The sequence below is a fragment of the Lynx canadensis genome, chromosome E1 (genome assembly GCF_007474595.2).
Source record: "Lynx canadensis isolate LIC74 chromosome E1, mLynCan4.pri.v2, whole genome shotgun sequence".
NCBI lineage: Eukaryota > Metazoa > Chordata > Mammalia > Carnivora > Felidae > Lynx > Lynx canadensis.
The window spans coordinates 41068646-41199235 of record NC_044316.2 but is presented as its reverse complement, the minus strand read 5'-3'; the positions used below and the strand labels follow the sequence as shown (position 1 = coordinate 41199235).

Sequence of the window (130590 nt, the reverse complement as noted above, 5' to 3'; positions counted from 1 at the left end):
TCAGTCTCGAGTCAGTCTGGGCCCAACGTGGGCATTGACCAGAAATGACATCATCAGGAGCTGGCAGAGGAAAGCAGACCAAAATCAAGATGCCAAAGAAAAGGTTCAGGCTCAAAGACAAGCAAAACAGACATCCTCGGGCACTCCAGCGCCTCCCCTCTGCCCCAACTCTACTCCAGGGGCTTCAGAGGATATCAGCCTGTCCTGTTTTTCCTGGTCTCTCCAGAATGTGCCTTCTCTGTCTCCCATGCAGACCCCTTTCTCAGTTCTTTTGCCCCCACTGCTGGTTCCCGAGCTTTGCTCCTTCTGCCCACTGCCTTCCTCACTCTTCACGCTCTGCCCAGATGGTCCCATCGGCCTACATTTTTTTTTTACCAAGGTAAAATATGGGCAACATAAAATTTTAACCACTTTTAAGCATACGGTTGTGTGTCATTAAGTACCGTCCCGTTGTACAATCGTTGTCACTATCCCTCTCCAGAACTTTTTCATCTGCCCAAACTGAAACTCTGTGCCCACTAGAAAAGAGCTCCCCTTCCCTCCTCCTTTCCATCCACCTACATTTATACAGCGTTTACTCTGTGCTCTGTTGGGCACTGTTCTAAGTGCTTTATGTAACAATCCTAAGAGATGGTACCAGTGCTCCTGTTTTACTGATGAGGTAACGAAAGCAGGGAGAAATTGAGTAAACCGCCAAGGTTTTATAGCTGTTGGTGGTTGCGGGAGAGCGTATGATGGGCCCAATTATTTTCTCCCTTCTCCACTAGGGGAACGTGGCTCTCTGATCATGGCCACATGCTGCACCTCCCATGGGAAGAGTGTATTTCCCCACTTCATTGACCTCAGGCTTTCCGTGTGGCTGACTTTGGCCAATAGAATGTGAGCAGAGGGGCCGGGTGCCCGGGCTAAGCAGAAGTTTTAGAGTCGCTGTGCGTCTCTGCCATTGCTTTTTTCCCTCCGCACAAGGCTGGGTTGAGGGTTCCACCATGAGCCTGGGTTCCGGAATGAGAAAGATGTGGAACAAAGCCAAAGTCGACCCACAACTTTCATATGCGTCAGCGAGGATTGACAAGTTTATTGTAAGCCATTAAGACGTGGGGATCATTTGTCACTGCTGCACCACCTTGTGAAAACTGACCACCAGTGATGAAGCTGGGATCTGAATCCAGGCATTCTGGCACCGGGCCAACACGCCTCTACTGGGATCTGGGAGCTTACGTTTTCATATTCTACTCCCTATTGCTTATACCACCTGGGTGACTACAGGTTTCTCCAACTCAAAATATTTAAGGGAAAATCTCCATTTCCCTGATTTCTGTACTCAGTATTCTGTATTCTAAATCCTCTATTTTAGTTAGTGACACCACAACCTACCCATTCACTCATGCTAGAGACCTGGGACACCTTGTTAATACCGCCTTGCTTTGAGGAGCCCGTCAATTACCAGTTCTTGCTCATTTCACTTCCTGTGTAGGTAGGTACTCCTCATTCCCACGGTACCTTCTTCCCACCACCCCTGCCTTTGTCCAGGCTGTCAACAATGCGAATGAAAGCCTCCAGGAGCTCTCCCTCCTTCTGATCTGAGACTCCTCAAAGTCCATCCCCTAAAACAATCACACACACGCACACACACACACACACACACACAATCTAACTTTGTCACCCGGATTTTAAACCCACCAATGACACACCATCACCTACAAAATAAAGTTCAAAACCCTTCACAGGCCTCCAAGGTTCCCATGCTCTGGCCCCTGCCTCCCTTTACCACCTCATCCTACCACCCCTGCCACAACACCAAACCTCTCACCCTTCTGTATGCACACACTAGCTCTGCGTGTGATTTCCCTCCTACCTTCCTTTGCCCATTCCCTTCCCAAGGACTTAGGCATCCAGGAGCCCTTAAAGAGGCAATTGGAAAGGAACACAGAGCAAGTGTTAATGTGGAAACATGGCCCAACTAATTTTCAACGTCAGGCAGCAACATTAACCAATTTCTAAAATCAGTAGGAAAAAAGGTCTCTTTCAATGCGAGAATTTAAATTTCCGCCATCAACGCGGTTAAGAAGGCTGTTGAGGAGAGTCTTACGGAGGAATTAAAGGTGGATGCACACATCAATCAAGGGTTTGCTGATTTCTTTGGAACGCTCCCTGCTCTCCTCCCACGGTTCAGCATTGGCATTTGAATGACCAGCGAACAGTAGCTGGGACCGGCTGCTCCTCGAGTGAGTAAAAATCCTCTGCTTTGTCTTGGGTGCAAAGCTGTGCAAGAGAAGCAAGGCCACCCACCGGCGACTCCCTGATGTGAACCAGTGACTGTGACAGAGACGGCGGCTTGGTAGGAATCCTAACGGCCAAGAATTCCCATACAGTAACTTTTCAGTAATGGGTTTCTTCAACCTTGAGCGAGCATCGAGGACGGATGAGCTGGTGTGTGGCCGCCCTTCAGAGAGAGGCAGAGAGAAAGCGGGAAGGGGAGCAGGTAGGGGATCCATTTCCAAGTGAAAGGAGCCTCGGCTGGGCTCAGGGCCTCAGATATCTGCCCTGGGATGGACGCATGCATGGCTCTTCCGTTCAACAAAAAGAATGCGGGTCAGGCAGGGATCCACTCTTTCCTGTCTGTACCCCTAAAGCACTATACTTCCAGCAACCAGACGAGCTCACAGCGGGTGGCTTCCTTTCCTTCCATTGAGTGGACATATTTTCCATCGAAAGCTGTATATTCTCAGCCAGGCAGTGGCACCTGGGCCAGCTAATCCCTTACAATTACCAACGCAGCAATTGCCAACTGTGACCTCTCTTGGCCACCGCAGCAAGGGGCTGTCACTACGTTCCTTCTCTCACTGCGTGTACCCTCCCATTCCCTTTGCTGTAAACCCTGAATAGACCCCTTCAAAGATACCTTGACACCCCTCTCCATACCCTCTCCACACCTTTCTCTACTGTCACATCATCCCTGGTCACCACCACCCTTTTATCTCTGTCTTCCCACCTGTGTTTGTTCTTTTATGGCTATTGCCATGATTTAGAATTCTTGTGTTTGGTGTTTGCTTATTCATTTGTAGTCTGGTTTCCAAGCCGGAGGGAGGAAAAGGGGGTGTGTTTCTCTTCTAGCTGCTAGCATGATGCCCAGCACATAATAAATGCTCAATAGATAGTTATTGCACGGATGGACAGGTGAGTGCATGGATGGGTGAGTGGATGGATGGATGGATGGATGGACAGAGGGGTGGATGGATGGATGGATGGGTGGATGGATAGATGAGGAATTGTTAAATTAGTGGTGTCACCTGGCTCCTTAGCTCACAAGTGCCCATTGCTGTCCACACAGCCCACGTAGAGGAAGCTGTGGCCCAGAAGTGGGTTAGACTGGCTGGATGGATGCAATCCAGGCTTTCTGAGACCACCAAGTCCAGCACGTCATGCCAAAAGAGGGACACTGGACACCCACCCTGCTTCTGTGGCCCCACGGAACTATCTCTGATTCTAGCCAGAGGGCCAAGATTCTCTGTCACTCACTCCCCCACTCCTAGCCCTGAGCCCTGTCTGAAGTCTAAATGAACTTCTCCTCTTTAACCTGCAATTGGCATCCCGGCCTGGCCTCTGACAACAGCAAGTTCAGAGCCATGCCCGATAAGAGCCCGGTGAGCAGTTCACGCTCATTTCTGAGGGTGATGCCTAATAGCTTGAAGGTGACATCAGGGTCGGGACTAATATCCGATTGAACAGAAAGAGACATGACCTAACTCGTCTCTCACCGTGGGCCTGGCTGCAAGAGCTTCTCTTTCTTTATTAATTTCCTAACCGGAGCTGCTGGCTCAGGACTCCAGCCTGTCCCCAGAGCTGGGGCCCATGACTGGGCTTAACTCCAGTGTTATTGGGAAGGGAGCAGGCTCAGCTGGGTCTGAGAGCCCCCATGAAGAGCCGTGCTCATCTTGGCTAGAGCCCTCTGGTCGGATTTCTCTACCATCCAGCAGATTTACCACGCTTTGAGAAAAGCCACTAGGGCAAATTCAAAGTCTATAAAGAATCCCTCATGGCCTAGAAGAAAACGTGCTGCGGCCTTCCATCAGGCCGCAGGCTTTCCCCAGTGCCTATAAAGGATGGTTTTATTTGTGTTTTGAAAAGTGATTTAAAGCCAGTTTTCCAGGAACACAAATCCTGTCTCAAGCACCCGCGCACCTGGCTAGAGAGCAGCAGGCCTGCGTCTGAGCTGGCCGCCGGCCCGGTGGGACCACGTTCTCTTCACGTTGTTTTCCTTTAATAGTCTCTGCATTGCTGGAGGAGGAGTCCCTCCCTCCTTATCACCTTCCCTCCTCCCCCTCCCCCTCCCCCTCCCCCCAAACCCCCCTCCACCCCACCCCACGGGCCTCTGAGACTGACAGACTGCAGTTCCCACACAGGCTCTGCTGTGTGGCTTTCATCAAGTCACTTAACTTCTCTGAGCCTAGTTTTCTCATCCTAGTGGCCTGCAGAAGTTGTGGGGCCGGAAAACACTTGCTGAAAAATGCTTCTATAAAACAGAGATCGTATTTTACTCACAGGTTGGTGGGGGGATTAGCTTCATTCATCCATTGCACGGAAACGTTTCTTGCGTGTTCCGTCCTGGGCGTGGTGGGTGGAGACGAGCAGCCTGTCCCCAGGACAATGGTGTCAGGACCACAGCGTGTTTAGCACAGGGCCTGGTTCAGAGTGGGCCCTCAGTAAAGTTCTCTCTCTCTCTCTCTCTCTTTCTCTCTCCTCCTCTCTCTCACACACACACACCACATTCTAGACAGAGTTTTCTTCTCCTTCTACAGGGAAGCTGCAACCTAGCGACAACGAAAGTACCAAGTAGGGAGGAGGAGGCCTGCTCTCTTACTTGTTTGCTGTGTGGCTTCAAGCAAGCCATTCACCCTCTCTGGGCCAATTTCCTGACTCATAAAAAAAACCAGAGCATTCTAATGCCTTGCTCTGCCTTGAGCACAAAAGATGTCCCGACACTTTGGCCTAGCACCACGCTGTCCAGATCAGAAGCACTGCTGATCGGGAAAAGCGATGGAGGTCAAGGGCTTGGAAGATACTGGGTCCATGTTTGCGTCTGATGTGCTGGCCCAGAGCAAAGCCCTGTCCACTTTCACACTGGGATCACAAACAGCACCCCCGAGTGCCCCCTATAATAGCGATTCAGCTATTAAAGCCTCCCCTCGGCCAACATACACATTCTCCCCACAAGAGGCCCTGCTCAGAACTTGACCCGCTGGTCTGGCATGTGGAGAAGAGCAGCCTCTCCGGAGGTGTCCCCAGGAGGGAATCAGAAAGCGTACACCCAGAGCACCGTTCGGTGGCATTCTGGGAAGTCCTGCAGTGTCTCTCGACCCCATAGACCCCTCTTGCCAGCCACTCTCCCCTCATTCTGTCTTGCCTCAGGACTTGCACGGCCCCCCAGGACCCCGGTTCCCTTCCCTGAACGTGCAACCTGCGAAAGAGCTCGAGCAGGAAAAAGACCAAGCCCAGCTGCCTGGGAGTCCCCCAGGACGGCAGTCCCCCCCAGGAAGGGCAGACCGAGGGCTAAAGGCTGCATTTCTTCTGGGCCAAGGTAGGGAGGCCTGGTCGCCTTAAAATGCTTTTTCATCCTCAGCCACTACCCCTGAAACGTTTTCCCTCACCCACCTCTTCCCCGAAAGATCGGAGGAGAAGCTATTCCAGAGCCTAGGGGGGTTGGGGGGGGGCGTGGAGGACTGCTGGGAGGCTGGGGGACCCCTCAGCCCGGACCAGGCTCTTTCTGCTCAAGAATTTGTGGCCCTTCTGGGGGATGTGGCGCCTTCATCCCCCAAATCCCCTCCGTGCATCCCTGGACAGATCTCTGTGGAGCAGATGCCAAGGGCAGGAAAGAGGACACAATGCCCCTCTTTGTTGGGGGGATCTGGGCCGGCAGTCAGGGGAGGAAATTAGACAGCGGCCTCTGACAGCAAGCTCTGTCTGGGGTGTCTGTGAAATATGGGCCAGAGGGGCTCCTTCCCAAGACCCGCTCATGGCTGCCGACCATCCCCGCCCCCACTTTGGGCAGAGAGGACACTGCCTGCTTGGAGAGAAACGATATATGACCCCCAGCTTCCTCCCCTCCTCCCCTGAGGGGCTTAAGGGAGCTCTGAGGGCTCAAGGGAGCTCACAGTTGCTCCTGGGAGGTGTGGATGGACACGTGTGTGTGTACGCACGTGTGCGTGTGTGTTTGCACGTGCACGCGTGTGCCTGGGTGCGTGAGCGGGTGCGTCGTGTGCATATTTTCTCTGGGCGTGAGTGTGCGCCCGTAGGTTCACTCCGTGGCCGGAAGGAAGAGTTCAAGATGCTGCCCTCCCCCCAAAAAACAACTGAAACCAAACGCTGGCCAAGATGGCTCCCTCTTTCAGCATGGCCGCCTTCGCCCACACCAGCACGAGGGCTGTTAGGACGTAGGCCCTAAACAGAATTATTTAGAGTCGTGCTGTGAGGAGAAGGAAGGCAGCTCCCTGAGCCCAGGCCCGCTGACTGCATCCGCCTCGAGGCCGTCTCACAGGTAGGAACCGTTTTCAAGCCCAGCACAGCTCCTGCCTCACAGAGGCTCTGGGGAGCCTCTTAATCCAGCCACAGCCTCCAGAGCCTCCAGTGGCCCCTGAGCCATTTGTCTTCGAGGGAGGAAATGGCAGGATGTTCCCACCCACCCGCCTCCTTTGTGGCGGGCCAGGCTTCCACATCTGGGCCGCAGCTGGCTGCTGAGCTGCCCTTTCAGGCCTGCTCTCTCCAAATGACAAGAAGACAGAAGGCTGTCAGCAAAAAAGAGCCCCAATTCCTCAGCCCACTGGGAAGCATAAAAGATGGGCCTCGGTTTCCTTGACTGCAAACTAAGGCCAAGAGCAAGGGCAGCCCTGCCTTCCGAAAGGTCCGTCAGGAGAATTAAAGAATACAGAATATGGAAATTATTCAGTAAAGTTTAAAGGGCCGCCCAAAGGTTGATGACTCATATACAAATGTCTGCTGGGCCTGTGCTACCGGTGACCCTTGGGATAGGCACTGTGACGGAAGTAGAAAAAAGAGCATTTCGGGGGCACCTGGGCGGCTCAGTTGATTAAGCGTCTGACCTTGGCACAGGTCGTGATCTCACGCTTCGAATTCTTGGGAGTCTCTCTCCCTCCCTCTCTGCCCCTCCCCCACTGACACACTCATGTGCTCTCTCTCTCTCTCTCTCTCCAAATAAATAAATAAAAATTTTTTAAAAAGGCGTTTTTTAGGTCAGAGCCAATGAAGTCTCTTCATGGCTGCTGCCTGTTGAGGCGGGTGGAAGGTTAAGTTCATTATGCAGAGCAGGAAACCAAGTTCTAAGAGTTGGAGGGTCTTACCCAAGATCGCACACCTACCCTGTGTTGGGAGTGATGGCACTTTGCGTCATGCCGTTTGGGCTGCTGTGTGGGACTCATTACGGAGCCATCTCTAGCAAACCAGTTTGGTCAGTGGAGCTGGGCATGGCCTGAGATGGAAAATGGAATTGGTGTGAGGTCACGTGCAGTGGCCCCTTGGGCTCAAGTTAGTGATTTTCATGTCCCGACCAGTTTCAAAGATTTATTACTTCTGTTCCCTATTACTTCTTCCCCTGTCTGTGAGGAGGTAGGTCTTTGAAGCAACATCCCATGCTTTGCCTGCTGTACCATTCTGTCTCCCCTGTCCTCAAGGAGCCTGGAGCCTCACCCAGGGAGGAATCTCACCCAGGAAGAATCCAGATGGCTAAGTGACACATGAGAGGTGTTACAGGATGCAGTTAAAAGAATCTGGCCTTTAGAATCAAACTGATCTGGTCTGAATCCTGGCTCACCTCTTCCTAGCATGGGAGCTTGGCCAAGCCATGGTTTCTGAGCCTCGGTTTCCCCATGCGAAACGAGACTCATCCGTGGCTCTGAGCCACCGTGAAGGTGAAATGAGCTAACGTGTATGAAAGAGCCCAGCCCAGAGCCTGGGCGCAGTCAGTGCTGAGGGAGAGTGGATTGCCTTTCTCCTCTTTCCCCAGAGAAGCAACTTATGCGATACAAGGCTGGTGAGTCCAGGGAAGGAGGCGGGTGAGACCCCATCAGCTCAGCAACGAAGGAGAAAAAGAGCGAAGCTTCAGGGAGACAGGTCTAGAAAAGATGGCAGAAAAGACTTCCCACTCACGCACTGTGGGTCACTGGCAGAAGTAGAGAATACATGTTTCCTCCCTATTGAAGGAATGTTATGAACAAATACCACCACGTGGCAGAGATGACAGGATCTTGGAGACCATCTCGTCTAGCTCCTTTGACCCACGAGGAAACTGAGGCCCACCGAGAAGGGGCTCATTCAGCACTTATGACAAGTTCGTGACTCCCTCCAGGACTCAGTTCACCTCCCAGGATGCCAGGGTGGGGCCTGGGAGGTAACTTACTCCCATCAGTTGGGGGTCAGGAGAGGGCCAAGAGGGAGAGCCGGACCAGAGACAGCAGCCAAAGCCTGGGCTCCCCACTCCTGTCCAGGGCCTGATGTGCTCTCGACAGGTCAGATCTGCCAACAGAAGCCAGCTGGCCAGCCCTAGAAGTCCCTATCTGTCTAGACTGCTTGTCGGCCCATCCCACCAAGAAACTCGACTCAAGGGGGCCCGGACGGGCAAGATGGCCTTGGAGGTCCCCGACAGCTCCGGAAGTCTGCACACAGAGTCTCTGGAAGACTGAGAGGTGTTGTCTCTGCAGAAAAGCCGTCGGACATTTCCATGTGACGGTGACACAAACCATTCCTTCCTCCATAATCACCCTCCCTGCAGTGCTGGCCCAGGGCAGACAGCCTGCTGTGCATGGGCTTTATTTTCAAATCCCTCTTGCTTTTTTTTTTATATCCCTGTGAATGCCTGAACGCCCAGGCAGAGGAAAGCACTCAAATCTGTCCTTGAGTGTGCTGGTGGTGATGTGATGGCTCAGACAGGACCCTCCGAGCTCTGCAGCAGGAACAAACTCCCTGCTGATGTCATTTAAAAGAATAACCTCCCAATTTTCTCATCTCCCTTTGCTGGATACACCTTATCAAATGACAAAAGAAGCCAATGTTTGGTTAAATGGTTCAGAGGTTAATACTCAACAGATGGGAGATTTTTTTTTCCTTCCTGCCCCCCACCCCCCCACCCCCCAGCCCTTTCCAGGAGATCTTGTCTGCTGCCCTTGCTGGATATATGAGGCTGGGAGACCCATGGGCATTCTTCCCATCAGGCCCTTCGAGGGAGCCCATGTCCACTCCAGCCGCCACTGGCCCTCACGGTGTCTCAGGCTGTGTCCACAGCCTCCACAAGATCTCAGCCAGGCAGAACTGTCTACACTGCAAGGTATCAAGGTGGGGCGCACACAGGGCAGGAAACAAACCCATTCCCCCCACCCCCAACCGTGGAACGCTGTTCTCCTGGTTTAAAAAATATTTTGTCCAGGGGCGCCTGGGTGTCTCAGTTGGTTGAGCGTCCAACTCTTGATTGTGGCTCAGGTCATGATCTCACAGATTCGTGAGATCGAGCCCCATGTCAGGCTCTGTGCTGACAGCCTTGGAGCCTGCTTCGGATTCTCTCTTTCCCTCTCTCTGCCCACCCCACCCCCCAAATAAATAAACAAACTTAAAAATATAGAGGGGGTGTCCAGGGTGGGTAGAAGCAGGGACGGAGAACACTTACCTTCTGCACCTGGTTCTGCCACAGGTCTGCTGGGGGACTGGTGGCAACCCTCGGGCCCTCTCTGGACCCCAGCATTCCTTCTACAGAATGGGAAGAAAAGCCCCTTTTTCTTCCCAGCTTCACTGAAATGGTAGGAAGATGAAAGGAGCCCCTGTTTGGGGCCACATTCTTCTAGAAGCAGACCCTGGAACAAGGCTTTGAGGGCAAATGGTTTATTTGGGAGGTGAGGCCAGGAAATGCCAGCAAGGAAGTGAGGACTGGGGCAGGGAAGGGAAAGAGGTCAATGAAGGGTGTGTCGTGGCAGGTGGCCTGCTCTGGGCAATCAGGGGACAGGGAACTGGGAGATGTGTATGGACCGCGGTGTGCCGGGCAGTCCCGTTGGCCACTTGGTGAAAACTGGGCACTTGAGCTGTGGCTAGGTCTGCATCAAGATGCACTGGGTGAGGGGCACCTGGGTGGTCACTTGGTTAAGTGTCCGACTCCTTATTTCGGCTCAGGTCATGATCTCGCGGTTCGTGGGTTCGAAGCCCGCGTCAGCTCTGTGCTGACAGCTCGGAGCCTGGAGCCTGCTTCGGATTCTGGGTCTCCCTCTCTCGCTCTGACCCTCCCCTGCTCATGCTCTGTCTCTCTCTCAAAAATAAATAAACATGAAAAAAGAAATTTTCTTAAAGATGTGTGAAATACACACCAATTCAAAGACTGAGTATGAAAATAATTGCCTAACATCTCACTAATAACCTGTGTTATTGTTTACACATTGAAATGATAATATTTTAGATATATTGGGTTCAATAAAATATACTATTAAAGTTAATTTCATGAGTTTAGTTTTTCCTTTTTTTTTTAATGTTTTTATTTATTCTTTTTTTTAAAAATTTTTTTTCAACGTTTTTTTATTTATTTTTGGGACAGAGAGAGACAGAGCATGAACGGGGGAGGGGCAGAGAGAGAGGGAGACACAGAATCGGAAACAGGCTCCAGGCTCCGAGCCATCAGCCCAGAGCCTGACGCGGGGCTCGAACTCACAGACCGCGAGATCGTGACCTGGCTGAAGTCAGACGCTTAAACGACTGCGCCACCCAGGCGCCCCTGTTTTTATTTATTCTTGAGGGACAGAGAGACAGAACGCGAGCAGGGGAGGGGCAGAGAGAGAGGGAGACACAGAATCAGAAGCAGGCTCCAGGCTCTGAGCCGTCAGCACACAGCCCGATACAGGGCTGGAACCCACGAACCGCGAGATCATGACTCGAGCCAAAGTCAGATGCCCAACTGACTGAGCCACCCAGGTGCCCCTTCCTTTTTTTTTAAGTAGACTTCATGCCCAGCGTGGACCCCAACATGGAGCTTGAGCTCAAGACCCTGAGATAAAGACCCAAGCTGAGATCAGGAGTTGGATGCTTAACTGGCTGAGCCACCCAGGGGCCCCTAGGTTTGCCTTTTTTAAATGTGACAACTAAACAATTTAGAATTACATGTGGCTCTACTTCTGCTGGTCAGAGCTAGTGTAGACCACCCTCAGAGGCATCCCCCGTGAACCCCGCTTCAGAGCTGTGTCTAAAAATAGTAATAAACCTGGGGCGCCTGGGTGGCTTGGGCAGTTAAATGTCTGACTTCGGCTCAGGTCATGATCTCACGGTTCGTGGGTTTGAGGCTCACATTGGACTCCCGAGCTGACCGTGTGGAGCCTGCTTGGGATTCTCTCTCTCTGCCCCTCCCCCACTCACCTTTCTTTCTCTCTCTCTCTCTCTCAAAATAAATAAATAAAATTTTTAAAGTAAAAAATAAAAATAGTAATAAAGCTAATAGGAAGAATGTTAAAACACACAACGTGGTAACTGTGGTTAACACTGCTGTATGGTATATTTGAAAGTTGCTCAGTCGGTTGAGCGTCCCACTTCGGCTCGGGTCACGATCTCGTGGTCCGTGAGTTCAAGCCCCGCGTCGGGCTCTGGGCCGACGGCTCAGAGCCTGGAGCCTGCTTCCGATTCTGTGTCTCCCTCTCTCTCTGCCCCTCCCCCGTTCATGCTCTGTCTCTCTCTGTCTCAAAAATAAATAAAACGTTAAAAAAATTTTTTTAAAAAAAGAAAGTTGCTGAGAGCAGATCCTAAAAGTTCTCATCACAAGGAAAACCATATTTTTTCTTTTTTCTTTTTTATCGATATGAGATGATGGCCATTAACTAAACTTCTCATGGTGATCGTCTCACAGTTTATGTTAAGTCAAGTCATTATGCTGTATACCTTCAACTGACGCAGTGCTGGTGTCCATTATATCTCAATAAAACTGAAAGAAAAAAAAGAATGTCACCATTCAAATGCTTCCTCTGGGCCAGGTCATTTCATGGAATCCTCACAAGAGCACCACAAAAGAGACGTACCTATTGTACCCATTTTGCAGATCAGTGCACCAAGGCACAGCGTGACCAGGCGTGGGAACGCAGCCCATGGGGCAGAGCTGGCATCAAAGCCAGGTCTGTTAGGCTGCGGCTTGGGACTAGGCCACCCCGCCACACAGTGACCCTCGCCCTAGAATGACTGGGCCCTAGAAGCTCTTCCCCTTCGTGAGACAAAGTGCCGGGGTACGTTTAAGAGCCCAGGATTTTGAAAGCACCCCACTCGTGCTCTATCACCCCACTGATTTTCCGGGGCAGGACCCAAAGATGTGGGGTCTGAAAGAAAGGAGGCCGCTGTTAATAGAAAGCAGTCTGGAGGCACAAAAATGCTCAGACAAATGCCAAGTCCTTCCCTCTACTCGCCTTCTCTTAGCCGAGGCTGGTGGGTGGTTTCTTAGGGTAGATGTGTGGTCATCAGTGGACAGTTCCATTGCCATTTGGGGGCTAGTCTTCACTGCCACCATATTCCAGGAATAGAGTCAGAGCCCAGTGGAACCGTGAAGGGTTGCCAATTGGTCTCCAACCTGGGAGTCACGAGATCTTCTTTAAAGTTGACTAGCCAACTTGAGCTCTGTCATCTTGGACCCAGTAACTTCACCTTTCTGGTTCTCTCTTCTCTATAAAACCAGGTCCCCTCCCTCTAGCTCCGTGAGTCTGTAAGGATGATCCACACACAGTCCTTACTCATTGCCCTTCCCCTCATCCACTTCCTCCTCTTCCTCCTTTAAAAAAAAAAAAAAATGTTTATTTCTTTTTGAGAGAGAGAGAGGGGCAGAGGGAAGGAGACAGAATCCCAAGCAGGCTCCGGGCTACCAGCACAGCGCCCGACGCGGGGCTCAAACTCACAAACCACGAGATCATGACCTGAGCCGAAATCAAGAGTCGGACACCTAACTGACCGAGCCACCCAGGCGCCCCCTTTCCTCTTCCTCTTGGGAAGAGGACTGCAATCCAGGATTGCAAAGTCAAGTGAGGGGTCTGTCCCCAAGCCCCTCACCCCCACCTCCACATTCCCCACAGTGCACCCTCGTGGCCCATCCACAAATTCGGGGTGTTGGAGGCAAAAGCCCTTAGACATCACCTCTGAGAAATGGAGGCCCAAATATGACCAGGGCCACATGCAGCACAGTGGCCAGGCAGAGACCAACCCACCCTTCGCTCCCTGGCTCTCAATTCGGCTGTTGTAACCTCCCTGTTGAACATCAGCTGACCAGTAACCACCAGCTTGCCTGAAGACCACAAGCCATCAAGATACCCCCTACCCTGCCGCCCCCCAGTTCCTTTCGGACCAAATCAATACACTTCTATAAAACACCTGCTATGAGCCAGACTTTAGCCTCTGAAGCTGAACATTCCCAACTACTGAGGAAGGAGACATGGGACAGATAGCTATAACACAAGGGACGGCAGGTGCAGGAGAACAGCTGTGGTTTTAGAGTCCAAACACCTGGCTTCCAGTCCCAGTTCCGCCATCTTTCTTTGCAGGAGGGCATAACTCTCAGACCACAAACTTCAGATGGAGAAGGGAAGCTTGACTATCTGCAACTCAACTCATCCTGTTCTGACCTCATCCTGAGAACTTTAACCTCAGTGTTTCTGTTTTCTTCCCCCATGTGCCCAGGGTTGTGCCACAGAGCCAGCTTCTTACCCAGAGGAAAGGGCGGCATGCATGCGGACTTCAAGTGCTCCGTCCTCCCAGGTGGCTTCTGGCATGCCCGTTCTCTAGTCCCTGCTGGGCCCATGGCAGGTTGGGGCCCTGGAATCGCTCATCTGTGCGTCCATGGGTTTGCTGGTCTACCTACAACAGCCAGCCTTCGGCCTGCGGGCTCAGTCTCTTGCACCTGCCACACTATCAAGAAGTTGATTAAAAAGCAAACAGGTATCGGAGGGGCGCCTGGGTGGCTCAGTCAGTTGGGTATCCAATTCTCGATCTCAGCTCAGGTCTCGATCTCACGGTCATGAATTCAAGCCCCACACTGGGCGTGAAGCCTCTTTAAAAACAAAAAACCAAAAACAAAACCAGGTATTGGAGGGGTACCTAGGTGGCTCGTTCTGTAAAACACGTGATCCTTGATCTCAGGGTGGTGAGTTCAAGCTACCTGATGGGTGTAGGGATTACTTAAAAATGAATTCTTTAGGGCGCCTGGATGGCTCAGTCGTTAAGCATCTGACTTCGGCTCAGGTCATGATCTCACAGTTCATGAGTTCGAGTCCTACATCAGGTGAGCTCGAGCCCTGCTTCAGGGGAAAAAAAAACAAACAAACAACCCACGAGCTCTACCGGGTAAGCTCCACTTCTCTCTCTCTCTCTCTCTGCCCCTTGTGGGATTTTCTTTCTCTCTTTCTGCCCCTCGCTCACTTACGCTCTCTCTCTCTCTCTTAAAAAATAAAATAATAAATAAAAATTATAAAAAATAAAATCTTTAGGGGCACCTGGGTGTCTCAGTCAGTTAAGCATCCAACTCTTGGTTTCAGCTCAGGTCATGACCTCATGGTTCATGGCTTCAAGCCCCATATCAGGCTCTGTCCTGACAGTGCAGATGCTGCTTGTAATTCTCTCTCTCTCTCTCTCTCTCTCTCTCAAAATAAATAAGAAACGTAAAAAAATTTTAATGATAAAATAAAATAAAGATAAGATAAAAAGATAAAAATAAAATAAAATACATAAAAAACAGGTATTAGCAACACTTGTTTATACTAGCCTTGTGATTTGGGGGGTGAAATTCTTATTTTTGGAAATGTACGCTCGAGCATTTTGGACTGAATTGTCATGGTGTTTGTAATCCTTTGAAACGTCTGGAATGGCTTGACAGTTTCCTATAAAGTTAAACATACCCTTACCATATGATCTGGCGATCGCACTCTGGTTTCTACCCTAGAGAAATGAAATCTGTGTTCACGCGACAAGCTTTCGCAATGTTTATGGCAGCTCTACTCACGATTACCAAAAACTGGAAACAACTCAAATATCCTTCGGGAGGTGAATGGATAAGCAAACTGTGGTACGACCCTACAGTGGAATACTATTCAGCCATAAAAAAAGAAAAAGCTACTGATAGACTCCACCACTTGGATAAACTCAAGGTATTGTACTCAGTGAAAGGAGCCAATTTCAAAAGATTATATACTATACCGTTCCGTTTTTATGACATTCTCAAAAAGAAACTGTGGAATTGGACACCAGATCCGTGGTTGCTAGATAGAGTGTCCATATTGGGGCGACACCAGGAGGTTTGGAGGGGTGATAGAATTGCTGTGTCTCCGGGTTGTGTTGTGGTTACACAAATCAATACACGTGTCAAAATTCATCGAGCTAGAGCTGTACATCAAAAGAACCAACCTCATTGTGTTATTTTATGTCAATCTTTTTTTTTTTTTTTTTAAGTAAGCTCTCTGCCCAGTGTAGGGCTTGAACTCACCACCCCTAGATCAAGAGTCACATGCTCCACTGACTGAGCTAGCCAGGTGCCCCCACTAACTTTAATGCATTTAAAAATCTCTCTAAGGGTGCCTGGGTGACTCAGTCAATTAAGCGCCTGACTCCTGATTTCGGTTCAGGCCATGATCTCATAGCTTGTGAGTTCGAGCCCCACATCGTGCTGAGCTTGCTTGGGATTCTGTCTCCCCCTCTCTCTCTGCCCCTCCCCTTCTCACTCTCTATCTCTCTCTCAAAAATAAATAAAAATAGGGGCGCCTGGGTGGCTCGGTCGGTTCAACATCTGACTTCGGCTCAGGTCATGATCTCACGGCTCGTGACTTCGAGCCCCATGTCGTGCTCTGTGCTGACAGCTCAGAGCCTGGAGCCTGCTTCGGATTCTGTGTCTCCCTCTCTCTCTGCCCCTCCCCCGCTCATGCTCAGTCTCTCTCTCTCTCTCAAAAATTAACATAAATAAACAAACACTTTAAAGTAAAATAAAAATAAAAATCTAACAAATCTGTCCAGAGAGAAGAGAGAAAATGAGGTGGATGTGGCAAAATGTGGACTGTTGTTGGGTCCAAGTGGTGAGATACGTATTGTACTAGTCTTTCTGGTTTTCTGTACTTTTGACGTTTTTCATAATACAGAGGAAGAAGAGAATTCCCCCTGAAGGGGCTGGCTGGTAAAAGCGCTAGTTCCCCCGCCCCCGGGAGCCCAGGGGAGGCAGCCATCTTGCCAGAGGCCTGAGCAGGTATGACCTCTCGCCCTCACATCCGGGGCCCTCAAGAACTGACAGAGGTCTTTCCAGGCCATCCCCCAAAAGCTCAGCATTTGGTCAGAATCTTCTTCCATGGCTTATGCCCGCCTGGTGTAGGAGACACTGTCCGTATCTGGTCCCTCACATCTTCCATGCTCGTTCTGGAGAACAGATGGATCCCTTCAGGACCGCTGCTTGGCGGGGGGAGGAGGGACTCCTCCCCCCACTCAGTAGCCCCCCTCCGGACTCCTACTCCACTGCACCGTCACCATGGCGTTTCTCACACCTCAAGGTCACTGCTTCTGGAACAGGAAGAAAACATCTTTGTTTTCCTGAGAGGGGCTGTCGTCTGACTGTCTGAGCCCGCTGGCAGGGGACAGGACTTTCCAGTATCTCTGGGGTCCACCTGCCTCAGAACCGTCAGGTGCTGATTGAAAGGCAGCTTCCTGGTCCCCACCCTGGAACTGTCTAAACCAGACCCTCCGGGAATGAGGCCCAGGAGTCAGCATTGGAACCAAGCTCCCCACAGGAAGGCTAAGAGCCCCTGGCCCAGGAGGGCAGTTCAATTCCTCTACAGTGAGAAATGCTCTTCTAATGGGCCCATTAGGCTGGGAAAGGAAAGCTTCCCCCTCCCACGTCCCTAACCGCCACCCAGGGCACAAGTCCGGATTAGAGATCAGACAACTTCTGCAAAGGGCCAGAGAGTCAATACTTCTGGCTCACAGACCACAGAGTCTCGGGAGCAATCATTCAACAACATATAAGTGAATAGGTGTGGCTGTGTGCCAATGAAACTTTATTTATGGACATTGAAATATGAATTTCATATAATTTTCCCACGTCACAAAATGTCCTCCTTCCTCCTTTTTTCTCATGTTTATTTTACTTTTGAGAGAGAGAGTGCAACCAGGAGAGGGGCAGAGAGAGAGAGAGAGAGAGAGAGACAGAGGATCCGAAGCAGGCTCTCTGCTGTCAGCACAGAGCCCAGACCCACGAACCATGAGATTGTGCCCTGAGCCAGAGTCGGTTCATGAACTGAGTTACCCAGGCACCCCACAAAATATTCTTCTTCTTTGGATTTTTTTTAAATACTTAAAAATGTAAAAAAAACATTCTTAATAGAGACAGAAAGTAGGTTAGTACTGGCTTAAGACGGGGGAGTAGGGGGGAGTAGGGAGGTGTCTGCTAAAGGGTACAGGTTTCTCTTTGGAGCGATGAAAATATTCTTTTTTTTTTTTTAATTTTTTTTTCAACATTTATTTATTTTTGGGACAGAGAGAGACAGAGCATGAACGGGGGAGGGGCAGAGAGAGAGGGAGACACAGAATCGGAAACAGGCTCCAGGCTCCGAGCCATCAGCCCAGAGCCTGACGTGGGGCTCGAACTCACGACCGCGATATCGTGACCTGGCTGAAGTCGGACGCTTAACCGACTGCGCCACCCAGGCGCCCTGATGAAAATATTCTAAAATTGAGTGCGGTGATGGCGGCACATATCTGCGCATATCCCAACTACTGAAGTGTGCCCTTGAAGTCGTTAATTATACGGTACATGGATAGTATCTCAATAAAGCTGTTTTAAAATATCTATACGCTTAGCTCACAGACTGTGCACTAACACACAGCAAACATAGCTTGCTGACCCCTGGCCTAGATAGGAAACATTTGGCGGAACAAGATTTAAATGCTCTGCGTAATAAAGAAATACTGTGGGATGGGGGAAGGGTAGATGGAGAAAAGATGGGAAGAAAGGCCAGAAGAAGACTACTTGGGCTAGAGGGCTTGAAAGCTGAAAGCTGGGAGGCAGGGAATGGCTGATGAGTGTCGAGGCCAGAGCTCGCCACCTACGGGCCACAGCCAAACCCACCTACTACCTGTTTTTGGAAGGCCTGTGAGCTAAAAATCGTTTTTACAAATGATCCTTTGCAATCAATCTGATGATAGGGAACACTGACTTTGACCACTGATCGAGCCAAATGTGTTACCACCACCACCACCACCACCCCCCAAATAATTCCATTCTTCTCATTAGTAGACCTGTATTACAAAGAAATTTACTCAATTATTATTGTGCTTTGCAATTCATTAATAAACATTTGTGTCACAGGGCGCCCAGGTGGCCCAGTCGGTTAAGCGTCCAACTTTGGCTTAGGTCATGATCTCACGATTTGTGAGTTTGAGCCCTGCATCAGGCTCTCTGCTGTCAGCACAGAGCCCGCTTTGGATCCTCTGTCCCCCTCTCTCTCTGCCCCTACCCCATGCGCACACACACACACACACACACACACGAGCACACACACACACTCTTTCTCTGTGAATAATAGATAAACATTAAAAAATACACAAAAGGGGCACCTAGGTGGCTCAGTCGGTTAAGCAAGCGACTCTTGGTGATGATCTCATGATTCATGAGTTCAAGCCCCAAGTTAGGCTCTGTGCTGACCGCGCAGAGCCTGCTTGAGATTCTCTCTCTCTTCCTTTCTCTCTGACCCTCCCTTGAGTGCTCTCTCTCTCTCTCTCTCTCAAAAATAAATGAATAGGGGTGCCTGGGTGGCTCAGTTGGTTAAGCTTGTGACTTTAGCTCAGGTCATGATCTCACAGTTCGTGGGTTCGAGCCCTGCATCAGGCTCTGTGCTGACAGCTTGGAGCCTGGAGCCTGCTTTGGATTCTGTCTCCCTCTCTCTCTGCCCCTCCCCCACTCTGGCTCTGTCTCTCAAAAATAAATAAATGTTAAAAAAAATGCGGAAATTTGTTTTCTCTATTATTATATAAGTATGCATATAATGTGCTTGATTTTGCCTCTTGGTCCACAAAAGCCTAACATGTTTACTATTTGGCCCTTTGCAGAAAAAGTGTGTTGACCCCTGGTCTAGCAATGGACGGTTTTCAACTTCAAGTGCCTTCCTGTCTGGAAACCCCTTATTAGCTCAAACCCAGAGTGAAAGTCTGTAAAGACGCACCAGCTCTGTTAGTGGAGCTCACGACGACCAGCAGCAGAGTGGAGAAAGCCCCAGACAGAACTGGGCAGGTTCAGGGAGGGAGAACCAGGCAGAGCTGGGAGGGAAGGCACATGGAGGGCTACATGACCCAGGAGCCCACGGGGACAGCACGCTTGCCCTGAATATTCTAGAAGAAGGTGGTTCTACGGGGAGGAAGGGAAAAGGCTGTATCCCTCTGTTACCTGAATGGGGCCATGTGGGAGCAGACAGTGAATTACTTCCCCACCAGGAGGTCAGCCCCCCCCCCCCGAGGGCGGGAACAATATCTTATTTATCTTTGTTTCCACAGCGTGGCATTTAATAACATTGATAAATGAATGAATGAACAAATGAACGAATGAATTAGTGGACTTAGTCGACCTGAGTGAAGAGGTTACTCAAATGGTGACTCAGACTAACCTCTGATATATGTTCCTGCCCACCCTCCCAGCCACAGGCAAGTTTTAACAGCATTGCCCAAGCTGTGCCCTTCAAGACATTAAAAGGTGGGGGGAAAAAAGTGTTTCAAGGTGTTCATATGGTGTTTATATTTTAAATATAAAAATGTTTATAACACATTGCCTTGTCCCTTTCTGGACAGTCTCGATATACACTGCACATCAACTTATTAAAGGCCCTGAGAAGCCCTGTACCACTAGCTCTTCAACGGGAGGCAGGGATCTAACACTGTTTTTCAGATTGCCAACCAGCCTGCCTTTGTCAAACACTCACTCATATTCCCAGAGGTTCCAGGGGTCTCCAGTGTCACCCTTCCTGAAATCTGGGCCGTAAAAATCAGATAGGTTTTCAGCTTTTGCCGCAGCCGACACGAGACTGAGCTTTCTTCTGTTGTGTGTTATTTCTTCTCCGGGTCTCTTTGTTCTTGTGGGTGTATGCCTTTAAAAATAAAAAGAAAATGTTGTTTTAGTGTGATTTTGGTTAGGGAGGGAGCAAAAGTGATGTGTGGGCATCCATCTGCCCTCTTTCAAAGGGAGAAAAAAAAAAAAGAAGGGCTCTGCAGGGGGTCCCGTCAGGCAGCAGGAGGGACTGGGTGACAGTAAATGAGAGGCCGAGGGTTAGGGAGTGGATGGCTTGCCTGGCACGATGGTGGGGCATCGGGTGCTGCTGGGGCCTGGGAAAGCCCAAGTGTAGAACCGTGGAGAAGATCCTCCCCTCCAGGTGCTTAGTGGGTGAGAGAAAAGTGCATGATTTAAAAAAAAATTTTTTTTTGTTAATATTTGTTTATTTTTTGAGAGACAGAGTGTGAGCGGGGGAGGGGCCGAGAGAGAGGGAGACACAGAATCCGAAGCAGGCTCCAGGCTCTGAGCCGTCAGCCCAGAGCCCGACGCGGGGCTCGAACTCATGAACCGCGCGAGAGACCGACTGAGCCACCCAGGCGCCCCGAAAGTGCATGATTTTTTAAAAAGTGGTAAGGGTACGTGGAGATAAGCACAGGGCTATAGGAACCCCTGTGAGTGTGCCAGTACAGCCAGCACGTGTGTGTGTGTGTGTGTGTGTGTGTGTAGACATCCCGCGGGAGAAAAAGCAGCAGGAGCCACATTTCAGAGGCAAAGGACGGCAAGCATCATGAGGGGTGCAGGCTTACTGAATAGCGCAGTGCCAAGAGGACCGTCGGACAACTGGGTTGGAGAGGACGGGAGGAGAGGACAGGAGGACCTGGAGGGCCCCGCGGCAGCTTGGGTTTTACCCCATGGCTGATGCGGAGCTGCTGAGCGGCGACCTGGTGGCTCCCTTGGGCAGCCGGGTGGAGGATGGGCCCAAGGCAGCCGGCACCGGAGTCTGGGAGACCACTTAGGCAGTTGTTGCAAAATCCGGTGAGAAATGATGACGCTTGCACTCAGGCAGTGAGTATTCGTGATGGATCATTGGGGACAGAGTCAAGGAGGTGAAATCAGTGGCATGTGGGGGGGGGGGGGGGGGGGGGGGGGAGGGGAGGGCGGCCTCATGGATGTCTCCCAGGTTTCCAGCTCCGGTGGGCTGTTGGGGGAGGGGTAGATTATCCCCTCCTGCTCCCCTCCCTCCCGCCCCAAACTCCCCCACCTCTCCCTCCCTGGCAAGTCGGGAGGCAAGACCAGACGACACCCCAGACCATGAAAAGAGTGTTGGCTACCCTCCCTGCCCCACCTTCCCTGCTCCAACTGTTTGCCGGGAGTCCCCTGGGAAGAGAGAGAAGGAGATGAAATCATGGAACAAAGAAGATTAGAGCCGCATTTCTTCCCTTCTCTACAATGGAAAACTCTAAGATGGGAGAGGGGAACCTGGGGCGGCGGGGAGCTTGATGAGGTTATGGTTTTGAAACAGGAGCTGTCAGGAACTGCCGATCTGAAGGGTGACGAGGTTCTCGTTTTTTCTTTCTTCTGAGTGGGCTCTCTTTCTTGGTTGACCTCAGTTTAGAGCCTCCTCTGCCGGGGTGAGTCTGTCCCATTATGTGGCCAGCCTGCATGTGCCCCCTTCCGCCTGGCTAACCACTGGGCCTGGGCACCCGCAGAGGAGCAAGGCACCCCCTCCTAAAGGAGAAAGGCCCCCCCCCCCCCGCCCCACGCAGGAAGGGGCTCCAGGGAGTAGGAAGAGCCAGACGCGGAGTTGGAGGGCTCTCCTGCCACTTCCCAGCTTTGCAGACTCGCTCAAGTGTCCTAAACCTCCGACCTCAGTCTTCACTTGGAAGTGAAGATGATTTAACCCAGCTCATGGGTTTGCTGGGCGACGAAACAAGGCAGGAGGGGGCGGGAGAGGCGCTTTGGAAACCAGAGCTCCCCCGCAATGCAGCCACCACCCCCCCCCCCCCCCCCCCCCCCCCCCCCCCCCGCAAAGAGGCAGGCAGGGCCTGGGGCGAGAGCATAGATGGAGGCCCACCTGGGCGTGTCTAAATCCTACAGAGCCAAACACCAACAGGCTCTTGAATGAAATATGTCGTGTCCTCCGACTTTGATAAATAGTCTGCCATGAGAACCTGGAAGGCCAGGTCTGAATTTGGAGCTCCTGGACTCCTTGGAGTTCAATATGAAACCCCACGGCATGGGGAAGCCGGCCTCTGGCCCCCTGGCCCACCGCCCGGTCCCCCCTTCTCTTCCCACGGCCAGTTCCAGCTTGCATAGCAAGGGCTCCATGCAGACCCACGAGGATAGCCCAGGCCTAAGGTCTAACCTGTGCACCCCACCCTCCCCCCAACACACACACAGGCTGCAAATAGCTGTGGACCTAGAGGTACACGCACTAGGAAAATATCTGGGGACGGTGGGTTCGGGGAAGAAGCTTGTGCAGATCCTGGAAGAGGGCTCCCCAGTCCCAGGGACACCCAGCTCAGTGGAGGAGGAGGCCGTTGGCTCTAGGTGGGCACATTCCCTCGGCCCCGCACACTGCTCACCCCGTGGTCAGGGGCGTGGGTGAGGAACCAGCACTCAGGTCGGGGCCCCTTTTGCCTGATCAAGGTGGTAGGTACTGCTCTGAAGTGACAGCAAGTAGGAGGGATTTTTATTCTCTCCCCAAGGTTTTGGTATTTCTTTCCTCACTTGCTCTCTCGGATTCTCCACCCCTCTCTTTTCTATTTTCCTTGGGACAAATCTGGGGATAATTTACGCACCAGCCAGTCAGAGAAGTGGGAGATCCGATGCCCTTAGGGACACAAGAACTGGGATGCCAGGAACTCTTGGGTGAGGTCCAAGGCCTCTTCAGGTTTCGAAGCCTGCAAGTATCTCCCTTCCTACATCGCTGAGAGGCCGAGAGGCTTCTAATTTATTGTCTGAAAACAGAGGATCCTTAGAGCCTTAGATAAGAGCATGGCCGAAACCTGGGCAGGGGGAGGGGGTATGCTCCAAGCACTCAGCAAGCAGTGAAGGATGTAGGGCTGGACAAGGACACTTGGAGACGTGGTGACACCCACCTAGAGGGGAGATCCACGCCCCAGGTGGGGCTCAAAGCCTTCCTGTCCCATGTCCCCACATCAGGTGAGACGGCACACCCAAGCCCTGGTGAGTCTGATGCAGAGGGGAAGAGGCCACGGGGGGCAATGCAGAGAGATCTGGAATCTGGACCAAGAATCAAGAACCACAAGCCTGGGCCTGGCTGAGGGGTGGTGAGCATCCTGGGCAAGAAGAACATGGGCTCTGAGACCCCAGACCTGCAACCAGCTCTTACTAATCCCAGCTACCAGCTGTTTGAGCTCAGGCAAAGTCCTATCCCTCTCTGAGCCTCAATTTTCTCATCTGTAAAATGGGGGTAATGATGCTTTCCTCACAGAGTGATGGTGAGGATTTGAATAGATAAAGCACAAGATACGCTTAGCGCTGTGCCTGGAATGGAGAAAAGGATCAATAAATGTTAACTACGTGATTGTTACAATGATCGAGATGCCTGGGAAATGTCCGTCAAATGGTGGTCGAACTTGTATGACCTTCAGGGGGTCATGTCCCCTCTATGGGCCTTGATTTCCTCACCTGAATTTCTTTTATTCTCTGGAAACATTTCACCATCGATGCCCAGAGTTCCCCTGACACAAGTCATAGCTAACCCTTGCAAAGGACCTGCTGGGGACCCGGCGCTATCCAAAACAATTCACACACATGATGTCATTTCATCCTTCCCTTTGGGGGCCTTTGAGGAGCCTTCTATTAGTCCCCATTTGGCAGATGAGGAATTCGGGACATAGGAGGGTTAGGAATTTGCCCCATGTCACCCAGTAAGACACAGGCAGCCTGGCTGTCCTTCACTGATACCTGATCTACTGTCCTTCCCTGTCCAAATGTGGGCCGTGCCCCTGCCAGAGCCACCCGGCAGTGCCTTCTGACCGAACCTTCTGGTCAATCCAGCCAGCTCATTGGTTTGGCCACTATTCCCCCCACCAAATTAGTAATGGAGCCAAATTAGTCATTTTGGCCCCTGAGTCAATGATCCTGCTTCAACGTGTTTAGAATTTCTGACAGCGACACATCCCTCTACATCTGGGTTTGAAAGAATCAGTGGTAGGAAATACTGATTTTGTTTTGTTTTTTTATTTTTTAAGTAGGCTCCACGCCCAGCATGGAGCCCGACATGGGGCTTAAACTCACGACCCTGAGCTTAAAACCTGAGCTGAGATCGAGAATGGATGCTCAACTGACTGAGCCACCCAGGCGTCCAGGAAATCCTGATTTTGGATTACAATGGGAAAATGGCCACTCCTCTGATCATTTACCTCTTAACCAAGGACACTGAGCCACCTTGTCCCGTGAGGGGACACCATCGTAAGGTGAGATACACTGGTCTGGGACTGTGGTTCCATTTCACAGCTGAGGAAACGCAGCTGGGGGCAGAGGGGTACAGTCAGTTGCCTGGAATCTCACAGCCTGCTGGCGGTGGGGACAGAGGTGACGCTCGAACCTGCTGATCTTCTGATGCACCTGCGTATATCCAGCTGGCGGGACCATCCCTCTGGTAACGCGCTCTGAGGGGGTCGGAGCCCCCGGCCACTTGGGGCATCACGGCGAAGGGTAGGAATGGCTGGGGACCATTTGGCTGGGCCCGACCCATTTGCTCTGCCTTTTGGCATTGGTGCACAAGGCTACATTAAGCATTCTTTTCCGAGTTGTTTGTGGGCAGACGAAGCCTGGAAAATGCAAGACACGGAGGCACCTGGCTCCCGGGGGACGATTTCAGAGTCCGTCTTCTCACCTTGTTTATTTGTAAAATGGGAACACAGACACAACTGGTGTATGTTTTACATTAAACCAAATAGGAGCTGGTGGCATTTCTGTCTGCACTTGAGACATGTTTATACTGCCGGGTCCATTATGAATCTGTTTAATATCCTCCAAATTCTGCGAGTCCTTCCATCCCTGCAGCCAGGAAGTGGATAATGTGCACACAGGGAAAAAATTTCCAGGCGCTCAGACCTTTAGGTAAATGAGGATTCTTTTTTTTTCTTTTTTTTTCTTTTAAGAGGAAAAAAGCCTGTTGCAGAAAAATTAAATTCTTCCTGTTCAAAATGGTTTTTCCAATGATCCTTTCCTTGTAGGAAATGTCTTAGGTCCTAGAGAGATGCCGAGGAAACCACCAACTATTGGAGCCTGAGGCCCACACTGATGACGGTCGTGTCCCTTTACCCCGGAGAGCCTGGCATGGGGTCAGAGAAGTGAGTGACCCTCTAGGGCTGAGGAAGGCCTCGGGGATGTGTCACCAGGAGCTCAGGTCACCTGAGGGCTGCTTTGCTTTGCTGGGGGCTCCTGGGAAGCCAGCATCAGGCTAACCCTGCAGGCTTCCCACAGGACTACTGGCAGGAGCAGCTCCGAGCTTGCTGGCAGAACAGAGAAGGATTATTTTTGGGAGAAAAATGAGATTCCTGTTACTGCTTTATTCCTCCTGCAGAAATGTTGGTGTGTCCCAGCCAGGGCGAAGAGGAGAGGCGGGTCAGTGCCAACAGAGAAGTGAGCTCATCGCATGTGGGGATGGGAGGAGTTTCCAGCAGGGCAAGGGTGGAAAAAGGGCTCCATGCTTTGAATCCTAAGTCTCTCATCAAAGCAGAACCCTTTGACCTTCCCGCCGCCTCCCTCCTCCATCCGTCTCGCTCCTCCAGTATGTGGGCCCTGCTCCCATTCGATCCCTCTATCTTTTCGCATCTCTGGCCAAACACTCCCGCTCAACACGCCTGAGTGTCTGGGCACATTCTTGTTTGGAGGTTGCACAAAAGGAAGAGGCCAGGCTTTCGCCTCTGAGAGACCGCAGTTCAAATCCCAGCCCCACCAGTTACTGGCTGTGTGGCGTTGGCTAAGGGCCTTCGCCTCTCTGGGCCTCTGCTGTCTCCATACTATCTTGCAGCTAGATGAGAAAGCAAATGGGGGGTGCCTCAGTCGGCGAAGTGTCCGACTTCGCCTCAGGTCGTGATCTCACGGTTCGTGAGTTTGAGCCCCGCATCGGGCTCTCTGCTGTCAGCACAGAGCCTGCTTCAAATCCTCTGTCTATCCCTCCTCTATCTCTGCCCCTCCCCTTCGCATGCCTGTGTGTGCGCGCCCGTGCACGCGCGTGAATTCTCTCTCTCTCTTTCTCTCAAAGATAAATGAAATAAATAAATAAATAAATAAATAAACATTTGGGAAAATACCTAGGACACAGTAGGTGCTCATTCAGTACTTCCTCCCTCCCTTCCCTCTTGCACCCACCTTGCGACCTTTGGGCAGGAGAACGGGCAGAACAGTTTTCTCCACCCCAGTAACGTTGGGCTTGGACACGTGACCGGTAGGGGCCAACGGAATATGAGCAGAAGTGACAACGTGCCAGTTCCAAGGCACAGCCTAAAGGGGCACGATATGTTTCTGCCCCTGCTGTTCGCCTCGAGAAGAGCATGTCCCAAATAGCAGGTTGCCCAAGAAAAGGGAGAAACACGTGGAACATACCTGAACCTCCGCCTGGAGCCAAATACAGGTGAGACCCAGCAGAGCCAGCCACATGTGAGCCGAGAAATACATGAACGCTGGTTGTTTCGAGATGGCTTACTACGGGGCATTATCGCAGCAAAACTGACCAGCACAGAGGCTGTGATCGCCTCTAATCCCTGAGCTTGTCCCCATCCTGCCTCTTACCCACACTTCCTCAGTTCATCAACTCATTTAATGAACAGTCGTATACAAGCCACCTGTCATGTGCCAGGCATCGGTCCAAGTGCCGGGGCGACAGAAACCCTGAGACACTTCCAGTCTAAGGAGAGGATCAGATATATAAATAAATGATGACACTATAACATAGTATGATACTGTGATTTATGACAAGAAATATATATTTGGTCTTTGTCCCCTTCCGGGCACAGAGCTCCTAAAACCTTCAGCGACAAGTCTTTTGTTATGTTAATGAGGTAGCTGGGAGGGGTGGGGGGGGAGCATCTGGGTCTCCTCAGGATGGGGGCGCTGCTCACCAGAGGAACCAATCACGTGATTGGAGGGCTGAAACTTTCAGTCCTACCTCTTCTGACCTCTAGGGAGGAGAGAGGGGCTGGAGATTGAGTTTAGTCATCAAAAGTCAATGATTTAATCAATCGTGCCCAGGTAAATGAAGCCTCCATTAGAAAAACCAAGAGGGTGGGGTTTGGAGAGCTTCTGGGTAGGTACACGTGAAGATTTGGGGACAGTAGCTCTCTCGGAGGGCACGGCAGCTCCCCAGTCCTGCCCCCATTCTGTGCCCTGTGCACCCCTCCCATCTGGCTGTTCCTAGGTTATATATCCTTTTGAATACACGGTCGTCTAGTAAGTAAAACGTTTCCCTGAGTTCTGTGAGCCGCTCTAGCAGACGAACTGAACCCAAGGAGGGGCTCATGGGAACTTCTGATCTATAGCGGTAAGTCAGAAGCACAGGTGACAATCTAGACTTGCATCTCGGGTCTAAAGCGGGGGTGAGCAGTCTTGTGAGCCTGAGACTTTAACCTTTGGGATCTGATGCTATCTCCAGAGAGACAGTGTCAGAACTGAGGTAAATCTGTGGGACACCTGGGCAGTGACGGTGGAGAACTGAGTTGTTTAGGGGTGTGGAAATCTAGGGGCACCCGGGTGGCTCAGTCGGTTAAGCGTCCGACTTCGGCTCAGGTCACGATCTCGCGGTTTGTGAGTTCGAGCCCCCCGTCGGGCTCTGTGCTGACAGCTCGGAACCTGGAGCCTGCTTCGGATTCTGTGTCTCCCTCTCTCTCTCTTTGCTCCTCCCCTGTTCACACTCTGTCTCTCTGTCTCAAAAATAAATAAACTTAAAAAAAAAAAAAAAAAAAACCCTGCCCTGCAAAAAGAGGCGTGGAAATCTACTATAAGGGTATAAACACTGTAGTCAGGTCTATGCAAGCTGCTGGGTGAGGGGGAGTTCAGCACAGGGTTACACAGACCACGAGAACCAGATTAGCTCTGCTTTGCTTTCTTTTCTTTCAGCCTCTACCCACAGCCCTCCTAGCCACCCAGAAACCTGAAGCCTGGCTCAGAGTGCGTGCTAGGTTCCAGAAAGTGTTACAGAAACAGCTGTGACTCCCAGGTACTCTTCCTTCATTGGGCACTGACTAGGTGCTTCTGTGCCAGAAAGGATGACACATGCCCTCCCGTCAAGTTGAGCTGAGTCTGCTGGGGATGACACTCAGCAGACAAGTGGGGAGAATAATCAGACACAACCTAAAAGGCTATCTGTGGCCCTGGGCACACAGCTCACCCACTCTGAGCCCGTTTCATTATCTTCAAAATAACACCCATCGTGGAGCACTTGGGTGGCTCAGTGGGTTAAGTATCCGACGCTTGGTTTCGACTCAGGTCATGATCTCACAGTTCGTGGGTTCGGGCCCCGCATCAGGCTCTGGGGTTGACAGCTCAGAGCCTGGAGCGAGCTTTGGATTCTGTGCCTCCCTCTCTCTCTGCCCCTCCCCCGCTCACACTCCGTCTCTCTCAAAAATAAGTAAACGCTTCATAATAAATAAACGTCTTGCTCTGCCTCTCGCTCGTTGTACAAAGCTGGGCCAAGTGCCTACCTAGCACGCGATGCACCTGCGAGGGGCGGGTGGAGTTACGTGACAAGCAGGGCAAAATGCTACTTATGCTCATCACCAGACGTTTAGGGTGTGGCTCATGAGTGTCACTACCGTATCAGTGGACCCCTTCTTGCCTGTGTCTTTCGAATTATTTCCTTGGGATCAATTCCAAATCCTTTCTCCAACCCTTTCTGCACTTGTCAGATCCCAGGAAAGCAGGTAGCAGTAAATCCAGTAACAGCTAAGGCCCGGGACCACACCATGGTGGCACCCTTGCTAGGAACTGCCTGTGGCTGGTGACCCACAGCTGCTCATTCTGGCTGATGCCCGGGTGCCAGAGATTACGTCATCGGGAAGGACAGGGTCTCAACAGTGGGGGTGGGAGGAGAGGGAGGAGCAGGACGTCTTTAGTCTCTTGGGACGGCTACCTCATCCCGAGCGGGAGGAAAACTGGTACACGTGCAGAAGGCAGGCTTGCCCAGTAGTCCTTTGAGAACAGCCCAGAAAATCCTCATGGGAGTGTAGGTATCACATCTCAGAGTGGAGTTAGAGGCAGCCAAGGGTTAGGGTTGGGGCCCCAGCCTTGGAATCTGCTTCGTGAGAAAAAGCACGCGAATGAGCATGAAGACAGAAAGCAAAGGCCAGAAAGGGGCAGGGTCCAAGATGGCGGCTCTCCACTGGACGGGCTTCAGGATTGACCCAGAGGGAGAAATCAGCCTCCCTCCATGACTTCAACACACATACAGAATCATTCATTAATCATTCATTAAATCATTCATTTACCCAGCATGTTATACATGTTTGAAGGTTCAAAGACCAGCAAGGCAGATTAGACATTTGTTTTGTTTCGATGCTGCTGTATTTGTGTGTGTGTGTGTGTGTGTGTGTGTGTGTGTGCATTGCGAGTTTGTTTTTTTATCTGCTCAGTGTCCTTTTTGCCACCCAGTAAAAACAGAGAACTGCTGGGGTACCTGGCTGGCTCAGTTGGTGGAGAATTCAACTCTTGATCTTGGGGTTGTGAGTTCGAGCCCCACACTGGATACAGAGATTACTTAAAAAATGAATTTTTAAAAATTTGTATTTATTTATTTTGAAAGAGAGTGTGCATTCATGAGTGAGGGAGGGGCAGGGAAAGAGAGGGAGAGCGAGAGAATCGGAAGCAGACTTCACACTGTCAGTGCACAGAACCCTACATGGGACTCAGACTCACGAACCATGAGATCATCACCTGGGCTGAAACCAAGAGTCAGACGCTTAACTGACTAAGCCACCCAGACGCCCCTGAAAATAATGAAATCTTAAAAATACAAACAAAAACAACAGACTACTTTCCCCCAATTCCATGTTTCTGGAAATGTTGCCATATACGGTATCCCAGTCCCTCAGCTGGGGGTAAGCACCTGACCCAGGCCCTGCCCAAACCAACTAAGGTACCCCATCCCCAGATACCCCAGATGGTGTGGGGTAGGCCTGGAGATATTGGGGCCCTCTTCCCAACTGCATGGAAGACACCTCTCTACAGGAAAGTGAATGAACCCAACACCAAGAGAAGCCAAGCCAAGAGGGACAGGGAGATGAAGAGAGATGTGTCCTAGATCCTCTTGACCCCGTGTGACAGCAGCCATCACGTTAATGGTGCTCCCTTGATTGACTGTTACAGTTCAGTGGGATCATGGCTCCCCTGCCAACTTCCCAGTGAAGTGAGCCAATATATTTCATTTTCCCTGGGTTTTTTTTTTTTTCACCTTAAGAAATATGAGTTGACGTTCCATCACTTGCTACCGAAAGACCAAGTACAGAAAGGGTTTCCATCTACCCGTCTTTGCTGGTCCTCAAACCTTTAGCCAAATCCACAACACATTTTTTGGTATTGAAGTCATGGGGCTGATTTCCACATCTAGGCCAACCAGAGCAGAAAGAGGGAAGTACCTGCCGGATGGTGAACCATTTTCGCATGCAGAGCAAGTTAGTTTTCCCTTTGTTCTGCTCCCACCTTTCATACCCTGACCTGGGGCCCTCAGCCCTGGCAAGTGATTTTCTCAGATGGGGACATTTTCTTTCCCCAAAGGAATCTGGAGGCGAAAATAGTTATATTTTCATAGCACGTATGTATTTTTTTTCTGTGTGTGTTTTTCTGGAGAGAGCATTGGTAGTTTTCATCCAATTCTCAAAGAGTTCCAAGACTCAGAAAACAAGATAGGAAAAAAGAAGGTGACAGGAGTGGGGAGGTGGAGAGGCCCTTGGGCACGGGAGCAGGGGGAGGAACAGCCAGATGAAAGCTGGGGTCAGACACTAATGGGCACATCACACGCCGTTCCAACCAGAAGTGTCCTGAGAGGTATTCAAACACTTTCAGGCTCAGCACCCTTTGTTCAAATGAAATCTTAACAAGAAAACCCAGTCTGTGAAACAGACAAATGGAGGCAGATAAGGCTTCGAGGGAAACCCTCGAAGACCCCAGAGAGGTTTTGGGAAATCCTTAAGACTCCCAATGCACACTTCGGAAAAATCCCTGATCTAGCCTAATCGACACGTGTTACAGATGGGGAAACTGAGACCCATGCCGGGAAGTGAGATGCTCAAGTTGCCCCTCGAGTTGTGATATCACTGGGACTAGAACGTATGACTTCCAGGTTCCAGTGGCCAGGTCTGTGCTCTTCTCTCTGCCTGGGAAAATGTGAAAGCCATATTTTCTGCCCCCAAAGCTCTTGGTGCTCAGTGCCTCCCACAGCCCACACGGGGACCTGCCTCCAGTCCTATAAAACGGCCGCCACTCCAGCCCTATGCCCCCCGCCCCAGCCTTTCTGGCCAGGACACAGAGGATCTCCTTCATCATGACTGTGGAGGAGGGGCTGAAAGACACCTCCCCGCTCATCTGGCAATGCAAGGCCGGGCTGCTGTCCTCTCTCAGGGCCGAGGAGGAGCCAGTGTGAACCTAGGGCCCAGGGACCAAGGTCTGCTGGGGCAGAGTCCCAAGACATCTCACTTTACAAGGATGGAATTTCACGACTTGTGCATTTTAATTAAATTTTTATTTTTATGCAATTTTAGCTAAAGTTCCCCTACTCCTACAGCTCACTCATTGTTATTAAAAACCATGACAAGATGAGAAAAAAAAAGGAAAGAAAGAAAAACGCTGTCCGAGCAACGAAACTGAGGCCACTTTTTAGAAGAGGTCTGACCGCCCTTGCACGCTCGAAACCCACTCCCAGCCTTCAGATGCTGATTCCGCCCCCGTGACTTCACAGATCAGATTTTAAGTCTGTGGCTTATTGCTTTCTGAGCCTCCTGGGGCTTATAGGATTATTCGGGATTTAATCCTTTAATAATTTTTCCTCCCTCCTGTCTGAGGGCTGGTTTTCCAGCTGAAATCAGCCTGGGTGAAACAGCCTGCTCCCAGCCTTTCTCAGACTGCTGTCCTCCGTTACTATACGAAAATAAAGGAGGGCATTTGTGGAAAGCTGACCACTTCTGAGACTTACAAAGAGAAAGTTTATGGACCCTATTCTGAAGCTGTAGTGAAGAAGAGGGAGGCAGCCATGCCAAGGCCTGTGCCGGAAGCCTGGCATACGTTAACCTCTTTATTCCTTACCACGGCCCTGGAAGTGAGGGTGATTATCCCCATTTTACAGAAGAAAAAACAGGCTCAACGACAGGTAACATGCTCAAATTGACAGAGGTGATAAGAAGCAGAACCAGGCTTTCAACCCTCTCCCACTGGACTCAGGATCCCTGCTCTCTGAGCCACACCAGCTGCTGGGCACTGGCCCCCCTCGACCCTAACCTGTTATCCCTTTCAGCTGAGCATGTGGCTAGACAGGGACATTTGTGGAATGGAGACCCCTTGTTCAGCCAATCGGCTTTGGCAGTTAAAGGAGGAGTGATGGCCCAAGCTGATCCCCTCACCAACATATTCTCCGGGATGAGCAGGTGTGATCTAATTCCAAGTGCCCTGAGTACCTGCTGTAAACCAGGCAGAACAGAGAGGAACTAGCAAGACTTCTCACCTGGGGCAGGAACCAAAGCTATTTGTTCTAACATAACGGGCCATGATGTTGCTACCGAGTGGGAGCCCAGAGGAGGCAATGAGCCCCTGACCTCGCCAGAGGCGGCCACATTTGGGCTCAGCCTTGAATGGGTGAGTTGGATGTCCGCCAGCAAGGAAGGAACAGGGAAGCACTGAGTGGGGTGACAGCGTGAGCAAAGGTGTGGGGGTCTGAAAGAAAAGGCGCATTAAAGAAACTACAGAAAACACAGCTGTAAGTGCGGAGCGGGAAGGGGCAGCTACAGGATGGCTGAGACATAGGATGTGTCCTCATAGTTTGGGACAGGGGTGAGATCTCAGCCGATGCTGCGTCTGGAGCATAAAGTAACAGGAAAGGTGGCTGGGATTCTGACCTAGCTCAAGAGAAGGGACAGGGTCCCCAGGATCCTTTTGTCATCCCAGAGGGAGACATTCCCAGAGGGGGGAAATCAAATTGAAATCCTGGGGCGATTCCCACTCATGACCCGGAGGGCCCCAGTAACCAGCCCTCTTGCCCAGCAGACCCTCACCGGAAGACAGCAACCGAGACCTTAAAAGGGAAGCCTCTGTCTGCTGCCCTCCTTCCCTCAGCTGAGCTCTGCAACCAGTAAGTCGGCTCTGGGTATACATTTCATTCGATCGGCAAACCTCGCGTGGGCAACTTCACTGTGCCACAGACTGTGCTAGGCATTGGCATGTAGAGGTGGAAAAGACAGCCCCGCCCTCCTGGTAGAAGGAAAGGACAAATAAACATTGGAACCCAGCAGAAATTCTATCAGTGGAGGTGATCACTGGGGACTATAATTGCATCAGTATCTCCAGGGATCTCTTAGAAATGCAAATTTGGGGGCACCTGGGTGGCCAGTGGGTTTGGGTGTGACCCTTGATTTTGACTCAGGTCATGATCTCATAAGATCTAGCCCCACGTTGGGTTCTGAGCTGACAGTGCAGAACCTGCTTGGGATTCTCTCTCTCTCTATCTCTCTCTCTCTCTGCCCCTCCCTTCCCCCCTCTCAGTAAATAAAAAAAATGTCGGGGCACTTGGGTGGCTCAGTTGGTTAAGCTGCCAACTCTTGATTTCAGCTCAGGTCACGATCTCACACTTCATGAGATTGAGCCCCGCATCGGGCTCTGTGCTGACAGCTTGAGCCTGCTTGGGATTCTCTCTCTCCCTCTCTCTCTCTCCCTCTATCCCTCTCTCTCTCTCTCTCTCCCTCCCTCCCTCTCTCAAAATAAATACATAAACTTAAGAAAAAAAATGCAAATTTGCAGGCCCTGCTCCAGATCTATTGATTCAGGAACTGGGGGTGGGCCTAGGATCTGCTGTCTAACAAACCCTCCAAGTGATTTCTGATGCAGGCGACAGTGTTTCAGAATCAATGAGCTATAGGAATACAGAAGAGAGAGTGGTTCTTAACCCTGAATGGAGTGATGGGGAAGGCTTTCTGAAGGAAGAAACTCTTGCAGTGGAATCTTCGAGAACAAAGAGCCAGAGGAAGGTGATTAAAGCTGTCCCAGGTAGATGAAGCCGTGCATGCAAATGCATAGGAGGTGAGGGGCTCTGGCTGTTTTCAAAGAATTAGAGGAGTGTTGGGTTGGCAACTCTCTGCAGATGAGAGTAGAGGGGCTGGGGAAAGCAAGACGGAAAGAAAGAAAAGATTTCAGAATTTCTGATAGAAGGCAGGTGAGAAAGAGATCTGAGGTGTGCAGGTGGACCCCCTGCAGTGAACAGCCAGGTCTGAGCCACGCAGGGGCCATGCCCCCAGAGGCCTGGAAGCTCCCCCCTCACCCCAAAACTTAACCAGAAAACGGCATGACCTCATGTGTTATGGCTGCAAAGGCACGGGGGAGGCCAAATCCGGTGTTTGTATTGAAATTAATTGGGGGCTCCGTGGATGATGAAGGCTTTGAGGAATGCACAGGCCCCCCCTTGTGATCCCACGAACAATGGTGTCACTTACGACCACCGAGCCCCCGGAGGCTCACATCTGCACATCCACAGCCCCTCTCGGTGAAATAATAATCGTAGGCAGACATGAATATTTAAAAGTCAAAGCAGATACCTACAGGACCTTGGGATGAAGAGGGCTCGGGCAAGCCCCCCAGAGCTATTTTTAGCCTAGGAAATGGAGCCCCCATCTTACCAGGGTAGCCGCTTGTCAATCAGGAAAATCCCTCTGCTCGCCCCCAGCCCTGATTTATGGTGATTCAGAGGGGAGACGCTGCCAGGAACAGGGCTGGGGCCAGGAAAATTTCATCTGTCTGGAATCCGACAGGAAAAAAGAGGCCTGGAAATTTCAGAGGAAGCTGGGATCTGTGCGGGTTCCAGCGCCTCTGTTTGTGTTCGCTCAGCTGGCTCCTGTTAGCGAGTTAAGGGTCCGCTGAGGAAAAGCGTCAGGCCAGGTTTTTCCATCACTCCAGAACCTTGAGCTTGATCCCCAGGCAGCGGCTGCTCCTGCAACCTCTGACCCCAAACAACAGGAGCCTTCACCAGGTTCCCCCTGGCCCCCAGCCCTGGGCCATATCTTAAATCAACATCTTTGGTTTTTTTCTTTTCTCTTACCAAAAAAAAAAAAAAAAAAAAAAGATAGCAAAGTGATTCTATCTTCCTGTTGTTTGTTTAATCAGATTTAGCACAGTGAAGAAGTAGGGTTCAATATGAACACTAATGAATTCAATTTAGTTTTAATTTCCTCCCCTGGAGTGGCTCAAGCTCTCCCAAAGTGGACTCCTCATCAGCCCTCCCTGATGCTGGGGCACCAGGAGCACCCCCTGACTTCCAAATCTGATGCTATGAGCTCTAGAATAGAGCCCGGGATTAGGGCTCTGCTCAAAATCTTGTGTGGCAAATTCTAAAAGGACGGACGAACAAAATTATGTCCTTTGCCTTCGTGCATTCATTCATTCATTCGCTGAGAGCCTGTTTTGTGCCAAGCCCGGTACTGGGGGTGTGGGGTGGGGCAGGGGGAATACACAGTGGACGTGACCTGCCCCCTTGAGGAGCTCACAGCTGGGTGGGGGCATAGCCCTGTAAATAAATAACTGCCCTATAATAACTACAGGGCAGAGGGACCAGTCAGCAGAGAGGACAGGCTGATAAGGCAGGGCACTGGGGACGGAGGGGAGAGCAGGGTTTAGAGGATATATAGAATCCCAATTCAAATACCTGCGGTGGCTGAAACACGGGAGTTCAACTACCGAACATCAGTGGGCGAGGGGAGACCTAACTTCCTAAAGAGCTCAAAGCAAGACTTCATGCCATAATCTCCTAAGGACAGAAAGAATCTAGGCCCGTGGCCGCTTCGTCCAGGCAGCCGGGGACCCAGAGGAAGGGAGCCTCCGTGGCCTGGCCCTGACCCATCTTGGAACCCAGGGTTTCCAGTAAGGCACTTGCCTGCACAAAATTTAAGGAGATGCTCAAAACTCAGAAATCAAGAGAGATCATATTTTAATGCAGTACTTTTTAAATCAAAGTGAATGAAAAACTTTATGATAAACCAAAATGTGAAAATGTTAAATAAAGACAAAACCCAACCTCACATCCATCCAATCTTCTGCCTCAGCCACCTCACCCCAATCCCAAATCTGGTTCCAAAAAAAACCCTTTATTTTAAAAGACGGGCAGCCAGGGGCGCCTGGCGGGCTCAGTGGGTAGAACATGTGCCACTCGATCTCAGCGTCGTGAGTTTGAGCCCCACGCCGGGTGGAGAGATGACTTAAAAAACTAAATCAGTAAAAAAAAATTTAATGAAATAAATAAAAAATAAAAAATAAAATAAAATAAAAACAAAATTTTAAAAAATTAAAAAAAAAAAAAACCAGGCAGCCCGATTTTTTTTTTTTTTAATACTGTGTTACATCTTACTGCTCTCGCTTACTGAGTTCTTTGGTGCCCCATTGCATTTTGAGCCTTTGACAAGCGCCTTGCTCCCCTCCCCCTAGACCAGGGGTTGCCAAAGAGGGTCCCTTCCTGGAATAAAACCCCAGTGAGGAGCCCTCCAGCCTGCAGAGATCAACACGCCCACTTGAATCCTGCTTGAGATTTCTCCGAGCTCCTGTGCACTGAGGGCTCTGTGTGGACCAGCAACCCAGAACCAAGAGGTCCTACAGAACCTGGCACCCTGTCGCTTGGAAAATCTGATGCTACCATGCATCTGGGAAGGGTTGTGCAAACTCTCTAAGTTCAGTTGCCTCATCTGTTAAGTGGAGAGAGGAATGTTTATTCGTTGCGTCTCATTTCAAAGATATCTAAGTCGGTGCCGGCCCAGGACCCAAGCCCAGGACCTTTCGTACATCCAGTCCACCAACAATGAGCCCAGACCACGTGTCAGGCACTGTCCTGGGGAGACGGGGAGATAAGCAGCATGTAAGAAATGTACTCCCCACCCCCTACCCACCACTGCAGTTTATACCCACAGATTCGAAAGAGCGAGGCCCCAGGAGAGACCGGAATCATCCATTCATTTGTTCATTCATTCATTCAGTAATAGGCCTCCACTGAATAGCTATATTCGCCAGATGCTGCCAGGCATTGTTTGCATCAGGCGTGATCCTTGACCTCGAGATCCTCGAGTCAGGCAGGCATAGAAAAATGGCTGCAATCCAGTGACGTGTGCTCTTTAGAGACAAAAGAATGTGGGACTTTAGAGAGTCAGGGGAGGTGTTGCAGAGTAGGACCTTGAATTCAGTTCAAGTAGAATCCCGCCAGATTGCCTCGCACTTTTCAGACAAGGACCTTGTTTTACTCCATTCAGGCCGCGACAAACAAAAGACCGTAGACGGGGAGGGGGTCATCGATGCCCAGAGAGAAACAGAGCAACCACAAGACAGGGGCCAAATACCGTCACCTTCTCCAAGGCTTTGACATTTGCATTCCGGTTCTAGAGCCCTGACTACATGTAGCCTTGCCATAAACTCCCTTTTCCTTGCTGTGACATAATCAAGTCTCTGTGCCTTGCAGATAAATGGTCCAGATCAGAATAGGTCCATCTCGCCCACTCCTGGGAGACCAGTTTCTTCTTTCAGCATCCTTAAAATGGTGAGATATTGGGGCACCTGGGTGGCTCAGTCGGTTGAGCATCTGACTTCGGCTCAGGTCACGAGCTCACAGTTCGTGAGTTCGAGCCCCACGTCGGGCTCTGTGCTGACAGCTCAGAGCCTGGAGCCTGCTTCGGATTCTGTGTCTCCCTCTCTCTCTGCCCCTCCCCTGCTTGTGCTCTGTCTCTCTCTCAAAAATAAATAAACATTAAAAAAAAAGTTTTTTTTAATGGTGAGATATTCGCTAGAGCTCTTAGTGCTGGGACGAGGGATGTATTTCCCATGCATCACTTGTACTATGTTTCTGGTGGATTACAGGTGAAATAGCTTGGGGGGTCTGGCTGGGGAACCCAAGCATCATGTGGGAAAACGAGTGTTGACTTTGGAACCACCAGTTTAACAAGGAGTTGGGGCCTGAGCATGACACACCCATGCAGCCCAGTTGAGATCTCACTCCTCTCTCCATTTCCTCTTTCCTCTTGATCCTAAAAGCTGACTCAAGTCTCTCTCACTTTATGGGACAGACTCATATTCTCACTACCTCCGCTCAGACCCTACCAGTCCCACATGCACTCCTCTCTCCCTCTTTCCCCAGAACTTCCTGAAGGAGCCATCCACACTTACTGCCTCCCCTCCCTCCCCTCCTACTGAGCTCTCAACCCTCTTCCCCACTTCCCATCATCCCTCTATACCCTCCCTCTGGTTAAGCTCCTGTGAGCCCAAATGCCCTGGGCTTGCACTGAAATATCTCCAACTTAAACTCTTCTCTAAGCCTTGAGCCTATCATGACTCATCTGGTCGTTTCATCTGAACATCTTTCATTCGCTCAGAATCAACAAGTCCCAAACTGAGCCTATCCTCTGCTCTCGACCTGCCTGCAGGGGAAAGGGGCAGTGAGAGAGAGACAGAGAATCTCAAGCAGGCTCCATGCTGAGCATGGACCACCCCCGCAACCCCCCCCCCTGCCCCCGGGCTCGATCCCATGACCCGGGGATCATGACCTGAACTGAAACCAAGAGTCCAACCCTTAACCAACTGAGCCACCCAGGCGCCCCTCTCCCTTAGATTATTGCAAAATATCCCAACTGACTTTTCTACTTCTAGACACTTCCAATTTCCATCCCTCCTCTCCATGGCCTCCAGCATTCCCTTTCTGAAAACAGATCAAACATGCCATTTTCTGCCTAAGAGCTTCCAATCGCTCCCCATTGCCAATAGGATAAAAACCACAGCTTTATCTTAGCATACAGAGCTTTTCACGGTCTATGGTGGGCTGGTCTTACCACCCGCCCTGCCACCACTCCTCCTGCACACTCTGACCAGATTCCATGCTTCTCCTGCTCTCTAATCACGCTGCTTCTTGCACACTCTGCATAACACATGCAGATCTGCTGTGTTTGCATCCCCCCCAAAATTCATGTTAAAATCCTAATCCCTGGGGGTGCCTGGCTGGCTCAGTCAGTAAAGCATGTGACTCTTGATCTCAGGGTTGTAAGTTCGAGCCCCACCTTGGGTGTAGAGATAAAAACAAATAAAAATAAAATAAAATCTTTTTTAAAAAGAAAAGAAAAGAAACCCTAATCCCCAAGTTGATGGTGTGTAGGGGCGGGGCCTTTGGGAGATGATTAGGTCATGAGGGCGGAGCCCTCATGAATGAGATCAGTGTCCTTATAAAATGAGGCCCCAGAGAGCTCCCTTACCCTTTCTGCCACGTAAGGACATGGCAAGAAGACGGACATTTATGAGCCAGGATGGAGGCTCTCACCAGCCTCTAAACCTGCTGGCTCCTTGATCTCAAACTTCTCAGCCTCCACAACTGTGAGAAATTCACTTTTGTTTATAAGCCACCCAGTCTGGTATTTTTGTTCTAACAGCCTGAATTGACTAAGGCAGGGCTCTTGTCCAAAAAGTGCCCCTTGGGGCACCCGGGTGGCTCCGCAAGTTAGGCGTCCAACTCTTGATTTTGGCTCAGATCGTGGTCTCATAGTGCATGGGTTCAGCCCCGCATCGGGCTCTGTGTTGCCTTCTCGGGATTCTCTCTCTGTCTCTGTCTCTGCACCACCCGCCCCCCCCCCCCCCCCCATCGCACACGTGCGCGCGCTCTCTCTCTCTCAAGATAAAAATAAACTTTGAAACAAAGAAACAAAAAAGCACCCCCTGCTCCCACTGCACACACCTTGGCTCCCTCCACCCAGAGATGAGAGGAATTGCCCCTTTAATATACTAGTGTCTGTGGGCTCTGGGAGTCCCTGTGCCCAGCGCTCTCCGGCCTGTCGACTTAGGGCTGCCCTTCTGGAGACCTCTTCTTTCAAATAAGGGTCAGGCCCTGGGTGGCCTGGGGTGGAGGCCTGAGGGTGGGTCCTGGACCTCTGGCCTGAGGCCCGCCCAGCAGGACGCCCTGTCCCCAGCAGGGTGGAAAGGTCACGGAGGTTTCTCTCCCTCCCCAGCCTTCCCCCCGCCCCCACACCCTCCCAGCCCTTGACCAAACACACAGCCTGCGGAGGGCTCTCGCTCAGTCACCGGCTATCCTTTGGAAAGGAGGAAGAATCCCAAGAGCAAACTCCAGATGCAATACCTCCCCATCCCCCCACAGCCCATCAGCCTGTCCCTGCTTGGAGCAAAGACAGAAATCAGCAAGCAGGGACAACGACATCAGTGGATGTTCGTCAGAGACCTTCACGCCAGAAGGGGAGCAGGTCTGTGGAAGGAGCCAAAGAGCAGGGACCTTGAGTGACCCTCACCACCACCCCATTCCTGCGTGCTGGCTTCTTTCTCCTCAGCCCTTTGGGCCCCCAAAGCCTTAGCTGCCCAGGAAGATCCTGTCTTCCTTCCAGCAGCCGGAATGTTCGCCTCTGCTATTAACAGAACATCCGGTAAGGTTTTAATTGAAAACTTAACTCTAATTATTCTACCTGCTGACCAGGAATGCGAACAAAACCAAGGCCAACCGTGAGGCAGCAAACAGATCCACACGGGAAAAGACAGGAGAGGCAGAAAGGGGCAAAGGCTGAGGAGCAAGGAACCAGGGGAACCCTGGACGTTTCTCCGACTCGAAGCTCAAGCACCGTGTCTCTGCCTCCCAGGAGACCCCCGGCTACTACCCTGAGACCCCACCTCCCCCCGAACCTCCCCAAACACACATGCATCCTTTCCCACCGCTCCTCTGCTGCCCCAGCCCCACACTGGCCCAATGATCCCTGTTTCTTGTTCAAAGCAGGCTCGCCGTCAGCAGATTTTAATGTTGTGAATCCAGAGAATGACCTGAGACTGTCCTCTCCGAATGGCGCTGCGCTGCCCACAGGCACGCGGCAGGGTGTGGACCAGCCTGAGAAGCCACAAGAAACAAACGTGGTGACAATCATTTACTGGGATATCTGGCAGGGAGAACCTTTGTTCTCACACCAAGTCAACCCGGAGAGGTTATGGGGAAGAAAGCAAGACCCAGGTGAATTTTTTAAGGAAAACCCCATCTTCAGAATCGTGTGGGCTGAATATAATGTGGTATCCACCGTTAGATTCTGGGACGGAGAACAGGCATGATGGAAACACCAGAGAGATACAAGTAAACACTGGAGTTTAATTGCTAGTAAGTTACCAGTGTTAACTTCCCCGTTTTTGGATTTTTTTTTAAGTTTATTTTTATTCATTTTGAGAGAGAGAGAGAGCAAGCAGGCTCTCTGCTGTCAGTGCAGAGCCTGACGAGGGGTTTGATCTCACCAACGGTGAGATCATGACCTGAGCCGAGATCAAGAGTCTGATGCTTAACTGAGCCACCCAGGCGCCCCCATTTCCCAGTTTTGACAAAAGGATCGTGGTTATGTAGGGTGTTAACACGAGGGGAAACTGAGTAAAGGGTATACGGGAACTCTGTACTATCATTGCAACTTTTCTATAAATCTCAAATGATTCCAAAACAAAAAGTTTAGTTCAAAAAACAGAACAAAAAAAAAAAAACCCACGTGGCTGCTCCGGGCTTCCTGCCCCCACCCCCACCCCCCAATCCCCAGCAGCGTGAGTTCATTATTGGCTCCATCAGGGATCCTTGGGTGGCAATCCCCAAGAGCCCCACAAGGATGAGCTGGGACCAGAGGCAGGATGTGTGGTCATGGGCAGGTCTGAGCCAGCTCGAACACAAGGGAATCCGTCCGCAGAACCACAGACAGCCCAAAGCCCTGGAATTCCAGATCATTCCAGGTCTACAGGGCATTTGTTCACCTAATAAGTATTTATCACAGCACGCGCCAAGGGTCGTCCCAGGCTGCTGTGAGAAGGGGAGCGTTGAGGGGGAAGAGCCCCACGGGTGTAAAGATGAGTAAGACCCAGAGAACTACGGTCTCCTCTCCCGAGGAAGCAGCGAGGGAAACAGATGCGCTCCCCCCCCCACCCACCCCACCGCGCAGTGACAATGCCCGGTAGTGACTGGAGTGTGGGGATGTGCCTGCTGGGGTGATCAGGGAAGGCTTCACGGAGGAGGTGGCATACATTCTAGCAACTAGAGCCCAGTTGCTCCTTGTGACCCAGAGAGCCACACCCAATCCTCTGGCTCCTGCGGCAGGAAGGAGCTGAGAGAAAGGAGGGCCACGCTCTCTGCAAATATCAAGTGCTGTCAGCACCATAACGTCATCATCGCTGTCATCCCGTCATCGTCATCATCACCATCTGACTCTGATGGGCCCAGCAGGAGGCCCGGGGCCCCAAAGGGAGCCCCCCGGGTGGGGGACAACAGGCATGAAGGAGACCACAGCCTGGGGCCGAGGTTCTTTCCCATACCTGCAGCCAGCAGGCCCGCTCTGAGGTGGGCAGGGGTGTGTTGACACAGCTGGGGAAGAGAGGCTCCGTCGGCCTCATTAATCACTTCTGAACGGGGGGCTCGAGGGAGGGACACCCCAGGGGCCTGGGCTACCTCTCACCCGGGGCTCCTGAGGGCCGAGGGGGTGGGGGGCGCGCCTGGCCTCCAGCCCGGAGTCAGGGGAAGGTCTGAAGACGCCAGGATGGCAAGACGGAGGATGCCAGGCCCCAGGGACCCCCCACCGACCCCTCCCCCCCAAGGCCAGGGGATTTCCCAGCCAGGATGTTTGTCCGAAGAATAGCAGCCTTCCTGCCCGGAGGTTAAAAACCACTTCCAGCCTGCGGCCGGTAACCCCCTAACAGGCAGGTCCCCGGAGGAGCATTTGTTTTTTTCTTTCTCATTTGGCTAAGCCAGTGTCAGCTGCTTGCCATGCGGTTCCTGACCCTCCCTAAACCCTGTCCAGGGTGTGTGTGTGTGTGTGTGTGTGTGTGTGTGTGTGTGTCAGGGGATAACCTGAAACCCTCAAGGGTCACCACCAGCCTTCACTGAGAACGGAGAGAAGATCCGTTCGAAAGATTGGTTTGAACCCGACAAGGGAGAGGACGGGGAACCAGTGGAATTGGGTCTTCATCCTTTGTTCGTTATTCACTCCATAGACACTGCCTGAGCACCCACCGTGTGTCTGGCACTGTCCTGGGTGCCCAGGGGACAGCAAAGAGCAGAGAGAGTGCTGCCCACCTTCTAGAGAGAGGGGCAGAGGGGCGCCTGGGTGGCGCAGTCGGTTAAGCGTCCGACTTCAGCCAGGTCACGATCTCGCGGTCCGTGAGTTCGAGCCCCGCGTCAGGCTCTGGGCTGATGGCTCGGAGCCTGGAGCCTGTTTCCGATTCTGTGTCTCCCTCTCTCTCTGCCCCTCCCCCGTTCATGCTCTGTCTCTCTCTGTCCCAAAAATAAATAAACGTTGGAAAAAAAAAAAAAATTAGAGAGAGGGGCAGAGAACGGGGAAACGGTATGTTCGCCAGAGTGGTTAGGAAGGCCAACGCCCTGAGCCCAGACCCAGTTTCCAGAACTGCCCTCCCTGGGCGTCCTCTTCCTCTCTCCCTCAGAGAGGCCCCTCCCAAGTCTGAACCTGGAGGCCTGAGTCTGGGCTGGCGGGTGGAGGGCTGTGGAGGGCAAGAAGGCCGGGTCGTCAGGACTCCCCTGTGGCCGCTATCTGCTCTGAAGGGTGAAGGAAGGAAAGGCAAGCATCTCCCTCCAGTTTAATCCTAAACTGGCTGGGCTGGCAGGTGGCCATGGGGCCGGGGCCTCTGCCCTCTCTCCACTACCTCGGAGCACAGGGCATGTGCCCTCAGCCTGTCCTCCTCCACTCCACACTCCTTTCTCTTTCCCTCCTATTCTTCCGCTCTGACTCTGCCTTTCTTCCTTCTCCCCCATCCCCTGTGCTCTCTCTCCTCCCCCCTCCCCTTCTTCCTGTCTCACATTTTCCTGCCCAGGAATCAGACCCCAGACAGTACCTAGGAAGTCTGCGGCCTTGCCTAATAGAACCGTAATAGTCCTCGGGGAGGCGCGATAATGACATCCTCCTTAAATAAAAGGACTTAATGGAGATTTCCCAAATTTGAAAACCACATTTCCACTAGCAACCTATTCAGCAAGTGACTGCTCTGGAAAGGAACTCGCAAGGAAACTGCAGCGGGGAGGGGGCGATGTTGGAGGAGGGAAGGAATGGGTGCAAAGAAAGGTCTGCTCCGGGACTTTCCATCCAGGACAAAGCACCTGGTCTGACCGGAATCGTGAAGGTGGGCCATCTCAGTACCCGCCCTCCCCCACCCCCCACCCTACTGGGCCAGCCCAGAAAGAGCAGGAGCTCAGAATCTGGAAATCCTGTGTGACCTGGGTGAGTTACTATTCCTCTCTGAGCCTTTGAGCCTCAGCTTTCCTCAGCTGTGAGTTGCCTTGTAATCATCATCTCCCAGTATCACCCCAGGGAGGTCAGGCCATTGGCGTTTACCTAGTTCCTAACATAGAGCAGAAGCCAGATGAACTGCTGGCCACACAGCTAGACCGGAGTCCTAATCCTGTAGGAGAGCAGGTAAACCGGAGCTAGGCTACCCATTCACCCTGGATTTTGAAAATACCAGATTATTGCACGAGGATGAGGGAATACAGTGGTGGTTTCATTGTCTCTCACTAGGATACTAATGAGCAGTGAGATGCAGAATATAAACTCAAGATCTTGGGGACTCAGGGATCCCTCAATTTGCTTCAGGTAACCGTATAAACCCTTTTGGGGCTCCTGTTGGTACCTCTGAAGGCACGGACGCTAAGACTGAAACCACGGACTCTAGAAACCACGTAATTCCCCCCACCCCCCGTCCTGAGATGAGAAATGTGCTGGGAAAGTGCAGATGGCAAATGGATGTTATCTGAATGAATCAAGTCAGAAGTCCTGGTTCACTGATGAACCCAGCTCTGCCACTGACTTGCGCTGTGACCTCGGGGAAAGGGCTTCCCCTCTCTGAGCCTCCACTTCCCAAGATGTAGACTCATGAGATTAGGTGATCTCTAAGAGCATTCCCATTCTAAAAATAATTTAAATTGGAGGTAAAATTCTTCGGATTTGGGCCTCTCTGCGGCACATGGGATGTGGTGGGTTCGCCAACACTGCCACCTTGTGGCAGGAACATGCAATTCCCTCCTGAGGCTTCCATTCGGTATCCTAAGCCACCAAGACCCACGGGGTCCTTGCACCCCACCACCCCACCACCCCATCCCACAGCAGAAATTCATTCTTATCCCCAGCTCCGTTTGGGGATGCCTGCCTGGCTCAGTCGGTACAGCATGCAACTCTTGAACTCAAGGTCGTGAGTTCAAGCCCCACACTGGGTGTAGAGTTCACTAAAACAAACAAACAGGGGCACCTCGGTGGCTCAGTTAAGCATCTGACTCTTGATTTTGGCTCAGGTTATGATCTCACGGTTTGTGAGTTCCATCCCCGCATCAGGCTCTGCTGACAGCTCGGAGCCTGCTTGGGATTCTCTCTCTCAAAATAAATAAATAAACTTCAAAAAGCAAAACAGCGGCTCTGTTTTGAAAAATCTCTCTATTAGGGTCTGTAACCTAGGACACACATTGTTACAAATATGATCCCGTCTTGGAGGTGGAAGAGGACTACCATTTCCAAGCTCCTACCATGGGCCAGTTTCCGACAGTAAATAGGTTACACACATATTCTTTTGTTTGATCCTGAAAACAGTGCTCTAAGGAAGATATAATTGGCCTTTGTTGTACAGATGAGGAGACTATGGCCCCGAGAGGTCAAGTGACTTGCCCAAAGTCACATAGCTAGAAAAAGATGACCCCGAAACTCAGAGAAAGATCACCAGACTCCAAAGCTCTGGTTGCCTCCCCAGAAATGGCAGCTGTTTTTTCTCAGATATTTCAGAATACATCTTCACAGGCCTCTCAAGTTGGGGAGCAGGGTCTCCAAGGAACACCCTGCCCTGCTCCTAAAATGGGAATCGCTGAGACCTCACCCAAGGCTCTGGGCTCACCAGGCTGACTTGGGGCACATCAGAAGCTTTCGGAATGTTCCCTGTGATGCCAAAGAGAAACCCCACATCCTAGAGAAGGCATGAACCCGTGACTCAGCCAGGACATCTTGCACGATCCCCAGCAAATGTAACCACCTCCACCCCCGTAACAGCTGATACCCCACAAACAACGTGGGTATCATCAGGAGAGGCGGAAGGAGAGCTGCAGGGATGATCTTTACCCCAGGCTGGAGATATCCGTCCGTAATTGTCTCATCTTGTAATCTTATCTTATTCTTATGGGCTGTTATTAACACCCACCCACAGGCCCCGGAAATGTCCCAAATGGACCAAGACACTGCCAGTACCTCCCCTAGAGCCCACCAACACCAAGATGGCATAAATACTACGGCTCCATGACTCTACCCCTTCCAAAAGAAACCTGTAAAACTCAAAGATGAAACAATAGCAATAACAATGATAATAACATAAAGTATGCGTGCAGTCAACTGGACGCAGAGCTAACCAGGAAAAGGCTCCGTCAGAAGACAAATGGGAAAAGGCAGAGCACAGCAAGGTCTCGCTCCCTGCAACCTTCTGCCCCTACGCCTGTCCCTGTGCAGCTCACCCCAGTTCCACGGAAGCATGCCCTCCTTTAAACTTCCCTCTGCCACTCTCACGTTTGTTCACAGTACGGCAGCGCATCCAGATGTCCTTTATCTAAGACGTTGTCACTGTCCATTGAGCGTGATACGATGGTGATGCTCCGTGACAGCCGCTATCATTCCATGACACATGCTCGGCCGCTGCACACGACACGGTGTACACACCTTGGCACCAGCTGTGTAGACGGGCAGGGGACCTGGGAAGACTGTGCAGCATCCCCGGAAAGCACATGCCACTCTGAGAGCTTACCCTCCTGCCCCGGGTTTTCCCGTGAAACCCACCAGCCCGCTACACTGGCCCTTAGCCCCTGCCCTACTCGATCACAGGCAGTTTGAAGAGCCACTGAAAGCCGTGTACAAGCCAGGGGAAGGCTTTACCTTATCGCGGAACAGTTTCTTGGGGACAGCTTTCTTTTCCTTGTGAACTCCAGAGGAGCGAAGCTCCACGAACTGGCGGGGTGGTGTTAGCCAGCCTGAAGCTCTGATTAACTGGCAGGGTGATGACGGTGTCGGGGTGAGGCATTGCCCTCTGGCTCCCCGCACCCAGGTCAGAGCAGCTGTTATCACTGAGGGAGCAGAGACTCCCAGCTCCTTTCCCTATAGGCCAGGTATCTATCGTCCATAAGGGCAGCACCCAGAAGACAGAGCCTCAGACCAGCCCCACCTGCTGACCATCGAGTGGGGAACCCAGGCACCCAGAGGCCCGGTGGGACAGGCAACCGGCACAAGAACTCAGCACAGCATGGGCTCCTCAACACCGTTTGGGGAGACCCAGGGCCAAGCGAGGCTCCAGCCTCCAGAGGGTTAAAAACCCACTCTCCTCCATGGCTCCGTTCCAAAGGGTCTCCGTTAACACCAGAGGTCTCCTGATATCTCACTCACTTTAATAGATTTTTCCCATTGACGTCTCACTTTATTGACTATCATTTCCTTTTCTGCAGGGGAGCTATTTTCTGGGTCACTGATCCAACCAACTTAAAAGGGGCTGCAGTGATTAGGTTTTATTGGTGGTAACTTGCACAGAGATGAGCTGACTTGCTCCTACCTGCTAACGGCTCCTTTGTTTCCCCCTCCCAACCCCCACTCGTTGTGTTGACTTATGGGAGGGACAAAGTCGGAGCATTAGGTGGGGGGCTTTATGGAGTGACAAGAAACTTCTGGCTGCACTGCCTCAAGTTCTCTGTGGCATTAGGGTAAAGGCCATTAAAACACACACACACGTGCGCACACGCACACACACACACCCCCCAAGAATTACCGCTAGCAAGAGCTTGAATAAAGACAGAAGCAAATCCAGAAAGTCACCCATTCATTTACTGAGCATTTACTGAGCACCTACGACTATCATAAATAATGCCTTCGTTAACACTTGCAAGTTGCAGAACTTTTTTGGATTTATTATCTCACTTGACGCTCACAATTCTGAGCCATAAGTAGGATGATTATTATCCCTACTTCAGGGATAAAGCACCCGAGGCCAAAGAAAGTGGCCCTAAATCACATAATTAGCTAGTGGCACACTCAGAACGAAGCCTTCGGTTGTCTGACTCCAGAGTCTCCATCCTCCTAGGCTAAGAACCCAAGAGGATACCAAGAGATATAAGGCAAAGTTAATATTTAATGTAATCAAAAAAAAATTTAATGTAAGCATAGGGGGCGGAACAGAAGCAGAATTGGAAAGGCTCCCATAGGCATCTGGTTCGACCCCCTCAACTTACAGGTGAGGGAAAATGAGTCCCGGGGATATAAAATCATGCCCAATTCACACCATGAATTCATTCATTCATTCATTCATTCATTCATTTTCTGTGCCAGGTACTAGTATGTGTTCTCATGAGAGCTTATGTGGTAAGCAAGGACTTGAGTGCAAAGGAAGAGCCATTCGCCTGTGGGAACACTCGTTCATGTCGAGATGGCATCTGTCCAGACCGCCTTTGATCCTTCTCTCTTCTGGGTCACTGGTCTAACCTTTTCCCCTCCATAGGCCTTCCCACCCCAGCCTGTGACCATATTCGGAGCAGCCCATCTCCGGCCAGGACCCCAAAGCGCCAAGTCCCCCGGCTTGGTCTCCGTCCCACTCAAAATGCCCCTCCAGTGCCATCTTTCACTCTCAGCTTGTAATGTTCTAAAATCAGATAGACCTTGGAGCGCCCGGGTGGCTCAGCTGGTTAGGCATCCAACTTCAGCTCAGCTCATGATCGCAAGGTTCATGAGCTCAAGCCCCACATCAGTCTCCACACAGACAGGGCAGAGCCTACTTGGGTTCTCTCTCTCCCTCTCTCTCTACCCCTCCCCCACTTGCATGCATGCTCAATTAACAAACTTAAAAAAAAACTTTTTTAAGTAGCGTTTCATATATACATGGAAAAAAAAAGATATTTATTTGGAATCAGACCTTGTCCAGGAGCACAGCCGCCGCTATCCGGCTCCTTTCTGAAAACCAAATGCCAAGGTGTGCAGAACAAGAATCAACTGAGAGGATTCGATTCCACAGCCACGAGTTAGGGATGGGGGGCATGTATTTGTATGGGTAAATATTTATGTGATGGCTTCAGCACATGAGGGGCGACGTGATGAGGGACTGTGACCATGTTTGTGTGTCTGCCTTTGAGGCCTACGGAGTTATTCCTGTCCAGTCCCCTACTCGTGTGCTCATTCAGTCATTCAGGAAGCTTCTATTCGCCCAGCATCTTCTCTGTGGCAAGCATTGCTCTGAGATCCGGTGATTCAGAGATGACTGAGACACAGTCCCTACCCAGGAGAAACCCATGGCGGAATGTGGGAGAAAAACACATGTGCAAAGAATTACAGCCGCATGTGGTGAGCCCCACGGTCAAGATATTTGCAGGGGAGAGGAGAAAGGAAAGCGTCTGGCAAAACGCTACGTCTGAGCGGAGTTAAGGACAAGTAAGGGTTCACCGAGTGGGCCGGGGGTGAAGGAGGGTGTTCCAGGCAATGGAAAGAAACATGCAGGGGCATGGCGTGCTCTTGGAACTAGAACAGTCAAGTTCAAGGGAGGGAGAGAGGTAGGCCGGGGTGGATCACGGCGGGCGGGACTGCTTCTGAAGTCTGGGACTTGGGAGATCAGTCAGCAGGGGGACCAAGAGGGTGACATTGGGTGGAAGGACAGGCAGGAATGTCCCTCTTCAAATCTGGCCAACAAAGTGAACTCTTTTTCACAGAAAGGCCCCGAAGACAGGCCCTTATTATCCTTTTGGTCCGTGCGTCAAACTCCTTCCAGTGGAGAGAGGTTCTCTCCCAGCTTTGGCTTGAAATCACCATGTTCGTCTTTCTTCACCCCCCTCTCCCCGCCCCCTCTCTCTCTCCTTCAGGCCCCTGTAATGCAGAATCTGTGTTTTGCTCCCTGTGAATGAGAGAATTAAACCATCTGAATTTAATAAATTAAACACATTTCTTCTCCTAGACAGGAAGCTTGGCACATTTCAGAAAGAATTCCAGCAAACCCTCCAGAAACAAATACAGAGCCTGGGATCCACCCAAATGAGCAACGGCTAAAAGGGTCGGCTGGTGACCAGAACCCATTTTTGTCCGCATAAATCTGCAGCGATCGGGGGACGTGCATGACAAAGACCCATCACGGCTGTTCTTCCGCCAGAGAGATGAGGTTCAGCACCTCCACGCACGGCACACGCTACATGCGTGTATTCGCCCAGGCCCCCGCTGAATCCCAGATCCAAAAGCCAAAGAGAGAGGAAAGCTTCTGGGCCCTGTTTTAAGGTGCTGCTCACACACTCACACACTGACACTCACCGTCGCACCCAACCCGCACCCACACACACATCACACATTAGAAAAAAAAAAACTAGACTTACCAAAAGTTCACTGCTTTTCCTAAGACGCCTTTGGAGCTATTTTATGTACAGTTTATTGGACTAGAACAGCTACACAGAAACGTGCCCAGATCGTTAAGTGTAGGTTCGATGCCTTTTTACAAAGACCATTCTTGGATCAAGAGGCAGAACGTTTCCTGATCCCAGAGGCCCCCACATGCCTCCTTCCCGGGATAACCACTCTCCTGGCTCCTAACAGCAGGGATTAGCTTTGCCTCGTTTTGAACTTTATTTTTTCTTTCTGGTTTTGAACTTTACACAAATGCAGCCAGAAACTCACTTCGATGCCCCATAATAACATCCACATCCAGAAATTCATAACACTGACACCGTAGGACAAAAGAAGATTAGGAAACAGGCATTAATCACTCTGTTTAGACAAAGAATAAGGAAAGGCTTTGAAGAGTAAAAATGCAATCTACTGATGCAAGGGGTTCTCTGATCCATCAGGCGAAACTAAAGTCAGACTGGCTACAGGACGGCAGGACGTGAGCCCTAGAACAGAGGATATGAGGTATAACCAGACCTATCCCTCCTGGCGTATTTTTCAAAGTGGACTGAAACCACCATACTGCATACAGACTCAGGAGACCTGGGCCAGAGAGTCCCAGCTCTGCCCCAAACTCTCTGGTGACCCATTGTGTCTCTCTGAACCTCTGCTCTCTCACCTGTACAGTAGGGGGTGAGAATAATAATTAAACTTCCTTGAGCACTTGCTGTATGGCAAGCACTGCTCCAACCTACTTAATCGATTCTCTAGAACCAGGGGTCAGCAAACTGTGGCCCGTGGGTCAAATCTGGCCCCTCACCTGTTGGTAAATAAATAGCCTGCAAACTAAGAAAGATTCTCACATTTTTAAATGGCGAAGATATTAAAAGGATGATATTTCATGACACATGAAAACGATGATATTCAAATTTCAGCGCCCGGGACGCCTGGGTGGCTCAGTCGGTTAAGTGTCCGACTTCGGCTCAGGTCATGACCTTGTGGTCTGTGAGTTTGAGCCTCGAATCAGGCTCTCTGCTGTCAGCCCAGAGACAGATCCTCTGTCCCCCCTTCTCTCTGCCCCTCCTCCACTCATGCTCTCTCTCAAAAATAAACTTAAAAAAAATTTTTTTTAATTTCAGTGTCCGTAAATAAAGTTTTATTGCAACACAGCCATGCACATTCATTTCAGTTTATGACTATTTCCAGAGCAGCTGTAACAAAGACCTTACGGCCTACAAAGCTGAAAATATTTACTAACTGGCTCTAAACACTTTTCAAAGGTTGCTGATTCCTACCTCAAACCACCCTCCCCGTGGGCACTTTTTTTTTTTTTTTTTTATCCCCACGTAACAAATACGGAAGCTGAGATCCAGAAAGGTTAAGAAAACTACCAGGGGGGCCCAGCTGGGAGTAGGAGGTCTGAGCTAAGTGAGGGCACCTGTATCCAATCCACCCACTCCAATGAGCTGCCCGCCATATGTGAGGCCCTCTAAGCAGTGGGTGTGATGGCATTGCTTGGCAAACTGCAGAGAAGGATAGAAACGATAGGTGCCTCCCTAACCCGGCGGTCATCAGTGACTGATTCTACACCACCTCTCAGATTAAAAGGCCCCAATACCTTACACATACCTTATCCAGCCCAAAGATCTTCTGATTTAAACTAGCAATTTTCAGGGGCACCTGGGTGGCTCAATCGGTTAAGCATCTGACTTCGGCTCAAGTCATGATCTCACGGTTTGTGAGTTTGTGCCCCACATCAGGCTCTCTGCTGATAGCTCGGAGCCTGGAGCCCACTTTAGGTTCCGTGTCTCCCTCTCTCTGCCCCTCCCATACTCACATGCACTCTCTCTCTCTCTCTCTCTCTCAAAAAATAAATACATGTTTAAAACAAATTTTTTTAACTAGTGATTTTTCAGGGACCCTGGATGGCTCAGTGGGTGAAGCATCCGACTTGGTTTCAGCTCAGGCCATGATCTCATTGTTCATGGGTTCAAGCCCCGTATTGGCTCTGCACTTGGGATTCTCTGTCTCCCCCTCTCTCTGCCCCTCCCCTGCTTGTAGTGATTTTCCACAAACTTTTACTTCAGAGGCAGAGGGTTGGCTTAACCACACTCTGTTCATGGCCTGTTATAATTCATATTTGCAGAGTCATGTGCTTGGCTTCATTCATTCATTCATTCATTCTCTTTCATTCTCTTTCATTCCCAAGCCTATGTCCATATGATAGGATCTATCATTCTGTTTGCTGAGTTCTTGCAGAATGGGTAGTGTTATTTTATATGTATGTGGTTTTTTATTTACTTAAATGGTATTGTGTCATTTCTTCTTGTGCCCTACTTTCCCCCTTGGCAACATTTTTGCCCTGGACCCTACCTATTGAGGTACAACACGCACACAACAGTAAAATGTGAACTGTACCCTGGTCTTAAATATAAAACTCGATGTTTTATCCATAAATCTCCCTGAGTAATCACCATCACCATCACAAGAGGACATGTTTCCAGCCCTCTAAAAGAGTCCCTCGGGCCCCTGCCCGTCTAGGGTCTATTCCCTTCCCCCATCTGCTGCCAGAGGTAACCACTCTTCCAGCTTCAACTTGTTCTTGAACTTCATCTGCGTGGAATCAGATGGTAATTCTCCTTTCATGCGCTACTTCTTTCACTCGGCTTGTCTGGGAGATCTGTACATATGGTGTGGGTAGTAGTAGTTTGCTCTTGGGAACTGCTGGGTAGCAGGAAGTTTTTAAGATCCAGCCACGCGGCTCTGTGTACACCCAGCTGTTACTTTTCGCTGCCGCTCCACGGCACATCCACCCCATTTTACCTTTCCAGCCATCCAGCAAGGGCACACCTCGGCGACCACCCTCATCCACTTCCCCTTACGGAGCTGTGTGTGCATTTCACTGGGATGAATACCTAGGAGCGGAATTGCTGAGGGACAGGGTCAGGCTGAAACTGACAGGTTCAACCGAAGCAGGATCTGGGTGGGAGAAGGCAGAGCTGCTCTGCTGGTCTTCCCCTGACCCCATTCTCCCCTCCCCCTTCCCGTCTAGAAAACCTTTCAGCTCCTCCTCTGTGTCCTCTTGCGGGACCCCGCTAAGCGCCTTGCTTCCTGAATGTCTCTGCCTCCGTGGCAGCCGCGCCATCCTCCTGCATTATAACAAGACGATAATCAATGAACTGCTAACTCTATTGCAATAAAGGAGCGAGCCCAACCTTATATAATTCTTTTTAATTGTTTTCTCACATTACAAGGGTTTTTTTTTTTTTTTTTGCTAAACTTATTCCGCCATAAGTTATGTCGTTTAATTTCTCAAAGTGCTAATAATTTAATTGCTTCCTTCCTGCGCACAAAGTGCCTGTACTGTCCTCCCTCCCCAGCGCAGAGATTATAAAACGGAGTTGGCAGGAATACCTAAGAGGGGAGTCTTTTTGGCGGCAGGATTTGATGGGAAGCAGCTTTCTCAGAAGTCAGTGTGTGGGACTGGGAACCTGGCTTCGGACTTCAAAGGGGCATGGGGCCCAGCCAAGCCTGCCTGCTCGCTGCTAGCTCGAGGGGGTTTGTGATAATCACAGGGGAGGGGAGAGGGGAAGAGCTGAGATTAGAGGGGCAGGATGAGGTAAGGGAGCCCTGAACAACACAGGGTTCCGGGTTCAGAAAGGCTGTCAGGGAGGCTGGAATCCATTTCCAGCAGGAAGGATTTAGATCAGATCCCACACATTCTTGACAGCCAGGACTCTGAGGAGCTGCCTGGACCAGGGCAGGGTGGGGAGGTGACATCTACTAAGAGGAACTAGCACTTATGGAACCCCTCACTGGCAGCCTGACACTGTATTCCCCTAGGTCACCGCATTTTGTCTTGACACCCCACTCTCTGAGGTAGATACTCGTATTAGCCACTCTTTGACAGATGAGGAAACTGAGGCAAAGAGACGTTCGTTTTCTCGGGTCCTCATAGCTTGCTGGTGGCAGAGCAAGGAGAGTCAGCCTCCAAAGTCCACGCTTTCATCAGCCACGTGGTAATGCCTCCACCATCTGTCTGAGTGGAATGATGACGTCACAGCTTCTGTGGCAAGATGGGGGGAGGTAGGGGGCCTCGGAGGGCAGGACTAGGGATGAGCTCCAAGGCCGCGCTCTCCCCCCGCCCCTCTTGCCCAAAGTCTGATCCTCAGAATTGCTTTAACAGCCCCCCACCTCCACACCCTCACTGTCAATGACTCCACATTACCTGCAGGATACAAGGTCCTTAACGAGGTCTCCTCTATAGAATGTTCACACTCCCCAGCCCCACTTTTAATGCCCCAAACTCCATTTCCCTGGGACCCATCTTTCCTTTTGGGCTTCTGCGCCTTTATAAATGCTGCTTCTTCAACCTGGACCTATCTTCCCTCCCCTACGGATGAAATTTCACGAGGTCCGGCTCAAATGCTGCCCCCATTCCCCGCCCCCTTCCCCAAACCTCCCGGGACACTTGGAGCACACCTCTCTGGGAAGGACACCTGGTCGCCTGTACTGCCGGCATGAGCTTGCTCAGTTGTCTCCCCCGGTTACTTACTAGCTCTGTGCCTCCAGGAAACACCTCTCTGATCCTCGCCTGTGCGGTGTGGAACGAGTAACACACATGAGACGTTTAGCCAGGTACTGGGTGAGCACCGAAAGAAAGGTTCGCTGTTATTTTTGGCTGTCGTGGACTATTGTGTTCCCTTCTCCTTATGTAGTAGTTGCTTAATAAGTAAATAAAATGGGTAAAATAGCTAATCAATTAATTACCTCCCACCTCCTCCCTCCTCCAGCCCCAGAAATGAGGCTGTGCGTCCAAGTTTGGGACCCCAAATGTAGCATCTCTTTTGTTGTTTCCGCTAGCTGTGTACTTTCTCTGGAAAGCACAGCTTTCAGGGTTCCACATAAATGAATACCTTGTCCCCAGTCTCCCTCCTCTCCACAAAGCGGGCAGCAGAGGGCATCCTGAACCAGCAACCACAGGCATGGACCGTTGTCCAGAATGTCCTGCCTCCAGATTTGGAGAACCCAGATCTTTGCCCCCACAGGGCCGTCCCTCTTGTTTTTTCTATTCTTTCTCTGACTCTGGTTACAATCTCTATTATCTGAAACCAATTGAGTGCTTAATCAGGACTCTGCCCCCTTGCCCCGCTCCTCAGGATGGGGGTGTCTGGGACAAGTTACACATCTCCTGTTCTCAGTCTGTTGAGTCCATTCACACAAGGGAAAGAGCACTAGACAGAACCAGAGATGTTCTGGTTCCATCATTCCTGGCTGTGTGACCTTGGGCAAGTTACTTGACCTCTCTGAATCCCCAGGTTGCAGTGTGATACTGTAGGGAGATGGGTGAGACTTGGCAGTGCAAAGCCAGCCAGAGGTTAGCCTGATGGGCCCCCTTCCCTGCCTGCCCTGGGAGACTGGGTGAGGCAGGATCAGAGCTAAATGCCTTGGGGTCTCCAGAGTTCGAGATCCTGAGGGGACCAGGGAAGAGGGGTGGGATACAGAGCCACCCACATGACCCTGGCCGTGGAAAGGTGGGGAACTCGGAGGGCATGGGCAGACGCCCTCCTGCCAGGGGGACCTCTGTGACAAGGCACCCTCAGTGGGGCTCTGGGCTGCCATTTCCCTCTCACAAGCCGTTGCTGGAATCGGGTTTGAACAAAAGGCACAACTTGCTTCCCCAGCGCTGTCTGAGCAGAGCAAGTAGGCTTTGCAACTCCTAGAGAGGGAACGGGAGGGACCCAGCATCTCAAGTCCCCCTTGTGTGTGTCAGGACGGACACACACACATCGGTGTGGCCGTAAACTCTCCATCCTCGGCAGAAAGCAGCAGAGAACAAATGAGAGCCCGACACCCCACAACGTGGGTGTGAGGGGCCCAGTGTGGAAGGACCTCCAGGAAGAGCCAGTGTTGAGCAGGGGGCTCAGAACCTCTTCGGGCTAGAATTGGGGACGCCCCCTCCGGGAGTGGCTCCCCACCCTCCTGTTGGCATATACCCTGCCCGGGCTGCCTCGGTGCCTCAAACTTGAGACTTGAGTTATGAAAAATGTTATTATTATAACATTGCTCTGCCACTCCCCGCCCACCTCCCCGACCAGACAGGAAGTCTCTGGCAGGTAGAGGCCTGTTTTACGTCTCCATGGACAAACCCCTTCCCCCAGCACCCACTCACTTCTTCATTCACAAATATTTATTGGCTTCTGAAATCAGACAAGCCTGGGTTTATAGGCTGGCGCTGCCCCTTCCCAGCTGGGTGACCTCAGGCAAATTCCCTCTCCTCACCGAACCTGTGCGCTCCCACCTATATGTAATTAGGGGATAATGACAGACCCTCCTGCCCCCCACCCACAGAGTGTTTGAGAGGATTAAATTATTCTATGCAGGTTTAGAATAATGTCTGGCACCTAGTAAGCTCTCAGTAAACGTTAGCTGTTTCTATTTTACGTACAACACTCTCCCCATAGCGGAGAATGTCAGTCTTCCCTGCCAGAGGGCAAACTCAACCCCCAGAAGGAACTCCATGAATGTGTGTTGAATGAATGAATGAATGAATGAACCAACGAACGAATGAATGAGGGAGGACAAGGCTGGCACTATGAGTATGAGCTTTCAAGAGTTGTTGCCAGGGGCACCTGGGTGGCGCAGTCGGTTAAGCGTCCGACTTCAGCCAGGTCACGATCTCGCGGTCCGTGAGTTCGAGCCCCGCGTCGGGCTCTGGGCTGATGGCTCAGAGCCTGGAGCCTGTTTCCGATTCTGTGTCTCCCTCTCTCTCTGCCCCTCTCCCATTCATTCTCTGTCCCAAAAATAAATAAACGTTGAAAAAAAAAATTAAAAAAAAAAAAAAAGAGTTTTTGCCAGTGCTGTTCAAGATGGTCTCCTGGGGTGGACCACAACAGTGACCATTCCCTACTTGGTCCCCAGGAAGTGCCACTCAGGCGTCTTCTGCTCATCTCTCTGACTCTTGGCTGGGCTTTTTTTAATTAATTAATTTTTAAATTTACACCCAAATTAGTTAGCGTCTAGTGCAACAATGATTTCAGGAGTAGATTCCTTAATGCCCCTTGCCCATTTAGCCCATCCCACACCCCCTCCAGTAACCCTCTGTTTGTTCTCTATATTTATGAGTCTCTTCTGTTTTGTCCCCCTCCCTGTTTTTAGATTATTTTTGTTTCCCTTCCCTTATGTTCATCTGTTTTGTATCTTAAAGTCCTCAGACGAGTGAAGTCATACGATATTTGTGTCTCTCTGACCAATTTCACTTAGCATAATACCCTTCAGTTCCATCCACGTAGTTGCAAATGGCAAGATTTCATTCTTTTTGATTGCCGAGTAATACTCCATTGTATAGGTATACCCCGTCTTCGTTATCCATTTATCCATCGATGGACATTTGGGCTCTTTCCATACTTTGGCTATCGTTGATAGTGCTGCTGTAAACATTGGGGTGCATGTGTCCCTTCGAAACAGCACACCTGTATCCCTTGGATAAATACCTAGTAGTGCAATTGCTGGGTCGTAGGGTGGTTCTATTTTTAATTTTTTGAGGAACCTCCATACTGTTTTCCAGAGTGGCTGCACCACTTTGCATTCCCACCAGCAGTGCAAAAGAGTTCCTCTTTCTCCGCATCCTCGCCAACATCTGTCGTTGCCTGAGTTGTTAATTTTAGCCATTCTGACAGGTGTGAGGTGGTATCTCATGGTGGTTTTGATTTGTATTTCCCTGGGGATGAGTGATGTTGAGCATTTTTTCATGTGTCGTTTGGCCATGCATGTCTTTTGCCCATTTCTTCACTGGATTATTTGTTTTTTGGGTGTTGAGTTTGATAAGTTATTTATAGATTTTGGATCCTAACCCTTTATCCGATGTGTCATTTGCAAATATCTTCTCCCATTCTGTTGGTTGCCTTTTAGTTTTGCTGATTGTTTCCTTCTTGGCTGTTCTTTAAGGCAAGTTTCCTAAGTGTCTCCAGCTGCCTGGCCTCCCCAGTGAGGGTGCAGGAATTAGGAGGGGAGCACAGTCCCCTTGAACCCCTTCTTTCTAGGTGGTGGAGGGCTGGCCGGGGGCTGACTCCAGTGACACGGTGGCTGAGCTGTCACTTTGCATCCTGTGGACTCAGGACCCGGTGTGTGGTGATGGGCAGGGCTCTTCCCCGAGGATTCTGATTCGCTTCCCCATCTCATCCTTAAGTCAGGCTTCAGGAAAGTAAGAGATGGTGTATTTGGAGCGCATCCCCTCCTGCAGGTTCCTCACTCCTCTGTACCCCGGAGGGCCCTGGGAAGAAGCTTGGAACTAGAGCCAGATGGCCAAGCCACATAGAAGAAAAGCCCCTGCCCCTTTGTCACCTAACTCTCCACCCCACCCTCCAGCTTTCCTGACCTGGGGAAGATACACCTGCAAGGGTCCTTCTCGGCTTCCTGGGCAGGCAGGGTTCCTGCTGGCAAGATGGGTCATGGGCTGCCTCTGCCCTTGACTTGCCCAGAGATAGTCGGCCCCTTCCATTGGGCTGCCCAACCTCCAACACGGACTCCTACTCTCTGTGAATTATGTCCTCCATCTACACTCGAGAGCAAGGCTCAGCAAACTTTTTCGGTCAAAGGACAGAGAATAAATAACATAGGCTTTGAGAATCAGACACACTGTCTTTCCTGCAATACTCAATTCCTCTGTTGCAGCACAAAAGCAACCAGACAACATGTAACCCGGTAAGTGTGACTGTGTCCCAATGAAACTACTTAGAGTCACTAAAATTTGAATTCCTTATCTTTTGCATGTCCTAAATGTTGTTTTTCTTTAGCTGCTTTCTAGTCATTGAAAAAAGGTGAGGGGACGCCTGGGTGGCCCAGTCGCTGAAGCGTCCGACACTTGGTTTCGGCTCAGGGCATGATCTCACGGTTCATGAGTTCAAGCCCCGAACTAGGCTCTGCACTGACAGTGCGGAGCCTGCTTAGGATTCTCTCTCTCTCCCTCTCTCTCTGCCCCTCCGACTTGCTGTCTCTGTCTGTCTCAAATGAGTAAGTAAACTTTTAAAAACTTAAAATATTAAAAGAAAAGAAAAGAAAAAAGGTGAGAACCCTTCATAGCTTGCAGACCACACAAAAACAGGCACTGGGCCCGATGTAGCCCACAGGCCATAGTTTCCCAAGCCTCCCCTCAGAGACTCTGGTCCTTCCATATCTCTCCAGCGAGCATCCCCTGGCCACAAACTCAGTTCCGGGGGCCGCACAAAGCAGCTTCAGCAGGCCCTTTGCAAAGCGCTAACTGTTCCAGGGACTGGACGGGGCACCACACAGGGGTACAGAAAAGGAGTGGGGCACCCAGCCTGCCCCTCAGGAACTTCTAATCCAATGGGGGTGTCCAAGACAAGTCCAAGGAGGAGTCTAACACAGATGGATAAAGATCAGGGTCATGAGAGAGAACTTAACCTTATCCAGGGAACAAGCAAGTTCTGGCAACGTGCTTGGAAAAGTTGAGGGAAAATAACCAGCTCTCTGGGAGAAGAAATGTACCAGGAAAGACCTCATGGAGGAAATGACTTTGGAGATGGACTGGAGAACAGGAACTCCAGGAATGAAGAGGTCACCTCCACACAAAGGGCACCCTCTGGCTTTTGCACAAAAACACTGAGAATGTGTAGCCACGCCTCATACCCATAATGCCATCACTGGACGGTAGGCTATTTGGGGCAGGGGTGGGGGCCTCACTCATTTCTTAGCCTCTGGATCCCCCCAAAAATGTGTTTCGTTTGTCTGTTTTTTATTTTGTAGTAATTCTTGCTCCCAAAGAAAGGAATCTCTCTCTTTTTTTTAAGTTATTTATTTATTTATTTATTTAGAGAAGGAGAGAGAGAGCGCATGCAGGGGAGGGGCAGAGAGACAGAGTCCCAAGCAGGCTCCACACTCTCAGTGCAGAGCCTGATGCAGGGCTCGATCCCACAAACCATGGGATCATGACCTGAGCTGAGACCAAGAGTCGGATACTTAATCGACCGAGCCACCCAGGCGCCCCTCCAAGAACATGTTCTTCGTACAAAGTGTGTTTTAGTAAATGTCTGCTGAGATTGAAAAGAGGGTGGGGATGGGAGAGCGGATGACAAAGATTTGATGGAAATTGAACCAACTAGACTGTGTTGTTTCCTCCATTATCTCCAACTCCCCAGGTTCCAGAAAGGCCTTCCCCAGGAATGTGCCGGCTGTCTTGGGCACAACCTAAGAGGCTCTTAGAGGGGGGCTCCTCATTCTGGGAGAGTTACTGCCGCCTTCTGACTTCTTGAAAACAAGAAGGGAAGCAGCAACTACTACTGCCCGTGTGTGTCCACACACACACACACACCGACCCACAAACCCCCCCTTCTCTGACAGCCACCTCCTGCCTCTTAACTGGACAGCCCACTTCTCTGCCAAAAAAAATGTGAAGTCTCTGAGACATCCCAACAGCCGCAGCAGACTGGGCTCTAGAGGCCGCAAAGCCGACTCCCCTAGGACCCACAAGAGCCTGATCACCAATACCCAGTGAATGAGATGGGTCACTCCCTTGAAGCTGGCAAACCAGAATCATGGCTGACAGCTACTGATGCATGCCCAAGGTAGCAGCACGCAGGAGAAGTGGGAGGAATAGTCGGGACAGATTGAAAAGAGCCCTTACCACCACCCCCACACCACTGGTTTTCTCCTCCTCACCCTGGTTGCCAGGGCTGACTGACCTCCCCAGAGGAATTCTCAGGGGACTGGGACTCCACCCCTCCCACCACCCACCGCCAGTGCCCTTGACCCCGAAGCTAGCCCACCACCCACCACTGCCCACAGGATGTGCTGCCTATCCAAGGTCAGTCCGTACACTGAGAGCCTGAAGAGGAGGAGGCAATGAAGTGAGGGTGTAGGAAAAGGGACGGCCACGTGTGCCCATGCACACATGCACGTATGTGCACAAACATACAAAGAGAGACTGGGAAATGGCTTGTCCTGTTAACTTGGCATTTACTACACATTATCTCCAGGGCTTTCCCTCCTATAAGGTCATTGACATCAAGAGCCAAGGGAGATCTTATTATCCCCCATTGTACAGATGAGGATACTGAGGTTCAAAGAGATTACTTGATGGGAATGCAAACTGGTGCAACCACTCTGGAAAACAGAATGGAGATTCCTCAAAAAACTAAAAAGAGAACTACCCTACGACCCAGCAATTGCACTACTAGGTATTTATCCAAGGGATACAGGTGGGCTGTTTCGAAGGGACACATGCTCCCCAATGTTTATAGCAGTGCTATCGACCACAGCCAAAGTATGGAAAGAGCCCAAATGTCCAACAACAGATGAATGCATAAAGAAGATGTGGTATATATATATACAATGGAGTATTACTCGGCAATCAAAAAGAACGAAATCTTGCCTTTTGCCACTACGTGGAAGGAACTAGAGGGTATTATGCTAAGCGAAATTAGAGAGACACAAATATCATATGACTTCACTCGTCTGAGGACTTTAAAATACAAAACAGATGAACATAAGGGAAGGGAAGCAAAACTAATATAAAAACAGGGAGGTGGACAAAACATAAAAGACTCTTAAACATAGAGAACAAACAGAGGGTTACTGGAGGGGTTGAGGGAGGGAGATGGGCTAAATGGGTAAGGGGCATTAAGGAATCTACTCCTGAAATCATTGTTGTACCATATGCTAACTAACCTGGATGTAAATTATAAAAAATAAATAAATTATAGAAAGAAACAAAGAGATTACTTGACTCACCCAGATCACAAAGCCAATCAGAGGCACAACCAGAATCTGGATCTAGGCCTACTTCCCAACCCATGCCGCTAACCCCAGAGTCAGTCTATGATTGTGCCTAGGGCTCCAGCAAAACAGAGGTGCCACGTCTTTTTTTCTTTTAAATGCTTTGGTATTGGTGGTCAGGATAAAAATTGAGGCGCCTGGCTGGCTCAGTTTGGTTGAGCGTCCGACTTCAGCTCAGGTCATGATCTCGTGGTCTGTGAGTTCGAGCCCCATGTCAGGCTCTGTGCTGACAGCTCAGAGCCTGGAGCCTGCTTCGGATACCGTGTCTCCCTCTCTCTCTGCCCCTCCCCTGCTCACATTCCATCTCTCTCCCGCTCTCAAAAATAAACACTAAAAAAAAAAATAGAAAGATAAAAATCAAATCTTGTCTGGACTTCCTCTAAGTTATTCAATGGTTTCTATTGTTTGTATTTTTAATTGTGTGGCATGGGACAAGGGGCACAACCGGTGTATCTTAACAATACACAGAACAACCTCCAGAAGTTCTGGTCCTGATGCATAAATTGTTTCTACTACAGAACTAGTAGTTTGGGGGCGCCTGGGTGGCGCAGTCGGTTAAGCGTCCGACTTCAGCCAGGTCACGATCTCGCGGTCCGTGAGTTCGAGCCCCGCGTCGGGCTCTGGGCTGATGGCTCAGAGCCTGGAGCCTGTTTTCGGTTCTGTGTCTCCCTCTCTCTCTGCCCCTCCCCCATTCATGCTCTGTCTCTCTCTGTCCCAAAAATAAATAAACGTTGAAAAAAAAAATTAAAAAAAAAAAAAAAAAAAGAACTAGTAGTTCTACTAGAACAATTGCTTCTCTGGTTGTGCCAGACTCTGTCGGGATGAAGTGTCTTTGCTGGTGATACACTCAGGCCTCCGTGCTCACAATTCCACACCATTTGTGTAAACAAAGGAGAGGAGATTAAAGTATGTGTGTGAGGTCTGTATTTGCTGCTGCTGTGTGCGTGTGTGTGTGTGTGTGTGTGTGTGTGTGTGTATACACATGCATGGTCCAGGTCACCAAGAACACACAAGAAAGTGAACATCTTGGATGCCCCTAGGAAGGCAAAATGGGTTGCCAGGACAGAGATGATAAAATCCCACCAGAGAATATTACATGACTTGGGGATTTTGTACCATATGGATGTCTTACCTATTCAAAGAAAGAAAGAAACGCCTTACAACATTTACTACCTCGTTTTAAGCAAAAACAACAGAATTCAGTAGCTTCTGTTTCCAACTCTGAAGACGTACCTGGGACAAAAAACAAAAACAAAAACAAGGGTCTGGTCACTGCCTTGTAGTAATGCAGACAGAAAAATACAGAGAACCAAATACAATTTGAAACATCACCAAATGAGATCCATGCAGAGTGAGGAAGTCAGGAAAGTGAGAGGGAGGGAAGTGGGCAGAGAAGAGAACTGGTACCAACTAGGGAGGCAGGGGAAGGGGCGCCAGAGGCCAAGCCCCTCCCAGCAGGAGTTTGCATGGAGGGTTGGGGGGTTGGGGGGAGAGACGTTTAAAGCGAGGAGCCCAGCCGGTGATTCCTGAAATACACCAGTAAATCCAAACAGAAGAAGGAGGTGGAGCCACGGAAAACCAGCCCCTCACACATCACTGGAACTTCAGGGGACCCTTTGCCAATCTGGGACTCGGTTTCTTTGTCTATAAAATGAAGGGTTTGGCCCAGAAAGATCTCCAGGTGCCTCACAGCTCTAATATTCTCTGATTTGATGGCTGCAGCCTCTGGAAACACGCATAAAATAGATTAGTTTTAAGCAGTAGTAAAAACAAAACTGAAGATCAGATTTATCATTTTAATTAAATATACTTTACATTCTCAATTTCTAGGGAGCAAAATGCTACCCCCCCCCATCAGTTTTCCCTTTGTGGGAGACATTCATGTCTGATGCGCAATTTAAGAAAATGCCGAAGCACCCCCTAAGAAGATCCGCAATTAACAAGACCCTAACAGGTATTTCTTATCAGGAGAGTGGGACTTGTGGGGGGCGGGGGAGAACATAAAAAGGAAATGTCAAGGGTGGGGGTCAGATGGGGTCAGGGTGTGGAGCACTAGGGATCCGCTGCTAAGAACAACTTGCTTTTGTCTCCTGTCTGCTCTCTACTCCCAGACGTGGCAGCCACCCCTGGAACTGGGTGGAGCTTGGAGGGGAATCGGGAGCTAGGAGTTTGGTCCCCTCCCCTGATGACAAAAGTGAATTGCTCTCTGAACTTTAAAGTGCTCAACTATAAAATGGAACCAGGGGCGCCTGGGTGGCCCAGTCGGTTAAGCGTCAGACTTCGGCTCAGGTCATGATCTCGTGGCTCGTGGGTTCGAGCCCCGCGTCAGCTCTGTGCGGACAGCTCGGAGCCTGGAGCCTGCTTGGGATTCTGTATCTCCCTCTCTCTCTGACCTTTCCCCGTTCCTGCTCTATCTCTGTCTCAAAAATAAATAAACGTTAAGAAAAAAATAGATAAACAAAATGGAACTAAAAATACCAGTTTCAAGGAGGGCCTGGCAAATGTAAGATAACATATCTGAAAAGGCTTAGGAAAACAATAAAGCATAAAGCCTGTGTGCGAACACCATATTTTGGAAATTTAAACTGGGATTCCGAATGCCTGGTCGCCCCCCTCCTCCCCGGGTTAGGTATTGTGTCCTCTCTGAAAAGGCTTAGGAAAATAAAGCATAAAGCCTGTGTGCGAACACCATATTTTGGAAATTCAAACTGGGATTCCGAATGCCTGGTCATCCCCCCTCCTCCCCGGCTTAGGTATTGTGTCCTCTCAGCAGGCGCCCCCCTACCGTCCTTCCTCTCGGCCACGTACTTTCTCCACCCAGGCACTTGGTCCCCACAGAGAGAGAAGAAAACAGAGCTCCACCCAGAGGGAGGGTCATTTCCTGGGCTCTGGGCTCCGGGCTCCGTGGTCCCAGACCGTAAATTAACAAACATGGCTGTAAATTGCCAGATAAATGTGGGCTGCGGTCACCGGCAGGCGGGACAGATGAGGATCAACAGAAGTAAATCTATAGCAGGGGCTCCCTGAGTCACAGTTTAGCCCTAGGATGCCTCAGGGGCCGCCAGGGGCTGGGGGTGACAGACGAGTTTCTGTTTTGGAGAACAAAAACACTCAGAAATAAAACCAGGAATCCCCACCCCTCTTCCCCCCAAAACAGTCCAGGACGAGTCAAATACCCTGGCTTCTTGCCACAGCCTTAGCGATTTGGGGCATCCCTTCAGTTGCCCATTATTCGTGATGACAAAGAGCAAATATAGACACTCTCAGAGAGACTAAGTGAAATAAAAGACTTTTAATCTTTAAAAGGAAAAATTGCCTTCCCTTGGTAGAGCCCCGCCCAGCAGGAGCTGTGACCATTCATAATTCAAGTCTGCACGCAATTAAAAAGGGGAGCATTCTGGACTCTGCCCAACTGGCACCATTTCCATTCTAATCCTTCGGGCTGCTGACATTTGTCTGTTTGTCTCTCTTTGATAAAAAGAGGGGGTAAAAATCAAAAAGGGGGAAAAAAAAGAATCTTCTATCCTGAAGCTTTCAGACAGGGCCTGAACTTGAGCTGGGGCACTTGGTCTATAAGTAGTGGGTTGAAAGCTAAATTAATAGGGGAAGAGACCGAACAGGACAAGGAAGGCTTTGCATTCTGGGGGAGTCCCGAGCAGCTGCAGGGAGCAAATAGGAAAAGCTGAAGTCACCAGAACCTTCTAAAAATAAACATTACTCTCCTCGGGGCACCCTTGGTCTCTCTTTGGCCTTCCAGACTCTTCCCAGTATTAGGCTCAACCTTTCTTCTTGGGACAATATTCCAGATGAAAGGAGGATACATGTATTCAGCCTTGTTTAAAAATATTGAAATGCTAGGGGCGCCCGGATGGCTCAGTGGGTTAAGCGTCCCACTTTGGCTCAGGTCATGATCTTGTGAATTCAAGCCCTGCATGGGGCTCTCTGCTGTCAGTGAGGAGCCTGCTTCGGATCCTTTGTCTCCCACTCTGTCCCTCCCCTGCTCCTCTGTGCGTTCTCTCTCTCTCTTTCTTTCTCTCTCAAAAATAAATAATAATTTCAAAATTATTGTTAATTTTTTTTTAAATACTAAAATATTGAAATGCTAGGGGCGCCTGGGTGGCTCAGTCAGTAGAACATGTGACTCTTGATCTCAGAGTCGTGAGCCTGAGCCCCACATTGGGTGCAGAGTGTAGAGCTTACTCAAAAATATATTTAAATGCTATTCACTGGGTTTGTGACAAGTTCTTATACAGCCCTCCCCCAAAATATGGCTCCCCAGGAGGAATCCTAAAATCAGCCCCTCCCAGGGATTGGATCGGGCCCCAAGGAGGTCACTGTGTCCATCCCTCTCCTCCTGAGGATATCACAGCTGCCACACTCAGATGAGGGTCTTCTGGAGACCTGGACCTCCCACCTCAAATTACTGACTGCCAGCTCCTTCTGTCATAGAAGATCCCCTGGGAGTCAGGCTGGTGTTGATCACCTTCTATTTTTTTTTTTTCCTTAATCTTTATTTAGTTTTGAGAGAGAGAGTGGGGGAGGGGCAGAGAGAGAGAGGGAGACACTGAATCCAAAGAAGGTTCCAGGCTCTGATCTGTCAGCACAGAGCCCCATGTAGGGCTCGATCCCACAGACGTGAGATCATGGCCTGAGCCCAAGTCAGACGCTTAACCGACTGAGCCACCCAGGCGCCTCATCGCCTTCTACTTCTCCCAAAGTTCTTGAGTATAACCCACCCTACAATACCCAAGAGAAAGAGAAGCCTGGTCTCCAAGACTTCATCTTTAGGACTTTTCTCCCAAAACAACTCTCCTCTACCAGGGTGCCCTCTGGAATTGAGCAAGACATCAGCTTTACCAGCACCTTCCCCTTTAGCCTCATATGCTCCCAGCCATCTGACTACAAGGAGGGCTCCCTTTTCTGTGGGGTCACAAGAAAGGTCTCAGGCTAAGTGGAAGGTAGACATGAACGAGGGAAGTGGTTGCAACTCCCACCCCCAATATATCCTCCAAAGTGGATGCCTTTCCGACCACTTAAAAAATTTTCTTTTTTCATGTTTATTTTTAAGAGACAGAGACAGAGACACAGAGCAAGTGGGGGAGGGGCAAAGGGAGAGGGAGACACAGAATCCGAAGCAGGCTCCAGGCTCTGACCCTGACGCAGGGCTCAAACCTATGAACCTCAAGATCATGACCCGAGTCAAAGTCAGACGCTTAACCGACTGAGCCACTCAGGCGCCCCCAACCATTTTTAAGGTAATAGATATTGACAAGATATTTGTAAAGACATCTATGATGAAAGACATTAACACAGTGGTTCTTTTTTTTTTTTATGTTTATTTATTTTTGAGAGAGAGAGCGCGTGTGTGCAAGCGTGAGGGAGCAGGGGAGGGCAGAGAGAGAGGAGGAGAGAGTATCTGAGGCGGGCTCTGCGCTGAGATCAGACAGTCTGACCCGGGCTCGAACTCATGAACCATGAGATTATGACCTGAGCCAAAGTCAGATGCTTAATCTACTGAGCTACCCAGGTGCCCCAGCACAGTGGTTCTTAACCTGGAGGTGGAGGAGGTAGGGGAATCACAGACCTGCTCTGTGATGACCCTGCTAAAAGCCATGGCCCCTCTCCTCAGCAACGAGTACACACACATACACACACCCATGCAGTCAGCTGGCTTCAGTGGGTGGTATGTCCACGGACCTGCTTCAGAACCCCTGTGCTTTGGAGGGATCAGTGTGAGCGCGGGACTGTGAGTCAAGGACAAAAGGATGCCCATGAGTGGTACTTTGTTTTTGGTGGTCCCGCCCCACCAGCCCGTGGGGAAGACCCCATGATTCCCCACCCCTACAGCCTGACCCTGTTCTCTGGTTCATTCTGCCTGGTGACAGCTCTAGTTTGGGAGACACTAAAGGGACATGGGACAACCCTTGACCCTGTTTATCTCATCCATCTGGCCTTACAGAGCTGTCTCCCAGGGCTACCTTCTGAATTCCACCCTTTATGCCCCTGGGACTCTGCACTCTCCCAGGCACTGAGGAAGCCAGGCCTTTGACAATATTTGTGTCCACCCTTCACAGTCTGGCTGGACAGGTCACCCAGCGCCCCACCACGACACTCTCTGAAAGCCGCCTGGGATAGCCAGCTTCTCTGATGGCTCCGGGGCCTCCCTGTCTGATCTAGGTGCCTCTCTCTTCTCCTTCCAGGGTTCAGCCCAGCTCTCTGAATAAGTCCCAGGCTGCTTGTACATGAACATTTGCATTTCTAAAAAACCCACACTGACCAACACTCCTGGGAAACTGGTCAGACTCCAGCCTCAATATACTAGGAAGAAGCATTTACCTGGGCAACCCCCACCCACGGTGTGTTGGGGACATTTCAGGGAGTATGTTGTGCTTCGTCCCCCCCCCCCCCCCCACAGAGGGGACTGTGAACATCCTTAAGCTGAGTTGTGTCCACGTGTCTGTGTCCTGACTCTGGAGAATCCTCCAACCAGCCTGTTGTGTGTTCCCTCAATACATAGTCTCTGTGACAAAGAGTCTGTTTTCGGTGTTCTTGGTCTGTGGAGTAAACCCCTGGGGAGGATGTGTGTTTGCAAAGCCTCAATTTCCTCATGTGTAATGGGGAGAAGATACCTCACAGGATCACTGTGAAAGCTGTACGAGTTAATGCAGGTCAAGCACTGGCCGTGCTCAGAAAACGTTGCTTATCGTGATGTGATTTCCGACAGAAACCTCCAGCCCCTCTATTCCTTCCTTTCCCGAACTAGCTCAAGCCCTGGAAGAGGCTCGAATGTTCCCCTTGGAGTTGTCACTGCTCTGAACCTGGGTGTTGAATCAGAGGCCAGGTGAGGGCAGTGGCAACAGCAGTGATATTTCCTCTGGCTCAGCCAGCATGCTGAGCCAGAGCCGGAAGGGGTTGGGGGTGGCTCTCAGCCGGGACCCCGGAAGGGGAATAGAAAGAGAACACTCACTCCCCAGAGAGCCTGGGGCCCTCCAGAGAAATGCAAAAGCTCAGAACCAGAGAGGCACCCCTAAGAGAGCCCCCCCCCCCCACCCAGAGTGCCTGCTCTGGGACCCCCGGGAACCTTCTTCATTGTCATGGAGACCACATCAGAGCTGCCTTCCAGGAAGAATCCTCCGTCCTCCTCCCCCACTTCTTTTGGCCCTGAGACACAAACTCCTCCCTAAGCTGGTTCCATCCAGCCCAAAGCTGGGATTTGCTTGGGCTTGTCTCTCCTTCTTGGGGCAGGGCTCCTACTAAGCTCGATTAGTTTGGTCTTTATTGCACCTATTCACAGAACTAGTATTTCACGGGACTCTCATAAGCATGAAACAGGCTGGGGGAAGATTCTAAGAGGCAAATGAGACCTGGGTCCTCAGGACCTGGAGAGCTCTCCATACATAAGAATGACTACACCAATGAGGCAGAAGGAAAGGCATCTACAACAGAGATATAGGCAGGAATGTTGTGGGGTCCTTAAGACTCAGTTATCTGTAAGGCTTCCTGGAGGAGAGGGGCAAGAAACATGAGCTTTAAAGGATGGTTGCTTGCGGGGCACCTGGGTGGCTCCATTGGTTGGGCGTCTGACTTTGGCTCAGGTCATGATCACATGGTTTGTGAGTTCGAGCCCCGCGTCAGGTTCTGTGCTGACAGCTCGGAGCCTAGAGCCTGCTTCGGAGTCTGTGTCTCCTTCTCTCTCTGCCCCTCCACAACTTGTGCTCTGTCTCTCAAAAAATAAATAAATGTAAGAAAAAAAATGTTTTAAAGAATGGTCGCTTGGAGAAAAGAGAGAAGTTTATTTTCATTTGCCCACAATGATCTCCTGGAATGAGCACTAAATAAAATAAATAGTCCTGGGGACTAGAGGTTTGGCGTTCTAGTCCGAGTTCTAACCCTGACCAGCTGATAGAGCTTACAGGTATCACTTCCTTCTCTGAAACTCCATTGCCTCACTTGTAAAGTGGGAGTGTTAAATTAGATGAATTTTGTGGTTTGTTTTAAATAAACGCTACCGCCGGCATGGGGCTTGAACTCACAACCCAGAGATCAAGAGCCCCATTGCTCTACCTCCTGAGCCAGCCAGGCACCCCAGGTTAGATGAATTTTGAAAGCAGCCCCAACTGGCCTGGGGTTCAACTAGTCTCTTCTATATATCACAAATCGGCAGGGGGCAAAATCAGGCACTCCTCTTTTTTTTTTTTTAAATGTGTATATTTATTTTAGAGAGAGAGAGAGAGAGACAGAGTATAAGCAGGCAAGGGGCAGAGACACAGAATCTGAAACAGGCTCTAGGCTTGGAGCTGTCAGCACAGAGCCCGACAATGCGGGGCTGGAACTCCGGAAAGGTGAGATCATGACCTGAGCCCAAGTCTGACGCTTAACCGACTGAGCCACCAGGCGTCCCTCAGGCACTCCTTAAAGGAATGTATGCTCTGTAGACCCAGAGATTGTCTCCGAAAGAAGGCCGGGTGACTTCATGTCCTGTGTGCCCCCATGGCTATAGCCTAAACAGCCCCGCTCTTATCAGGTGTCTTGGTCACAGCTGCCTACCTGACACCCAGCACTATGTCTGGCACAATAAATGTTTGTTGAATGAATTGGTGAATGATTGAGGGAACAGAGCCTATGACCAGCTTTTTGGCTAGACTGAAACCAGTCCTACCCCCAGGTTCTCAGGTACCTTGAGGCTTTTCTCCCTAAGACTCTATGTTTGCTCTCAGGGTAAGGGGAAAGGTAGCTCAGAGAAACTGCACTCTCCGAAGTCCACGCTGGGGCCTCTGGTTTCTACTGCAATCAACAGAAAGTAGGTCACAGAGCAGCTCTGAAGAGCAGACCCTTGAGGAAGAGCCTGGATTCCATGCTAACTTACATTTATTGAGGGCCTACTGTGTATCAGTTGTTGTCGCAAAGCTTAATTCATTTAACTGTGGCCTCCAAGGGCTGTACAGGAGAATGTGGGGGTTGGGGGCTGTAAACCCCAGCTGTGCTGAGTGACCGCGGCCGGCCAAGTCACCACCCTCACTGAGTTTTCATTCTCAATCTCTGTCAAATGGAAACAATAGAAGCACTTCGCCAGGTTATGGGAATGAAATGAGCACGTGGAAGCGAAGTGCTTCATAAATGCTAGTTATTACTGTTCCTCTGGGCACAAGTCCGCTCGCCTCCCCGCAGGGCGCGCACACACAGGCATGTTCACACTCCCACGTACACGCAGATGCAGAGACGTGTGCAGACGCCAGCCGGGCCAGCCCGAGGAGCTCGCCGAGCTTCACACCCAGGGACACCGCGCAACCCCTCGGTGAAGCCTTCGGGTCCTTCGCTTAGCTCCTTTTCTCTCAGCTCTTTATGAATGAACTCCGGCCGCTGAGGAGTTTATTTTTTTATGAATGGGAGCCCAGGCCGTGAATGAAGCCGGGAGACAGCCCCTGCGTTCTCATTGGCCCCCGCGTCTGGGAAACTCCGCCCCCCACGGCTCGGCCGGGCGAGTCTCCGGATTGGCGGGCGTGCCCGGCCCTGGGGTTTCATTCACAAAAGTCAATGAAACAAAGGGAACGGGGTGGGGGTGTGGGGGTTGGAGAGAGAGTCGAGGCCGAGGCAAAGGAAATGCACCAATCAGCGGCTCCCCCGGGCTCACAACTGTCGGCGGCGCCCGGAAAACAAGCGGGTGCGCGGGGAACCCAGGGCCGGGGTTGCCTCGCTCCGGCCTAGCCCCGCGGCCCTCCGTGCGGCCCCGGGGCAAGCTCTCGAGCCCCCGGGGCTCCAAGACAGACGCCCGGGCCTCAGGTGAGGCTGCGGGAGGGGGAGGGAGGGAGAGCGTCTGTGACTCCTCGCCCCATCTCCAGCACACGCTGCACTCTTCAACTGCCGCCTCCGCAGATTCTAGGGCAAGGGGTGGGAGGCGCTGGGATTCCGGGTTGGAGGGGGCGCGGGAGTTGTGGGCGTGCGAATGGTGAGCGCCTCGCCCGCTCCTCCGCGCGCGAGCGCACACACACACACACACACACACACACACACACGTCTTATGTAACCGAGCTTGGGCAGAGCAGGGCTGCAGAAAGCAGCCGAAACGCCGAGCCTGGCTCCCAGGAGCAGGTGGGACCTCCTTTGGCGGGAGGGGGAGTGGTGGCGGCGCTCAGCTCGGCGGGCGGAAACCTCCCCATTGCCTGAGTGAGTCGGAGAAGTTTTGCTGTCGGACCTAGAGCCTCGGGACTGCCCCCCCCTGCTGCCCTTACCCACCCCCACCCAATGCCTTCCCAGGACGGTGTGCGAACGCAGCCCCCCCGCCCCCAGGTCTCTGCCCCCGCGCGGGGCCCTGGCCGTGCGGCCGGAGGGAGCGGCCGGATGGAGCGGAGGATGAAAGGCGGATACTTGGACCAGCAAGTGCCCTACACCTTCTGCAGCGTGAGCGCCGCGCCGGCCTCCACGCCCGCCCCCGCCCTGCACCCCGCCCCACAGCCCCTTCCCCGAGACCCCAAGGCGGTCCAGCGCTGACCGGCCCCTGTGTCACCCCGGGACCCCAGCCCCGCCCCCCAGGCCCCGCGGCCTCGGGGTGACTCGGGGGCATTCTTCCCCTTCCCCGCAGAAATCGCCCGGAAATGGGAGCTTGCGCGAAGCGCTGATGGTCCCGCAGGGAAAGCTCATGGACCCCGGCTCCCTGCCGCCCCCCGACTCCGAAGGTAAAGAGCCGGAGAGACAAATCGTGACCCTCCCCACCTCGCACACCCAGAGGGCCGATCCCGGAGCCCCCGACTCGTTCCCCAAAGGAGTCCCCTCCAAGGGACTCTGATCATTCTTGGGCCCCTACCACCAAGGGGGGGGAGAGGGCCACCCGGCTTGCTAGGGCTCCCTCCCTCTCACCATCACCTCCACCTCACCTTCTCCAATTCCATTATTCACCCCTCAGATCTCTTCCAGGATCTCAGTCACTTCCAGGAGACGTGGCTTGCTGAAGGTGAGTAGTTTTGTGACCTTTTCTTTATTATTGGGGTGAGGAATTCTCTGGAATTGGTATTCCAACCTAACCCACTTCTCTCTCCGTGCCTCAAGGAGTTCTCCAAGACACCCCCCCCCACCCCGCCCCCAGTTCCTACTCCCCGCTCTCCCCAGCGCCCAGTGTGGACACTTATATTGATATTTATTTTCTCTGCCCTGAGCCAGGCTTGTGTAACTAGGCCTGGGGATGAATCAGACCATTGTGTGGGGTATTTGCTTATTTGAATGGAACTTGGCCCCAGGCCCGTTTTCCTGGTAGAAATTTTCATTTGCAAAGTTGGTTAAGCAGCAGACACCAGGCCAAGGTGTGTGTTGGTGTGTTGGGGGTGAGGGGCGGATAAGAGACAGGAGGATGGGGAGAAAGAGCAATTAATATGTAACCTATGTGCTGGAGCTGCCAAAACATTGATTTTCACCCCCCTTGGTTTCTCCTCTTCCCAACCCCCAATGCTAAACAATTTACTGTCTGAGCCAAAAGCACAACAAAAGTTTAAATAATTCCTTTTTGCGGCACTTTGGCAGAGAGGGCCCAGGGCTTCCCCCCCAAACAGCCTTGATTGTAATTCTGATGGCATGTGATCCTCCCTCCTCCTTCCCTCCTGAATACCTCTGCCCTAGGCAAATTCCCCCTGCTTTGGCTGGGGTGTTTGCGGAGGGGTTAGCTGCGAGCTGGCTGGGGAGGGGTCAGGAGCTGGGCCTTCTCCGGGTAGGGAGGTGGGTTCTGAGGTTTTCTGGTTGGATCCACTGGTGTGTTTTGGTGGAGCCTCAGGGTGTCGCTGGTGGGGTTGCAGGTAGAAGCCTTATGGTATTTAGACCGTCTCTGAAAGGGAAGGGTTAATACCCCCATCTTAGGGTCCTTTTATTTTAACACTCTGGAAACCAAGAAACCGCTGCCCACTGGGAACCCCTTTCTAAGGGCTTTGCTTTAAAATCTCGCCATCCTTCCACCTGGGTATCTTTGGTGGTTTTTAAAGCTCAAACCCAGCTCCTCTGGAACCATCTTTAAAAGCTTCAGATAAAAGATCCTTGGAGTGAGACTATCTGTCTTGACTACCGTGGTATCCCCAAAATATGTGTGTTAATGGAACGACTATTTAGCATGGAGCAAACACTCAGGACGTTTTGTAGAATTTGTGGCCAACGGCTGCATGGGTGCTGGAGGGATCTGGGGTATTATACACATCTTCTCCCGACTGCAAGCCCCGTGTGCCCAGCCCTGAGTGACAGGCAGAGTATGCCCTGTCGGCCCATCCTCCTCCCGAGGTTCCGGAGCTGGGCTGGAGCTGAAGAACGCAGGGGTGTCAGTTTCCACAGTCTCTCAAAGACTTCCTTTCCCAATGCCTGATTTCTGTCTGGCTTGCCAGGCTTCTTGTCTGTCAGCGGAGGGTCCCTGTGCTCCCCACAGTGGGCAGCTCCCAGGGCTGTGATTTAAGGGCAGACTCGGAGGTGGGCATTTTGGCAGCAGCCGGTCCATTTGTGCCTGGTTCTGGAATGGGAAGGAAAGGAAAACGTTCTCTCAACCTTGGAAGCCCCACCCCTTGGCGGTGGGGGGTCTAGACACTGTGCATGTGTCAGTGTGAGGGCGAGTGTGTGTGTTTCAATGCTGCTGCCCTGGGAGTCCCTGTACATTTAAATCCAGTGGGTGGGGAGGTGGGGGTGGGGATCTCCTTGGTTCCCTCTCCTTCCTTCTGAGGGAGCAGCTCAGGTTCCCAGCTGGCGATGGATGGCCAGGCCTGAGAGGGGGATGCTGAGGCCACTGGCTCCTCACTCTCTCTGCGGAGACAGATGCAGCTGCCGGGGCCTTGTCCCCCTGCACCATCCCAGCACCACCCCAGCCTCCTCTCCTGCCTCTTCCCACCAGGTCAGTGACTCCCGAAGCCCAGGGGGGAGCTTTGGGATGGTAGGGAGGGGTCTAGCTTCTTTGGAAACTTGCCAGCGGTGGGGTGCACCAGGAGGAGTGGGACCCGGAGCCCAACCTCCCCCTCGCAAGTTTGATTTTTTTTTTTTTAAGCCCCAATTTGGAGAGATGCGGTGAGTCCTAGTAGTGTGGGTGGGGCTGTGAAGAATTCAGGGGATGCCAGGCTGGGTCCGAGAGGATGTGGTTGTGGGTTCAGTCTGGCGTCCGGGCTTATTTAGGGGTGAGTGTGAGTGGGGCTCTGTAGAGACAACTTAGACATCTTTGGGTTTGAGGTTTTTCTAGACCGTGGCGGGGGATTGGGGGGGGGGGGTTGAAGTAAGGCTAAGAGGGTGTGTCTGTTTTTGGGTATCTGTTGAGTTGCTAGAGAAAGGATCAGGCTGCTGTAGGGAAACCCAGGTTCGGGCAGGCTGAGCCCAAGCTGTGCCTGGTTATGGTAAAAAATGTGCTGCTTCTGGTCGAAGGTTCCTTTCTGGGCTTGTCGGGAGCCTTCGGGAACCCTCAGGGACAATGACTTTGTTCTGTTTGGTATTAAGGAACATTGAGTCTGGGCCGTGTATGTCCTTTGTATGAGGCTGGGGTCTATAATGTAGAGTCTGTGGATTCGCAGAATCTGTGTGGATAGGTTGCAGGGGTCCTTAAGCCCTCTGATACTGTGTGTAAAATCGTTAGGGGTGCACCATACACAAAGCAATGTGGATTTTTCTAGGAAGAGAAGATCCATAGCTTTTATGAGGTTCTTAAAGGGGTGGGTCTGTGCTCCCCTTTTCAGAAGGTTTACGGCTCCCAAATCTTCCTCCAAGTTCTCCAGTCCCTTTGCCCTTTGGTTTTCCCCCATCGTTTTTGCAAGCCGAAAAAGAGACCCTAGTGTGTGAAGGGTGTGCACGGAAGATGTGTGTCACCCGTGTGCTGCCGTATAGTAAAAGGAATTAGGGTGTGTGTGAATCTGTGTGCTTGCACGCTGGTGCCTCAGCGTGTCTGTGGGGCAAGATGGGGTTAATCCCCTCCCCCCCGTTTTTCCTAGCTACAATGCCTCCTTCTACATCTTTCTGTCTCCTCCCCGTCCAGAAGGCTCTTGGGGACAAATGTCCCTCCATAGATAGAGAACTGGTTCCTTCCAGTACAGAGGCTACCAGGGTGGGGGCAGGGTAAGGGTGAGCGACAAGGCCAGTGGTGACACCGTGGAGCAGAAGCCCTGGAGAATGCCTCCCCCTACTTCTACCGGAACTCCTGAAGAGGCCCCTTCACCCTGTGATCGGGCCCCAGGAAGGGGAGAAGATGATGGGGCGTATATGGTGTAGGTAGGTGGCTAACCTGGGGTGAGCTTAAGCTGCTTGGCTATTTTAACCTGCTTCTCTTGGAGCCCAGCCTGGGAGGCTTCCAAGCCCCTTCTCTTCTACTGACCCCCATATTGGAGGGATGATCCCCCAAATTCTCTCTTTCTGGGCATTATGCTGGCGTGGCACTTTTTCCACCCCCTCCGTAATCATCTGCCATGTCCCCGGGCAGATAAACTCCACCTTAGTGCCAGGATGGAGTTGGGGGTAGACCCTGGCACACTAGCTCGGCAGCCAAAACTCAGCCAAGTCAACAAATAAATAAAATGGCGTACACTCAAGACCAAACACGGTAATTAGAAATTCTCCTGCTCTCCAGGAACTCGGGGCTCGGTGTTCCTGTTCCTATTTCTATCCTTGTGGACAGTCTCTGATTGAGGCCCCTCTCCTATCCTTTTGGTTTGAGAAGCCAGTGTTCTGGGCAGGAGCCAAGCAGAGACTGGGGTTCACATCACAGCCCATTTTTGCCTTGGCTGATTTGTCCTGGCCCTGGGAAGAGGATGGCCTCTCTTTGGGAGGAGGGGCTGTGTGCGGGGGGGAGGGGCCTCCCCGGGGACTGCTGCGGAGTGGACATTGGGGTCAAACCTTTCGGGGGCCTGAGGCGGGAGGGAAGGCAGGATGACCCCTAGGGCTCTCTAGAGTCATGTGAACTGGCCTGTGACTGGCCTGTGACGCCAGCAGGAGATGCCCCCAGCCCATTACCTCAATGGAAACTGGCAGGTAATGAAGCCCCAAAGGGGGCCCAGAATGCGTCAGCCTCCCCCACGCTCTGCACCTCCCCTGCCCTGGGGACCCTCCCTCCTTGCCTAGGTAGCGGGGATGGGAAGGTTGCTTATCCTGCTCCATCACCCCCATCCTGCCAATTTTGGGGCTATCGCCCGTGGCTGGGCCAGAGGGCACATCGGGGATGAACTTGGCCCTTGCGCCCCGGAGCAAGGTTTGCTCCTTCCTTTTATCTCGTGTTTCCCAAACCTGACTTTTTTTTTTTTTTTTTTTTAAAGAGAGAGAGAGAGAGAGAGAGAGCGCAGGGGAGGCCGGGGAGAGAATTTCAAGCAGGCTCCACACTCAGTGTGGACACTCAAAGAGGGGCTTGATCTCATGACCGTGAGGCGCCCCTCAAACCTGCCTGTTCTTATGGGCCACCAGGGGTGCTTGTTAAAAGTACAGGCGCCTGGGCTTCAACCCTGCCTATGGAATTAGATTCTCCAGGGGTGGGGACCGGGAGTGTGTGCATGTTTAAGTAAACTTTACACCCAACGTGGGGCTCGAAGAGTCACATGTTCCACCTACCTAGTGAGCCAGCCAGGGGCCCCAGGAATGTGTACTCTTTCTTCTTTTTCTTCTTTTCATTGTATTTACTTCAGCTAGAGAGAGCAGGGATGAGGGGCAGAGGGAGAGAGAGAGGGAATCTCAAGCAGGCTCTACACTCAGTGCGGAGCCCGACGCGGAGCTTGATCCCACAACCCTGGGATCATGACCCCAGCTGAAATCAAGAGTCAGATGCCCTACCAACTGAGCCACCCAGGCGCCCCAGGGATATGTACTTTTAATGCCCTGGGGATTCTTGATTTGGGTCAGTTTGGGGGATGGTTGCCTTCGTGCCTCAGCTGTGCTTCTGAGTAGATAGATGCTGCCTGTGTGTTTTTGCCAAGGGACTTCGTGTCCTACTCATTTATTTGATCACTTTGGAATAGTTTCCTGCTGACTTCTCGGGAGTCCTTCTTTAGCTGCTGGTGGCTTCTGATTCTTCAACCCCTCAGTCCAATCCCTCTGTCAAGATGTCAACTATCCATAAACGTATCTTGAAGTACTTGGCACATCTGATATTCAAAGCAAGTTGGGGAAGAATCCTCCTGCCGAGCAATTGATCACAGCCTAAAGCATCCCTTGTGAGATGTGCTTTCTCTGGAGGGAGGACCTGCCTCTATTAAATTTAGCCTGTGTGTGTGGGAAGGGGGATGTCCTGAGGGAGAGGGAAGAGCTGATTTGTTAGGATCTCTGCCACTCTTGCTCCCCAGTCCACAGTGTCAGCTCCCACCAGCCTGGGGATGGGATCGTGGTATGTTTATTCACATAGTCCACAAATAAGGCAATGAGCATCTATTCTTAGCCAGACCCCATTTTCCAGATGCTGGGGTATCAGGAAGACAGAGAAAGCAACAGCCCCTGCCCTCAGGGAGCTTAACTTTCAGGTGGAGAAGGTAGACAACAAACCCATAAAAGTAAATGAATTAAAGAGATCCAAGTAAATTAATAAGATGCATCCACGTAGCTGTACATGCGAGGGAAAAAATAAACAAGGGAAGCGATGGGTAGCCAAGAGGGACCACTTCGGTGTGGGTGGTCAGAGAAGACGTCTGAGGAAGTGACCAAGTGACAGCTAGGACTTCGGTAGCCAGGAAGAAAAAAAAATACAGGCAGGCAAAGGTTTGGGGAAGAGGAATGAAGAGCTCTGGAGACAAAGGACAAGGAGAGGCAGGTCGGACAGGTAAGCAGGCCAGACCACGTGGGGCGTCAGAGGCCTGCTGAGAAGAAGACTTTGGGGTCCCTGCTTTAAGCAAGGAGAAAAGGGAGGGGCCTTCTATTGCAGAAAGACCACTCTGACAGCTGTGTGGCACCTGCTGTAGGAGGTAAGCGCGGAAGCAGGGAGTTCCAATATTAGAGGCTCTGGCTGAAATCCCAGGAAGAAACCATGGAGCCTCTGCTGACTGGGAAGCCTAGAGGCTGGGGTGTGTGTGTGCAGGGCTGGGAGTGGAGGTATCCTCCAGCCGTCTCCTCCTGCCCTTCGTCCTTCCCAGCCGTTCTCGATCTGGTTGTCGTCTCCGTCACTCTCCTCCTTGTCCACTCTGAGAGCAGTCTCCTTCCTTGGCTTCCACCACCACGTCACTTTCAAGCCACTCTCTTCCTGGAGTATCCGGAAGTTCTTCTTGGTGTCTACCCCTTCCCACTTCTGTTTGGACTATTCTTGAGAGAGGGGCAAAGATTCTGGGGTCCGGGGAGGGACTCTGCTATATTCCCTCCTGAAGGTGTTGGAGAGGCCAGGGTAAGCACTAGAAATTAAAGCTGGAATATCCAGGTTGGAGATCATGGATGAACTGCTGTTCTATTGCTGCCTAACCCCCAAACCCAGTGCCACCCAGGCTGGCACCCTGGGAGTGCTTCTCAGACCTCCAAGCTCGGAAACCTTCCTCTCCTAGCTGCACGCTGCAGACAGGAGGCAAGGGGACCTGCCCGTGTCCCCAGCCACTTCCTCTCCCACTGTCCTCTTATGCACCTCTCTTGGACCACCACCCTTCCTCTATTCCATCTTCTTCCCCAGGTTCTAGATTTCTAGATTTCACCCGGGAGGTTGTATAAAACACAGATTCCGGGGCCCGGCCCAGCTACAGAATCTCCCCATGTTATTCTAGGTTCATTAGGATATCCTGCAATGCCTGCCCATCCCAGATGTGACTCTGCTGGGAGCTCTGGGAGGGGCAGGGCTGCCTTCACTTCAGGAAAATGGAGGGAATAAATACAAAGCATCCAGGAAAAGACTCTGGAATCTGCTCAGACAGGTTCTGGGAACTTGCAGCCTGCCCTCCAGGGTCTTAATGGAGCGTAGAGATGGAGGGTGCTAGGACCTGGGGTGGGGTTGCCTTGCGTCCTAGGAAGGCTGTTTTCCCCTTGGGCTGGTGCTAATCTGCAAGGCCACCGCAATGGTGTCTCCTGGGGACTGCCATGGGGGGAGGCCCCACCCAGACTCACCTCTGACCTCTCTCTCTGCAGCCCAGGTACCAGACAGTGATGAGCAGTTCGTTCCTGATTTCCATTCAGAAAACTGTGAGTGGAGGGCCCTGGGTCAAGGGAGTGGGGAGTCGGGGAGGGCAGGAAATGAGTCATAGGGGTAGAGAATCACAAAAGATGAACTTGTTCCCTCCTAAAGGAAAGGGAGAACAGGGCTCCCCATTCTTAGGTTTGGACTCCAGGACTCAGTAACTGGGAGATGAGGCCCTTGGTCCAAATCGGGGCTTTCTGCATCCTGGCTGTGGGACGTGCGAACTTCATCTCTCTGATCCCCCACTTCCCAGTTTCCGAAATGAGGGGCTTGGATCAGCTCAGCAGGGTCCGGGTCTTCTTTTCTCAGTTACTTTCACGCACCCAGGAGCAATTTTGCCCCCAAGGAGACACGGGGGCGACGTCTGTAGATGTTCGGGGTTGTCACAACCGAGGGGGGGGTGCTACAGGCATCTAGTGGGTAGGGAGGCCAGAGGTGCTGCTGAACACCCCGTAATGCTCAGGACGGCCCCCCACAACAAGAATGACCTGGCCCTGTTGAGAAGCCCCGCTTTACTGTCAGATACTCCGGTCTCAACTGTCTTTGATAAAATGCAGGAAGGGCACATATAATGGAAAACAGGGAACAGTCAGTCACAGGCATTTGGCTCCACGCGGGAAGACAGACCCTCGCGCTCAGCAGACTTGGAACCAAATGTGCTGCTCGGCCTGGTGGCTGGGGTTTGCAGACCCAGCGGGGGCCACAGGAGAGACTAGTCTTCACAGAGAATCAGGACCATGTGTTTAATGTTGGTCAGCTGACGTGCAAGTAGGCTAATATCCAACCTCAGCCGGGGAAAGAAAGATTCTTTAGAGCACCAAATAAGAAAACATCTCTCTCCCTTGGAATTTTCCAGGGCGCTCAGGCAAACCACAGGCCCTGGGTTGGAGGTGCTCAATCCTACAAAGGTGTTTTTTTGGGGGTTGGGGTTGTAGTAAATGTTGGATTTTGGACGGTTTCTTTGGTTAATATTGGACATCAGCCCGACGTATAAAACTAGACACGGCGTCAACAGCCAAACTGTCTGACCGTGAGTCTCTGAAAACCGAAACCCAGAGAGGGGCTGAGTCTGCACAGGTCACCCAGCTGGCCGTCAAAGAGCAGAAGGTGTCGGGAGCTCTTCTGGCCTCTTCTGTGACCCGCTCTGGCCTTGTTCTGCCCCCACCCCCACCCCTCACCCCTGCAGTAGCTTTCCACAGCCCCCCCACCAGGATCAAGAAGGAGCCCCAGAGTCCCCGCACAGACCCGGCCCTGTCCTGCAGCAGGAAGCTGCCACTCCCCTATCACCATGGCGAGCAGTGCCTTTATTCCAGGTGAGCCCCAGCCTGGCCCTGGTGAAGGGCCGGGATGGGGGAGGGAGGGCGAAAGGCGGCAGATGCACTGCCACATAGACCACAGAAAGGATTTCTGAGCCCCTGTCAGGGGAGCCCCACGGCTCAGGATTTCCTCTGAGTTGTCGGGAGGAAGAACACAGCAGGGGGTTCAAGGGATGTGTGTGTCAAGGCCTGGGCAGAGCCTTTCCACCCGAGGAAGCCACCGGCCCACCCAGGGGAGAGGCATTCTCAGGATTCACAAAAGGAGAAAAAGAGTTCGCTTGGGGCCCGGGCCTTTCCCAGCACCTTCTACTCGTCCTCCTCCCCTGATCCCTGTGACTCACTTCCCGGGGGGGATAAAGGGTTCAAAGATGCTCGCCCAGCTTCTCTGCCCCCTCACCCCCATCTCCCCCTCAACTCCAGTGCCTATGACCCCCCTAGACAAATCGCCATCAAGTCCCCCGCCCCCGGTGCCCCTGGACAGTCGCCCCTGCAGCCCTTCTCCCGGGCAGAACAACGGAGCTTCCTGAGATCCTCCGGCACCTCCCAGCCCCACCCTGGCCATGGGTACGTCGGGGAGCATAGGTAAGGAGGAGGTGGGCCCCGGCCTCACCAGTTCTTCCTCAATCCCTGAGTGTTCTCCACCTGCCCTTAAGAGACCTGGCGTGGGGGGAGGTAGGGAAGAAGGGATGTCGACACCCCACCCCCGACCCTGACGCACGCGCACACACACACACACACACACACACACCTGAGCCCACTCCGCAAGCTCTGGGGGTGGTCGGCGCGAGGACCCAGCACGGCTCAAATTAATCTCTTCTTCCTTCTCCCTCCAACCACACCCAGCTCTGTCTTCCAGCAACCCTTGGATATTTGCCACCCCCTCACATCCTCCCAGGGAGGGGGCCGGGAACCCCTCCCAGCCCCCTACCCACACCAGCTGTCGGAGCCCTGCCCACCCTACCCCCAGCAGAGCTTCAAGCAGGAATACCTTGACCCCCTGTACGAACAGGCGGGCCAGCCACCAGTGGGCCAGGGTGGAGTCAGCGGGCACAGGTACCCAGGGGCGGGGGTGGTGATCAAACAGGAGCAGACGGACTTCGCCTACGACTCTGGTAAGAAATGCTCCCGGGGAGGGGGAGGAGGAGTTTGGGGGGCATCGCCGGGGAGGGTGGCATGTGATCAAATGGACAGTTCCACTAGACCCAGAATGTCTCCCAAGTGTTTTACCCACCCACCCCCACGCCCATTTACCAGTGCCTACCTCCAACCCACCCAACCACTCGCTTTTTTTTAATGGAGGTTCAAAACAATTGTCATTTTCCAGTCAGCAAACTTGTACTCAGATAAAAGATGAGTGGTTTGCAGGTCCTTGCCCTCAGGCAGCTTGTGACTTCCTAGGAAGCCTTTCTTCCTGTTTCTCTTCAGCAAGGGTTTGAGGTTATAATGACCTTACCGGCCTGGAGTGTGGGCTTGTGGCGCTGGAAGACACAGTGATGAATAGGATGTGTCCCAGTCCCCACAGAATCCGAAACACATAAACGGATTTGAACGAAGAGAAACATGAACCCGCAACTAGCCAGGCTCAGTTCCCAACTGGAACGCGGGGTGACTGTGTGGTTTCCACCTTCTTGTTGGGGCCTCCGGGTTGATAGGGCCGGATACCGAAATAGGACTGCTAGTTCCGCCTGGCTGTGAACAGGAGTGAGATACGCTTAGCTACATTCATAAACAGCTGGAATTCAAAGCCTCAGGTCCCGAAGGGAGGGCCTTTCTCATTTAGGAGGGACCCAGAAAACCTTGGTTTCTGTTCCACTGTTGCCATCCCCAAGTTTGAATTCATCTGCCAGCTTGTATGAGAAAAATAAATACTGAGGTTCGAGTAGGCGCAGAGCTGGCTAGAGCTTTCGAATTTCCCTTTTCCTGATGTCCAGTCTTTCAGGGGTAGGGGGATGAACCACAACTCCCCCCCCCCCCAATCCAGGGCTGCCCCCCAGTGAGAATCAGAAAGGCGCGCCTCTCCTCAAACCCGGGGCATTAGCTGAGTCTCACCAGGCAGTGAGGTGGAGGAAGGAGAGGGAAATGCTCTCGCTGCTGACCTTCAAAGGATGTAGACCGGAGGAGATCTGGTTACATGCCCTTGAACTCCTGCCCCTCCCCCTTCAGCTTCCTCTCAATGGAGTCAGGAATTCCATTCACAAAATGGAGGCATGAATGAGCCCACCCTCCCGCCTCCTCCCGGAGGTGTCGGGTTTCACCATCTCATTCATAGGTGGGAGTGGAGGGGGTAGGGCGGGAAGGGGCTGGGACTTGAACGGGTGGCTTCACACAGCCGCCTCCTCCAGGTGGAGTAGGGATATTTCCATCCTAGGGAGTAGAATGAAAAGGGAGTGAATATGCTCTGCTGTCAGAAATGAAAAAAACACGGCCCAGTGCCCACTGCCTTGTCCCCAGATACAGATACATTCTGGCTTCTGGCGTGCTCTCGCTCTCCCCCCTTCCTCCCTCTCTCTCGCTCTCCCCCTCTCCTTCCCTACCTACCTGCTAGTCTTCCCCCAGCCCCCGACCTCGGTTTCCTCCCTCCCTAAACACATGCTCAGTGTGCTCTCTCTCTCTCTCTCTCTCTCTCTGTCTCTCACACACACACACACACCACACACACACACACACACACACACACACAGCTAGGAACCCAACCTGCTGACCGGAGGTTAGCCCATTCCAAGGGAGTCTTAGGCATGGACACTGAACCCTTTCCCCGGAGGTTCATCCCTCCCCTTCCTCCTCCCCCTAAACTCACAGGAAACAGCTGTTCCCTGGAATCTTGGGCCTTGTGCAACAGTTTGCCAGGCCCAGCTGCTGCCGGCCATGCCCTCTGGCCCAAACTTCAAGCTGAGAGGTTCAAGCCTTGTGCCCCCTCTGGGTGAACTTGCCTTGGGATTTGGTGGTTGGCAGGCAGCTGGGAAAAGAACCGGAAAGCAGGCTGGCAGGAAGGAGTTCTCGAATGTGGGTAGGACTGCTGCCCCCACCGCAGCCACCTGTAACATCACCCTTTCTTCTCTCCTCCCCTCCCAGATGTCCCTGGGTGTGCATCAATGTATCTTCACACAGAGGGTTTCTCCGGACACTCTCCAGGCGACGGGGCCATGGGTAAGGCAGCCCCCTCCTCTCCACCAAGCCCTCCAAGGTGGAGGAAGGAGTCTTGCTGTCGGGGAGGGTCTCCTGTGCAGGAGTCCCTCTGGACTCTCTGGAGGCTCATATCGATGAGCCCCCAGATCTGAGTGACCCCCAACTTCCTCCTCAAGGTTATGGCTATGAGAAACCTCTTCGACCATTCCCAGATGATGTCTGTGTTGTCCCTGAGAAATTTGAAGGTCAGAGAAGTGACTACGAAAGGGCCAGGGTCTTACCCTTGCCTTCTGTGCCCCCCCCCGAGAATCACAATACCGCTGGGGAGGGGAGATGGGGTTACTTGGGGGACCAGGAGGCACAAACCTGACACCTGCTTTCTGTGTTCCCCAGGAGACATCAAGCAGGAAGGCGTCGGAGCGTTCCGAGAGGGACCGCCCTACCAGCGCAGGGGCGCCTTGCAACTGTGGCAATTTCTGGTGGCCCTGCTGGATGACCCAACGAATGCCCACTTCATCGCCTGGACTGGCCGGGGGATGGAGTTCAAACTAATAGAGCCCGAGGAGGTGGGCCTCCCAGATGTCCCCACCTCTCCTCCCAACATCTCTGGGGCCTGGAGATAACAGGATCTGGGAATGCGGCACATGCCTCCCCTGACCTGAATTCTTGTCAAACCTGGGTCTGTGGGCTGCTGCTTGGTCCGCAGGACCAGCTTCTGTTTTGCACGAAGAATCTCAGGTGCTCTTTCTGACCTGCCCCCCGCTTTTGTCTGCTGAGCCAGCACCAGCATCCCAAACCTCTGTCCCGTCCCCAGGTTGCCAGGCTCTGGGGCATCCAGAAGAACCGGCCGGCCATGAACTACGACAAACTGAGCCGCTCGCTCCGATACTACTATGAAAAAGGCATCATGCAGAAGGTGAGGGGCCAAGGCCCCAGGGCCGGGGCGGGTGAGAGGCAGTAACTGTGGGAAAGGTGATGGGGGCAGGGGAGCATTTCTCAGCAAGTTGGTGGGAGCCGATAATGAACCGGACAGAGGGAATGAGAAACTGTGGACAAGATTTCCCTCTCCCCAGAAAAGTGCTCAAACAGTAAGTGAAAAGCCCAAATGTGGAGACATTGAGATTGGAGAACGGGAACTCTGTGGGGAGCTGGCTTCTCGGAGGAGCCGGCACGGGAGAGATGTGCCCCACGCACCTGCTGGGACCTCACCCAGGGCTGCGTCCCCCAACCCACACTCACCTGGAGGAAGAGCTAGGCCCACCCAGCCCCTCTCTTCCCACAGGTGGCTGGTGAGCGCTACGTGTACAAGTTTGTGTGTGAGCCTGAGGCCCTCTTCTCCCTGGCCTTCCCGGACAATCAGCGTCCAGCCCTCAAGGCCGAGTTTGACCGGCCAGTCAGTGAGGAGGACACAGTCCCTTTGTCCCACTTGGACGAGAGCCCTGCCTACCTCCCAGAGCTGGCTGGCCCTGCCCAGCCCTTTGGCCCCAAGGGTGGCTACTCTTACTAGCCCTGGCCGCTGCTCCCCTACTGCCGGTGGGTGCTGCCCTGTGTACATATAGATGAATTTGGTGTTGGGGAAACCCTCACTCTGAAGCCCGCAGATGTCTTTGGAGCAGATCCCTGCTGGCCCACCAGTTGCCCCTGCCCAGACTCTGAACCGCTCACCAGAGTTGATGGGAAGGAAAAGCGGAGACCCTGCAAGTGCAAAGGTGGGGTCTAGAAGCTCCTCTGGAGATGTCACCTCCAGCCTCTTCCCAGGTTCTACGTCGAGGCCCAAGCTTCACTCCTCTCCCCCATCACAGAGAAAAGAGTCTGCTCTGTTCTGGGGGACAGAAGGCGCGTTTCCCACTTTATCCTGGTGGAGAAGGGTGCACTGAGCTCCCCAGATCTCCCACTGTGGGCAGACAGAAGTCTGGATCCTGCACTCCGCTCCAAGCGGTGGCCCTGGAGGGTCCTGCTTGTCCATTCTTGGTGCTGTGTTCCCAGAGGCAGGGGGAGGCTGGAGTAAGGAACCTGGGGTGGGGGAGGGGCTGCAGGGTAGAGGCAGGGGAGGGCTGGGTTCCTGCTCCTAGGGCCCTTTGCCTCTTCTCTGCCTTTTCCTAGGCCCGGGCCTGGGATTCCACCCCCACCTCCACCACATCTGCCAGACCCCAATAAAGGCCCCTGCTTCTCCTTAGCATCCTGTGTCCTCTTTGCCACCATGGGAGAATTGGGGTTGGAAAGAGCCCCAGCTTTGGGGCAGACGATCAGAGTTTGGGGCCTGGCCCTGACATGTAACTTCCCTTATGGATCTGGGAGAAGACAGTTCGCCTCCGATTCTTTTCCTCTGAAAAATGGGCTGTTACCTGGCCTCTCCTCCTCCCACGATTATTGTGTCCGGGTCCTGGAAGAATGGTTGAAGGGTACTTTTATAATCTGGCCTGGTGACCCCTGGCCACCAGGCATCTTCCTGCCCAGGCAGGGGCCAGATTGGGCTACTGAGCTTGGAGGCCCTCCGGGGGCTTCCTCAGGCAGGGTTTGGCCTGTGGGTTCTATGATGCCCTTCCCATGGCCATGCTACCCATGTCTACACCTCAACTGTGTGTCCCCCCCTCCTGCAGTGGCTCTAGGTTGGTTTTTGCTGAAAATGGGGACAAGAGTTTGTATGGAGAGGGTCTGGAGAATGGAGAGAGAAGAAAGGCACCCGGGCAAGAGGGTGTAGGGAAAGGCCAGAGCAGGCCCTGCATGCTGACCTGTGGAGGAAAAGACACTACATCTTCAGGGAAAGGGGAGCAGAAAACACGTGCCCCTTGCCCAGAATCCTGGGGCTGTTCTCTGTGGGTGCTGGGAGAGGCAAGGCTGAGAAAGTGGTGACACCTGGAGGGAGTAGACCTGATACCCCTCGAGGTGCGAGGGGGCAGAATGGAAGGTTCTAGACCCAGCCCCTGTGGAAACGGCTTCCCAGGATCCAGGCTCTGGTGAAAATGTATTCTTCAGGTAAACCAGAACTGCAGCGCCGAGGCTGTGCTGGCCCAGCCCTCCTTAGGGCTTGAACAGCCTGGGTCCCCAGTCCCCAAGCCCTCAAAGGAAGGGTACTGGTCAGCCACTATGCACAAATAAAAAACAACATTACTGTTCTTCCTAGAAACCCAAAACAACAACTTTTATAATTTAGAGCAAGGGAACAGAAACTTTTAAGATACAAGTTTTAGGGGCACCTAGGTAGCTCAGTCGGTTAGGCATCCAACCAGCTCAGGTCATGATCTCACGGTTTGGGAGTTCGAGCCCTGTGTCGGGCTCTGTGCTGACAGCTCAGAGTCTGGAGCCTGCTTCAGATTCTGCATCTCCCCCTCTGCCCCTCTCCACTCACACTCTTTCTCTCTCAAAAAGAATAAACATTAAAATTTTAAGTAAAACACAAGTTTTAAAAAATATACGTGTTTTTTAAAAATACATATAATGTAGGGGCACCTGGGTGGCTGTCGGTTAAGCGCCTGACTTTGGCTCAGGTCACGATCTCACGGTTTGTGAGTTTGAGCTGAGCCCCACGTTGGGCTCTGCTGACAGCTCAGAGCCTGGAGCCTGTTTCAGATCCTGTGTCTTCCTCTCTCTCTGTCCCCTCCCCTCCTTGCACTCTCTCCCTCTCTCAAAAATAAAATAAACATTAAAAAAAAATCTTCATTAAAAAAAAATGCATGTAATTTAATTCCATATTAAAGCCAGGCTCTTACGGTAGGAAGGTGTAGAAGTCCATGGAAACCCTGGGGTCCTGCGTATGTGTATAGGAGTGACAGATTTGGGTGAGAAACGGTGTCCACAGCCTGAGACACATGACCTCTACCCTCTGAAATGTTTATTAACAAGTCACTCCTCACAGCTCTTTGTTCAAATCCTTAACCTTGGAGGGCCACCGCTTAGAGGTGGCAGCTTCTAGCAACCACCAGGGGAAATCAAGCTCCGGACTGGATGAAGGTAAACCCTAGACCGAGGAGCCTGACCCAGCGGTAGAGTTTACATGAGCCCCATGGGGATGGTCCCCCCCACGTATGCAAGCACAGACTCAACACGTGCACAGGGGCAGGAAATCCCTGAGCTAGGCTCCTGCGGGGTGGGGTGAATGGCCTAGAAGATTCCAGCTCCCTGCAGGAGACCCACATCCTCTCCTGACCTGTCACTCAATCTCGGGAGATACTGTTTCGAGGAAGAGAAACAAGGGCCCCATTGTGTGGGAGCAGCGGGCAAGTTCTTCCCAATCTGGCCCATCTCCCTCTGAGCAGGCTCAGCGATGCTGCCGACATGCTGTTTCCTGATGGCCGGTCCGAAGGTCAGACATCAACCACCTTGACATAGCAGAGAGACAGCTCTTGGGACAGTTGTTTAAGGAACACCCACAGAGCCAGGGTCCTTTGCTCACCTAACCCACAGGAGATGGCTAGCCCTGCTGTCTCTCACCTTTGCCTGTGGAACAAGTCCTTCTCAACCTCAGCTTCAATCCCAAACCTCCCCACCCTGCCCCCAGGGCCATAACCATCTCCTAGGTGCCAATGTCTTTGGTGCTGGGCGCTCAGCTGGGGCAGGCAGGCTACCAAGCCCGGAGGGAGTTCTTAGAGACTGGGGAGCTGGGTGCCCAGCCCCTGCTTTGCTCTCGGCCTCCTCCTCTGTAGATCCCTGCCTCTCTCTCCCCGTAAGGCCTTAGAGGTGAACACACAAAGATCCCCTGCCCTTAATTACCGGCCAGGGCTTCCCAGGAGCAAACAGAATTGGAGGCGCTCGCTCAACTCAAGGAAGGGGTGGGGATCTCAGTCAGCAGACTCCCTGGCCTGAGCTCTTCTCTGCTGGATTCTCTCTGAATCGTCTTTAGGGTGGTCAGTTTGCCGCCCAGCAACAGCCTACGTTCTTTCACATCCTAGAATGTCATAAACTCAGCATCTGGTGGACAAGTCAGTAGTTCTATACGAGGTGTCCAACCCCCCAGGGGCTTCCCTACAAGCTCCACATCCAGACCAGCTTTCCAGAAGCTCTGGAAACAACCTGGCCTGGCAGCATCTGTGGGATGTCCTTCAAAGTCAAGAGCTTCCTTGGGAGCCATGACAGGGGCACTGGGAGGTGGCTATTCCCCAACCAAATGCTACAAGAAACCCACTCGGCAACAGCAAGCTGACTCTGAAAGGGGTTCGGTGGGTTTTCTGTTTGTGGTGGGGGGACGAGAGGCTTTGACCATAAAAACCCTTTGTTAAAGCCCATCGAGGACCTGGGCGGGGGGAGGGGGAATAAAAACAAAAAACAAACAAAAGCTGTGACGTCCCTTGCATGTTTCAAAAGGAAAAAGGACACGCTGCACATTGTGTGGTGTGCAGCGGAGGGAGCCAGGAGAGCCTTCTGTATCCCACATGCTGCATCTGTAACCACTCAGGCGCCCAGACTGGGGCAGTGGATGTGGTTAATCATGGGACCGTGTGCAGCCACACCGGGCTCGTGCGGGTGTCAAGAGATACGACTGCAGGCTTGGGCTATGTGTCACCTCCGAGCCCAAAGAGGCCCCAAGCTCTGGTTACAGGGGACTCTCCACCATGTGCACCAAAGCCACAAATCTCCCCACCCTGGGCCCAGGCCAATATCCTAACCTTTCAGCTAGAAGAAACAGCCACAGAAAACCATTTATGTTTCGTTAAGAAAATAAATATTTCCAAGAGGTTAAGCGAAAGTACAGGGGCTGGGCAGGGGCAGAAGTGGGGCCAACACTGTCAGTGAGCTCCGCGGCCCCTTCCTCCAGAGTCCCAGCTCGGGCGTCGGGGCCCTCGCTACGTCTGGGCGTCAGATGCTCGCAACTCCGTTTTCCCATCCTAGGGCTCCACGAGTTGCCCATTTTGTGGAGATGATGCCATGTACTCCCATACTGGCTGCGAGCCCCGGCTGGCCACAGTGCCTTGAGGTGGTCAGGGCTGGGGGCTCTGGTCAAACCAGGCGTAAATCCCTGTTTCTATTTTGACCACCAGGGAAGAAATAAGAATCAAGTTTAGAAAACGCCCAGTGAAGATATTCAGTCACTGGACGGCTGCATCCTCAGGACCAGCTCTTCATCAATAAAAGGGAGTCCAAGCCCTGGGCCCCCACTGCAGGAGAGGCAGACAGAGAAGTGTCACCTCTCAGCGCCGTCGGAAGGCCCGGGATATTCTCCAAGCGTTGGGTTCCTCGTAGCGGTTGTACAAGGGTTCAAGACGCTGCTGCTTCTTCTGCTTGCTTAGCTTGGTCGGGTCGGAGACCTTGAAGAAGGCTGGAGCAAATTCCACAAGCCACCTGGGGTCGATAGTGGTGACCTCACGCATGTACTCCTTCGTGGTCAGTACCAGCTCGTGATACACCACCCTGAGTGGGGCACAGAGATCAGGCTCAAGCCTCCCATCCAGGCTCCACTCCAGTCACCGTGGTCCCCTGTGGGACTCAGCTGAGCTTGAGTTTTACCCTCTTAACTCCCCTGCCTGAACCCTCAGGGGACTGCAGTCTCTGTTTACGACAGCCACACCCCAGTACTGAGGAGCCTGCACACCTCTACCCACGAGAAGGCTGTCAGGAGGCTCCGGCCCTAACTGGTTAAGTGACACGAAGCCAAACACAGCCCTTCTCTGGACCTGGCTCCCTGCTCTGTGGAGCGTGAGGGTGGTTTTTCAGGCTGTCTACACAGACTCTGGGGCCCTGAAGAGGAGCCTCGGGGGCTGCCACAGGGACTGGGGAAGGCCACGCAGCAAGGCTCTGCATCTCCGATCCTCCCTGCAAGGCAGCACCGTGGTTTCTTATCAGTTTGATATTAGGGTGGGTAAGAGTCCAATTTTTTAAAAATGTTACGTAAAAAACTTGTTTAAACCACCTCATTAGACAATCCCTAAAATCCGCCTTCCCTCTCACCCCTATGATTTTATTTCTCTTTAACAGGCCGGATACTGTGCCTACTTCAGGCTTCCACTGTTCTAGAAACAGAAGCAATGTCGGAGGAGAATGTGCTGGGTTGGGTGAACACCTAAATGTAAAATGGCAGTAGAATTTACAGGTTCTTTCTGTCCACAACTGCCCCCAGACCCTGGCCCTGCCCCTGCCCACCTACCATTCTGGCTGTCTATTGAAGAGAGCACTGGAAGGGTGGATGTAGACCACCTGTTGGTCAATCAGTGTCCGGTAGCCCTCCTGAGGGTCTTTCTTGGCAGCATTCCGGAAGAATCCACTGCAGATGGCCTTTTGCACTCGGACTGTGGACTTGCCACAGGAGACCACATCCAGCTTGTGTCTAGCAGGGCAATAAATCAAGGGAAGATAAAGATGGGAGACTAGCTTGCATTCAGAGGTTCTGTCTTCCAGAATGATGGTGCCCAACACCCCCACCGTGGGTCCCCAGAGTCTGGGGTTCCCCTCTGGAAGAGGTACCTAAAGGTACCACAGGCACAGCTCCACAGTGGGCAAGATGGATACAGTAAGAGCCAGAGATCTTATTCAACTCTACCAGTAATGTCCCAGAGGCCTGTAAACTAAGCATTTTTCAACAACTAATAAGTCAACCTCTTAGGAACTTTCTGAAGTGATTCTCAGCTGCACCCTTGCTTGGAGAGAGGTATAACAAAGATGGAAAAACTGGAGGAAAAAGCTTATGTGAGGGGCCTGTAACTTCTCTCGGGTGCATTTAGAGATCAACAGACATGACGGTCAAGCAGGTTGAATTCACACATGGGGAAAAGTCGCCAGATGGTACCTGTCCATTATGCCTAACATCTGCTTGCGAATATCCTGGGCCCGACGCAGCGAACGAGCCTGGATGAAGTTCTCATAGCACCAGGGGTTGGAGAACTTGTTGTTCTTCCAGGAGTTGTACACAGCCAGCAGGGTGAGGTGGTCCCCTTCGGTCTGGTGGAATTTAGCTTTCTTTTGATCTGCAAGGGCTTGTTTATCCTGCCAAGAAGTGGGATAGAGGATCGTTTTCTGTCCAACAGCTACTAAGTAATCACCCAGCAGTTCCAGGGAGCCCTATGTGACCCTGTCAAGTGTCCACTGTAAGCACTTCAGTGGCAACAGGCTGATTTTACCCAACTTCGCCACACCCCTACCTGAATTTGAGTCTGAACTCCCTACCTTGGGCCTGTAGAAGACATTCTGCACAGACAGCATGGACACAATGGTCAGCATTTCCTCACTGCAGCCCAGATGCACAGACATGATCAGCATTTTGCACAGCATTGGCTCCAGAGGGAATTCTGCCATCTAGAGGGAGAAGAAGAAACTACAGTTGCCCTGGGGAAAACCCGTCGGTACTTGCCAGCATCAGACACTGATGGTCCGAGTGGGCAACAGACCACAGGACATTGACTCAAGCATGATGATGTGAGTTGCCTCTCTCTATCAGAAGAATGTAGTTTTTTAATTTCCCAAATAAACCTCAACGAAATGTATGTGACCAAAGACATAACTATTGTCGGGACAGATGGGAATTTTGCAGACATCTTTTAAAATTTAAACTCGATAACATATCCTGAAGAGGGGTACCTGGGTGGCTTAGTCGGTTGACCCTCCAACTCTTGACTTCAGTTCAGGTTATGATGCCACAGTTATGGGATCAAGCCCTGTGTTGGCCTCTGCACTGAGCATGGGGCCTGCTTAAGATTTTCTCTCTCTCTCTCTCTCTCTCTCTCTCTCTCTCTCTCTCCTTCTTCCCCTCTTCCCACTCGCATGCATGCACATACACTCCTCCCCCAAAATAAAAGAAAATTGTTTTAATTTATTTTTTTTTTTTAATTTTTTTTTTTCAACGTTTATTTATTTTTGGGACAGAGAGAGACAGAGCATGAACGGGGGAGGGGCAGAAAGAGAGGGAGACACAGAATCGGAAGCAGGCTCCAGGCTCTGAGCCATCAGCCCAGAGCCCGACGCGGGGCTCGAACTCACGGACCGCAAGATCGTGACCTGGCTGAAGTCGGACGCTTAACCGACTGCGCCACCCAGGCGCCCCGAAAATTGTTTTAATTTAAAAAATATATACAGGGGCGCCTGGGTGGCGCAGTAGGTTAAGCGTCCGACTTCAGCCAGGTCACGATCTCGCGGTCCGTGAGTTCGAGCCCCGTGTCGGGCTCTGGGCTGATGGCTCAGAGCCTGGAGCCTGTTTCCGATTCTGTGTCTCCCTCTCTCTCTGCCCCTCCCCCGTTCATGCTCTGTCTCTCTCTGTCCCAAAAATAAATAAACGTTGGAAAAAAAAAAAAAAAATTTAAAAACGGGCATCTAGAATTCTCCTCAAAGTTTATCCAGGGCCCCAGAGTTTGATTTTGCACAGAATAAAGAGTATGGAAGGCTGGCCAGGGAATCTCCCCAAAAGGACCAGAAGTTAAGTCTGTCTCCTACCCTGCGGCCCAGGCGAGTAAGCAGGCCCTCGTCATCCAAGGCCCCCAGTGTGTACAGTTGCTCCATGGCTGTGATCAAGGTTTCCATCGGAGGGGCATCCATGAAGTCAAAGGACAGCAGGTCATTGATGCCCATGGCCTAGAAAAGAAGGAAAGAAAGTGTGTGATGGGAGGGTCAGCCCTGCCAGTGTTAACGTGGAAGGAGAGTACTTGTCTACTTCTTTCCAGTTTCTTCTGTTGCAAGTAGGAAGTCATCCTCAAGATTAGCAGTCACCTCCACGGCTGAACCACATAAAACTCAGACCGATAGAAAGCTTATACATTCTCAGGAAACTTTTTTTTTTTTAATTTTTTTTTTTTCAACGTTTATTTATTTTTGGGACAGAGAGAGACAGAGCATGAACGGGGGAGGGGCAGAGAGAGAGGGAGACACAGAATCGGAAACAGGCTCCAGGCTCCGAGCCATCAGCCCAGAGCCTGACGTGGGGCTCGAACTCACGGACCGCGAGATCGTGACCTGGCTGAAGTCGGACGTTTAACCGACTGCGCCACCCAGGCGCCCCATTTTTTTTTTAATGTTTATTTGTTTTTGAGAGACAGCACGAGTGGCAGGGGGGCAGAAAGAGAGGGAGACACAGAATCTGAAGCAACTCCAGGCTCTGAACTGTCAGCACAGAGCCCAACACAGGGCTTGAACTCACAAACTGTGAGATCGTGACCTAAGCCACAGTCAGACACTTAACCGACTGAGCCACTCAGGCGCTCCTCTCAGGAGACTTTTAAAACCACTTCTTCAGGGCGCCTGGGTGGTTCAGTTGGTTAAGCGTCCGTCTCTTGATCTTGGCTCAGATCATGATCTCACAGTTCGTGGGATTGAGCCCCACATCAGGCTCTGCACTGACAGCGTGGGGCCTGCTTGGGACTCTCTCTCTTCCTCTCTCTCTCTTTCCGCCCCTCTCCCACTCGCGCCTATACACACATACGTGCTCTGTCATTCTCTCTACATATAAAAACTTAAAAAAAAAATAAAATCAAAATAAAAACCACTCCTTCAAAGTAAATGTAAATACAACTCAACAACAAAAAGAAGACAACTTACAAATGGGCAGGGGCACCTGGGCGGCTCAGTCAGTTAAGGATCTGACTCTTGACTTCGGCTCAAGGCATGATCTCACAGTTTGTGAGTTCGAGCCCCATGTCGGGCTACGTGCTGATAGTGTGGAGACTGTCTGGGATCCTCTCTCTCTCTCTCTCTCTCTCTCTCTGACCCTCCCTTGCTCATGTGCTCTCTCAAAATTAACTAAATAAACTTAAAAAAAAAATATATATATATATGTATAATATATATAAACACACACAAACATACACATACATACATACACACACACACACATATATATATATATACACACACACATATATGTACACGTATATATATATATACATGTATTTTTCCCCCTAAAGTTACTGGAAGATGATTTTCAAAAAAAAGGGGGGGGGGCAAAGGATTTGAAGAGACATTTCCCCACAGAGGTTATAAAAATGGTCAAAAAGCACATGAAAATATGCTCGACATAACTGGTAATTAGGGAAATGCAAATCAAAAGCACAACGAGATGCCATTTCACACCCACTAGGATGGCTAGAATCGGGAAAAGAACAGAACAAGTGTTGGCAAGGATGTAGAAAAATCAGGACCCTCATACATTGCCAGTGACAATGCAAAAACGGTGCTGCTGCTGTGAAAAACAGTTTGGTGATTTCTCAGTAAGTTAAACATAGGATCACCATATGATCCAGCAACTCCCACTTCTAGATATGCCCAAAAGAAAGGAGGGACACAAGCAGACACTTGTACACTAATTTTCACAGCAGCACTATTTACAATAGCCAAAAGGTAGAAATCACCCAAATATCCATCAACAGATGAATGGATAAACAAGACATACACGATGGAATAGTATTCACCCTTAAAAAGGAATGAAATTCTAACACATGCTCCAACATAATGAACCTTGAAAACACTATGCTAAGCAAAATAGCCCAGACACAAAATGACAAATACTGCATGATTCCATTTACATGGAAATTAAGTTCACAGAGACCAGAAAGTGGAATAATGGTTACCAGGGGCTGGAGGGAGCAAAGAAGGGATGGTTTAGTTTACGGGGTACAAAGTCTCTGTCTGGAATGAAGAAAAAGTCCTGGGAACGGACAGTGGTGATGGCTGCACAGCACTGTGAATGTACTGAACGCCATTGAACTGTATATCTTAAAAAGGTTAAAAGGGTAATGTGCTGTGTATTTTACCACAATTTAAAAAAGAAAAAAAAAAAAAAAAAACACAGCACACCAGCTTCTCCTGTCTCTTGCATACATAATTACTACTGTGCATCCAGGAAGTGCCTCATACCCTGTCAGGCTATGAGGATGACTAAGGTATGGTCCCAGTTCTCGAAGAGTTCACAATGGAAAACACAGACACAAAACCACAATAACAGTGCAATCGGCGTGCCTTGCAGAGTAGGCATTCAATACATTTGTTAGCTAATCTGATGAATCAAAGAAACAAATGAATGATGCATTATCCCAGGGTATATAAGGGGGATGCGGTAGGACCTAAGCCTTCTGTTTCTCTCCCCTAACGTGACTGTGACCATAAACACAGCAGGTGTTCAATAAATGCTTATTGTATGAATAACAACTACAAGGAATTATGCTAGCAATCAGTAAGCACTATGCCAAGGGCCTTTACCTGTATTATCTTTTATTTTCACAACAGATACTATTAATAGCTCACTTTTGGAAAGGAGAATGTAGAACAGAGGGCTGAGCAGATAAATTTGCCAAGGACTCAGAGCTCGGAGCAGAAGTTTGAGCCACAGATGCCGCTCTGTTCTCACTCCAGAGACTGAACCAGGGTTTTTTCCTGAAGCTCTGGTTTAGTCTCTCTTATACCAAATGAATAATAAATTACAACAGAGCACTCTGCACCAGTAGAGTGCCAGGGCCCCAGGGCAGCATCAGTGTCAGGGGGTGGGGATGCCATCATCTGGGAAATTATTCATGCAGCTCCCCCTGCCAAAAGAAAATGAGGGTCCTCACTGGGGACTGAGAGAGGAAGAGCAATGATTCAGAATGAAAACCAAGCTCCCAGAGGGTCAGTCTGAAACCTGTACTGACAGTTCCCTTGCAAAGTTTTTGGACGGGGAGTTCTGCTGCCATTCTAAAAGAAGAGAATTGGACGAGGGTTGAAGGAAGTGTGCCTGTCCACAGTTTGGCACTAATTAGATTTTTCTAATATCCTTTTAGAAAACGCTAACTAAAATCTTTTATAACCAAGTATCCTGCTGGTTGTTAAGGTAAGAAAAAACCGTGTGCTCACAGCAGACATGGCAACTTAGCCCCAGACCCACAGTGGAGAGGCTGTTATCACAGCCATTTGCATTCCTTTCAAAGGGACTGGTTCCAGGAGGTTACTAAAGTATTTAACGAGGTTCGTTAAACTGACACTCATTTACTATGGACGTAGGATTGGACTATTCCACCAACCCATTCTAACAAGACAGTGATTTCTACCTTGAGAGAGAGCACTGTGCTCGCCAGGTTGGTCCTCTGGATTTCCGGCACATTGGTGGTCAGCATTTCATCTCGGTAGGCACGTTCTGTGTACAGCCTGTAACACTTCCCTGGGCCCGTTCTCCCGGCTCTGCCAGCTCGCTGCTTTGCCTGAGCCTAGAGGGGCGGGCATATAAAAGTAACGTATCTGTAAAACGCTGCTGAACGGCTTTACCCAGGAAATCTGCTAAAGGGCGGGGGACACTTAGCAACCGGCAAAAATCCGAAGTGGGGTTTTTCACTTCCTTTAGGACCATTTCCGAGACTATCAATGCTCTTATCATTCCCTAAAACTCAGCATTTCAGGAAAGTTTGTTCAAGTGAGGCAAATACAAGCAATGCGAATGGAAGAAATATAAAGATCCCAGAAATACACATTCAAAATAGTGTGGCACAATAGAAAAAGCATAACATGAAAAACACCATCCCCACAGTTGTGGCCAAAAATGTAAATGAACTAAAGAAATGTAACGTTAACCGTAACAATGATGACTCTTGTAGCCATTTTAAAAATCAGGTTGGGACTCTCAATGATAGAAGGAAATGTTCATGCATATAAGTGAAAAAGCAAGTTATAAAATAATACTAATTTTGTACTAAAAAAAAAAACTAGCAAAAGGAAAAAATTGCCCTAAAACTGAGGCTAACTCTGATGGTAGGCTTGCAGATAGGTTCTATTTTCTATACTTTCGCAAATATCTGATGTTGAACATGTTTTATACCTTAATAATGAAGAAAACTAAATATTTAAACCAAAAATGCACAAAACTGCATACTTAGTAGGTTACTAGACTTGCAAACAAGCAACAAACATGAAAAAAGACGGGCAAGGGGCGCCTGGGTGGCTCAGTCAGTTGAGCGTCTGACTTTGGCTGAGGTCATGATCTCGCGGTTGGTGAGTTCGAGCCCCGCGTCGGGCTCTGTGCTGACGGCTTGGAGCCTGGAGCCTGCGTCAGATTCTGTGTCTCCTTCTCTCTCTGCCCCTCCCCCGCTTGTGCTCTGTCTTTCTCTGTCTCTCAAAAATAAATAAAGGTAAAAAAAAAGTAAAATAAAAAAGATGGGCAAGAAAAACATCAAAATGACGACACTTGGTGGTAGTAGGATTATGGATAATTTAAACATTTTTCTCCTATTTCCCCCAAATAATGTAATACTTCTCCGCACTATTTAAGGGAAAGGAGCACTACTTTTTAAATTAAAAAGATATACAGGTAGGGGCACCTGGGTGACTCAGTTAAGCATCCAACTTCAGCGCAGGCCATAATCTCACGATTCATGGGCTTGAGCCCCGTGTTGGGCTCTGTGCTGACAGCTCACAGCCTGAAGCTTGCTTCAGATTCTGTGTTTCCCTCTCTCTCTGCCTGTCCCCTGCTCCTGCTCTATGTCTCTCAAAAATGAATAAACATTAAAAAAAAATTACAAAAAATAAAAAATACAAAAAAGATATACAGGTAGTTTAACCACACGTTGCTAGGAAACAGTGAATAGCAATCTGAAGAGGGCTATTTGCTGACAAAACCATCTGTCTTACGATAAACGGTATCGGGATTGGGGCACCTGGGTGGTTAAGCGTCCGACTTTGGATTTCGGCTCAGGTCATGATCTCACACTTCATGAGTTTGAGCCCTTCATCAGGCTCTGCACTGACAGTGCAGAGCTTGCTTGGGATTCTCTCTCTCTCCTTCTCTTGCTCTGCTCTTCCCCCGCCCTCAAAATAAGTGAACTTTCAAAACAAAACAAAACAAAACAAAACAAAAAAAATGGTTATCAGGATTTTACAAATTCCTATACCAGCCCCAAACCAAAGGATACAGAAGTCTCTAACCACACAAAGGCAGGCAGCAATGGCACACACTAGCGGACTCCACAGCATTCTACAGATGTCTCTCCAAATCAGAGAGGCCAAGTACAGCTAATTTCTCAATCACTGCGAGTTGCACCCACCACGCAGGGGCCAGACTACCCCGGTTCCAATCCTGGCTCCCCCCAGCTGTGTGACCTTAGGCAAGTCACTTAACCCCTCTGTGCCTCATGCTCATCTGTGAAATGAGGGTAATACCACCACCTACCACCGAGGATGGATGCGAGAATGCAATGAGTTCGTGTATGTACAAGTACCTTGCGCCTGGCACTTACTAAGTACTCTACAAGTGGTAGCTACTATTACCTTAAGCTCAAAATGAAAATAGCCTTATGATTTTTATGGATGACGAAAATCATACGTGCCTCTTGTAAAATATTAAGAAAATATGTAGAAGCATAAAGAAAAACAATGCATTTCACCCCCCTCAACACGGTAACCAGCAGCTCCACCGACAGATAACCCCGAGGACCGTGTTGACCACGTGCTTCCAGTCCCAGGCACGCTCATGCACACTGTATACCCGCGTGCGCTATTTATTTTTAAACAAAAGTTGGATTCTACTGCTCATGCTACGTTTCAGCTCACTGTTTTCAAAAAACATATCATAATTATATGCTGATGTCATTAAACATAGATGCGCACCACCCTGTTAACACCACACAACATTCTATGGCGTGGATATACCATCTTTTATTCAACGACTTTCCTTTTGGAGTTCAGCTAGAATTTTCCCAGGTTTCCTTTCATATAAATCATCCTTCAGTGAACATCCTTTTCCCTTACTCTCAGACATGCGCTCAGTCACTACTAAACTTTGAGATGTACTCCTGGAAGTGGAACTCTTTTGTCCAAAGAATGAACTTTTCAATGTCGGATACGCTGTAGCCAAAATGCCCTCAAAAAGGCGGACCAGGTTATTCATTTTTAAAAATAATTTGAGTAGGAAATGATTCCATAATAACCAAAGAAACACATTAACGTCTCATGCATTATTACTATCTCAGATGTCTGTGGCTAAGCACGGTATTTTTAAAAATACGTTCTTTTATATTTTTATAATCTAGAGTGCTAAGTTAAACTTTTTTTTTAATTTCACATTTGGCGAGGATTTTTAATATCAAAACACTACCCTGAAGATTAAACACAAACAACACAAAAACGTCCCTTATCTCACAAAAGCCCCTAGTACCTTAAAGGTTCGTCTTTGAAAACAATGAAGTTCAGAATACAAAATCATAAAAAATTTTCAGAGAAGCCTCAAAGAGGATTTTCAGGACCACTGTGGGTAGACGTTGCCATACCTGAGAGATGGGAGTGACCACGAGCTGGTCGATGCCAGTCTTGGAATTGTAAACTTTCTGCTTCACAAACCCAGGGTCCACCACATAGTAGATGCCGTCAATGGTCAGCGAGGTCTCTGCGATGTTCGTGGCAATCACGACCTGCAGACAAGAGGGACACAGCTGGAGTGAGCTGCCCAGGCTCAGCCCTGGGGTGTGACACAGGACGTCTGACCCCAGACATCTTCCTGAAGGACTGTGCAGCGATCTCCCTCTCTAGGTGACTAGCTGGCACTTATTCTGTTTGGCTTCATCTTAAGGGTCAAGTTGGGGACAGGGTGGTACCTGAGAGGAGAAGTGGAAGAGGAGAAAGCAAAAGCCAATGAAAGCCAATTTCATTTGGTGCAAATGGCTACATATCTCATTTTCTAGATCCAATGTTGATTACTACAATTTTAATTTTCTCGCACCCTGGGAAAGCAGAGATTTCCTGGCATCACATGTGCCAGTGCAAAATGAGATTTTTCTTCCCCCGTGGGGACATCTGGACTACAAAATGGGCTGTTTGTGTATGTGGAACAAGAGAGAGATTTTTTTTTTCCCTGATCATAAAATGAACGAGGCGGCAGAGGAATTTCACGGTTTGTGTGTATGCAGCAGTACGCGTGATCTAGAAGATTATTGGTCTCGGCTTGGCACTGCCACTGTTCTTCCACAGAGGTTCAGCTAATAAACCACAATTGCTTGGAAAAATCATTGCAAGGAAGCACCAGAACATCCCACGTCATGCCAGCATCTCACTGGCCCTGAAAGGCTTCCACCTGCCACAGAGCTGCAGAGCTCTCTTCCAAAGAAGTCCGATCATCACTAACAGAACAGAGGAGGAATCGCCGTCTTTCCACTCCCCCCCAAACCTGCTCCTCCTCCGTCTTTCCCTCCTCAGCACCATCTCCCGTCCAGCTGTCCAAGCCAGAAAGCTGGGAGTCATTCTTGACTTCTCCCTGCCCTTCACTCCTACACCTCCAGGCACCCACTAGGTCTTGTCCACTCTAACTCTTCAATATTATTCAAATCCATCTGTCTTCCAATCCTAGGAATATACTCAAGAGAAGTGAAAACATATGCCTGCACAGAAACTTGTAAACAAACGCTCCTAGCAGCATTGTTCATAATACCTAAAATGTGGAAACAACCCAAATGTCCAACAGCTGAGGAATGGGTAAACAAAATGTGGTACATCCACTCTGTGGGTGTAGAATATCATTCTACGACAGAATATTATTCGGCAATAAAAAAAAAAATGAAGTCTTGACACATGCAACATGGATGGAGCTTGAAAATATGCTGAGTGAAAGAAGCCAGTCACCAAGGACCACATATTACATTATTCCATTTATATGAAATGTCCAGAATAAGCAACTCCAGAAAATAGATTAGTGGTTTCCAGGGGCTGAGCAGAAGGGGGAATGGGGGGGGGGGTGGAGGCGGTGACTGTTAAAGGGTACAGGGTTTCTTCTGGAGGTCATGAAATTATTCTAAAATCAACTGTACTAATTAATGGTTAATTACTATTAATGGTAATTAATGGTCAAACAATTCTGTGAATATACTAAAAGTCACTGAATTCTATTTTAAAGAGGTGAATTGTATTTATATCTATCTTAGTAAAACTGTTATTTGAAAAAGTCCATCTGCCTCCTCTCTCCCGTCTCACATGCACAGCAGTTAGCTCCAGCCATGAACTACGAACTATACAGCCCCTGAAAGGCTCTGCACGCTCTTGCCCCTGGGCTACCACAGGCTGTCCTCTTGTGTCCTGCTGTCCTTCTTGCCTATGTAAGCAGCCACGTGCTCTTCAGGACTAGCTTAGATCCTCACCTCTTCTAAGAATTCTGGGTCAGGGGCTCCCCCTCTGGGTACACAGAGCCCCAGCAGCTCTTTCACACCATATGTTAAAGGCCTGTCTCTCAGTAGATGCCCCATGGCAGATAGAGGCCTGGCCTCCCGCCCCGGCGTGTACCCCAAAGCCTGACAGACGCTTCAAAGATACTTGCTGAATGAAGGAGAGGAAGAGGAGCAGGGGCCGCATATAAGATCCTCATTCCTTAACAGATTGGTCGGACTATTTTCTAAGACATAAAAAAACAAGGCTCGCATACACCCGAAGCAATCCCCATCAGGGCCAGGTGCACACCCCACGTGGTTTCAGAGCATGCGGGCACTTCCCATCTGCCCAGCGGTACCTTTCTGCTGCCAGGTGGGGCCGGGTCAAAGATTCGGGTCTGCATCTCACTGGGGAGAGCAGAGTACACGGGCAGGATGATCAGCTCTGGGACATCCGGTCCCAGGGATTTCATTCTCTCGTACAGGATCTCGCACGCGGTATCGATCTCCTCCTGACCGGTCAGGAAGACGAGGATGTCACCTAAGAAGAGAACGTTTACTTCCTGTGTGTATGTTCCACACGAAAGCCACGGTGACATTAAAAGAACGCCCAATGGGGCGCCTGGGTGGCGCAGTCGGTTAAGCGTCCGACTTCAGCCAGGTCACGATCTCGCGGTCCGGGAGTTCGAGCCCCGCGTCAGGCTCTGGGCTGATGGCTCGGAGCCTGGAGCCTGTTTCCGATTCTGTGTCTCCCTCTCTCTCTGCCCCTCCCCCGTTCATGCTCTGTCTCTCTCTGTCCCAAAAATAAATAAACGTTGAAAAAAAAAAAAAAAAAAAAAGAACGCCCAATGATGGAAAACATGCTCCTATTCTGACCTCTAAGAAACCAAGAGGTTTTCATCTGTCCATGTTTATTCTGGTTTTTCATTTTTTCTCATTTTTCATTTTTTAAAACTTGTGTCCAGGTTTCACATTATTGTTTAGACCTTTACCACCGCTTCAAACATGCAAGACTTGGGCTTGCAGAGAGACCAATATTTAAAAGACATTTTTTAAAAGATGAGAAAAAAAGCTACCTGCATTAGGACTTTTGGCCCATGAGGAAAAAAATTCTCTTTCCTCCTACCTGGTGGTTCTGTTAAGTGGATCTGCATGACAGTGATCAAGCTGGCATCTAGATAATCTGTCTCAGGTTCCTTTGTGTACAGTATTTCCACTGGATATGTTCGACCTGGGATGGTGAAGATGGGAGCTTCATAGAAGTACTGAGAAAACTTCACTGCATCCAATGTGGCTGAGGTGACAATCAGCTTCATGTCCTGCCGTTTCTGAACCGTCTAAAGAGAAGTGCAGTGTGGCTTTACTAAGAAGGACTAACCAGCAAGGCACAGGTACTCAAATCCAATTCCCAGGATTCAGTCCCCAACAGGTAGAAGAAGGGTCGCCAAAGAGCACCTAGTTACCTTCTTCAACAATCCAAAGAGCACATCAGTGTGAATTGTTCTCTCGTGCGCCTCATCCAGCATGATGATTGCATACTGTGTGAGGTCGGGATCAATCAGGCACTCTCGCAGCAACATCCCATCTGTCATGTACTTGATGACTGTTTCTGGGCTGGTGCAGTCCTCAAACCGAATGGTGTAGCCCACCTAAAGCAGAACCAAAGCTGAAAACCTAGACACAAATCTCTCCTTTCTGCAATTCCCAACCAAGACTGCAGCCCAGTTAGACTGTTACCTGAAATCTTAGGTAAGAATCTGAGCAAGATGTGCAGTGATTTCCTCTTAGTAAAATCTGCCTTGGACTTGACCCTGAACACATCAATGACGACAACCCTCTCCCCCTCAGGAGAAACCTGAAGAAAGGTAGTACTATTCCCATTTTATAGGTGGAGATGTGGGCCTTTCCACACTTTCTTTAGGCATTTCCAAAACAACTTCAGTACCCATTTACCTCCTGGCCTAAGCAACAACCAAACTCTTCCGACACTCTTTTGGCCACCGACATGGCTGCTACTCTTCGGGGCTGGGTACATCCAATCTTGCCCCGGGAAGTGTAGCCTGCCTCTGCCAGGTATTGGGTGATCTGCGTTGTCTTCCCAGATCCTGTCTCTCCAATAACAATCAGGATTTGATTGTCATGAACAGCCTGAAATTAACAGAATATAAATAAATACAGTCATTAAAATCTCCCACATTGCTCTGGAGGAAAATAATATTTACGTTCCAACACTAAAGAAGAAAAGGGGGATCGATAATATACATATGGTGAGATTACAGAGTTAAAATTATTTTTAGGGGCGCCTGGGTGGCGCAGTCGGTTAAGCGTCCGACTTCAGCCAGGTCACGATCTCGCGGTCCGGGAGTTCGAGCCCCGCGTCGGGCTCTGGGCTGATGGCTCAGAGCCTGGAGCCTGTTTCCGATTCTGTGTCTCCCTCTCTCTCTGCCCCTCCCCCGTTCATGCTCTGTCTCTCTCTGTCCCAAAAATAAATAAACGTTGAAAAAAAAAAAATTAAAAATTTATAAAAAACAAAAAAAAAATTATTTTTAATCACACATAAAAAAATATTAATGGTGGTTTTCAATGGGCAAGGCTCTTTCTTATTTTAACTGCATGTATAATTTAAAAACTTGAAACTTTATGGGTATTCTTTAAATGACTCAATTCTATTTTTTAAAAATTGTATTCGCTTTCTTTTTAATTTTTTTTTTTTATGTTTTTATTTATTTTTGAGAGAGAGAGAGAGCATGAGCAGGGGAGGGGCAGAGAGAGGGGGAGACACAGAATCTGAAGCAGGCTCCAGGCTCTGAGCTGTCAGCACAGAGCCCGATGTGGGGCTCGAACTCACGGAGTGTGAGATCATGACCTGAGCTGAAGTCGGACGCTCAACCGACTGAGCCACCTAGGCGCCCCTTATTCATTTTCTTAAATTTATAAAAACATAAAGGCAATGCTAAAAGCATAAGCTACCACCCAGGTATCTCTGATTGTACATATTTTTTTTAAGTACTACATCCACATGGTTAAAGAATTCAACAGTAAATAAAATAGGCATATAACGTGTTCCTTTCCACTGCCAAATCTCCATACCCCAAAAGTCATCTTATTTCTACACCGTTTATAACAGCAAAGGATTGCCATCAACCTATATGTCTATTAATACAGGACTAGTTAAATAAGGACTAGTTAAATAAGCCAGAGCATATCCACATAACAAACCACCACACACACAAAAAAAGGAACAATTTCTGAGCTGTATCATTAAGGGGAAAAACAAGATGCAGAATATATGCGTAATATGCTGCCTGCCATCTAGAAACATACAATACACATAAAACATATAATGTCTATGAATGCATGTACATATGTACTTGTACTTGCTTGCGTACGTCTGAGATAGCACTGAAAGGATTCACTGTGAACTAGTAAACTCAGTTGCCTAGGGAAAGTTTGGTTGTCTTAAAATCCAATCTCCAAAAAAATGGAAATAACTACCTAAAGCAAAGTCTTGCCCATATGGGATCATTGGTCAAGCATCCCCATTTTTCTTACTGACCAGAGATATTGGTCTGCCCACTTGGAACTGCTCTAGGGGCCACCAGTTCAAACAGGTTTATTTCTTCTTTGGGGGGAAAAAAATAGGTAGAGGCGCCTGGATGGTTCAGTCTGTGAAACATCCAACTCTTGATCTGGGAGTTGTGAGTTCAGATTACTTAAATAAACTTTAGACAATGTATACATTAATACACATATGTATTTTAAAGTACTTGGAAACGTTCTGGGTTTTTTTCTATTCTCTTTGGAGAATGTACAAATGTACACATACCTGTCCAGCTAATTTCAGTTCAAACACGTCATCCTTCTTTTAGAAAACACCGCTATCGAGGCGCCTGGGTGGCGCAGTCGGTTAAGCGTCCGACTTCAGCCAGGTCACGATCTCGCGGTCCGGGAGTTCGAGCCCCGCGTCAGGCTCTGGGCTGATGGCTCAGAGCCTGGAGCCTGTTTCCGATTCTGTGTCTCCCTCTCTCTCTGCCCCTCCCCCGTTCATGCTCTGTCTCTCTCTGTCCCAAAAATAAAAAAACGTTGAAAAAAAAAAAAGAAAACACCGCTACTCCTGCACCAATACAACACAAAGGGGCATCTCACCTGGACCAGCTGCTCCTTCAGTTTGTAGATGGGCAGGCTCTCTCTCTGTTCAATGATTGACATCTGGGTCTTTTTTCCATAAGAAGCTTTGTTGCCCCCAAAAGCATGCTTCTTCCACTCGGGAATGTCATTGGGCATCATCCCGATACCCCTCATATTGGCAGCGATCTGTCTGCCTTCCGCTGCAAAGGAAAACAGGCAACTTAGTACTATCCTGAAGCTACCTCAGTGCCCCTGCCCTCAACAGTCAACAAATCCCGTTTCTCCGGTTCATCCCTCCCGTCTGCTACCTCTTGTGTTCAAGCCACCATCCTGTCTCTTCCATTAGAAAAGCCTCCTAAGTCAGCTCAGGTGTCTACACTTGCCCATCCAATCCATTCTACAGGGTACCCTCAGTAATTCTTTGGTAATGCAACTCTGATCATGCCCTTCCCCTGTTTAGAACCTGGCAACACTCCCGAGCGGACTTTAGAATTGAGCCCCAATTCCTAATGCCATCTCGAAGTCCTGCCCCCGCCCCCCCCCATCCCCACCATTCCAGTCCAGCCACACAGGCCTGCTTTCCACCTCACGGCCCAAGCCCAGAAAATTCCTCAGCCTGGAACACGTGCCCCCTGGCCCCACCTCAGCCCCTCCGATGACAAAGTCCTATTTATCCTTCCAGTGTCAACTTTCTCAGGAAAGTGACCTACACCACCTGTACTTCTTCACGTACCACTAGTCATGATTTAGTTAGTAATTTGGGAACTGTTTGATTAATAATTGATTTTCCCCACTAAACTGCAAGCCTCATAAGAGAAGAGATCATGTCTACTTACTTTAAAGTGTGGCTCAGTTCCCCAGTTGCCTAACACATATTACTAAGTACTTGTTATGACTGTATCGAGGAGTTACTTAACATTTACTGCACAAAGAATTATGTAAAAACGGAAGTTTCAAAGCTGTATTATCTTTAGCATAAAAAAATTCTTAGGGTGTCTGGCTGGCTCAGTTAGTAGAGTGTATGGCTCTTGATCTTGGGGTTGTGAGTTTGAGCCCCACACTGAGTGTGGAGATTGCTTAACAATAAAATACTTTTTAAAAAATCTTTTTCTTTTTTAAGTAAGCTCTATGCTCAACATAGGGCTTGAACTCATGACCCTGAGATCAAGAGTCCCATGCTATATTGACTGAGCCAGCCAGGCACCCCAAGCATAAAAAATTCTTAAGTTATTCAGAAGAAAAACTCAGTCTAATGATTTGACCAGGGTTACTAAAACATTTTTGGGGGGCGCCTGGGTGGCGCAGTCGGTTAAGCGTCCAACTTCAGCCAGGTCACGATCTCACGGTCCGTGAGTTCGAGCCCCGCGTTGGGCTCTGGGCTGATGGCTCAGAGCCTGGAGCCTGTTTCCAATTCTGTGTCTCCCTCTCTCTCTGCCCCTCCCCCGTTCATGCTCTGTCTCTCTCTGTCCCAAAAATAAATAAACGTTGAAAAAAAAAAATTTTTTTTTTAAAAATAAATAAAACATTTTTGGTTTTAAAGGTTTAAAAACAAACAAACAAACAAACAAACACAAAAAACATGCTTTAACCAAAGGGAAAAATCCCCAAATCAAAGCTAAGGCTAAATTTTTAGTATGTGCTGGCAGTGCTTGTACTTCAAGGCTCGGGTTATTTTTGAGAAGTCCACACACCCCTACCAGGGTCTTACCATCAGGCAGAGGATCAACCCAGTGTTTGTTGAGCCCCATGGGAATAGAATCCATCTCAGCTTCCCGCTGGGCCTGCTTGAGTTCCCGCCTTTCTTTGGCTAAGGCACTCTGCATCATTGCTGCTTGGGAGAGGGAACCATCCGGGTTCTAGTGCAACAGAAGACAAGCAGCATCAGAATGAGATCTCAGCACAAAATAGCCAGGAGCTAAAATGTAAATGTTAAGCCCCTTGAATCTAAAAAACGAGACCCACCTAGAAGGATGTACCATACTACACTGGAGGTACTGGGGGTGTTGGTTGAAGATGAGAACCCCATGAGAGATAGGACAGACAAGAAAGGGATAAGAATTCTTCTGTAAGGTCCCAAGAACTAAAATTAAGACCAACATGGATGCCTCAATGAGAGATTTCAACTCTGCTTACAGAAGAGCTAATAATCAGATCCATCTGGAGATGGAATGGCTCTCCTTAAGGGTTGATGAGTTCTTTGTCACCAACAATGTCAAGCAGATAGAAGACTACATGGGAGGAACACTGCAGGACACAAGTGAATTACAAGCACTGCATGGATGGCTGGGCTGGGAGACTTTAAAAATACCCTTCTCCAAAATATAAATTAATTAATAAAATAAAATACCCTTCTCCAAACCTAACAATTTATCACAACTTCCCACGAATTCTCTTCACAGCTCTGTCTTTCCCAGTACCCGCTTTCCACTGAGGGCCAGCCCCAAATGGTCAAGTGAATGCTTCAAAACTGCCTTTGAACGTGTAAGGTAATTATCCAAGCCCCTAAGGCAAGGGCAAAAGCAGTGATAGATCAAACACTCCTATTCCCCTCTTTCTTCCCAAAATACAGTAGAATGAGAGCAAAAGAATTAAAAAGTCCAAAGTAACAAAGCCGTCAGTCACCCTTTAAAACAATAATATTCTAGACCCTGACCAACAATCAATACACCTTCTAGCCTGAGTTCTGCTTACATGGACATAATAGCCTGCTCTGAAAAACGGAACAGTTACTTTAGGGAAAAGAAGTTCATGTGACGTGTCCAAGTTAGAGTCCCAGCATTTCTCACCTTAACGATTTTAATAGGGCTCATGTCCATGCTTTGCTTGGTGTGCCCTCTCAGGAATGGAGGCTCTTCCTCAACCAGCTCGATCTCAAGATCTTCATCTAAAAGTCCCCCCAAAGAAGAATTAGCAAAAAAATAAGAGAGAAATAGCCAATCATTTTCACCACAACTGGTTTCCATGGGCACCAGCAATCTTTATCAAAGATAGCTCCCAAGGTCAAAAAGACAGCAATCCAAGTGAAACTAATGGAAATGACTGTTTCCCCTGCCCTCCAGGTATTTCTGAGCATTTACGTTCTGGCCTAAAAACTGATCAGCGGGACTACTTCCAAAAGAAGTTAAGCCTGTAGAAAAACGTGGTCTAACATTCCAAATGTTACTAGGTATTTTCCACCCAACTTCATTATGGAATAACTTAACCCACAACAGATTGGCAAAAAAATTAAGTTGAACAATCAGACAATACCGACTGTCGTCAAGAATATGAGCCACAGGAGCGCACACTTATGATAAAAGTATAAATCGGGGGCACCTGGTTGACTCGGTACAGCATGAGACTCTTGATCTTGGGATTCTAAGTTTGAGCCCCACATTGGTTACAAAGATTAGTTAAAACCAAAAGTCTCTTTTTAAAATGATTTTAGTGTTTTTTATTTGAGAGAGCAGGTGCACACACAAGCAGGGGAGGGGCAGAGAGAAGGAGACAGAGAATCCCAGCAGACTCGAGCTGTCAGCACAGAGCCTGACACAGGGCTCAAACCCACAAATCACAAGATCATGACCTGAGTCAAAACCAAGAGTTGGAAGCTCAATCGACTGGGCCATCCAGGCTTCCCAAAAATAAAATCTTTAAAAAAAAAAAAGAGGTGTAAATTGAAACACAAACTTTAGAAAGCAATTTGGACTGCCTCATAAGGTTTAAATCACACATTTCCTACTACCCAGTCATTCTTCTCCTACACATATAGGGAAAAGAAAAGGTCCTGCTATGTGTATTAAGAAACAAGAATAGGAATTTCATAATAGCGTTATATGTAAACAAAATACCGGAAATAGCCCTTATGCCCATGGAAAGCAAAATGGATAAATTATGGTAAGTTTCTATACAGAAAACATTACACCAGCAAAAGTGAAATACAACTATAAAAATCATCATAGATAAATATCAAAAGCATGATCAGAAAAAAGGAATGAAGTTCAAAAACTGACCAAACAAGATAATGTTTAGGGACAGATATACAGATAATAAAATGTTAAAAAAAAAAAAAAAAAAAAAAGGCAGGGAAATAATTAACACAAAATTTAGAACGGTGGTTACCCAGAGAAAAGAGTAAGAGGATTTCATCAGAGGGGTACATGTAAGGGCTTCAAAGCTGCTGATAAAATTCCACTTAACCGGGGCGCCTGAGTGGCTCAGTCAGTTAAGCATCTGACTCTTCATCTTGACTCAGGTTATGATCTCACGGTTCCTGGGATCAAGCCCCAGGTCGTGTGCCATGAGCACAGAGCCTGCTTGGGATCCTCTCTCTCCATCTCTCTGTCCCTCCCTGGCATTCTCTCTCTCTCAAAATAAAGAAATTTTAAAAAAAAATCCACTTAAATTGAGTAGTAGGTACATAGGTGTTCCTTTATTACATCAATTATATGTCTTATTGGATTTATTTCACAATCTTTAAAAATTGTTACTAGACTGAGTTAAAAGTTGTTTCCAGGGCAACTCAGAGGTAATCTACTTGGATCCGGGGTTTGCAGAACACTTACTAAGAATATGAGATGAAATTTCTTCCTCAAAATATAATCAGAATTTTTTGTATCCTGAATATGTATCATAACCAAAAAGTATAACAATATATAAACATCTGTCAGAAAAATGAATTTTTGGGTGGCTCAGCTGCTTGAGCGTCTGACTCTTGATTTTGGTTCAGGTTATGATCCCAGGGTCGTGGGATCAAGCCCTGCTTTGGGCTCCACGTTCAGCATAGAGCCTGCTTAAGATTCTCTCCCTCTGCCTCTCTCCCCCACGTGTGCACTCTTGTGTCTCTCTAAAAATTTAAATTAAAAAAAGGAAAAAAAAGAAACCAATTCGCACCTTTAAAAAAAAAAAAAAAAGAAAAAAGAAAAATGAATTTTCTGCTTCCAACCTGGAGGAGCCCTTGTTCTTGGAGGTAATGAGTGGTAATACCTAGGAAACAAATGAGTTAAGCCACTAGGCTAAACTCCATCTAAACCACCCTACCCAACTGCTCAACTCATCCACTGTCCTCCTGATCCACGATCCTGCTCAATCTAAGTGGCTAGTTACCTTCTTCATCATCCACTTTAGGGAGAATGCCAGTCTCTTCATCGAAGTCCGGAAACTCTTCTTTGGAAAGGACATTGGCAGCGATCATCTAGTGAAAGGACAGAAGCGACATCTGTAACCTGCTGGGATCGAAACTCTTCTTTTGCAGTACAGAGGTTCCACATAGGAAACCAAGATTTTTCCTCTTTTGACCGGGATTGCAGGGCCTCAAACATCACATATCTCATCTCTAGGGGGCACAACGTGGCGCTTAAAAGCAGGGCTCAAGGGTCGTGCCCCCAGGAAGCATTATCTGCTCCTTCCCTGGTTTCCGCAGCACTGTGCACATTCCCTGTTGTGTAACATCCAACTTTGACAATTATGTTTCCATCTGTCTCCCGCCACTAGACCTTGAGCTCCTCAAGGGTGAGGAACCATGATACATTTGTCTCCGTCACCTGGCTCTGATATGTACTGAGGAATGGTGGAAACAAGAACTCACACAGCACTAACCACACGCAGGCACTAACGTAAGTGCTCCACTTCTTCCGCCTCATTTAATCCCCACGGTGCCACTACGGGTCCTGTTCCACAGATGAGGGTACTGAGGCACAAAGAAGTAGAGTGGCTTGGCTCAGGATCCCACGGCTAGTAAGCGGCCAGGAAGTTCCCCCGGGCCACTGAGCTCCAGGGCCCACACTCCTAACCACCACGCTACATGCAGAATGGCTATGAAGCCATACAGGCAAATGGCCCCAACCTGTTTGATCTCCCACTTCTCTGGATCAGAGATGCGGGTAAGGCGCTTGCGCTCCAGAGAGTCATCCTCTACTTCAGGGGCGCTGACGAGGGAGAGGTGAGTGGGTCTGTCCGGATTCCTCATTGAAGTCTCTTCATTGGTCTCCCCAACAAGATTTCGTCGTCGATTAGGATTTAGATCTTCACCAGTCTCTTGATCCACATCCTAAGGCAAAAAAAAAGGAACTAACTCATTTGCTGTCCTCTTCTTGTTTCCTTGGCCATGAGACATGGAAACGGGTGCCTGGGTGGGTCAGTTGGTTAAGCATCTGACTTCAGCTTAGGTCATGATCTCACAGTTCGTGAGTTGGAGCCCTGCATCGGGCTCTCTGCTCTGAGTGCAGAGCCCGCTTCAGATCCTGTCTTCCTCTCTCTCTGCCCCTCCCTTACTCGCACGCACACACGCACTCTCTCGCTCTCTCTCTCTCTCAAAAATAAATAAGCGTTAAAAAAAATGTTTTTTTAAGACCTGGAAACAGACTGGATATCTCACCTACCTTCATGCTCAGACTGGTCTTGGTCCCAGTGAAGGATAGCACTTTGACTTTGACCCTCTGGCCTTTGCTCACCACATCAGCCACATTGGCCACACGGCCTTCTCGCCGGAGCTCAGAGATGTGCACCAGGCCTTCCCACCGCTTCCTGAGGGAGAGTCACATATATGTGGAGCATGCCTAAAATACTTTTTCCCCAACCAATTTCCACCCTGTTGGAACTCAACAAGAGGAAATGGTCTTAAGCTCAAAAACTCAAGAGGAAAGTACCAAGAAGACGGTTAAAAAAAATAAAATAGTATTACCACCCTCCCAAAGAAAAGACATGGGGCTAGGGGGGACAAATTCTCATGTGTCTCAGTGAGCAAAAGGGCAGATCTCTTGAAGGGAGAGTAAGGAATGTGTGGCTACATATCATTTCAAATAAAAGTCAAATTCTAACAACCTGATATGGCTGATTTGATTAAAGCGACATTAATCGTAACAACTTTTTAAAATATGAAAATCCTCAGCGATAAGAGAAATTCTGCCCATCATAGGTTTGAAAGAAGATCGCCAGCTAATACCTTAATCCCTCTAGCTGCACGAAGCATCCAAACTGCATGATGCTGGTAACTTTGCCATTGTAAATGTCCCCAATGGCAGGCTCCTCCGGGGGAGGGCGGTCCACGTGTTTATCCCGCCATCTGTCCAGATTCCTCTCCCCATACTTGTCCCGGTCCTTCCGGTCTTTGGGGGGACTCTGACTTCTGCTCCTAGACCGATATCTAGACTTCCCTTTATTCCTCTCCCGGGTCCTGGAATGTGACCGAGAGCGGGACCGGTGTCTCCTCTTGTGGTCTCTATCACGGTCTCGCTCCCGCTCCCGGTCACGCTCGCGGTCGCGGTCACGGTCACGGCTCCGGCTCCGCTTCTTCTTCTTTGTCTTGTCTCTAACAAATCAACAAACATTTGTTTTAAAAAAGAAATCAGCCCAATTTCACCTCTGCATCCCCAAGCACCCAGCACAGTGCCACGCACATGTCAGGTACCTACTAAGTGCTGAGTTGAATTAGTTTCTCTCGGACATCCCTGTAGGCCCATAAAGGATGAGGTCACAAGTGCCTCCTTCAACCCTGATTTCTAACTTATAAACATCTCAGCGTTTCCTGCATAAATACTCTTTGCAGGGAACAATGAAAATAGATCTAACAATACAGTACATGGCCAGTCTAGAGTCTGTAAGCTTGTCCCAAATTTTGCCTAGCTGGCCCACAAAACTCAATTATCGCAGCACCCTAAGCCTCCAAAGGATAGGACATGATGGACAAACCGGTGCTCCGCATCTCTTTGCTTCTCCTGGCCCGCTGCACTGGGCATTAAGGCCTCCAGTTCTTTCAGGACATCCACAGCGACTTTCACATCATCCTCATCCAGCATGGTCTGCAACACCAGAGGCCAGCAAAGTTAGGAGGGGAGGGGAAGAAAATCATGTAAGAATCTGTATTCTGGGTACATCTACAAACCTGACAGCCCTTACATCACTGACCACTTATGTGAAGGAAGCAGAGACGGGTGGAGATTTCCAACACCATTTGAGAGAGAGACAGAAGGAGTGAGCAAACACTCTTGGAAGCCGTTGATACATCTGGCAAATGCCCTTTGTCCTTAATACAAGCCCATGGAGGGCAATTAGCCATCACCCCTCCCGTGAAAGCATGCAAGAAGTATTATAAATAGAAAATTATGTTAAAATTTTTAAAAAGCAATGCTTTAAAAAGAAGGCTTAGGGGGGGTGCCTGGGTGCCTCAGTCAGTTAAGCATCTGACTCTGGCTCAGGTCATGATCTCAAGGTTCATGGGTTCAAGCCCCGTGTCAGGCTCTGTGCTGACAGCTTGGAGCCTGGAGCCTGCTTCAGATTGTGTCTGATTCCCTCTTAGTCCCTCCCCTGCTTGTCTCTCAAAAATAAATAAATGTTAAAAAAAAAAAAAAAAAAACTTAAAAAAAAAGAATTCTAGCAATTCTTTTTAAAGAATTTAAAGAAGTGTTTTTAAAGAATTGCACTCTCTTCCCCCCTTTCACCTGCTAAATTTTTTTCCACAGTGCTTACTGTTACCAGCTATATTATACACTGTGTACTTGTTTACTGCCTGTATCCTCCCCACTAGTGGAGTTTACATGTTTATTTCCTGCCCCCATCCCAATACTATGATGTAATCTCCAAGAGAGCACACATTCTGTCTGTCTTGTTCACAGCTGTATCCCTGGTACTTAGATTAGTGCTTGGTACATAGTAGGTACTCAATAAACACTTGCCAGAATAAAATTTAAAAATCAAAACACTTAAAAAAAATTAGACCGAACACATAACAGAGCAAAAAAATCTCACTTCACACATCAGGTATCTGTTCTAGAACCTTATTTCATAGCCCTAATCACTGCTTCCCACAATTCTCAATCCCATTTCCCTCAAATATTCTCTAAACTCTTTAACACTATACTATGTATAGTACATGCTCAGGGAGTGATCCAACACTTTCAATTTGAAAAATATATTATGGGGCCCCTGAGTGGCTCAGTCAGTAAAGCATCTGACTTCAGCTCAGGTCATAATCTCACGGTTCATGAGTTTGAGCTCCGCATCAGGCTCTGTGCTGACAGCTCAGAGCCTGGAGCCTGCTTCAGATTCTGTGTCTCCCTCTCTCAGCCCCTCCCCTGCTCACTCACTATCAAAAGTAAATAAACATTTTTAAAAAATAAAGAAAGAAGAACATATTACAATGAGAACTCCTGGGTGGCTCAGTCGGTTAAGCGTCTAACTCTCGATTTCAGCTCAGGTCATGATCTCATGGTTTGTAAGACTGAGCCCCACATGGGGCTCCATACTAACAGCGTGGAGCCTGCTTGGGTTTCTCTCTCTCCCTCTCTCTCTGCCCCTTCCCAGCTCACACACTCTCTCTCTCGAAATAAATAAGTAAAGTTAGACAAGAAAAACATATTACAATGAACACAAACGTAAAACCAGTAACTAATGACACACACAAAAGGGACAGGGCTCAGAGAAATACCCAATTAGAAGAGACATTCTCAAAATGGTATCAGTACCCGGACAGACGGGTTGTCTGGTTGACAAAGCACTGGGAAGAGTTCCTTCAGCTTTTCCTTTCCAGTTTTGGGTTTAACAACTGGATCTTGTTTCATCACAGAGCATATAAAGGGGTTAAAAAAAAAAAGATGTATTTAATATTCTTAATGGTTAACAATGAACTTTAACATCAGATTTGCATCAAACTAAAAACAGAACATGGCATTTTTCTACATATTATTCATATACATTACTATACACATAATTCAATTTCCTAAAAATAACGTTGATTACAAACTACGTGGGCATGGGGGAGGGCGCGAAGATACATCAGAATTCATCTGGTTATGTAAGCTTAAGTCATTTGGAAAATTTTACCAGAACGTGTACTTGCTCAGCAGCTGCTGCAAGGGACAGAAACAATTTACAGGATGCTCACAAGCTAGACCATTCTGGAGGCTGAAGCTCAGCCAGATGCCCTACTCACCTTTGCTAGTAGAAGGCTTTGCTGGAGGCCGCATGGTTTGTATGAGGCGTAGCAAGTTACTAATAAGAGAATCCTTTGAAAAGAAACAGAACAAAAATGATCAGCCCCTGAATCAGTGCTTGAAAACAGTCAGAAATGGGATGACCTTTAAAGGGTGGCTGCATAGCTGAATTTAGCTAATTGGAACAAATGAAGTGCATAGTATCAATTTGATGTGGTGTGAACCTAGCAAAGTAGCTTCGGATAAAGCGGATATTTTTGGACTTTTGGAAGGGAAAGGTAATTTAGTTCCCTTCAACTATTTTTATTTTCCACGGTTTAGAACTACCTCCAAAACCTAAACTCTTTTGTTTTTGACTTCCAGATTCATAGAACAAGGATATAAATACTCATAAAGACTTAATGATGGAAATCCTACCCCATTTTCTTAGGAAGGTGTCACAGGAAATCCAGTTATATCACCACTGCTCGGTGACATAAAAAAACATTACACACTTAATGGTTTCTTTGATTGGTATGTTCAAGTTCTCTCCTTTCTCTATCAAAATCCTATGTTAAATCCTATCAAAATTTAAATTCAATAGTGACAGTAAAACAAAATAGGGGTCTCCAGATACACATACCGTGAATTCAGCACCATTTTTGACCAGAGAAGCCTTAAAAGTATCAAACGTGGTATTTTTCTCAGCAAGACTGATCACAAATTCAGCTGCAAACGAGAAAAGGGATTAAAACTGGAACGGAGGCGAGCAAAAAATCATTTTCAAGTACCTTAAAAGCAAAACCAATTAGCCAATCCAACAGTCATAGAAACCAAAGAATACTATCCAGTGAGGGTAAAGAAAGAGAATTTAGAGTACCAAGATTATCCGTGCATGTTCTAGTTAATTTTTAGAAACAAAAACAAGATATTCCTACAAAATGGCACACCTCACTGTCCCAGATGATCTCCTACTCTTCTCATGAGACTACTAGCTGTGACCTGCTGTCATACAGACTCCAGAAGTAACAATGTCCAAAAGCAAGAGCCCACCCTCACCCTCCTGATGAAAGCCCACAGTAGGATGCATTCTACAGTGTCTGCAAGGTCGGACTCAATCCACATATGAGAGCCAGGCAGCTGCTGGATGGTCCAATCTCCAAGTTGATAAAAGACTTACTTGCTTCCCAAATTCTTCACTACAAACCTGCCCAGTGTTTGAATTTCTTTTTTTTTTTTTATGTTTATTTTTTGAGAGAGACAGAGACAGAGACAGAGTGTGAGCAGGGAAGGAACAGAGAGAGAGGGAGACACAGCATCTGAAGCAGGCTCCAGGCTCTGAGCTGTCAGCACAGAGCCCGATGCAGGGCTCAAACTCATGAACCGTTATATCATGACCTGAGCCGAAGTCGGATGCTTAACTGACTGAGCCACCCAGACGCCCCTGTCTTTACTTTTTTGAGGACATTAAGCAAAAGCTAAATGCCTTCAGGCTACATGAACATAGCCTACGCATAACAAGTTAGTATCAGCAATGCCAGTGGTTAAGACTTTTGACCACCTGCTACATGCCAGGCACTATGCTAAGTGCTTCACATGAGCTATCCCCATGATCCTCATAACCCTCACTGGTAGGTACCATTACTGGCCATATTTTACAGACGAGGAGGCTAAGGGTTTGAGATGCTGACCTACCCAATAATAAATGGTGGAGCCAGGACTGGAACCAAGGCAATCTGACTTCAAAGCCCACATTCGGTAGAGAAATGTGGAGGGAGAAGTCAGTCATATGGTGCTAGACATGCAATGTTCAAGAGTCTATTTCAAAGCAATCAGCAGCATATTCACACTGCAGCTGTCATTAGTTAGGGCGGTTGTTTTCGTTTTTTGTTAATTTTCAGAATTATATGGGGGCACATTAAATTAACCGAGCTACCAAAAATGAATTAGTGGTTAAAAACAAGTCCATTGGAGCACCTGGGTGTCTCAGTTGGTTGAGTGTCTGACTCTTGCTTTAGGCTCAGGTCATGATCTCACAGGTTCATGGGATCAAACCCACATCTGGCTCTGCACTGACAGTGGGGAGCCTGCTTGGAATTCTCTCTCTGCATCCCCCCCTCTGTCCCTCCCCCTGCTCGCTCTCTCTCTCAAAATAAATAAGTAAACATTAAATACATATATGTGTGTATATATTTATGTTTATTTATATTTATATTCATATTCATATTCATATTTGGTCTTCATCCCCTTACCAGGCCCAGCATTCCTAAAAGCCTTGGAATTTCAGGAAGTGTAGAGTGAAAAACATCTTTTGTTACATTAAGATGACTTTAGTAAAACCCCTAGGTAATGTCATTTGGGAGCTGGTTGCCAGGGAAACCAACCATGCGATTACAGGCTGGAACTTTTAGCCCCACTATTGACCTCCAGAGAGGGGAGAGGGGCTGGAAATCGAGTTGACTTACGAATGGCCAATGATTTAATCGATTATGCCTCCTATAACGGAGCCTCCACAAACACGCAAAAGGACTGGGTTTGGAGAGCTTCTGGGTAGGTGAACAAGGGGAGACCTGAGGCAGTGGGGCACTCAGCATGGAAGCTCCTCAACCTTTCCCACATACCTTGTCCTACCCATCTCTTCCGTCTGGCTGTCCCTGGGTTATCTCCTTCTCTAATAAACCAGTAATCTAGTAAGTAAAATGTTTCTAAGTTCTGGGAGCTGCTCTAGCAAATTATCAAATCCAAGGAGGGGAGTCGTTGGAACCTCTGATCTATAGCCACTGGCTCAGCACAGGTGACCACCTGGACTGTGAATGGCAACTGAAGTTTAAGGTGAGTCAGTCTTACAGGCCTGAGCCCTTAACCGGTGGGATCCGATGCTATCTCCAGATAGTGTCAGCATTGAGTTCAGTGACACCGATCTGGTGTCACAGAATTGCTTAGTGGTACTGGAAAAAACACACATCATAAATTGGGGGGGGGGGGTAGGTATGCCTGGCTGGTTCAGTGGGTGGAGCATACGACTCTGGATCTCTGGGTTATGAGTTCAAGCCCCATGTTGGGTGTAGAGATTACTTAAAAAAAAAAAAAAATCTCAGGACATCTGAGTGGCTCAGTCAGCTAAGCGTCAGACTCTTGATTTCAGCTCAGTTCATGATCTCCCAGTCCATGGATTCAAGCCCCACGTCGGGCTCTGCACTGACAGTGTGGAGCCTGCTTGGGATTCTCTCTCCCTCTCTCTCTGCCCCTCTCCGACACACGTGAGCCCCTGCTCTCTCAAAATAAATAATCTAAAAAAATAAAGTAAAATCTTTTAAATAAATAAACATGTGAATAAATGGTGTTGGAATTAGAAAAAGCGTATTTGTGGCTTACTTGCAAATTAAATGGGGTCTTCAGTTATATTCAGGCTAGAAAATCATGGAGTTTACACCTCACTTTACTTTTGTACATAATGAGGGTAACATCAAAACAATTTAACACTGGCTCAGTAAGTATTTGCTGAATGAAAGAACATATTACCCAGATAGTAAACTACAGGAGTGTTGCTCATTACCATCTAAAAGAGAAAGAGAATGAGAGAAAATGATACAGGACAGGCACATCTTGACTGGGAAGCAAGAAAAAAGTGAACTAAAATACACTGGCAGCAGGGCATCTTCCTAGGCGCTACATGGTCACCCTGGGAAAAGCAACTATCATCCCCATTTCATAGATGATGAAAAGGGCTTCAGAGAAATTGGGTATCTTACTCAAGGTCACACAATCTAATTCCCCAGACCCCTTCTGTCACATGCCCTTTCCCTTCCATCTCTCCAGCTGGTGACTTAACTTCATCTTCATTTAGAAAGCAGAACAATCAAATAGATGTCTCTCCCTCATCTTCCTACCACCAACCCCTAAACCTGTCCGCATCTATAACCACATTCTCTGTTCTCCTTCCTATTAAGGAAGTGGGCCATCTGGCTATCAAATGGACTGCCTGGCTGGCTCAGTCAGAAAAGCATCCGACTTTTGATCTCAGGGTCATGAGTTCCAGCCCCACATTGGGTACAGGGATTATTTAAATAAGACTTTAGGGGCACCTGGGATGGCTCAGTCAGTTAAGCTTTCGACTTCGGCTCAGGTCATGATCTCACACTTCGTGGGTTCAAGCCCCACATCCGGCTCTGGGCTGACAGCTCAGAGCCTGGAGCCTGCTTCAGATTCTGTCCTTCTCTCTCTCTGCCCCTCCCCCACTTGCGCACACTCTCTCTCAAAAATAAATTTAAATAATTAAAAAAAAAAACTTTAATGGATCAGGCATCCCTCCACCTATCAAAGGTCAATTCCTCCATTCATGCTCTTGACTCCATCCATCCCTTTGCCTTCATAAGGACTCCATTTTTCTGTGGCCTTAGCTCTAGGCCCTTAGCCTTTTTCAGTTCCTCGGTTGGGGTTCTCCACCTGTACAGTCTGTCCCAAAACGCCTAATAAATGGTTGAGAACTGTTAAAGGCAGACCTCGAAAGACCTGGGTTCCAGATCAGGCTCACATTTGATATGTGATATCGAGGGGGATTAATTAATTAATCAGTGCCTTGTTTTCTTAATCGAAAAACAGATAATACATCTCACAGGGTCGTGACAAGACCAAGTAAGATAACATAAGTAAAACACCGTGCATAACATCTGGCATGCCAATAAATCTCGGCCATTATCATCATCATTATGATGCGGCTGCTGCTGCTGTTATTATTAACGCTGTTTAATTAACTGGGACCTGAGGAAAATAAAAACAGGAAGCAGGAGCGATAGCCACTCTGGGTTTCACTGACAGCTCTGGGCAATGGTTTCTAAACAGCTCGGCCTGGAGAGTTCTCAAACGGGGACCCCGTGCCGAAGGTACCGCAGGACCGAGTGTCTGCGACAGAGAAAAAGAGACTCATACGGACACAATACTCAGCCTATCAACCCCATTTCTCCTTCGCTTCCCTCGACCCTAAGCCCAGAGGCCGCAGGGGCCTCCCCGAGCTTACCCAGGTCCTTGTCGTTGATCCCCAAGTGATTGTCCAGCTCGGTGCAAACTTTCGACACTAAAGACAGATACTCGAGTTTGGCGAGTTCTTCCGCGGGGCCTAGCTCTGTTCCGGTCACAGCCCCCGCCAGGGCCACGGCCACGGCCATGGCTACAGCTGCCCGCACCCCGCTTTACCGGGCCTTCTGAACTGCTCCGGGCCTGCTCCAGTTTTCTCTTCCGGGTCGGCGCACGTCCCTGTTGTTTACAGTACATTGAAAACTACCGGAACTTCCCATGACGCAACAGAGAATCATAGAGATCAGACAGGAAGTGCTTAAGGAAGGGACGGCCAAGTGGGTTACTCTGGGCGCCGGCCGCGCCCTCTACAGGCCATCCAGCTTCTTGGTCTGTTCTCAGGCCCGGAAACATTCACTCTGAGAGCTCTCCCACCCACCGTCGGCAGAGGGCGACCGTGGCCTGCGCAAGGGGCGCCGGGGAGGTCACGATCCCCGCGCCTCACGCGCGCCTGCGCCTGCGCTTTGAAAAAGGAACCCAAATGCAAGTTTGGAAAAGGCAAAACTCGGTTTACAGAGGTTCCCTGTATTACCAGGGCTTTGCCTCTTCGTGGCTCATAACTATCTCGAGCGATTCTGTAGGTGATAGTCTACTTCTGTTGTTAATTCATTTTACGGATGAGGAAACAACACTTCTGTTATCTAGCTAAATGACATTGGGCAAATTAATCTGTGGAGCCTGTTTTCTCATCTATAAACCGGGATAATGTTCTAACTGGGCTTAGGTGATAACGAAATAAGACAATTGTGCAAGGAACCTAATGCACAGTAAACACACTACAAATGGCGGTTACTATAATCCCAAAGCTGAGAGAGACGATGGCTACTGTAAAATTCATCTGTCAACTACAGATCCCCTCAATCTGAGACCCCAGGGAGCCACCTGGCTCCTCTCTTGTGAAAACCCCTTCTGGGGGGAACCTAGGTGGCTCAGTCAGTTAAGTGTCCAACTCTTTTTTTTTTTTTTTTAAGTTTATTTATTTTTGAGAGAGAGAGAGCCTGTGAGTTGGGGAGGGGCAGACAGAAGGAGAGAGAGAATCCCAGGCAGGCTCTGCATTGTCAGCACAGAGCCCAATGTGAGGCTTGAACCCATGAACCATGAGATCGTGCCCTGAGCTGAAATCAAGAGTGGGACATTTGGGGCGCCTGCGTGGTTCAGTCGGTTAAGCGTCTGACTTCAGCTCAGGGCATGATCTCGCGGTTCGTGAATTGGCGCCCCGCATCGGGTTCTGTGCTGACAGCTCAGATCCTGGAGCCTGCTTCAGATTCTGTGTCTCCCTCTCTCTCTCTGCCCCTGCCCTGCTCATACTCTGTCTCTCTCTCTGAAATATAAACATTAAAAAAAAAAAAATTTTTTAAAGAGTAGGACACTTAACTGACTGAGCCATCCAGGTGCCCCAAGTGTCAATTCTTGATTTTGGCTCAGGTCATGATCCCAGGGTCGTGGGATGGAGCCCCCAAGTTGGGCTTATGCTCAATATGGAGCCCGCTTAAGATTTTCTCTCTCTCTCCCTCTGCTCCTCTTCCCCACTCGCAATCTCTCTGTGTCTAAAATAAAAATAATTTTGGGTGCTCAGTCGGTTAACGTTAACCGTTAAGGATTTTTCCACACCACACTGCTCTGTGTGATGCATAAGGAAATGAAGGCACCCCGGAGTGAATGACCCTCCGATCAAGTAAAAGGGAGGAAATCGGACCCTTTTGCTTTCAGCTTCAGGCTACATTACCCTGCTGCACCTTTGGACTGTGTCCCTCCAACATCTCAGCATGGGCTTAGAAATGGCAGAGCAAACCACAGAGCAGTAGTTCTCGCTGACTGCAAGAGCTCCGGGTTTCCACGTCCCTAAGGAATCAGTACTGCACTGATTCCTTTTCCCCATGAATGGAAAGGAAAATCCTTCAACGTGCTCAACTTGCCAGCTTGGAATTAGGATATTAGAGACTTACTCCAATTGACTTCCTTTCTCTATGCTTCTTGGCTTTTAAAAATGTTATATTTATGGGGCACCTGGGTGGCTCAGTCGGTTAAGTGCCCGACTTCCGGCTCAGGTCGTGATCTCGCGGTCTGTCAGTTCCAGCCCTGCAGCGGGCTCTGTGCTGATGGCTCAGAGCCTGCTCTCTGCCCCTCCCCCACTCGTGCTGTGTCTTTCTCTCTCTCTCAAAAAGAAATAAACATTAAAAAATAAATAAATAGGGGCGCCTGGGTGGCGCAGTCGGTTAAGCGTCCGACTTCAGCCAGGTCACGATCTCGCGGTCCGGGAGTTCCAGCCCCGCGTCAGGCTCTGGGCTGATGGCTCAGAGCCTGGAGCCTGTTTCTGATTCTGTGTCTCCCTCTCTCTCTGCCCCTCCCCCGTTCATGCTCTGTCTCTCTCTGTCCCAAAAAAATAAATAAAAACGTTGAAAAAAAAATTTAAAAATAAATAAATAAATAAATAAAAATGTTATATTTATATTCTGCTTTTCTCCAATATTTAACGGGGGGGGGGAGGGGGACATAGAGTCTGTTTTGTCTTAAAATCTCTGTGGGGAAAAGGGCTATAGAACCACAATGGGTAATAGTAAGAGCAGTAAAATACTGTAGAAACTTTTAGAATTATTTGGGAGTTATTGAACATACACCTCAACAGTAAATACGAACAGGAAAACTTATTAAATTTTATTTACATAGGTATGTTTCAGGAGTGCAAGTTTGTTATGCAATACACATATTTCCTGTAACACCAAGGAATTTTTTTGAAGCCAAAGGAAAAGAAAGAAAAGCATAGATAATGGAACCTGACAGCCAAACACAGATGCACATGGAATCCTCCTTCTCTTAAGAGACACTGAATCAAATGCAGTCCAAAAGTGAATGCATTCTAATTGTCCTTTGGTTCTTAATATATTTAATTAATGTTTTTATTAATATTAAAAGATATTTTTAATATTACATCAATACAATTAATCCCCCATTATTATTATATTGCTTTCCTTGGATGCCTTTCTTGTGACCCTCTTAACACAGCCATTGACAGTTCCCTGTAAATAATTTACCTTCACCAAAAATATATATATATATTAAAATAAATAGCCTGTGTTTAGCATGCTTGGTCACCACCTTCACCATCACCCATGATGGGTAAGAAATGATTTCCTACCACCCTCTTTGTAGTAACAAGGACTTTGCATTTACATCTGTACCTAGACTGATATACGTGTTTGGCCCTAATCGCAATTCCCACGTTATTTCTGCTCTGTCCCAGAAACTTGTCACAGCTCCTGGCATTTGGCTAAGAAGTTGGGGAAGGTAGAAAGCAGAGCAGAAGGTACTGAACCTCTTAGCAACCCTAGATTGGATGGGGGAAGGCAGAAATCATCTAAGTGTGTGTAGCTGAAAGGTGGCATCCTTAGGGAAGTTGGTGAGAAAAATCACAGGACTTCCTGTCACCAAAACAAAATGGTATTGCTACAACCAACACAGCCTAGCTTGCTCTGCTGGGGTAAAACTCAGGTCTCAGGAGAAACACCTCTGCTCTGGAAGGCAAAATCAGAATGATTTGCTTCTAAGCATAGAACTGCCACTCAGTTGTTACTGTTATTAATGCAGAGGAACTTCAGAAAAAGTGCCGCCTCCCTCACTGCTCCACTGGGGCCCTGAGGCAACCCAAAGATATTGACAAACATGGCCTGAGCCCCTGCATTTGAGGCCCTCCCTGATAGGGACGGGACCCCAGAGCAAGTGAAGTCCTGAAACACCCCTTTGCCTTTTCCTCCAAATTCTTCTCCAAATTTGAATCAGTTCATCCAAACACATATTAAACCTCTACTTTGTGCCTGGGCACTGTGGTTCGTTCTGGAAAGGACCCTTAGGGATCTGGAAGGTGGTGGGAAACGATCAAGGAAGGACTAGAATCCTCTAAATGCTGCACTCGGGGCTGGTGGCAGAGCTGTGTTTATAACAGCTGCTCTCTGCTGCCTAAACGCGAGGGCAGGTGATTGGAACACAAAAAACAAAGCAGGTCTGCTCCCTGTCATCTGGGGGCAGCTGGGGGAGGAGAAGGGGCAGCCCAGGGTCAGGGCCATTTCACAGGGCAGTTTCTCCTGCTGCAACCCATTATTTGTCAGCCTTATCTTTTTATGCCCAGGCACAGCCTCAATTTTGCCCCAAATATCCCTGACCTAAAATTCCCTCTCTTGTTAGACCATCAAATACCATCAGTAATAATGGATACTTTGGCTGCAATTCTCCAAAACTTCATGGTATTAGGCAAAAAATATTCCTCAAGAGGCTCTTTCTTGAGGCGCCTGGGTGGCTCAATCAATTAAGCATCCAACTTTGGCTCAGGTTCAGCTCTCGTGGTTCACAAGTTCAAGCCCCACATCCAGCTCTGTACTGACAGCTCAGAGCCTGGAGTCTGCTACAGATTCTGTGTCTCCCTCTCTCTCTGCCCCTCCCCTGCTCGCACTCTGTCGCTCTCTCAAAAATAAATAAACATTAAAAAGAAAAAGTGGCTCTTTCTTTTTCATCACAAATTTCCTCATTCCTCACTTTAAGGCCTATCTTTAAAATATCAGGAAAAAAGAAAAAAAAATCAGACATCCAGACAGCCTTACAATTTGAACTTGGTGAAAAACGAAAAACAATAGATTATTCTCTCATCTCCACCTCCTCACCTTCTGTGAGAATGATAAGGAATTTTCACATATTTATTTATGAATTAATCATCCTTTAAGTGACCCTGCTTCTTAAACTTAATTTAGATTGGTTTTCTTTATTTTCTTAAGTGTCTTTTTTTTTTTTTTTAAGTTATTTCTATACCCCGTGCAGGGCTCGAACTCATGACCCCAAGATCAAGAATCACATGATCTCATGGGGCGCCTGGGTGGCGCAGTCGGTTAAGCGTCCGACTTCAGCCAGGTCACGATCTCGCGGTCCGTGAGTTCGAGCCCCGCGTCAGGCTCTGGGCTGATGGCTCAGAGCCTGGAGCCTGTTTCCGATTCTGTGTCTCCCTCTCTCTCTGCCCCTCCCCCGTTCATGCTCTGTCTCTCTCTGTCCCAAAAATAAATAAACGTTGAAAAAAAAAAATTAAAAAAAAAAAAAAAAAAAAGAATCACATGATCTTCCACCGAGCCAGCCAGGCACCCCTAGGTTGGTTTTCTTCAAACAGAAATTTTTACCCGTCACGATGATAAGTATGGGCAACAAAGTGACATGTTACATTAGGCTTATTTTTTCTCTAGTGATATTTGCAGCCTCTGGTTTCTGTTTGAGGTCATTCTTTTTTTTGTTGTTTTTAACGTTTATTTATTCTTGAGACAGAGACAGAGCGTGAACAGGGGAGGGGCAGAGAGAGAGGGAGACACAGAATCTGAAACAGGCTCCAGGCTCCGGGCTGTCAGCACAGAGCCGGGCCCAGGGCTTCAACCCACGAACTGTGAGATCATGACCTGAGCCGAAGTTGGCCGCTTAACCGACTGAGCCACCCAGGCACCCATGTTTGAGGCTGTTCTTTAGGAACTTTTAAGGCTTTCCTCAGAAGAGATGCAAAGAACAAGCCCAACCAAGCAGTGCATTAATGGGAGGAGACCAGAATAAAGAGGGGCTGACATTCTCTTTGCAAGCCAAGCATGTAAACGGCTGTCCAGTTAGTCCGGGACCAAAGATCTGGGTTAATCTGCAGACTCTTGCCACTAACTCAAAAGAAACTGCTCCTCTGGAAACTCCAGTTCTTCCCCCAAGTGGAGGAGGGTGAGTTCCCAGCAGGGCCTCCATCCAGAATCTGGAATGCCCAGCAGAGCAAGCCATGCCAGACTCCTTCCCCAGCCTCTCCGGGCCCCAAGCCTCCCGTCGAAGAGCTTTGGCGGTAGCAATAGCTGCTGCCCTGTGCCAGAATAGTGCCTGCCCACTTGGGGTTCACAGCAATTATGGTGATTTATGCCGCCAGAGTGAAAATTAGCAATCTGGTGAGGTAACTAAAAATGAATGCATCTCTTCCTAGAGTTCACTCCACCCAGCTGAGCCACCAAATAAAACCAGCATATGGGGCAATTAGGGAGCCAAGCTCCTGCTTTCAGGGCTCAGCAGAAGGAGGCAGAGTCGCCCGGGGTCCCCTGCCCGGTTCAATAAGGATCGCAGGTCCTACCGAGCATCTCCGTCGCCCCTCCACAGTGCCCCTAGTCCTGTCGTGAACACCAGCCTGTGGTGCTACCTTTCCAAGTCATTTCTTTCCAGGACGAGCTACTTTACCCTGTTTTGTAGCAAACTGGCAGAGAGAGGGGAAGTAAGGATCAACCTCTATCACGTGGGTATGTGTGGGGCAAAGATATTTTTTCTTCTTAATCATATATTTGCCTTTACGTGACCCAGAAAGAGTCTGATCTTCCCTAACTTCCCCAGCCCAGCCCATAGAAGTTATATGAAAATGTGTGAAAGACGTAGGGATCCAAAATGGATTGATCATCCTCACCACTGAGCACATGCAGAAATCCCCATTCTGTCTTACCCCCACGGACAAGGATCTAATGGGGCTTCCCAGATAACAGAGATTGATTGGAGTCACACTGTCAGCTACTTGGAAATTTGGATGTAAATGAGGTATTCAATCATTCGTATTACTCATGAAGTGTTAGAGTTGGAAGGGATTTGAAAAACAATGTAATCAAACTCACTCTGAGATACTGACTTAATTGGTCTGAGTGTGACCCGGGCATCAGGATTTTGAAAAGCTCCCGGATGCATCTACTGTGTAGCAAAGTTTGGGAATTGCTGTCTTAATCCCCTAATGCGAGGTTTCTCTTGTCAGCCCTATAGACACTTGGGGCCAGGATCATTCTTTGTTGCTGGGGGTTTTCCTGCCCATTGTAGGCTGTTTAGTAACATCCCTGGCCTCTAACTACTAGATGCCAACAGCATCCCCTCCCCCCAGTTGTCACAGATGTCAAAAATGTCTCCAGAGATTGCCAAATATCCTCTGGAGAGCAAAATCAGACTGGTTGAGGGCCACTAAAGAATGTCTTCAGTTCCCACCCTCCTTGACCTGTCTGTAGCATTGAAAAAACCCTCCTTAAGAAGACTCTCCTTAATTTGACTTTCTCAACACTGCCCTCTCTGACTCAGTGTGCAAAGACGTATTGATATTCAAAACATGTTTACAGAGTGGACCTAGAAGTTGCTCACATGTCTTTTGCTCACCTCCCCTTAACCAATTATCTACAAGGGACACAAGAAATGTGACTTTTATTGTGGCCGCCATGTCTAGCTAAAGACTGGGGTTCTGGTCCTATCATACTTTCAGGTCATGTCTTTTTCCCACTCCCCCCCCCCCTTCCCACTGTCTGGAAGTGCACATGTGGTCGTGTTGAGCCATCTTGGACCCTATGAACAAGGTCACGACCCTGGGGTTGTTGAAGCAAAAAGACAGAAGGAGCCTAAGTCTCTGACCTCCCAGAGCCACCATACCAGACCTAGACTGCTCACTCCTGAACTCTTATGTGACAGAGAAAGAAATATGCTTCTAGGGGACACCGGCTAGCTCAGTCACTAGAGCATGCAACTCTTCATCTCGGGATTGTAAGTGTGAGCCCCACATTGGGCATAGAGACTACTTAAAAATAAAATCTTAAAAAAAAAAAAAAGATACACTTCTGTTTGGTTTAAGCTACTATTATTTGGGCATCACTATTGTATCAGCTGAACCTACAACCTAATCAATACAGATTCAGTCAAGTTCAACTATCACTTCGAGCAACTCTCGGATCTATGTCTCCAGCCGCTACAACTCTCCCAAGCTCCGAGTCCACATTTCGGTTACCTATTGGAAGCTGCGGCTGGATCCTCCACCTAGGACCTTTAACTTCAATATGTCTAAAACCAAAAGTGTCACGCTTTTCCCCCCACTAACTCTTCCTGCTATTTTCCTGCTTCCTTCCTATTTTGCTGCTTAAAAAGCATTCCAGTCTCCAAATCACTCAGGCTCCAAATCCTAGAGGCATATCTGAGTCATCCCACAGAAGTCCGTCCCAGAGCCTTGCACGTGGTAGGCACAAAAATGTTTCTCAAGTTGAAGAGATCAAGTGGCTTGCCCAAAGCCACACATCTAGTTAGAAATGTTTTCCTATATGAGGGAGATTTCACGTTCAAATGATAGATGATTTCCTGCTTTTTTTGTGGGGCTGACAATGCCATGAGGACACAGACTTCTTAGGACAAGGTTGTGATTTGAGAAATTCTAAACTACAATTAAACAAGTGTTCTGCTATTTTGAGCCTTTGGCACACGTGCACTATAATTATATTCGTGCATCTGTGTACTATAAGATATAATATAAGCATTTTATGTATTTTCATGGGCTAGATGTAAATCTTCACCCAAGCATGCTCTAGCCTGCCTAACTCACTGTGGGCCAGTAAGTATTTAGAATACTGAGACATTTTTGAAATTAAGGATCATCGTGGGATCCTCTGGGCCAATGTTAAGCAAATCAGAGGGTACCATAGTCAATATTTGAGCCATATGGCCTGCTTTTACAATTGAATGTCTGTAGCCAGCCCTTTTTATGTGCCCGTGATTTTTTTTTTAAAGATTTTTGAGCTATAGAAAAAAAAGAAAGAATCAGTATTCATTGAGTATCTACTTAGGCATGTGGCTAAATGCTC

The 130590-nt window shown here is 49.7% G+C and overlaps 2 protein-coding genes across 3 annotated transcripts; one reads left to right on the top strand and one right to left on the bottom strand.

Moving 5' to 3' along the window:
* Positions 1-72675: 72675 nt before the first annotated feature.
* On the top strand, positions 72676-87028 carry ETV4 (ETS variant transcription factor 4). Of its 2 annotated transcripts, none has more exons than XM_030296767.1 (12): positions 72676-72768; positions 72950-73043; positions 73271-73318; positions 80380-80433; positions 81615-81741; positions 82183-82326; positions 82588-82856; positions 84817-84891; positions 85047-85115; positions 85264-85436; positions 85685-85786; positions 86153-87028. In XM_030296767.1, the coding sequence occupies exons 1-12, from the start codon at positions 72709-72711 to the stop codon at positions 86375-86377; spliced, it is 1440 nt and encodes a 479-aa protein (XP_030152627.1). In that variant the 5' UTR covers positions 72676-72708; the 3' UTR covers positions 86378-87028. The 2 variants fall into 2 exon arrangements, with proteins under 2 accessions (XP_030152627.1, XP_030152626.1); XM_030296766.1 differs by having other exon boundaries at positions 82165-82326.
* Positions 87029-90487: 3459 nt separating this feature from the next.
* DHX8 (DEAH-box helicase 8) lies at positions 90488-122151 on the bottom strand. Its single transcript, XM_030295564.2, has 23 exons — positions 121902-122151; positions 117528-117613; positions 116905-116977; positions 116438-116523; positions 114666-114775; positions 113920-114285; positions 113357-113501; positions 112822-113025; positions 112083-112170; positions 109784-109881; positions 108706-108853; positions 107016-107197; positions 104823-105017; positions 104333-104518; positions 103996-104206; positions 103229-103410; positions 101007-101147; positions 97803-97958; positions 94225-94362; positions 92965-93093; positions 92588-92784; positions 91949-92128; positions 90488-91215 (listed from the first exon to the last, which is right to left on the bottom strand). The coding sequence occupies exons 1-23, from the start codon at positions 122047-122049 to the stop codon at positions 90996-90998; spliced, it is 3669 nt and encodes a 1222-aa protein (XP_030151424.1). The 5' UTR covers positions 122050-122151; the 3' UTR covers positions 90488-90995.
* Positions 122152-130590: the final 8439 nt, after the last annotated feature.

Bases quoted from the DNA above. Each gene is read 5' to 3' on its own strand.
- ETV4 (XM_030296766.1), top strand. From the start codon at position 72,709: ATGGAGCGGAGGATGAAAGGCGGATACTTGGACCAGCAAGTGCCCTAC. The intron at 73,319-80,379 runs GTGAGTAGTTTT...CTCTCTCTGCAG, and splicing joins GGAGACGTGGCTTGCTGAAG to CCCAGGTACCAGACAGTGAT. The intron at 81,742-82,164 runs GTGAGCCCCAGC...CCTCAACTCCAG, and splicing joins GAGCAGTGCCTTTATTCCAG to TGCCTATGACCCCCCTAGAC.
- DHX8 (XM_030295564.2), bottom strand. From the start codon at position 122,049: ATGGCCGTGGCCGTGGCCCTGGCGGGGGCTGTGACCGGAACAGAGCTA. The intron at 116,524-116,904 runs GTGAGTAGGGCA...TGATGAAACAAG, and splicing joins AAAGCCTTCTACTAGCAAAG to ATCCAGTTGTTAAACCCAAA. The intron at 91,216-91,948 runs GTAGGTGGGCAG...TGCCCCACTCAG, and splicing joins TTCAATAGACAGCCAGAATG to GGTGGTGTATCACGAGCTGG.